The 144179-nt window shown below is 40.7% G+C and overlaps 7 protein-coding genes across 7 annotated transcripts; 4 read left to right on the forward strand and 3 right to left on the reverse strand.

The window, feature by feature from the left end:
* Window positions 1–8344: 8344 nt before the first annotated feature.
* On the forward strand, window positions 8345–31031 carry LOC139446796 (thioredoxin reductase 1, cytoplasmic-like). Its single transcript, XM_071228125.1, has 18 exons — window positions 8345–8453; window positions 9499–9658; window positions 10812–10872; window positions 11812–11898; window positions 12788–12918; window positions 13588–13660; window positions 14593–14661; window positions 15677–15727; window positions 16070–16110; window positions 17264–17368; window positions 17764–17879; window positions 18909–19224; window positions 20295–20371; window positions 20895–21051; window positions 24279–24386; window positions 25835–25930; window positions 26328–26462; window positions 28112–31031. Exons 2-18 carry the CDS (start codon window positions 9551–9553, stop codon window positions 28172–28174), a joined length of 1794 nt encoding a protein of 597 aa, XP_071084226.1. The 5' UTR covers window positions 8345–8453; window positions 9499–9550; the 3' UTR covers window positions 28175–31031.
* A 2083-nt stretch (window positions 31032–33114) lies between these two features.
* On the reverse strand, window positions 33115–40151 carry LOC139445250 (uncharacterized). The gene is made up of 4 exons (XM_071226390.1): window positions 39948–40151; window positions 37405–37646; window positions 36407–36697; window positions 33115–33814 (listed from the first exon to the last, which is right to left on the reverse strand). Exons 1-4 carry the CDS (start codon window positions 40105–40107, stop codon window positions 33173–33175), a joined length of 1335 nt encoding a protein of 444 aa, XP_071082491.1. The 5' UTR covers window positions 40108–40151; the 3' UTR covers window positions 33115–33172.
* Window positions 40152–40879: 728 nt separating this feature from the next.
* Window positions 40880–53615, forward strand: LOC139445251 (uncharacterized). Its single transcript, XM_071226391.1, has 12 exons — window positions 40880–41532; window positions 42844–43555; window positions 44633–44764; window positions 45206–45338; window positions 45798–45977; window positions 46629–46797; window positions 48318–48446; window positions 49149–49360; window positions 50382–50534; window positions 51355–51519; window positions 51772–51882; window positions 52899–53615. The coding sequence occupies exons 1-12, from the start codon at window positions 40941–40943 to the stop codon at window positions 53046–53048; spliced, it is 2838 nt and encodes a 945-aa protein (XP_071082492.1). The 5' UTR covers window positions 40880–40940; the 3' UTR covers window positions 53049–53615.
* Window positions 53616–61592: 7977 nt separating this feature from the next.
* On the forward strand, window positions 61593–68550 carry LOC139445600 (transmembrane protein 243-like). Its single transcript, XM_071226760.1, has 5 exons — window positions 61593–61996; window positions 64449–64564; window positions 64849–64899; window positions 65406–65507; window positions 67271–68550. The coding sequence occupies exons 2-5, from the start codon at window positions 64505–64507 to the stop codon at window positions 67397–67399; spliced, it is 342 nt and encodes a 113-aa protein (XP_071082861.1). The 5' UTR covers window positions 61593–61996; window positions 64449–64504; the 3' UTR covers window positions 67400–68550.
* Window positions 68551–76510: 7960 nt separating this feature from the next.
* Window positions 76511–97149, reverse strand: LOC139445949 (cyclin-D-binding Myb-like transcription factor 1). The gene is made up of 17 exons (XM_071227198.1): window positions 97070–97149; window positions 93270–93426; window positions 92236–92340; window positions 91169–91260; window positions 90278–90395; window positions 89423–89499; window positions 88846–89036; window positions 88028–88137; window positions 87836–87904; window positions 86528–86687; window positions 84872–84940; window positions 84612–84694; window positions 83113–83432; window positions 81366–81522; window positions 80376–80461; window positions 79802–79958; window positions 76511–78984 (listed from the first exon to the last, which is right to left on the reverse strand). The coding sequence occupies exons 2-17, from the start codon at window positions 93421–93423 to the stop codon at window positions 78887–78889; spliced, it is 2046 nt and encodes a 681-aa protein (XP_071083299.1). The 5' UTR covers window positions 93424–93426; window positions 97070–97149; the 3' UTR covers window positions 76511–78886.
* A 4434-nt stretch (window positions 97150–101583) lies between these two features.
* Window positions 101584–118303, forward strand: LOC139444771 (succinate--CoA ligase [GDP-forming] subunit beta, mitochondrial-like). Its single transcript, XM_071225721.1, has 9 exons — window positions 101584–101666; window positions 103018–103162; window positions 103828–103927; window positions 106373–106616; window positions 107659–107748; window positions 109369–109465; window positions 112085–112246; window positions 114229–114492; window positions 116864–118303. The coding sequence occupies exons 1-9, from the start codon at window positions 101619–101621 to the stop codon at window positions 116971–116973; spliced, it is 1260 nt and encodes a 419-aa protein (XP_071081822.1). The 5' UTR covers window positions 101584–101618; the 3' UTR covers window positions 116974–118303.
* Window positions 118304–123998: 5695 nt separating this feature from the next.
* LOC139446832 (B-box type zinc finger protein ncl-1-like) lies at window positions 123999–137638 on the reverse strand. Its single transcript, XM_071228174.1, has 2 exons — window positions 137603–137638; window positions 123999–125292 (listed from the first exon to the last, which is right to left on the reverse strand). The coding sequence occupies exon 2, from the start codon at window positions 125250–125252 to the stop codon at window positions 124068–124070; it is 1185 nt and encodes a 394-aa protein (XP_071084275.1). The 5' UTR covers window positions 125253–125292; window positions 137603–137638; the 3' UTR covers window positions 123999–124067.
* Window positions 137639–144179: the final 6541 nt, after the last annotated feature.

Consider the following 144179-nt stretch of genomic DNA (forward strand, 5'->3'; position numbering starts at 1 on the left):
GGAGATAGGTGAATCTAAAATATTCTTAGAGACATCATCAGTTAAGGTATTTCCACATGGTTTAACAACGTCATCAAAACACTCATTGTCAACTTCACCAGCATCTTCATGTGGGTCTGTCGAATAAACAGAACTATTAAACAAATCATTAAAATGCTCATACCACATGACTGTAGATATAGGTGATATATTATTACTAGATGATAAACAATCTCTCAATATTCTCCAAAAATCTTTAGCATTATTAATGTGTGACAATAGTTTAACTCTAATCTTCTCAGCATACAGTCTCTTTTTGTTCCTAAGAATAGTTGTGTACAGATTACGGGCTGTAATAAAGTTCTGAAGAGATATATTGTCCCTGAGTTGTCTGAATACTTTCAAAAGTCTATCTCTTTCCATCCTGGAGTAAACACATTCCTTATCATACCAAGGTTGTGACTTCGGTTTTATGGACAGATCCCTTTTCATACAGTCAGCTGCGGAGCATATAGCTGTGGTAAGTTTGTCTATAGCTGCATCAATATAAGTCATAGCTACATCAGAGCATGATATTAACATATTTAAAATACCTGGTGACATAAGGTTGTCCCTAAAATCAGACAGCTTGTCAGTGTCCCACATATATTTATAACTGGCACTTGCACCAGCACGTGCTTCTTGCCTCTCTGCATGTGCTGCCGACTGAACACGTGATTGAAATGAACATGAGACCGGTAAGTGGGGGGATTCCCCTCTCGAAACAATATTAAAGCTATCACACAAAGAAAACAGGTTGCTGGAAGCAATAATATAGTCAATCACACTTGTTCCTGTGGAACTGATATAGGTAAAATCACCTGTACCTGCATCACGACCCACTCTTCCATTCAATATATTCAGATTCAAAGTTGCACAGAGATCCAACAATTTTCGGCCATACTTGTTGATTTTTTTGTCACATGAATGCCTAGTAATATTGAGACTATCACACATAAAATCAAAGAAATTTATATTTAAGTGTTCGGCTATATCATCATTTACAAAATCCACATCTGTGCCTGTCCGAGCGTTAAAATCGCCACCAAGAATTATATCAACATCGCCCACTTTCTGCAGAACATCAAATAAATCTTCTTGAAATAAAGTGATACCACATCTACAGTTCTTACTGTCATACCATGACGACCCATCTGGGTTAATATAAACTGAACACAACAAGATATCTTTTCCATGAACAAATAAGGACTTATTAAATGCAATGAATACCGCATTTTCACCAATATGCACATACTTTATAAAAGATTTTAATGATTTTCTAATTAATAGTGAAATTCCGCCTGATAAACGTCCATACTGGGCAGTTTTGATAGCATTTACATTATAAGCAATGTAATCTGTGAATACATCCACAAATTCAATGTCTTTTGCCCAAGTCTCTGTGAGTCCAATAATATCAAATGTATCGACAAAAGAAATGAAGTTATTGTCCACTATCTTTGTCAACAATCCGCTGACATTCCAAAAAGGAAAGTTAAGTCTTTGTGCACACTTGTCACAAGCGTCACCATGGGCTCGGCCACACCCCTATTTCCTGGATTCTTCCTCATGAGGGTGCTGAGCGTGAGATCTAAGACGTCTACGACTTTCGTCACCACTGTTGGCGTTGGTGCGACTAGTATCACCACCTCTATGAACATTAGTAGACTCATTTGCAGATCCATCTTTCGAGGTAGAATGACTATCACCTTCTTTAACAACCAGCCTTCCATATTTATAGTAGCCCAATTTATTGTTCTCTCTGAGCTTCTTTAGCACATTACGCTGTTTCATGGTAAGGTCATTAGAGATACCGATGAGATTCTTTCTAAGATTTTCTCTGAGACCTAAGGCCCAAACCTTGTCCTCTACATAAATGAACTTAGCAATCATTGGCCGAGGAGACTTGCTTGCTGATCCGGAACTCACAGATCCTAATCTGTGCGCTGCTGCAATGGAATCATGATTGATTTGTGGATCACCTGATTTAGAATTATTGTTTAATACTTCGCACACCATTTCCTTGCACTGTGATGTAGATTCATGGGGCATCTCTGACATGCCATACAGTATCACGTTGTTCTTTCTGTTGTATCGTTCCTGTTTATCCAGTTCGTTCTCAACATAATCAAATCTCTCTTGCACATCTTTCAATTCACTAATAACACTTTCGTCACGTGCCCTGTCTTCAAGTCTGTCTAATCTTCCAGCCACATCGTCAATATCAAGTCTCATAATATCATATGATGATTTTAGACATTCTAAGTCCGATTTAATCTCACAAAGTGAATCATTCACTTTGTTGGTATCGGACCGTAGTCCTTTAATTTCTTTCGACATGCTAGATATATCAGTCTTCATCGCTCTAATTCTAAATTAGAATTAACATCGTTTGAGTCGGACTCTGATTTTGTTGATCGACTTGTTACCATGGATGAGTGTAAGACTATCAGCAGGAGACTAAACAATGTCAAAGTCTAACGTCTTCTCCGAAAAAGACGAGGTGATCGCTTCGGTTTTCTGGGATTCCAAAGGAATCCTACCGGTGGACTTCCTCTATAATGATCAGGACCGCCGTCATATAGCTGGAATATTGCTGAGTGCGGCGTTAAACAACAAACCAACCAAATGCCCTGGACGCGATGAACAATATCTGTTCTTCCTCCAAAGGAGATGGCACCTCACATCATGACACTGCCCTACCGAATCTGTCGACACTGTACGCAACATCCGGTATAACGTTCATTCCTCTGCCCTTCTCTCGTTTGAACAAGGAAACGGGATTCGTAACGAAACCAGGCGCTAAGCCAACGTTGGTAAGCCAGTGATGGTATAATCGATACCACTGCAGCTGCTGAAGTCGATTATGTAGAGGTTACATAGCGCCAACAGTGGGCTTTGTTGCTCGAGTCCCGGGAGGTCGGAAACAGTTACGGACATTGTGTGCATATATGCATGGGACGTCTGTCCTGCTTGGAAGGTGAAGGACCCGGATGTGGCGAACCTGGACGGATCTCCCCGATCTTGGACGATCTCTAGTGGTGGTGGCATGTCACTATGTTGCCTATATCGTGCCTACAGTCGGGTAATTGTGCGTTATAGGTAACGTTAAATTGCCTTGCCGCTTAAGATTGCTTGTGATTCATCAACTTCGAATTCTACCAATAGCATTATTTCTCGCATCTTTATTGAGCCTTTGCATGACATTTTTGTTTTGTTTGTTTTTTAAAAAGAAACAAGTCATGCAAATGTCAGAAGTCTTCCATATTATCTCTATCAAAGGCAATAAATCGTTGTGTTACACATTATTAGTAAAACAGAACACGTATATCCATCCATAACAGTAATTCTAAAATGCTGCGCTGAAAGATCAAAGGGCGGTCGGGTAGCCCAGTGGTTAAAGCGTTCGCTCGTCACGCAGAAGACCCGACATGGGTACAATGTGTGAAGCCCATTTCTGCTGTCCCCCGCCGTAATATTGCGGGAATATTGCTAAACGCGGCGTAAAATCATACTCACTCACTCACTCACGGAAAGATCAAAGGCGCCGGGATAAAGTACACGCTGTTAAAGGGGCACTGATCTAACGCAATTCCCCGGGACTGGTTGTTGCCTTTGTTATTGTTTTTTCCCAGTGAGTACCCGGATGTATAGCAGAAATCTAGACTAGTTCGCGACCTCTGCTGCGCCTTTCGTAAGCGCATTGGTCACTTTTATGGATACCGGTAGTAATAAGGGCGTATGGTCACATCGATCAACAAAATGAAATACAGTTTTCGAGATAATAAGGAAATGTAGGTATCTTTGGGGGTAGCATCGGTAATGGTGACGAAGTTTTCATAAGTCACTTGCTTGGTAATTTTGCGATTTTCGTTTACACTATTTTTACTTGCAACACGAAGTAAATATTTCACCTAAGCATTGCTTTTTTATAGTGTGCATATTTTTTTACTGTCAAAATGTGTAACAATTCTATTAAACGTCTAAATATTTTACAAAGTGACTGAAAAACATTTCGTTGAAAAGTACATTTCTATGCTGTTTGGCTTCTAATCCTACATAATAATCTGTTGTGATGTTTGTAGGCCCTTTTGATCGTCTTAATCAATCTGGACAGATTTCTTAGTCAAAATGGCTGAAATATTTACACATTTTATTAATTTCCTGCGAGAATCACATTTTACAAATTGACGGTAATATATACAGGCTTACAAAGGAAAAGACCGGTGAAAACAACGTCTATCGCGCATTGAACCAAGGCGTATAGAAACAAGAACGAATCAGTTCAAATGAAGGAAAACAAAATGCAAATACCATAATTACAACCCACCAAATTTATGTGTATAAATTTTAGGCAGCTTCCTTGTTCGAGGAATGTATCCGTGAATATCCACACAAAGGAACAATATTCCACTCGTCTGCAGCTGTACAAAGAAACTTATTCGATGCCACGTGTCTCTGTAACAATCAAATATTTTAAAAGATATATATCGTTTCGGGATATTATAACCCGTGTTCGTTTCTCAGCTAATCACTTGGATTGTTTCAGGTGTTTCACATAGGTGTCAAGTCTCAAGGGTCGGGTGAGAAAGCCCACGTGACAACTATTTTTTTATAACGACCACGGTTCCATTGAGTGATAGATAACAATAATCAATCAATCAACGTATTATCAGTTAACCCTTTGAACAAAGTATGTTGTTTTTACATCGGCACTTCACGCCATGATTTGAGTGTATTCCCTTTGTTTTAGTAAACCTAGACATGTAAACACTCACTTTTGACATATGCACTGTGCAAGATAACAGTGATTAATCAATCAACGTATTTTCTATTAATCCTTTGATGACCAGGAACGATCCCTTGATTTACTAAAAAGTAAATAAACTGATCATTCATCTCTTGCTTGGCGGCCACGTGCATATTACATAACACACATTTCACCTCACTTCAAACCTGGATTTAGATTGAATAATTACCCCAGACACAATAAATGCCAAATGGGAACCTTTGTCAGGTAATCTAAGTGGTGTTACCACTAATTGTACATGTAATAAATTTATTAACTGAGCATCAAGTGAATGACGACAAATACACAAGTGTATGGTTAGACGAGAAAACGTGGATGACAACAAGGGAGTAGTAATCGTATTATCGACGCAATCCAAAACCCGAAAATGCTTTCACTGCATGGATACTTTTTTAGTATTAAACTATAACCATCTGGGGTATTTCCAAATTACGACATCCGATGAGCTCCGCCGTTCTTTTTGTCTGTTTGTTTAGGCTGAAGAAATTAATTAACATGCGCCTTTTTTGCCGAAATCTTTATAGATCACAGTTAACCAATCAGTGTTTATGCAAAAATGCGTAAAACAAATATTGCCTCCAGCCTCCAAGTTCATTTAGCTGTCCTTGCAGACGGTAGCCCAGTCTCTGGTCACGCTCAGTTGCGTTGCTTATCATCCGGGTACTCACGGGGGGGAAAACAATAACAAAGGCAGCAACCAGTCCGGGGAATGGCGTTAGATCAGTGCCCCTTTAACATTACCTCCCTCTGTGACCTAATGTAACCTTAGTAACGCAAGCGTCCTCCCGTTTAACTATAATATTTCAGGGCAAAACTATACTGTATTACACTACACGTGGCGGTAGAGCAAACTTTATTTCCGAAATAAAAGTTCTAGGCGGCTTTGATGTGTTTCGAAACTAGAGTGACGTCCCTTGAAGGCAAGTGAGAGCTTCCGTGTACTCTGTTTGCAGGATATGGCCCGTGAATCACGTATAACCACGCTCATTTGTTGCCTTCATTTTGAATGTTATCTGTATTTAGTATGCGAGTCTTTGTCGTTTAGCCGGGGCACGTAATATATACGCAAGACACTATATGACCTGTACCGGCACCGTCTCGTTTATATTGCCTGCATGCTGTGTGAATGACGAGTGTTTCGTGTTATTCGTCTGGTGTACAATGATAGGTGAGGTGAGGTGAATTGGGCTTAACGTCGCGTTTAACGTGTGTGTGTGTGGCTGACACCAGAAATGGGCTTCACACATTGTACCTATGCACCATGTGGGGAATCGAACCTGGGTCGTCGGTGTGACGAGCGAACGCTTTAACCACTAGGCTACCCCACCGCTCTAAATATTCAGATAACACCTCGCCTGTTCTTCAAATATACCGCGTGACTGTTTAAAAGTACATCGCCAGCTGAGTTAGTCATAAGTCACTATAGCTTTACTATACCTTTACTTACTCCTTAGACTAACGCTTAGAACCCTGTACCTGAGGAATATCTTGACTTGCTTCATTTAGGGCTTTAATGTAACAGAAAGTTAGTGAGTGAGTGAGTGAGTTGTTTTTAACGCCGCTTTTAACAGTATTCCAGTTATATCACGGCGTGTCAGCTTAATGTGGGAGGAAAGCCCGAAGTGATGCAGGTCTCAGACGTTTACCACTTCGGTGAAACCCAGGAGCACGGGTATGGTGCTGACAAACCTAGAAATATAATTGGGGCGAACCGGGATTCGAACCCACAATCATAGGTTTCTGGCGTGCGCCGGGACGCAACTCTGCACAGCGAATCGCGGCGCCTTAGACGACTGGGCCATCCGTGCCCCCCTGTAACAGAAAGAGCTGGGCGGAAGGGAAAAGTGAGATAGACTACTATAACTCGTACATACCCAATCACATTCACAATTTTCGAATGTATACACGCTTCGTAATCTCATTGTTCACCCGACCGCCTCCGTGGTCTAGTGGTAGAATGTCCGCCCGGAGAGCGGAAGGTCCGGGGTTCGATCCCCGGCCGCGTCATACAAAAAGACGTTAAAAGATTGTACTTGTTGTTACCCTGTCTGGCGCTCGGCATAAGGTGCTAAAACAAGGTCTGGTCGGCTCGGAGTCAGTATACTGTGTCTGAGTGGGGTATTCATGTTAAACTGCGGCATGGTATCTCGGTGAGCTAGCACTATAAATCGGCATGAGTCTGGACTAGTACAAGCAGCCACACACACACACGTGCATGCACGTCGCTATATAAGTGCAATAATTTTGGACGCGACGTTAAACCCCATTTCACCTCACCTCACCACCTCATTGTTCACCCCTGAAATTCAAATCATATACTTAATGCAAATCTCGAAACCAGTGAGAAAAGGGTCTGATTTGAAGTCAAATCACTGAAAAAAATATCGATGAAATAAAACATATAAAAGGAAATGTTTACGTACGCCATTATTATCTCGTCAATGTTGAATCTGCGTACAAAACACGGTTGAGACCCGAATACCCTCTAAGTATAACAGCGAATACCGCGTACTTTATTTAAAGGGAGTTGGCAGACTCTTCGGGAAAGCCGTATTGGTTAATCCACCTGCACACTCCTGGATCCGGGTCATTAGGGCGCATGCGCTGTGCTGTGTACACATACTGATCCTGAATCCTTGTTGCCTGTTTGGTTGTAGTGTGCATCCTATTGTGCTGAATGCGCGTCGTCTGGTGCCGTTGTCAGCAATATTTACATTTTTGTCCATCAATGTTAGTTTTCATTGACATAACAGAACAGAAAATCATCACTCATACTGTCAGCGAAATCAGTGGTACATACATTCCATCAATATATGTATTGAACCATATGTTTCTATGTACATATACATATATATATATATATATATATATATATATATATATATATATATATATTGTGCTGACGCAGTAATGTTTCTGTTATAAAATTCAATACTTGAAGACCTGTAGATTAAATTAATTATCAAACGTTTTCATTTCAGTACCCGTAAGAGGCGACTAACGGGATCGGGGGGTCAGGCTCGCTGACTTGATTGATACTTGTCATCGTATCCCAGTTGCGTGGATCGATGCTCATGATATCAGTCACTGGACTGTCTGGTCCAGACTCGATTCTTTACAGACCGCCGTCATATATCTGGAATATTGCTGAGTGAGGCGTTAAACAAACGAAGAAACGAAACGTTTCAGTACCCACGAAAATATATTTACCTTGAATAAACTACCTAATGAATTCATACCAAATCAGATATAGGCATATTAAACCAACCCAACATAACATACGTACCGATATAGGGTCTCTGCTAAAAGGTACGTATATACATGGATTGTTCTGTGCTTGGGAAAAAAAATCATTCTATATCCGTTTCTTTATTCTCTTATTCGCTAAATGTCATACATTGTGCGCATTGCATAAAACATCCGCATTTAGATCCTGTCGGAAACGGACGCGCCAAACGCGTAGATCCTGTGTCGTCTAACGAAAATGATCGAATATTCGCGCACCTGTACTGTTCGTTTCCAACATGAAATAGCAACTTTACTGTGACGTCACAAAGTCACGTGACGGACGGCAAGAGCTCAGTCTTCACAAGGCTGTCGCTGAGTGAACAATATATGAAATAATGTGAGTATGACACATATTTATCAACGTTGCTTGATAGCCTTTAACCTATTTTATTTCCTTGTTTTGTATTTGTTTTTATGATTTATATTTGGGAAGATCTGAACCAATGTACACACGTGTGTTAGGCCTAGCCTAGTTTTTGTCTGGTAAGGTTCGCGACGATATGTGAGTGTGTGAGAAGGTATCCTGTTTGACATTGCTTGGGTATTGGTTATACGAAGTTCAGTCGGGTCACGATAGCTGTGCGTGCCCTATCTGGACTAGGCGTTATCGTGCCTCGTGTAATCTGTCAACTTTCATATGAACGATGACAAGCACTTTTTAGCATGGCATCCTCGTTCTTTTCCCGCCGATATGTCTGCGGTATCGATTTGAGAATCTGTTAACGTTAAAGAGAAAAGGTAATTTGATTTAATGTCATGTTGATATCAGTTTCAGTTTATTATTGTGGATAATCATTTGACTGAATTCCAAGACAGAATTCTTTAAACTAACCTCTCATCCCGCATATGTACCGGAGTTACCTCCCTTTGCTTCGGTTCTCACCAGCAATTTCTGTTCTTTTTGTATTTATTATGTTTCGTTACTGAAGATTATGATTATATAACTTTATTTTAAGGCAGTGCCTAATTTTATGTGAAATAAGAAGTCAGTGTACACGGATAAGAGTGGGCTAAACTTTAGGGTGTTTTAAATATAAACAACATATAGAGATCTCAAGGGCGGATCAAACAAAATAATATAAATGTTTTTATAAAATAAACCTGAGATGTTTTTTTCCCCTGTCATGTGTTTCAAAGGCATGAAAATCCCCGAAACAAAATATTTACATGGATCCAGTATTAATACAAAGTTAGGTTTGGGATTTTGAAAAAAGTTGGGTGTATAATACCCAAGTCACAATGTGAACAGAACACGATGCTTTGATAGAACTAGACGACAGGTTAACACATAATGTCTAAGCGTTGCTCAACCCTATGTCCCCAGCTAGTTCTACAAGTATAATATATATGTATGATATTATTTAAATTTTATTTTGTTTCAGTGATCATAGTAATCTGGAAGCACTTGGAGCTTGAATCTACCTTGTGGCCAGGATGCCACCTCTCACAGTCAACGGGGACATGAAGTCCACCCTGCAAGACTACATCAGCAAAAACAAGATCATGATCTTCAGCAAGACAACATGTCCATTCTGTCAGAAGGTAATTCATCCACTGAGTCCTGCAGAGTTTTTTTGTACTTGTTGCCTGGGTGGTCCAGTCGTCTAAGGCGCCGCGATTTGCTGTGCAGAGTTGCGTCACTTGGGCACGCGAGAAACCTATGGTTGTGGGTTCGAATCCCAGTTCACCCCGATTATGTTTCTAGGTTCATCAGCACCATACCCGTGCTCGTGGGTTTCACCGAAGTGATAAATGTCTGAAACCTGCATCACTTCAACATTCCTCCAAAATTAAGCTGACACGCCGTGATATGACTGGAATACTGTTAAAAGCGGTGTTAAACACAACTCACTCATGCTCGTTGAGTTTACCAAGGTGTAAACGTTTAAGACCGGCATTACTTCAGGCTTTCCTCCACATCAAGATCTCATGTTGCAGTGTTGCATACTTAAAATAAGCTTCCCCTAGACCACAGGACTGGTTACTTGAAAAACTTTCCAGTCCTTCTCAAAAGTTGTCAGTCCCAAATATATGCATATCATTTTCTTTGTCTATTACTTAGAATTTGAATTAGGGTTATTTATGGATATATGTATTACTAATTGAAAGAAAATATATGAGTGTCCACAGGATAAATAGACTTTGTATTTCATTTGTCTTTCCTGAAATTAACCCTCCACGGACGGTGTGACAGGCTATTATTTTCAACTCTGCATGTTGTGATATAACTGAAATTCTATTTAAGTGGCGTTAAACCAAACCTTGCCAGTCATCTCAAATTCTGATGGCATGGATAGTGATATTATGTATGTAACGGGAATTCTTGTGGGCACACTTAAATTCCTAAAAGCATACACATGTACATGATAAAGGATCCGTGAAGATCCGGGGTAGATTAGGTCTTCAGCAACCCATGCTTGCCGTAAAAGGCGACTATGCTTGTCGTAACAGGTGACTAATGGGATCAGGTGGTCAGGCTCGCTGACATGGTTAATGCATGTCATCGTATCCCAATTGCATGGATCTATCCTCATGGTGTCAATCACCGGATTGTCTAGTCCAGACTTGATTGTGTACAGTCAGCCGTTATATATCTGGAATATTGCTGATTGAGGTGTTAAACAAAAACAAACAAGACTTGGTTAAAAAAGTAAATTTCTGAGCCTGGCTTGAATATGTTTTTTAACTATTGTAGGTGAAGGACTTGTTCAAGACGCTGAATGTTGAATACACAGCCCTTGAAATAGACACGTTAGGTAAGTGGTCTAATTCAGCTATTGACTGATAGGTGAGGTGAAATGGGGTTTAATGTCGCATCCAAGATTATTGCACTTCTAGCGACGTGCATGCATGTGTGTGTGTGAGTGGCTGCTTGTACTACTCCGGACAAATGCCGATTTTATAGAGCTAGCCCACTGAGATACCAGTGAATGACTCTGAGCTGCCAGTCCTTGTTTTAGCCCCTTAATGCCGAGCGCCAGGCAGGGTAACAAAAAGTACCATCTTTTAACCTCTTTTGGCATGACATGGCCAAACACCCGACCTTAGGATCTCCAGGCGGAAGCTCAACCACAAGACCACGGAGGCAGTCTTACTAACTGAAAGGAATATTGTGATGGTGTGACTTGATTGATTTATCTGGCCTATTTTGGCATGCATGGTATAGCTGGAATAATACTCTAGGGGACCCTCAATGATCACCTGTAAGGGTCCCTACAGGCAATGTGAGGTTCCTGTAAAGTAACGTAATGGTGTAGTGTACTGTACGTTCAGATAATTACTTTAGAGCCTGGACAGAATCAATGATCAAGTGGTCAGGACTGATGGATGAAATAACAGACACCCATAACTGCACTTGCTGTTGTAGGTACAGTGTATATAATTGTGCATCCCGAGGGACGGAGTGTATATTTTTTCTACATTTGTGCATACTGGACGCACATTTGTGCATCACGTAAAACCCTGACTTTAGTTAAAATATGGGCATATATTATCTTTTTTCTAGTTTCATCATATTCATAGATATTCCTTTTTTTAATTATACTTGATGCTGTCTGAAAAAGAATGATTTGTTTTTCTAAACATCCTATATGGCATTAGTTTGTAATAATGGAAATGGCATACATATCGTCTTCTTTATTTAGCATCATCAGCTGAGGCTGAGGCTGTAGATAAGTTGGTATATATTGTTACAGACAACATGAGCGCTATCCAGGCCGGTCTGTTCGAGCTCACAGGACAGAAAACTGTGCCTAACGTCTTCATCAATGGAAACCATATTGGTGAGTCAATGCCAGGGGAGGTAACTCTGTGGATGCCAGGTGTGAGACCGCCACTGATTTGGACTATTTACTATTTTTTAAATATAAAAAACCTTTATGAGAAAAGATTATGTTAAATATTGTGAAGAAAGAAAGCAATATTTGCAGAGGTAAATAAGCAAATCCCATGATGTTATGCTTCATACCCCTGCCTACAAGTAGAAAAGTGCTTTTTGAATGTAGGCTGCTGTGAACAGCTGATGTGGCGTTAAGCAATACTGTATTCGACGTAATAAGCGCCCTGGGCACTCTCAAAATTAGAAATAGGGGGCTATTATTAGAATATTATTTTGGTGAAAAAAACGGAGTTGAAAGATAAATTTCGTGGTTTATGCTGACAGCCTGAAATGTTTATGTGAAACATATTTTTCCAGAATTTAATTCCCCATAATTAACGGTGCATATAACACAAGAGTGCGTATTATACATGAATAAATAAGTCTTGTGTACATTGATCAATCAGAAGGGGATTGTTCACAAGCCAATATATTAGCAAATATTGCCCTGGGCGCTACTAGAGCTGGGCGCTTATTACGTCAAATACGCTAACCGATTACTCATTGAGTGTAGGAGTTGCTTCTAAAGGTCTCATCTCGATCGCTGACTTGGTTGATGCATGTCATCGTATCACAGTTGCGTGGATCGATGCTCATGATGTCAGTCACTGGATTGTCTGGTCAAGACTCGATTATTTACAGACCGCTGTCATATGGCTGGAATATTGCTGAGTGCGGTGTAAACAACAAACAAACAAACATTATTGCAATATGAATGTCAGGAAAACACACATCACAAGCTGTTGGTATATAGTGTTGATGTAGTGTATGATGAAGGCTCTCTTGATTGCCAGGTGGGTGTGACTCGGTGCTGAAGCTCCACTCCGACAACAGGCTGATGGCGACAGTGTCCACACCAAGCACTGCCTATGAATATGATCTGGTTGTGATAGGAGGGGGGTCAGGGGGACTCGCTGCTGCCAAGGTAAGAGGACCGATCATTGTGGGACAGGGTTGTTGCACCAGTTTACGGTGTTCAAGGAAATCAGTCAAGGAGTCCAAGGATAAACTTAATGTTAAAAATTAAGATGAAAGGTTCCATGGATTTGAAAACTACAGCATTAGACCCAGAGGACTCCCCTTTTAATTTTGAATCAGTGAGTTTTACTCATTTTCTACTCCTGCTGAGAACACTTATCTTTAAAAACATCTTATCATCAGTATTATCTTTATTATGCAAGTAAAATAGAAATGTTCAATTTTACCAAGGCGAAGACAGCAATTTTAACTGATTTAAAGTCTGTTTGAAAATAAGGGGTTTTGGGGTCTAGGATGGTAATTGAAACGCCTTAATTTTTAACTTTTAACAACGGGGTTCTGACCCCTCGACTTTCATGGTTAATTTCGAACACTGACCTTATTCTGGTGACAGTGTGTATTGATTCACTCACTGTCACATAGTATAAGCAAGAAGATTAAATACATTCAAATGTAAATTTATTGGATAGAATATTTAGTTAAAATTTTATATCATTTTATACACTAGTGTTTATGTTGACAACACACACACATCGCTATGTGTCGGTAAGTGCAATAAAATGAACGCAACGTTGAACCCCATTTCTCCTCAGCCTTTCCTAAACTTGTATTCCAGGAAGCTGCACAGCTAGGAAAGAAAGTGGCCCTTCTAGACTTTGTAAAACCAAGCCCACAGGGAACAGCATGGGGTGAGTACATGTATGTTAATAGGGAAAAAATAATGATATTAACAATTCCATAATCATGATAAACCACTGAGAGACTCATTGAATTTCATTTTATTGTCATGGACAGTAGCGTCAGGACTCGGTGATGACACGGAGGTGACTATGCTCGTCGTAAGATTCGACCAACAGGATCTGGTTGTCAATCACTGGACTGTCTGGTCCAGTCTTATGTAACAAATGTTATATTTGGGATAACACTTTCTAAGTAAAGTGCAGATTCTCGTACTTTTTTGGGGTTGGGTCCCGTCCGGGATTCGAAACCACACTGCCACAGTGAGGCTCAGAGGGGTACTCAAAGTACGTGATCTAGACTACCAGTTGTAGGACTTTCATTTTTGTGGAAGCCTCGGTGGTTGAGTGAGTTAGATCGCTGACTTTGTGTGCTGGCGATTAGATGCCTCAATTTGGCAAGTGTGGGTTCGAATCCCAGACGGGACTCGACCCCCCAAAAGTACGATAATCTGTACTTTACTGAGAAAGTGTTATCCCAAATATAACATTTGTTACATTTGACCACTTTCTAAATGGCATTGTGTATTCATGGTCCAGTCTTGATTATTTACAGACCACCATCATATAACTCGAATATTGCTGAGTGCGGCGTTAAACAACAAACACTCACAGACAGTAGCGTCAGGATTCTGGCATTGTGATGATTTATTTTGCTTTCTCCCACATTTAGGAAATACTGTTGTGAATACAGGCTTTTTAGTGCTAGGATGTTACTGAGGTATTGTTAAACCTAACTACTGTCATGATCTATAACAGACAGTGTCTTAAATACCTGCCTGCCTGCCTGCTGTCAAGTGGCTGGTAACATGTTATGTTGGAATATGTGAAATTTAATCGTACATGCCCAACTGTTTTTAAAATGTCACCCACTCTGTGTCCAGGATTGGGAGGAACGTGTGTAAATGTCGGATGCATCCCGAAGAAGCTGATGCACCGGGCGTCGGTACTAGGTAAGGTTGTTAATAATATGCTTCAATTTTCTCCTTCGGATAAACAAGCCGTGATATATCTGGGATAATGTTAAAAACGGCATAAAAACCCAACTCACTCACTCACTCCTTGTGATAACTAGTCAGGGCTATGATTTTATCACATGATTTAACCTAGCCTCTTAATAACAAAGGACATAAGCTTACTGATGCAATATGCTTGTGTGTGCAGCATTTGATTTAAACAGTGATTCTGTGATGGAAAGCATAAATTTAGCTCTCCAAATAATCATGATAATGTGCTGTTTGATAATGAAAGTGAGTCCTTTATTGGTTGCCGTTTCTTTACTGATGTATTGGTGTATCAATGTTGTAACATAAGGCTCTACCTCAAACTCGTGTAACAATGTGACATGCATCGATACGCATGTTGATCATATTGATATCAATACAAGATCAGTAATTATTCTCTCTCATATGTGTTCTGATCAACAACTTCTTTGCCCAGTGATGATTCTGGGTTAGAATTGATCTTCAGCAAGCCATGCTTGTCATAAGAGGTGATTAACAGGATCGGCTGGTCTGGCTCGCTGACTTGGTTGATTGTGTAGATCGATGCTCATGATGTCAATCACTGCATTGTCTGGTCCAGCCTGTATTATTTACAGACCACCGTCATATAACTGGGACATTGCAGAGGGCGGCGTCAAACAACAAACAAACAAAAATCTTAGTGTTAGAACTGGCATTGAAATGACTTAATAATGTTGACAGCTAAACAGGGTGAAGGGGGTGCACAGTAATGCAATGTTCTGAACTCAACCTTAGTTGTCTCCCTTAGCTACACCAGGATCCAATGGTCAGAGGTTTTGGAAGATTTGCTCTGATTTGGTTGCACAATACCAAATGAAGGCCTGAGCCAAGCATCAGCTTTCCAACAAAATCTGACATGCCATGATATGACTGAAATACTGGGAAAAGCAACATTTAACTCACTAACATCCCACTTACATGTGTATTGCATTCCTTGTTGCAGGAGAGGAACATGAGGACTCCAAGAAGTTCGGCTGGGACTATGGGGAAACAAGTAAGTCGGCTGAAAATAACTGGACTTAAATGCTGTGAATAGATGTTTTAGTTATTACAAGGGGCAGCCGGGTAGCCTAGTGGTAAAGCGTTCACTCGTCACGCCGAAGACACGAGTTCGATTCCCGACATGGGTACAATGAGTGAAGCCCATTTCTGGTGTCCCCCGCCGTGATATTGCTGGAATATTGCTAAAAGCGGCGTAAAACCATACTCACTCATTTAGTTATTACAAAATTTAGTGGTTAAATGTATGTCAGAGGTTTGAGACCGTGTTTATCACAAACGATTCTGATCCATGGACAGCATGATGGTAAATCATTTTCAAATATTTTTATTGCAGAGGCAAATCACAAATGGGACGTCATGCGCGACGGCATTCAGGTAACTATTGTGTGGTTGCTCAAAGCTTTGCTTGGTAAGGCTAAAAAAAGTAATAGTTTTGGTTCTCGGGCACCGCCCTCATCATCATAAAGTTTGCCGCATGTTTCGTTTTAATTTCCATTTTTAAGAAAAACAAGAAAATCCTTAAAGATTCAGTCCAACATTTGTCAGATACTGTATTCCAGTTCTTTACTCAAGGAAAACATTTATATAGGGAGGCCCTTTCCCAGGTTGATTGTACACAACTGTTTCTTTGGTTAAGTACTAGTTTGAACAAAAAAACAACAAAAAAATAAAAACACCGCCCGCCTGCCCGCACTGTATTTTCAAAAGACATTGCCTGAGAACCAATTCGTTTCATTTTTTTAAGCCTATGGAAGGTTTAAGCATGTTAAAGAACATTTGTGAAGTGAACACTATGCAGTGGGTATTATGTCGCTGCTTTGGCAGTTTTTTGATCAACGGGGCAATCAATTAGCCTACTGGTTAAAGCGTTCGCTCGTCATGCCGAAGACCCGGATTCGATTCCTGACATGGATACAATGTATGAAGCCCATTTCTGTACTCCCTGGCCCTGATATTGCTAGAATATTGCTAAAAGCGGCGACCAGATTGCTTAATACATGTATCTAAATACATTTTGCAAGGGCTATGCTTAAGAAGTTCCCAATCGGACATTTTGAGACTTCTGAGACCTACAGTGGGTACCCAGGTAGGGTAGGGTAAAAGGGGGGCAGGTACCCGGGTAGTGAATTTGGACTCGTCCCAGCCCTGATGTTTAGTGTATTTCCCTATATAGTAACAGCCCAAGACCTACCTCTGTCTTCCCACTTAAACCTGACAAATTGGGAATTGACTGAAATACTGTTCAAAGTTGAGGTCAACCAATTTAAGCAGTTTGTCCTCATGGGATTAACATCAGTCTGAATTTGTTAACAAGTCTGTGATATGACATTTGCTTTGTTGATGTTTCGGGGCGGTTGGGTAGCCTAGTGGTTAAAGCGGTCGCTCGTCACGCTGAAGACCCGGGTTCGATTCCCGACATGGGTACAGTGTATGAAGCCCATCTCTGGTGTCCCCAGCCATGATATTGCTGGAATATTTCTAAAAGCGGCGTAAAACCATACTCACTCACTCATTGTTGATGTTTCAGGATTACATCGGTTCTCTCAACTGGGGTTACCGGGTGCAGCTCCGAGAAAAAGACGTCACCTACATCAACGGATATGGGGAAATCCTCACCCCTCACAAAATCAAGGTTTGTCTCCTGAACATCGATCAAATCTTGTTCTTGTGATGTTGTAGTACCATACCGTGACGTGTGAAAATGGAACTTTGGAGATCCGGGTTATCCTATATTTCCAAGAAACATCGTTCCAGCATATTACCTGCAAGTGTCAATTATATACCATGGAATAATCAGTCCTAAAGGCTGAAAAAAATATTAGTCTTCGTTCTCAGGCACCGCCCACATCAACAGAAGGTCTGCCGAATGTTTCGTTTTTATTTCCATTTATAGCACACAGTTACTTCCCTTTACATGCGCTCTGCTTTACTGCCCAGCCCAGCCCAGCCCAGCCCAGCCCAGCCCAGCCCAGCATTTATTGTTGTTGTGAAAGTTTTTTCTGATGGGGTGCCTATGTTTGTTTACAGTCCACAAACAAGCGAGGGAAAGAGCAGGAAATCACCACAGAGACTATCATCATTGCCACAGGTGAACGACCTCGCTACCCGGACATCCCTGGGGTCAAGGAGTACAGTATAACAAGGTACAGGGGAGACCCGAATCTCCGAGTTAACATCGGGACAACCTTACTGCTTGTGTCACAATAGCCAGATCCACTACACCTTCACTGAACTTAGTTGATCCTCTCCTGTTAATCTCACCGTCTTCGTCATTATCTTCGGCGCTATACAAAATTCAACCCAAGGTCCAACAAAAGCCAAACTTATACTCAAATGAAAGGGAAATTGAAATTGCCATCTCACGCCTCAGACTCGGTCACAAAAAGCACTATGACAAGGTTTGTTCATCTTGCAATCAGGCTGAAACCATTGCTCACTTACTTGAATGTCAAGACCATGTCCCGGCCCGGACTCGGTTAAAACAAGAATTGCAGTTAGATCCGCTATCTGTCATAGATCTCCTAAAGCCAAGAGATGCAATTGTGAAGGCCAAACTAACTCTATTTCTGAGAGATTGACAGCTACTCGAACGTATATAAACAGAGCAACCAAGGATAAAAATGAAATCATATCAATATAAGAAAATAGAAATCATATCAATACAAAAACAGAAATTATGTGAATACCAAACTCACAGTAGGTATGTCTACCCTACTCACACACAGGAGTCCCAAAGAGGGACAGGTCAGCCGAAATTGCTTAGGCAGAAGGCGACCTCTTTAACACTTAATGCAACAACAACACTTGATAGGCATTCACCTGATGAAGGAGCAATAAGTAGCTCTGAAACGTCGTACAGAGAATAAAAGAAGTTGCTATCCATAAAAAGTGTCATGTATTCAAGTTCTCCCAACTTCTAAATGCCTATCAAATATTTCAACAAAATACTTGGTGGTTATAGCAACTGCCTATTAAATTATCCTTTGTTTATATTGCAGGACAAATTTACAAAACTAAAATTTATTTACCAATCAAAATGCTTGTTTCTGAGTTAAATAGGTGGTTTCCTATGAGTTCATGCTTGGTGAACTGTTGATGCTACATAAATGTTCATGTAACCAATGACGATATTACCATGGATCATGTGATCACATTTGATTACTTCATTTCAGTGATGATCTCTTCTCGCTGCCATACTGTCCCGGCAAGACGCTGTGTGTTGGGGCCTCGTATGTGTCGCTAGAATGCGCTGGCTTCCTCCACGGTCTGGGACTGGACACAACGGTCATGGTGAGGTCAATCCTCCTCCGAGGGTTTGACCAACAGATGGCAGAGAAAATTGGGATCTTTATGGAGAAGGGCGGCATGAAGTTTGTCTGGAACGCTGTGCCACAGAAGATAGAGCGACTCGAGGAGGGCACACCGGGGAGGTACAGAGTTACTGCCCTTGGACGAGAGGGCCAGGAGATTGTGGAGGAGTATAACACTGTAGGTTGATTACTTTAGACCCCAGGAGTTACTTCCCTTGGACGAGAGGGCCAGGCGATTGTAGGTTGATTACTTTAGACCCCAGGAGTTACTGCCCTTGGACGAGAGGGCCAGGTGGTTGTAGGTTGATTACTTTAGACCCCAGGAGTTACTGCCCTTGGACGAGAGGGCCAGGCGATTGTAGGTTGATTACTTTAGACCCCAGGAGTTACTTCCCTTGGACGAGAGGGCCAGGCGATTGTAGGTTGATTACTTTAGACCCCAGGAGTTACTGCCCTTGGACGAGAGGGCCATGCGATTGTAGGTTCATTACTTCAGACCCCGGGAGTTACTGCCCTTGGACGAGAGGGCCATGCGATTGTAGGTTGATTACTTTAGACCCCAGGAGTTACGCCCTTGGACGAGAGGGCCAGGCGATTGTAGGTTGATTACTTTAGACCCCAGGAGTTACTGCCCTTGGACGAGAGGGCCAGGTGGTTGTAGGTTGATTACTTTAGACCCCAGGAGTTACTGCCCTTGGACGAGAGGGCCAGGCGATTGTAGGTTGATTACTTTAGACCCCAGGAGTTACTTCCCTTGGACGAGAGGGCCAGGTGATTGTAGGTTGATTACTTTAGACCCCAGGAGTTACTTCCCTTGGACGAGAGGGCCAGGCGATTGTAGGTTGACTACTTTAGACCCCAGGAGTTACTTCCCTTGGACAAGAGGGCCAGGCGATTGCAGGTTGATTACTTCTGACCCCAGGAGTTACTTCCCTTGGAACAGAGGGCCATGCGATTGTAGGTTGATTACTTTAGACCCCAGGAGTTACTTCCCTTGAAACAGAAGGCCAGGTGATTGTAGGTTGATTACTTTAGACCCCAGGAGTTACTGCCCTTGGATGAGAGGGCCAGGCGATTGTAGTGATATTGATCCAAGGTGTCAAAATGAGTAGTTTCAAATATTGTATGTAAAAAAATCCCTTATGTTTCCTGCTAAATCTGTGATCATTATTATTGTCATGGCAATGCGCTTATAAATACAATACTATTTGTATTCTGCTCTGTGTGAGTTATCGCTGTTTGATGCAGATCCTGTACGCTATTGGCAGAGACCCTTGTACCTCGGGCATCGGACTGGAGAACGTCGGTGTTAAAGTCAACCCCAAGTAAGTAGGGCACAGGTAGCTAATTGGTGGATCACTGAGATGTGCTTGTCCTCGGTTGAATATCGGGTTAACACTGATCGCTGGTCTGTGGCAACCATACCTTTGCTAGTTTCGGGACGGATATAGAGGTGCATACCAGTACCATTTTATCACAAATAATTACAGAAAAAATATACACATCAATTTATTAAAAAAATATACCCATAAAGATCCGGGGTAGAATAGGTCTTTAGCAACCCATGCTTGTGGTAAAAGGCGATTATGCTTGTCGTAAGAGGTGACTGACAGGATCGGGTGGTCAGGCTCGCTGTCTTGATTGATGCATGTCAAATATCCCAATTGCGTGGATCAATGCTCATGGTGTCAATCACTGGATTGTCTGGTCCAGCCTCGATTATTTACAGACTGCCATCATATAGGTGGAATATTGCAGAGTACTGCGTTAAACAACAAACAAACAAAAGTATCAGTATCAACTGACTAATTATTTTCAGTTAAAGACATGATTGTGTTGTTGTTACAGAAATGGGCGTGTGATCTGTGATGACCGGGAACAGACCAGTGTCCCCAACATTTATGCCATTGGTGATATTGTAGACGGGAAGCTGCAGCTGACTCCCGTGGCCATCCAGGCAGGGAAACTCCTGGCTCGGAGATTGTATGCCGGCTCGAAACTCCTGGTTAGTAGTCATAGTCTTGTTTTTGCAAACATTTCGGGTTTAACCATCATTGCGTTTCTCTTGCAGAGATTTATCTTGACCTGCTGAGAGACTGATATTTGGTAGTTAATGTAATGGCAAGACATTGGCGAAGGACCCACATCTCTGCTTCCTGGATGGCTTAACCTGTCTATTGTGGATTGAGGATTGTCTATCCTCCCAAGTTCCAAGTGCGCTACAGACTTCCTCAGTTATACCAGGAAACGACAACAGGCTCATCGCCTCAACTCCTGTCCGAGCCCAGGCATAAGATTTGTTTGTTTGTTTGTTGTTTAACGCCGCGGTCAGCAATATTTCAGGTATATGACGGCGGTCTGTAAACATTCAAGCCTGGACCAGACAATCCAGTGATTAATATGAGCATCGATCCATACAATTGGGATCGATGACATGTATCAACAAAGTCAGCAAGCCTGACCACCTGATCCCGTTAGTCGCCTCTTACAAGCATAGTCACCTTTTACGGCAAGTGTGGGTTCCTGAAGACCTATTCTACCCTGGATCTTCACGGGTCGCCCAGGCATAAGACATCATCCAAGCCTACCAAAGGCCTGTCACCTGGGCTCTACAATTGATGGGACAATTCCAAACGCTGTTACCTAAGGTGGCAGCAGTTACAAAACCAACAACTCACCGGACAAGCATACCCTCAACCCTCTTTAAAAATGCCACAGCATCAGTGGCAGAACAAGTCGAGAGAATTGAAGATCGACAGGCCACTCTCTCCAACCTCAAGGTTATGAAGGATAATTTCAGCAGCCGCCATGAAGGCAACCAGCCACACTGTAATCTTACCAAACGGGCTAAGGAGAGACACGACAAGGATTCTTTTTGAGGCAAGGATTGTGGCGCCTACCCCAGGAGCGGATCTAGCCATAGCTGCTGATCCGGGTTCTCCGGGAGGAGAGGCTCAAAGAAGTGACTTACCAGGGGACAGGCATGACTAGGAACTTCCTCCCCCAGTCGTCCCTACCTGCTACTCACTGGTAGACTCTGTTTGATCAAAATTGGATTCCTCTTGGAGACCACTTTTAATAAAGTGATTAAGACACATCTAATCTATCTACTCGCTCTCCCAGATGACCCGCCCACTGACAACCACGCTGGCATCACAGAGGTTCAGTTCAGATCAGGCCCAGATCCTTGTCACCAACATGAAGATCAACATCAACATCAACAACAGGCCAAAGAGGAACTTGACAAGTATTGTCCCCAGTGTTTTTCGTCCCCAAGAATAATTCAGAGAAACAATGCCTGATTGACAACATGAGGGTGTTCAGTAAGCGCCATTTAGAGCCTCCATCGTGGTTCAGGATGACCAATTCTCTGCTGCTACATCTGTCCATCACTCCTGACGACTATCTGATCTGACCCCAGACATCCAAGATGCCTACCTCCATGTCCCTATCCACCAGGCACGCAGGAAGTTCCTGAGATCCACTTTCAACAACCACCCCTACCACTGGGCCATTCGCCCATTTGTCATTTCAACGGCGGAGGCCAGAGCGAGACACATCCTCGGAGCAGAAATGTCCTGGCCAATGTACTATCAAGGCTGGACCGCCCTTCCCCCACTATCAAGTTCCCCCACTATCAAGGCTGGACCGCCCTTCCCCCGCTATCAAGGCTGGACCGCCCTTTCCCCACTATCAAGGTCGTACCGCCCTTCCCCCACTATCAAGTTCCCCCACTATCAAGGCTGGACCGCCCTTCCCCCACTATCAAGGTCGTACCGCCCTTCCCCCACTATCAAGGCTGGACCGCCCTTCCCCCACTATCAAGGCTGGACTGGCCTTCCCCCACTATCAAGGCTGGACCGCCCTTCCCCCACTATCAAGGCTGGACCGCCCTTCCCCCACTATCAAGGCTGGACCGCCCTTCCCCCACTATCAAGGCTGGACCGCCCTTCCCCCACTATCAAGGCTGGACCGCCTTTCCCCCACTATCAAGGCTGGACCGCCCTTCCCCCACTATCAAGGCTGGACCGCCCTTCCCCCTATATCAAGGTTGGACCGCCCTTCCCCCTCTATCAAGGCTGGACCGGCCTTCCCCCACTATCAAGGCTGGACCGCCCTTCCCCCACTATCAAGGCTGGACAGCCCTTCCCGTACTGTCAAGGCTGGACCGCCCTTCCCCCACTATCAAGGCTGGACCACCCTTCCCCCACTATCAAGGCTGGACCGCCCTTCCCCCACTATCAAGGCTGGACCGCCCTTCCCCCACTATCAAGGTTGTACCGCCCATCCCTCACAGAGGATGCTTCCGTCTTCTGTGGCAGCAGTTGGAGCAGCCAACATCGCCCTTTTTACCATAAGGTATACACGCAGTTAATTACGTTTGTGTCTCCAATGCCTAACCCTCAGACCGGGGTCCCGTTCCTCAAAGAGATCTTAGCGTTAAGGTGATCTGAAGTCCCATATTTTAACATAGGCTTAATCATCGTAGCGCTGAGATCGCTTTTAGGAATGGGTCCTTGGACTTTCGATGCCCTGCCCTTAGACTGAGACGGTCTCAGCGCCTACACGTTCCCCCCCACAAGCGCTCCTACCCGGGTGATCCAAAAGATCAACAACCAACCTGTCCATGATCCTTTTGGCACAGCATTGGTCGGCAAGAACCTGGTTCCCAGACCTTTCCACGTCGCCTTGAGGACCTACACAGCTACCGCCACCAGACATTCCTTCTTTGGCCTTGCCGTGTCATGTTCCATGAATGAAGCTGTGATGAATGCATTTAAAATATACACAGACAGACTGTGAAAGAAAGTTTTTGTGTTGGGAATTTAGGGTTGTACCAATGAATAGAAATGTTGCAAGTAATTTTTGGCATTGGATTGGTTAACCAAGCAATTATTTTTACATTATGTTTCCATGAACTGACAAAAATAATTAGGCCACGCCCACCTACGTTCTACTGTTTTCTGATTGGCCTATGTTATGGTAGGGGCATGTGTTCCATTATTGTGCTGACTGATGTCACCGATGTCGTACTGTTGTCTACAGTTTTGTGTGTGTTAATGGCTAAATAAGCAGTCTTTGAAGTTACTGATGTTGGTATTTATTTATAAGAATCGACCTCAGTATAGTTGCGTGTTTATGGAGGTATGATCGTAAATAACAGTGTGCACCTTTTGTGTTGATATAACAGTGTTTTATATTGTGAGACTTACCTTATATATATCGTTTCAGTGTGACTATGTGAACGTAGCTACAACAGTGTTCACTCCTCTGGAGTATGGAGCCATCGGCTACGCAGAGGAAGATGCCATTGACAAGTTTGGATTTGAAAATATTGAGGTGTGTACCTATGGTATTGTGATCTACATGGTCTTGATGTGTACCTATAGTATTGTGATCTACATGGTCTAGATGTGTACCTACAGTATTGTGATCTACATGGTCTTGATGTGTACCTATAGTATTGTGATCTACATGGTCTAGATGTGTACCTACAGTATTGTGATCTACATGGGTCTAGATGTGTACCTACAGTATTGTGATCTACATCATGTACAAGGTATAGATATCTCTCTAGGGAATCCTGGTGGAAAATAGCACCCATGTTTGTAAGTACCACCCGAGATGTTGTTGTCGCTATCACACGAAAGATGCACTTCATTTCTTTCTTACATGTCTCTTAAACAGTACAGTAAGGCAAAATATTATTATTTCGTAGAAGGCTACGATTTAAATTCAATTCTAAATGGTAATTCACATTTGACGACTGTAACAAATCTTGAAATTTTGAAATCAGTGCATAGTTTTATTCTAGTGCCGATTTAGAGATTTTGTCTGAGATGTTGGCTTTGCAAAATGATGCGCTGTTGTTGTTGTGCTGAATGTAAATAATAAAGTAGCTGTAGTTACGAAAGATAATCCGGTAATTAAACACAGAACAATACTTATCTTTAATGTCAAATACATTGTAATTTGTATGTGTATCATGTTTGGGAAAGGCATTCAGATAAGCAAAATTTGCTTGTTTGCCAATCCCACCACCTTATGGAAATAAATATGTTTATATCATATGATAATCAGGCGGTTTTGATGAGTTACTTAATTAACAAAATCAATTTAGGGAAATTGTAATGTTTCTGATGTATTGGTTCGGTTTCAAATGACGGGACAGTGCAGTTATTTGTCTTATCATTCAACAAATATTTAAGGTGGGGTGAGGTGAAATGGGGTTTAACGTCACGTCCAAGATTATTGCACTTATATAGCGAGGTGCATGCACGTGTGTGTGTGTGTGTGTGTGTGTGTGTGTGTGTGTGTGTGTGTGTGGCTGTTTGTACACAAATACCATCTTTCAACGTCTCTTGGTATGACGCGGCTGGGGATCGAACCCCGGACCTTCCGCTTGCGGGGCGGAAGCTCTATCATTAGACCACGGAGGCGGTCTACAAATATTTAAGAGATTCTGGTGTAATCATGTTATTAACACTATGAAAGTAAGGTCAGTCTCAGGAACTAGCAGACGTCATTTGAATGTTTAAAGGTCACGTTTTTAACTGCTGGAATAGTACTGTTTGTGGTGTTAAACAACAAACAACAAATCAGCTGATTTAAGAGGTCAAATGACAAAGACTTGTTTCAACAAACATTGACTGTGATGTGACATTTGTCTAATCCATAAAAAAATGTCCATCACTCTAATGTAAAAATAGGGCGGCATTATTGGAGAACACCCTTCCAAAATAATTCTGGTTGTAATGCCATTATGACAATGCAAATTTCTAATGCAGGTGTACCATTCCAACTTCAACCCACTGGAATGGACAGTGCCGGGGCGACCAGAAAATGCCTGCTATGCCAAGATCATCTGCCTTTTGTCAGAAAATGTAAGTAGGAAATGTACAAAGATTTGGCCTAAAATTGGTCATCAGCAACCCATGCTTATCATCAGGCTCGATGATTTTGTTGATGCATAATGTGTCCGGATTGCGCAGATCGATGCTCATGATGTCAATCACTGGATTGTCTGGTCCAGACTCGGTGGTTTATGGACGGCCATCATGTAGCTGGAATATTGCTGAGTGCGCATTAAACAACAAACCAACCAACAAACCCTATCAGTAATATCTGGATAAAATAGAAGTACAATACTGAGGAAAAACATATTATAAAGATGATATATATATTCCATAATGGTGTACTTCATACTTGTTGGTAAGATCAAGTCAACACTGAAGACCAATGTCCTGGCAAACCTTACGACATCAACCTCTATGTTTACAGGAGAGAGTGATAGGATTCCATGTTGTTGGACCTAATGCAGGGGAGATAACTCAGGGATATGCCATTGCTATGAAGAAGGGGGCCACGAAGGAAGACTTTGACAATGCTATAGGCATTCATCCAACATGCTCGGAGGTGAGGTGTATTTGTATGCTTGGGTACTTGGTTGCTTGTACCAGTGTTGTGATAAGATCGAACTGCTATGCTAGAAAACTATCAACAGTGTTTTATGCTTGTCAGTCCCAGACGAATTCTGTAGTGTTGCAGAATTTGCCTCTCTCTTTTTTTTAATCACTCTGCGCTAATTTTCATTATTGTCAAACTGTTCTATCAAATTTTGCACTTGTATTATGCCCAAATATTTAATATATGATTCAAATATGAAAGATATGAATCATAATAAATTTGAATTTGAAATGAATAATTGTCTTTCAAATGTTCTTTTGTTATGACTACATAAACAATGTTTACATCTAACCTTAATCTAACAGGGGGCACGGGTGGCGCAGTCGTCTAAGGCTACGCGATTTGCTGTACAGAGTTGTGTCCCTTGGGCACGTCAGAAAACTATGATTGTGGGTTCGAATCCCGGTTCGCCCCGATTATGGTTCTAGGTTTGTCAGCACCATACCCGTGCTCATGGGTTTCACCGAAGTGGTAAACGTCTGAGACCTGCATCACTTCGAGCTTTCCTCCCACATTAAGCTGACATGCCGTGATATAACTGGAATACTGTAAAAAGCGGCATTAAACCCAACTCACTCACTCACTTAGTCTAACATTAGTGAGACTATGCATATTTGGTTGCATAATTTTATGTCTTATCCAATGATAACTGTTTATGATGACAGAATTTTGATAATTGTACCGCAGAATTCGTCTGGGACTTCCCTATAAGGTTTGAAGTGTGGCACATGCATTGTAATTCCTGCCAGTCTGTTGTTTTATGACTAATTTAGTGTTGAGTCCTCATCCTGCTTGTGCTGCATCAAAGATGTTGAAAAATAGGTTGTTTTCCTGTAACCATGATTACAGACCAATCTCGTTAACATCAGATCTGTTACTCCGATACAATACCGCTCTGCGTGAGGATGCGATGACTCCTCCATAGGACGTTGATCAGGTGTACTTCTAATCAGTCAAGACCCGTGAAGGTCGGGGGTAGAATAGGTCTTCAGCAACCCATTCTTGCTGTAAAAGACGACTATGCTTGTCGTAAGAGGCGAACGGGATCGGGTGGTGAGGCTCGCTGACTTGGTTGATGCATGTCATCGTATCTAAATTGCGTAGATCAATGCTCATGATGTCAATCACTGTATTGTCTGGCCCAGACTCGATTATTTACAGATCGCCGTCATATAGCTGGAATATTGCTGAGTGCGGCGTTAAACAACAAACAAACAAATCTAATCAGTCAATCAGGTTCGAGGCTTCTAAATTGGCTTAACTTAAGTGTCATAAGACAGTCATGAAACAACTTGAAACATCTCTTGAGCATGTTGATATTATGATAGCATTGATAAAGGAGTACTTGTAATCAGTCAATCAGGGTCGAGGGTTTAAAATAGGTTTTATCAGGTGTCATAAAACAGTTATTTTGTAACAACTTGAAACATTTCTGGAGCATTATTAAGATTGTGATGGCATTGAAAGCAGCATTAAACCAATCTCACTCCCTCACTTGATCTTTGGAAATTCAGTCACTTTCTTTTAATGTTTAGATGAGTGTTTTACAGACAGGCATAGGAAACAATAATTACTTATACTGTTGTTTTTGTTTGCAGATTTTCACGACATTGAGCGTGACAAAACGTAGCGGGGCGGACACCGCGGTGTCGGGCTGCTGAGGTTAATTCCCTGCTGCTAACGTCTCTCACTCCTAACACTGTACCTGCAGACAGCACCAGTACCATGGCCGGCGGAACTTCTTAACAAGACTGGAAGATAATGGATGACCGAAAACCCAGAAACTCTTTTCTGTTCTTTTAGAAAGAACAGACGTGCTATGGGTGGTGGTTTTGGGGTTCATATATCATGCATATTTTGTTATCAATAAGTGTACACATGAATAAGAAAAAATCAACACTATTCAGGAAAAACAAACGGTTTTATGGGTTAGGGTGAAATTTGACCAGAAACCAAACCCTTTCGTAGTTTTTCAAAAAGAACATGTTTGGTGGCGGTTTTATGCCATGATGTAACCTGATTATTTGTTAATCAATGAGTAGAAAAATATTAGCACTATTCAGGAAAAACATACAAAAAAGGTTTATATATTAAGGCAGTATTTGTTATTTTGTTATTTGCTTACTGGGTTGATGTTTGGACTCAAGCATGGTCTTTCGGTATAGCGGCATGGTACTAGGTGCAGGACTTGAAGGTATTTGGAGTTTGAGAGACGAGCAGCAGGGGAGATAACTCGCTTGTGTGAAGACAGAGGGCGCTAGTGTGGCGCCATTATGACGGCTAACATCGTAAACCCAACAGGGAGATGTGGCTTGACCACTCTGTCGACATACAGGCACAAAGGAACAGAATATAGCGACGTCAGCAAATATGTTTGAAGACATCTGCTACCTGTTTGAAGCCAGAGATCGGACAGACGTCATGTCTGTTGGTGTCTGGTTATTGTGTATTTGTACAGATATAGTGATACTGTTTATTTCTCTGTGGATAAAACTCTGAAGTTTGTACAGAACAGTGTGAGATCGTCACATTCTCATCGTGTCTATGTTGATCATGTCTAATTCTGTGTGGTTGTCTGTGATAGGACTAGTCTGCCTGAGAGCAAAAAAGCAATAATTATCGAATATATAGATCTGCCAGCAGGTTGTTCTGTTTTCAAATGACAATAATTATTATATACCGTATTCGACGTAATGAGCGCCCAGGGCACTCTCAAAATTACAAATAGGGGGTACTTTTTAGAATAAAATTTTAGAAGAAAGATCGTAAATTTCGTGGTTTATGCTGACATCCTGAAATGATACAAAAGAAAAGTCTGTGCGTATTATACGTATTATACTTTTCCAGAATTTAATTGCCCATTATTAAGGGTGCATATAACACACGAGTGTGTATTATACACGAATAAATAAGTCTTGTGTACATTGATCTATTGGAAGGGGTGCTAATTGGGATTGTTCACTAGCCAGTATATTGGCAAATATCACTGTGGGCGCTTATTAGAGCGGGGTGCTTATTACGTCGAATACGGTAATGCAAATTTTCACCATATTCATTGGCCGAGTCATTCAAAGAAATACATATTGACTCCAAACTCAGGTCTGATAATTAACTATATTGACTGGAGTTAGTTAGTGGTATTCCCCAAACCTAAGTCAGTCAGATGCCTCTGTTTGAACTTTTGTCTCTGTTAAGAATAATACAATTGTCAGTACAGACTACTGTGTGTGTATGTAAGAGCAATACCTGTTTGTATGGACATTAAAAGGGACAGGTGGCCCAGTTGCTGCGATTCACTGTGCAGAGTTGCGTCCCTTGGGCACGCCAGAAACCTATGATTGTGAGTTCGAATCCCGGTTCGCCCTGATTATGTTTCTAGGTTTGTCAGCACCATACCCGAAGTGGTAAACATCAAAGACCTGCATCACTTCAGGCTTTCCTCCCACATTAAGCTGACATGCCATGATATAACTGGAATACTGTGAAAAGCAGCATTAAATACAACTCACTCACTCATATCACGAGCGGGGTAATAACCAGACCTGTATTATACCCCCTGCTGGGCTCATAGGGCTTGTCAATGCAGTTTTAATGAGCTATCGATATCAGCCCGGGTGGTAAGGATTTAGAGTAACGTCCCTTGGTGCATTGGTGGTCTCCCCTGTGACAATGTCTTCAAACAAGGTGAACATGTTTTTTCTGACTGTTTACGGACTTGCACAGAATTTAGACATATTGTATGAATGGATACGTTTCACAATTATGATATGTGATAAAAAGGTTATTTTATGACAGTTTTCATATCATACTCCATATCAACCCTTGACCCCCTTATCAACCCACTTGCCATCAGCCCTCGGGGTGATAAGGGGCGCTTGGGTTGATATGAGGTTTGATATGAAAACTGCCATATATTACCTCTAAATATCAACCTCACACGAGATCAATGTTGCTATTTTCAGGTCCATAAAAACAGGTACTCATCTCATATTAAGTCTATAAATATTGCCTCAATAGGCAAATTCTGGGAGGGGATATTTGTCTATGCAAATTTGTATTTGTAAATCTTTGAGTTATTAACAATTACCATGAATATTAGGCATGTCAAGTTTCAGATCTGATGTAAAGAGCGTTCTTTCTTGATGTAAATTAATGCTTGCAACATCATTGCAAAATGTGGTTGCAATGAATAAGACATTTGCAAAAAATATTATGCATATTGCCACATTTTAGTAGCTGTTATGACACAAACTGAGCTTGAAAATGTTATTCTGCATAACATTATTATCAAGTGTAGCAGACTCTGAGTCTATATATAGTATCAAAAATCGGTGGGATGTAATAGTCAATCTACCCATTGGCAGCAAATAACTGTAAATTTGTGGCTGTAATTGTTTTGTCACAGGTTGTCATAGTTACATGAAGGGTGTTTACAGCCAGGAATACATGACATATTGTTGCCTCATCTTTGAACTGTACATGGCATCTCACCAATTTGTGAATAAAGATTCATGACTACGTATTGTGTGTTTTAAGAAATGGGTAGAAATTGTGACCCCTTCTTGATTTTTGCGGGGGCACGGGTGGCCCAGTCGTCTAAGGCACGGCGATTCGCTGTGCAGAGCTAAGCCCCTTGGGCACGCCACAAACTTATGATTGTGGGTTCGAATCCTGGTTCTCCCCGATTATGTTTCTAGGTTTGTCAGCACCATACCCATGCTCGTGGGTTTCACCGAAGTGGTAAACGTCTGAGACCTGCATTGCTTCGGGCTTTCCTCCCACATTAAGCTGACACGCCGTGATATAACTGGAATACTGTTAAAAGCGGCGTAAATCCCATCTCACTCACTCACTCACTTGATTTTTGCAGCGAATAGCTGTGAAATTGCTGAAGTGATGCCAAGTAATATTCATTCACTCAATCACGATTACTGATGTCTGTCTGTCTGTCTCCAGTACTGTCTCCGTAACCCTCACATATTGACTTTAGGCTGATGAAGGCAGAGTTGTGTCCCCTGGTCGGGCCAGCATCACAGTCCACACTATGCCCATCCTTGTAAGTTTCCTTATATTGCCGACCACCGCCTCCGTGGTCTAGTGGTAGAGCGTCCGCCCGGAGAGTGGAAGGTCCGGGGTTCGATCCCTGGCCGCGTCATACCAAAAGACGTTAAAAGATGGTACTTGTTGTTACTCTGTCTGGCGCTCAGCATTAAGGGGCTAAAACAAGGACTGGTCGGCTCGGAGTCAGTATACTGTATTCATGTTAAACTGCGGCATGGTATCTTAGTGAGCTAGCACTATAAATCGGCATCAGTCCGGACTAGTACAAGCAGCCACACACACGTGCCTGCACGTCGCTATATAAGTGCAATAATCTTGGACGTGACGTTAAACACCATTTCACCTCACCTCCTTATATTGCCTACTTCGACAATCTCTTTTGGGCTTTCCTCCCACATTAAGCTGACATGTTGTGATATAACTGAAATACTGTTCAAAGCAACACTTAGCACATGCTTACTCAAATGCATGACCACTTACATCCTTACCGGTAAGTTTCAGTCTACAAATTAAGGTAACATCTCCAGCAATGCATGTATTTCATGCAGTTTAGTGATTCTTTTTTACATTAATTTACAAGTCCAGAACTCAGTTTGTACTAACTTTGGATCAAAATGTGAAACCTCAACTATAACAGAGCTCCAGATAACTTTTTGAGCAATTGAGTTTTTACTCTGGGGTTTCTATTTAAATTGGGTTATTACATTTTTCTTTTGGTAACCAATATTTTTTCACTCATCTATTCGTCACTCTATTTGTTTTTTCTCAAAATTAGTGAACATTTTAAGATTTAAAAAAATGAAATAATGTTCTAAATATAAAGGCTTGACTCAGAGAGTAAATTAGCTCGCAATTCTGTTTCAGATATTAGGTCCTTTGAACGCATGATGAAAAAGCTTCATTGTGTATTTCCGCGTGCTGTTTTTATAATTTGAATTTTTCATTTGATGCATGCGTTTCTGTAATTGAAAGTAAACGGGTTTTGAATATTTTGAGGGGGTATTTTACGCAGATACGCAGCTTATCTGTAGCTCTTATATAAACTGCTAATCTCTACCCTTGTTTGGTTAATACTATGAGACCGCCTCCGTGGTCTAGTGGTAGAGCGTCAACCCGGAGAGCGGAAGGTCCGGTGTTCGATCCCCGGCCGCGTCATACCAAAAGATGTTAATAGATGGTACTTGTTGTTACTCTGTCTGGCGCTCGGCATTAAGGGGCTAAAACAAGGACTGGTCGGCTTGGAGTCAGTATACTGTGTCTGAGTGTTAAACTGCGGCATGGTATCTCAGTGGGCTAGCACTATAAATTGGCATCAGTCCGGACTAGTACAAGCAGCCCCACACACACACACACACACACATACACCGAACGTGACGCGACATTAAACCCCATTTCACCTCACCTTAATACTATGACGCGAACACTGTCACACAGAGTACACACAGGACCAATGCTGGAAAAAGCTGATGGTGGGAAAAGAGTTTTTTTGCTGACCATTTATTTCTGGTATAAACAAGAAAACATATTTCATTCTCTCCCTTAATGTTTAACAACTGTATACAAAGCATACATAACAAAGTATTATAATTCAACTGACATCAAGATTTGTCCTTGGCGGGAACAGTAACATTTGGCACAATGGGCTTCAAGAAATGCAGTTTCTTTGTTTTCTTCGATTTCACCTCCGCTTCTGGGAAAACTTTTTTGAACTTTTCAATCTGGACCTTGGAGAGAAGGTCTGCAGCGACATTATCAACACGGTAGACGTGGGATCCCTTGAGACGGATGTTGTACGTCTGACACATGCTCACCATCACCTGGAACAACTTGCCGTACTGACCGTGTAGAATCAGAGGTAAACCGGTCAGTCGGCAGTTGACCAGTGTGGCGGCCTGGAGATTGTCTGTCCAGCACAGTACTCGTTGATCGACAAACTTGTGTTTCCAGGTGTAACACGCTGTCAGGAGGGCATAGAACTCGTAGAAAGAAGAATCAAAATGTTTTCGGTCTCCCCATGGAAGAGCTGTGTTGAAGTGATCTGTCCACGATTCAGACATCCATCGTACTCTGTTGTCGGTCTTCGTGAGGAGATACGCTCCAAAGCCGATCAGCGAGGCGTCCACGTAGATCTGGTAGTGGGGATCAAAGTCTTCGACTCTTACACGTGTAGGCGGAAGAGGGGAGTACTTCGGGTGGATGTTTTCGAGTAGGTTATTTTTTGTGGTCATGAGATGGAGAAGCTGAAATAAAATCATGAAATGCTAGACCTCTCCAATCCTTTGTTGAATGTACTAAGGCTGGGACGGGTAACTCTTGCATTCGAGACGAGTACATAGGCGGATCCAGAAGGGAGGGGGAGGGGGATTGGTCTAGGAGGTCCCCCTTTTGAAAACCGCCCCGTGAAGATTCCAGGGTAGAATAGGTCTTCAGCAACCTGTACTTGCCATAAAAGGCGACTATGCTTGTCGTAAAAGGCGACTAACGGGATCAGGTGGTCAGGCTCACTGACTTGGTTGATGCATGTCATCGATCCCGATTGCGTGGATCGATGCTCATGATATTAATCACTGGATTGTCTGGTACGGGCACGATTATTTACAGACAGCCGTCATATAGCTGAAATATTGCTTAGTGTGGCGTTAAACAACAAAATGTAAATGTATGTTTTTGGCAGTAAAACTGACTGAGCGAGGACTTTGATATTTTGGACCTTCTCCCTTTTCAAAATGCTGGATCCGCCCTTGTCGTGAGTACTGAGTAGGACCTGTGGTAGTCACGTTATATAGTGTTTAATGACAAAAATTCACTAAAACTCCATGGATACACTACCAGCCATTAATGTTTGCATTTCTTTCTCACTATGCAGCAATTCCTTTTGACTTTCATGTGTTTGAGTAAAGATAAAGCATCAGTCAACTTCAGTGTATGTATCACCAGATGGTTTTATGCATGTGTCTAAATACTTTTTCAATTCAATTCCCATTTTGTACTGAACTCGGGTAATAGGGGGTTCGGTACCCGAGAAGTGAATCTGGACTCGCCTTAGCCCTTGTATATACTACTCTATACCGGAGTGATTCATAAGGAAATCATTTTTCTTGCTAAATATAGAAATACCTTGTGGCAAGTTTGACCTCATGCTATTGATCAATACAGTTGTCAATCGTACTTCACAGAACTCATGACAGACTATCGAGTGTGAAATCAGCAGCTCTGGAAGCACTCATCAAAACTCCAACATCATCAACATCATCATCATCATCATCAACAGACTATCTGTGTTAATCAGTTACTGGTAGAGTGAGTGAATATGGTTTTACGCCACTTTTAGCAATAATCCAGCAATATCACGGCGGGGGACTCCAGAAATGGGCTTCACACATTGTACCCACGTCGGGAATCGAACCCGGGTCTTCGGCGTGAAGAGCGAACGCTTTAACCACTGGGCTACCCGACCGCCCCCAGTTACTGGTAGAACTGATACATATTGGGTTGGAATTACCATCTATGTGACAGTGAGATGCTGGGTGCTGTGCTGTCACAAGCTTCTTTTCAAAAAACACTATGAATAGAAAATCTGACTTCTCTTGTCCAATAACATGTACATATCATTGACATTTTTACCTGGAGAAAGAAATTAACGTAGAAAACCTACCAGTCTGAAAAGTGATAACATGGAGTAACATCCAAAAATGTTCAAAATTCTACCAGCCCTAAGGATACCTGTAACATTAGAGAAAATGGCTGGGAAGAGTGGGCTAGTGCTAATTTCTATCCCTGTCACTTGTGACAGCACCACTCTCTCAGGTCTCTCAGCAGCAGTAGAAACATACATTATTAGTCCACCAATCCTTATAATGGTAGTAAGTCCCCATGATGCTCACCTATGTGGCCTAGCTTTGGTTGCTGGTGGCTTAAAGACCATGTTTCAAACAGTTGTATTTGGTATTGTTATGCTAAAATATGTTTGACAAATTCCAATCTCAATAAAATCAGATCTTAGTTCTCGCTACCGCTAAACTAAGATCTGAGGACATCCCATTACGGGTCACGTCAGACCGACCTAGCGCGAATTTTGACCGACCAATAGAATGACCAATCAGAAGGCAGCTTTCTCGTTCTTTACGGCACTAATTTCAAATTGGCGACTACGCTTCGAAACATATTTTGACAAAGTCTCGATTACCAATTTGAAACCTGAACAAAAACAACATTCTGGAATGGCTAATAGATGGTCTAGGTTGTAAGGAATCAGTCGTTAAACCCGTAACTATCGTTCGGAATACCCCATTTCGAGGTTGCATGATTAGAAATCACATTCCGACTGTCACTTTCATAATCAGGTAAGCGACGCTCTGATTGGTCGGATGAAAAGTCGTTCTGACGTGACCCCTAATGGGATGTCTTCAGATCTTTGTTTTGCGGTAGCGAAAACTAAGGTCCGATTTTAATGAGATTGGACAAATTCGCTTTAAAGTATAACTTTGATGTATTTATATGACACGCTTGTAGCTATTAAAACTTGTTCTCGTCGCTGTATGGCTGAAATAATGCTGATGCGACATTAACTCATTCACACAGGTCACATGTCATTTGACAAGATGCACCAAATATCCTACTTTCATCATGTTGCTGAGGTGGTCTGGTAGCCTAGTGGTTAAAACGTTCGCTCATCATGACAAAGACCCGGGTTCGATTCCCCACATGGGTACAATGTGTGAAGCCCATTTCTGGTGTCCCCCGCCGTGATCTTGCTGGAATATTGCTAAAAGCGGCGTAAAACCATACTCACTCACTCACCATGTTGCTATTAAGGGCTAAGCAGCAGTCACCTTGAGTTTCGTGCAAGCCATCAGACACGCAATGTAGACAGAGGATTGCTTTGTCAGTCCAGTTGCAGTCACTGTAAACTTTTGTGGCCAAGGAACGGTCATCCTGGACGTCCACACAGCATCTCCCTGCTTGCTGCCCACCCTGCTGGTCTCCAGGTGGTAAACATCCCTCGTCACGTCGGCTGCCCCGAAGACGTTCTTCTTGGCCAGCTGTTCCAGCAGCTGTAGAACGTGGGCCTGGGAGGCGGCGTGGACGATGCTGTCATCATCAACATACAGCAGACCAACACTCTGTGAAGTACAGAATGTCAACCCTACAAGATAGTGTCTTAATTCAGACCTGGACTTTACATGTTCATCTTCTAAATATCAGGACTTCTGTTTCGGTGAAGCCCTGTTAATCAGGACTATTCTTCCTGTGACATCCTGTAAATCGTGATATTGTCGGGGACTGACCATTTGATATTCTGGTGGAAGCCTGGGATTTTATCGAAAAAAATAAATTGTCCCAGAAAATTCTTGAAAAAAATAATTATGCTTCAGACTGTCAAAAAAGAATAGAACTTGACTGCAACAAAAATTCCACTGATGCAAGGTGTTTTCAGGTTCATAATTTTAATTAAAAATATATCTGGTACCTGTAACTGAAAAATTAACTAATATGTTTGAGGAAAGAAGAAATTTCAGTGATCTGAGCGTTTGATTATGTATCTAAACAGTTTTTGCCAGGGCTGCGGTAAAACAATTCCCAATCAGACCTACAGTGGGTACCCGGGTAGGGTCAGGTAATAGGGGGTCGGGTACCCAGGTAGTAAATTTGGACTCGTCCCAGCCCTACTTCGTGTATATGCAGGCCCAGTTGTAACTGGACAGAGACTAACAGAACTTAACTGACTTATCCATAAATCATACAATTACCACTATCACTTTCCTGTTAAGCAGGTCCCTCACTCTAACAACAAGCATGGGGTACAGGCCACCTATTCTCCTTGACTAACCTTGTACAGCTCGCATGCAATGAGATATGCATTCTCTTCTGCTTGGGTCACACAGCTGTGGACTCCAGTGAAGGTCAAAGCGTAAGGCCAGTTCACCTTGACCTTCGCCTTCCAGTATTGCCCATTGAGTTTCGGAATAAACTTGGTTCTCTGTTCCAGGATATCATTCGAGTTCTCCAACGGCCTCAGTAAGTCTGTGACAAGTTCTTTAGGATTTGGATACTTTGACTTTAGGTCGATCACTGTAAGAGAAACGTTGCATGAGTTACAGAATTTCAGATAAGCTGCGTATTTGCGTAAAATGCCCCCACAAAATATCCGAAACCCAATTACTTTAATTAACTTGCGTACAGAAACGCATGCATTAAAGGTAAAACTCAAATTTATAAAAACAGCACACGTAAATACCCAATGAAGTTTTTTCAGCATGCGTAAAACGGAGCTTATTTAAGAAACTCAATTACAAGCTAATTTACTTTCCGAGTCAAGCCTATATTTAGAACCGTTATATACAAAAAAAACAATAGAGATGAATAGGTAAGTTACCAAATGAAAAATGTAATAACCCAATTAAAACAGAAATCTTCGAGTCAATTGCTCAAAAAGTTATCTGGAGCTTGGAGTTACCATACTTGATATATTACCGTTAAATACCCAAGCACTCCCAAGAATAAGGTTCTTGGAGATGACAAGTTCCACTTAGTTTTAGCTTCTGAATACTTGATCATGACAGAAATTAATGAAAACTATGGATGTGTGTGTGTGTGTGTGTGTGTGTGCGCGTGCGCGTGTGTTAGCACAATGATTACCGAGATAACATGCATTAATGAACATGATGAATGTGACCTTTGACCTTGGTTGTTTTTAATTACACAAAATCTTGCTTTTTTTGTCTCCCTTTATGTTTCTGTTGCATATTGCAATATCAATATACAAGTATCATGGTTCTATAACTAATAACAACATTGTGATATGTATACAAAGCACACACATATAAACAGTTATCAAACAAACAATGAATGACAATTTGTCCAAAATTTGTTTAAAAAGTCTGTGTTAGCATATACAGTGTATTTGGTTTTGATAAATGTAGTTAGTTTTGTGAAACAGTCAGGGTGGCCTTTTTTAAAACATTTTCCCTTTCTAAGTCAAGATTACAGTTAATTATTTTTCAAAAGTACATTAATACAAACATAATGAATGTATGTTACTATTTGTGTCTTTCTTCACGTAAGTTAATACTTTTTTATAACAAAAAGGGGAAAAAGTGCAAAAACAAGCCAAACTAAATTTCTACACAGAGTTATGGGAATTAAATTTCCGCGCAGACAAGAGGCCACCCTGACTGTTAAAACAATATATTTATAAATCATATACTTTTATACAGTGATTAGTGCATTTATGGGGCTGTACTTCTGTGCTGACCTACTAAGACAACATGTTTAGTAATTATATTTTTGACCTGTGTTTTATTTAATGTCAAGTTTTCTAAATCAATCGAGAAATAGCTTAATTTTCTATATGACCAAAACATGTTCAAACATAATCTTGGAAATTATTTCTCTACTTTGTGTCTACTTTGTAAACCAGACAGAGATAGGAAATTCAATATTCTACATCTCTGCATAGATTACATAGTTAGTGGTAGACCCAGTGTTAAAATAGATGTACGTCAGAAAATTAACTCCATAGTCAGGGGGTAATCTATGTGATGTAATGATGATTAATTATACTAAATAGCTGCGATATGATATAATATATTTACATATTTTGTATCCACAATAAATATTTATGTATTATTACTTATATTACATAAACATTATGTATACAAGATACATATTTACATATGTATACATATTTTAGTTATTTACACCTTATGTATACATAATTACATACTATGTACACACAATAAATATTTACATAATACATATTTAGTTACTTACACATTATGTATACAAAATACATATTTACATATACATAAAACATAAACATATTTACGGTCCTTTGGGTTAGTTGTGTTAGGGATATGGTAGGTTACCCCTAATCTGTCCTTAGTCCTTGGATTCCTTGAAGGAAAATTGTGGCGAACATATTCTATTGCGGCTGCTAAAACTTACAAAATGATTTGTAATCAGATTCGAATCATCTCCTGCAGACTTTCTAACAGGTCCCAATATATATATATAGACTATGTAAATTGGGAGTATTGGAGTTACAATCGCCTTGGTGCTACTAAAATACCTAAACAGTTGATAGTACACATGGTAAACCAGAGCTGGGTCTGTGTTAATTGCATGAGTGACTGAGTGCGATGTTTTCGACAGTCAGCACATTTTAATCTAGATGGCCAGATAGAATAACACACTGTGATCGACGAAGATTGATAACAGTGAATCGCTAAAAAAAAACACAGTGTATGCATCGGCATGACGGTAGCATGTGAAAAAAACACATCACTGGTGACTTTTTCAGGTTACTGATTGCAGTTGTTGGGGAAAATATGCCCCGAATTGTCGTGTGATACCTTGTAAACACTACCTCACCTTCACTTTCACCTGGGACGTCAAATATTCGATGGGCTGCAACGGTTTTGCTGATGTGTCTTATTATTCTGATTCTTTGACAATGTGATAAACATATTTGTTTACATAGACCAACACTGATACTTGAGTAAGGGACAGTCAGAAATCTGGTCCCCAACATTCTAGGTCCATGACAGGACAACGTTTACATACAGAGGAAGCTAAATATAGTTATAACCGCCATTGTTGTTTACGTCACGTGATTTGAGGTGTTTCACATCGGCTCGTGCTGCAACTGTCTTGTTCGCGAGAGATTGTCAAGTTCTGTGTCAGCGCGTGCTACATTATTGCGCGCATTCGTGACCAACTCGTGTTATTCCGGGACAAGGGTTACGGAAAGGGGCGAGTGGTGGCAAAAGCCGTGCGCGATGCTCCTGATGTCAACATATAGTAGCTGCAATAAAACATCTTGATCTTGATGTCAATATATTGCAAGAAATAATGACCCAACACACATCTGAGTACATATGCATAGGGTTATTATTCTAAAAAACAAACTTGCCTTTTGTACATAGAAACGTATTGTGCCATTTACATGAATTTGACTGTTGAGGTGTCCACGAAATTTGCCATCTATATGTATATTGCGCAAGTAAGAGCAAGTATATAGTCTTGTAATTCTCGATAGTTCTAGGTGACGATTCACAAACAATCATTGACAGTGCTCGACCCCAGCATGAAAACATCCTATTTTTTATCCCTCTTCTCTGTCGATCCTGTCAACGTGCGAGACGGTTAACCGCTGAAAAAGGGGATTCCCCAGTTATAAATAGACATTAGCTATACGCTGGTATGATGGTTGGTCGTGAAATAGGCATTGCACCACCGTTACAGGAGATTATCGTTAGCTGCTATAAACTGCCCGGTGTGTGATATTCTCACCATATAGAATCAGAACACGACTAGGTATAGATGTGGTGAACGTGCCACTGCCGTAAGCTGTTAATATTCGAGATGAAAACGGAATACACCCAAGTTCCCTATCCCGGAGGCGCGAGACGCTTGCCCGACCTCTTCACTGTCAACACCAACGGCATCGACGATGCCGGTGTCGATACAATTCTAGACATGACAGGTCTTTCTTCGTGGAAAACCGCCACCCAGAATGTCAATCTGTCACTGAGCAAAAAGGGTCGCTGGAAAATAATCGAGTCTCTAAAAAAGGAAATGGAGAGTGATGTTTACAACGAGGAAGAGTTTACCTTGTATGTTGTAGAGAGGCTCTGGATAAACGGGGCTGCCAACTGCGAGTCTATAACAGGGAGCAAAAGCAGTGAAAAAACTTACTATGGCGGTTCGTATTTTTTTAATGCCGATGAATTTTTACGAAGGCCGAAAGACATAGTGAACGGTAAACGTAAAAAGAAGGCAGGGGGAGATAAGTCTGTCTCACCCCAAGCCTCGGAGAGTGACATCCCTTCCGCCACGCCCGAGATACGGATAGAGGTAGTTCAACCTCACTGGAAGATTAGGACGTCGTCGGCCCCTGTGACAACGAGGCGTAGACGCAGACGCGCAGAATACAACGACGTAAAACCGATTGAAGGTAAGACCCCCGTTAATACATATATATGGTAACCGTGGGTTCGAATCCCAGGCTCTTCCTGATCATGTTTAAAGGTTTGTTAGGTCCATACCGTGGGTTTTACCAAATACGGATAATAATCATTTTGACGTATTATTTTCCACAAACATACCAAATCATTTATTTACGGGATTTGTTTTCATTTTTTTGTTAAAAATACTTTATTTGTATCTCCATTTTGGAAATGTTGTGCGTCCCACTTCACGAAAGACTTTAACCCCTCTCGACTAAAGTGATAAATGTCCGAGACCTGCATCACTTCGGGCTTTCCTCCCACATCAATCAGACACGCCCTGACATAACTGAAATACTGTTTAACACGGCACTAAATTCAACTCACTCACTAATACATAGACAATCGTTCAGTAGGCTCCATTTTGGTAACGGTTAATTGTTACGTCACACTTTTTTATGAAAAAAGGCGTGATCGAACGGATGGATTATTTGTTTTTGTAATGGATTTGATTAATTTAATACTTTTCATAGAATAATGCTTCATCGCGATAGATTAATTTAATGTGTTTATGCGAAGCGTATATACATCTGTGCATGTATATAGTGGCTGCCATTATAAAATCGAGGACGTCTTACTGACAAACCAGTGGTTTTTAAATGAGCAACGATCCACAACATCGGAGAATTTGTATGTAAACAAGCCATGCCACAATATCGTCAGAGGTCACGCTGGATTTTGCAAACGGATAAACTTATCTGAGCCCGAAGAGGGATAAGAGTTAACAAGCGGATTAACTGTATACAGTTCCTTTTATATTCAACTAATCACTCACACATATCGAGCAATGTAGTCTCGGGTACAGCAGAAGAGTGATAATTAATATTATTAGACGTCAGTCGCATTATTAGTCAGTTCACCGAAGAATGCATGTGCTCAACTAATTTTAAGTTTGTTTCCAACTCGGATTTGTTTCGGATCAAGAATATTGAAAAACGTCAAGAAAACAAATGTTTATTTTCAAATTCATATACACTGTATATGTGACAAAATATTACTGTTTAGTGTTTAATTACCTCCACTTTAGTTTTATTTTCAACATTTATTTCATGATGCATTCAAATAAATATATAATTTAATATAATAATATACATATACATACATATAATATGTATACACTGAATTCGACCTTGCTCAATGGCCGCGTTTGACCCCTCGATCTGTTTGGTCGCCTCTTACTAGCGGTATAGGTTGCTGGGGACCAATTCTAACTAACCAACTAAATATATATAACACCTGAGTGTGTTTACACTTTTCAGTGAATACAGGTTGGCAGGACTGGTCCACTGAAAGCAAACCAAAGACCACGTCTAAGCCAAAGAGTGAAAACAAGAAACGACTACCAGTTCTGTCGTGGGATTCAGATCATGATGTTGAACCCCCGTATGCCGAGTCACAGGATGAAGATGAGAATAATGAACATCCAAAGTTCATTAAGGATGTTGAGTTTGAAGAACTTTTCGTGAAGAGTCTACCTTGCACCCGGAGGAAAAGAACTCTTAATCCCAGAAACGTGCAATCTCGGACACATAAGGGTAAGATCATATACACTGACAAGGATGAATTTGCAATGAAAGGTGGAGATGTCACAGAAGCAAACACTGATGAAGATTCAGATTCTGGTCTTGGAACTACTGAAGTAATTGGAGAAACGAACAATGTTGTGCCAGAAGAGGATGATGTTACTGTGGTGTTCAAACCGGATGATGTTGCACCTGAAGCGTTGACTGCAATCTTTGGTGAACGGTACGTCGAGTGCGCATGTCACCCACGTCGCTTCCTGTTGGTTGCTATCCGCGAAGTTCCCCACTTGCTTTTGACCCCACATATAAATTCGAAAAAGAATCGCTCCAGGAATGAATGGGATAGACAACGACGCAGGAAGTTCGTCACTTCATTTTCTCAGACTGCCCGCAACGTAACGACAACTGGCTTCTTGTTGTTTGAAGAAAAGGATGACGGTAAATTTAGGTAAGCGGCACCGTGAGTTTGTTTGTGTTTTATACATTCTTTTTATACATCAGTACAAAAAGTCATGGCAACTAGATAGACGTGTTAAACTCCTTTTTGCCAAGTGTTTCTCATGTGCAAGGAGGAAACATAGAGTTAAGTCCCTGTATAGCCCACTGAAAATGTCAAATTTTAAAGGCGCGGAAAAGTTTTCAAATATTAGTGGGAAAAGCCGATGTTTCCCAACGCCAAGAGGACATCGAGGAATGCAATCATGAGCCTTGACCCAAAGTAGATTTACTTGTTTGTGTTTTTGTATTTACCTATCTCCTAAGAAATGTAAGGGTTCAAATAATAGAAAACGCATCCCAAAAACCTAAATAATCAGCCTAATTTACCCATTTGAATGTAGCCTTGCTTCATCAATATACTGCACGGGTTTGAATGTGTACTCCACTCTCCCATCAGTAAACGTAGTGTAGACAAGATGGTGAAGTATTGACGATGGCCTTACCTAAGAAAATCAAGATGGTTACTTGCAGTTGTTGACAGGAACAAAGTCTAATTCTCATTCATATGATTGATTGTTTGTTGTTTAACGCCGCACTCAGCAATATTCCAACTATAGGACATCGGTCTGTAAATAATCGAGTCTGGACCGGACAATCCAGTGATTGACATCATGAGCATCGATCCACACAATTGGGATACGATGACATGCATCAATCAAGTCAGCGAGCCTGACCACCCGATCCTATTAGTCGGCTCTGCCGACAAGCATAGTCGTCTTTTACGGCAAGCGTTGCTGAAGACCTATTCTATTCCGGATCTTCCCGCGTCTTATTCATATGAATGAATGAATTTGATATCTTTCATAAATATTTGTTTACTGATTTTTTAAGTTATGCATTCCCAGCGGGCAAACAGGGACGGCAGGCTCAACACAGAAGCTATATAATTATGTGGTCGTATATCGAATCTCTGCTGGGCTCAAACTACAGATAACACGGCGATCTGCTATCGTTATTTTAAATGACAAAAAGATAAAAGTTCAGACATGACTACACAATTCAAATATTCTTGTCTTGTATGCTGCAGCTTCCGGCTGGAGACTGATGCAGATCTGAACAAGCCCCTGTGGATGGGGGCAGCCCAGGAGACGGAAAACTGGTCCCCCTCGGCTCTGGTCGACTGCATGTGCGATCTGCTCCAAAAGCACACCAGCACAAGGTAGTCTTGGAACAAGCTTGTTGCGCATTCAATACAAACATACAGTGACATTAATAACAAACATATACTTTTGCTTACATAATTATTACCGAATATAAAATATATGCTTCAGTGTTCGGATGCACATAGACATACATAAAATTATATGGGCGTCTATACTTGTAATTAATTAAGTCCGCTTGGCTTCAACTGAGAACGATGAATTGCATTATAACTCAAAATCGGGAATAGCCTATTACATGTCAATACGGTACACGACAATGGATATTCCCATGAATGGAAAAGTTGTTATGTTATGTGTACGAGTTGACATTTTGAACGGAGGGGGACACAACGGTAGAGGGAACTGCAGGTTATTCAACATTCTTCAGAATAATAACTTTTTTGTTTTCCTTTTCTCTCTAACAATTTCTTATAAAGTACCATTATATTTGTTCACAGCACGAGACTCAAACCCTTCAGTGTCGAACGACCAAGCCCCACGTTCCCTACTTTGAGTTATCTCCTGAGCTGGCCCAAGACTGAGAGTTATCTCCCTTCCACATTCCCTGCCATCCCGTCGAGTGAGGAACCGGTACGTTGAACATCAGATAGCATGCAATCTCATTAAAATCAGATCTCAGTTCTCGCTACCGCTAAGCTTTGTTTAGCGGTAGCGAGAACTGAGGTCTGATTTTAATGAGATTGGATACTATGTGTTTTGCAAACTCGCCAAAGCTGTTTCAGAGTGTGAACAGAATAAAGGATTCTGATTATTAGCTCTCTTTACCTTGCCACGAAGAGTGTAAATGCAGAGACTACTTGACATATTTGTTTTATTTTCACGTGTGACCCGAAACTGTCAATTTTAATTATAGGTCACGAATTATTTCATAACAGTGAAATAACAATTTTACATGCGCAATAAACATAGTATTTCGTCAAAAAAAATATAAGAAAAGAATGCATTTCTACTGTATACGGACATGTTGACATTACTTAAATGTTATTAAACTGATAATTCATACGTTGTTTGTTTCTATATCATTATCAGGTTTCCAAGGTTGCCGATGTCCCTGACTGCTGCAATGTTTGCTATGACGTCATAGACATGTCCTCACGAAACGCTAGAGGAATGGCACTCGCCAAGTGCGGACATTGGTTCTGTCATACCTGTTGGAAGGGTCACGTGACAGCCAGCCTTGAGAGCGGCTCTATCCACATGACATGCCCAGTATGTCTCATTTCATGATCTACCGGTAGTCGAGTAGAGGCGTCCAAACAATGCAAAAAAAATTGAGTTCGATTCCCTACATTTGAACAAATAATTCTATTATTTTTTTTATCTAAAACAAAAACTGATGGTGTTTTTGAGGTGGCAGCAATCTTGATTTCCTAAACCCATATACCGTATTCGACGTAAACCACGAAATTTACGATCTTTCCACTAAAAATTTATTCTAATAAGAACCCCCTATTTCTAATTTTATTACGCCGAATACGGTACCAATTTTGTTTTCGATCTGGAATCCCAAGTTATTCGAAGTTCACTTTGTTCTTACATATTTGCAACAGTTTAAGATATTATGTAGCATCCAGGAGCCTGAAGATGTAAGGATGTAAGCGTTCAAGGAAATATAAGAGCGAATTTAATTCTAAATTATATTTTTGGGGAAAAATGAAAGATTATTTCCAGTCTACCTGTGTATCAAAGTCTTATTACATAATTATGTGTGCTCTCAAATAAAATTCTAACTGCTACAGAAATATGTCTACCAGGAAAGACGATTTAAAATCGTGTTATTCCAACTTATTCGTATTCCATTTAAAAAGTGTATATACTTTCAGAAATGTATGTTTCAATGGTATTTCTTTTGTACTTTAGGAATTCGCCTGTAACGTCCGCCTGGATGTCGGCACGATGACATCCGTTATGAGCATGCGCCAACTGAAGGTGTACATGTCCCGCCTGGACGATGTGGAGGTTGAGTCATCCGGGTCCAAGTCATGGTGCCCGAGACCCGGATGCACTCGCATTGTATCCGTTCCAAAAGGTAGGTAACCATAACGATAACCGTACAATTAATATCCGTGTTAATTACAATACGCTTACTGTCAAAACTATGTTCGTCAAGTCAGAGACCATATATCGGTATATGGTCTCTGGTCAAGTACACAGTATATAATGAGAACATCTTATGCCATTACACAATATTTAGCATTGAAACAATGCACGTCGAGGTGATCTGCGGAATCTCAAGTTCTGATTAAAGAATGAAATTGCATGCCTCGTTAGTGTTAATGAGTGAGTTTGTTTAAACGTATATCACGGTGTCAGCTTAATGGGGGAGGAAAGCCCAAAGTGATGCATATCTTAGACGTTTACCAGTTGGTGAAACCCACGAGCACAGGTATGGTGCTGACAAACCTAGAAACATAATCGGTCGAACCGGGATTCGAACCCTCGATCATAGGTTTCTGGCGTCCCATCCGTAGCCTCATGACTATTTAACACCCATCACTACATATGTTTCTGTTTTTAAAGAAGGTATTTGGTTGTGGAAAGTCATACCTTTTCATTATTTTAATCAGAACTTGAGGTTCCCGTCACTGCACTTTATTAACCCAATAAGACAATTACAGTTAAAGTTTAAAGTTATAGTTTAAATACTTGTTAAAACCAATGAGACAATGTAGGTTAATTACACCCACTTTGTATTTAATGTAAGTAATGACTATATTACTTTTGAAATATTGCACACAAAACTGCACAGTATTTATACCACTGATGTGAAGTCAGGTGTAGACACTATAACTGTAATCCAACTAATCCACATTTCGTTGGGTTGGGGACAAGTGGTTCATTACATTGGGATAGTAGTCAGTTCAGCTGTTAACTGGTGTCGGGAGTAGTCCGTCATTTACAAAAGTCCAGTTTCCACCCTTGCCGAACTAGGCTGGTATTATGGAGTTACATTTTGGCCGAACTAACTAGTCTATGCATAGTCCAATCAAAATGCGCATCGAAATCCGGTTCGTAAACTGTCGTGCAGATTTCTGTCGATTGCATAATTTGCAAATCATGTGCACCACCAACTCGTTGTCAACAGATATTTTCAAAACCTTTTCATGTTTTATTCAAAGTGCTCGCGTGATCTGATGCACTTCGCGATGTTAGACCCGTTTTATCACAATATAGATCTTGATTATCGATCAGATCTTTTTGACTGGGCGCCGCCATTTTGTTTGAAACAAATGCAAGTGATGGGATGGGATTGGTCCATAGGAGAGGCTCAAAGGGACATAACTCATAATTACCACTGGTGGCGCTACGATCGAGCCCAGGAATTCCAGCCTAGTTCGACAAGGGTGGAAACTGGACTTTTTAAGTCAGTTAACTCCCTTGCCTCGGGAAGATGCATATATTCCAGAAGACTATTTACCATTGATAAATTACAATTTCACATCCCAATACTGTACTTCTGAACTGATACAGACACATGGTCTATGCTCTGATCACACTAATATGCCACTGCCCTGATTTAGATCTATATGACGTATCTGTCTCTTACAGGTGGCGCTGAAACCGGATGTGTCCAGTGCAGCTGTGGCGCCACCTTCTGTGTCCACTGCCACAGTCATCCACACTGGCCGGCCGCCTGCTCCAACCTGGCAAGATACACTTCAGACATGAAACATTTTAGTACGTATTGGTCACTCGCCAAACTTCTACTTTGGTCGCTGTAAATAGACAGATTATTATGAATGAAATGAAGTCCCTGTAAGGATCGGGTGGTCCAGCGTTAGAAATTGACACTAGTCCTGTAGTCCTTGCCAAACTGCCTTAAAGTTAAGGTATCATAAGGACTAGTAGAAATTTGCCAATTTTAAAGGTTTTGCTATATGTAATCATTATAAGGACTAGTTGACTAGAACTGTTGGTTTCTACCACTGTGGTCAAAATGTGCCGTCTGTGTGTTGTACGCTGAGGATAAGGGAGGTCAATGCTTATGTTACCAACCAAAGGTTTGCCCGATCCAGATCCAGTTATCTTACTGTTCATCGTAATAAAGCTGAAATATTTGTGAATGCTGCTTATAGTGAGTGAGTGAGTATGGTTTTACGCCGCCTTTAGCAATATTCCAGCAATATCACGGTGGGGGCACCAGAAATGGGCTTCACGCATTGTGCCCATGTCAGGAATCGAACCTGGGTCTTCGGCGTGACGAGCTAACGCTTTAACCACTAGGTAGACCGCCCCGAATGTTGCTTATAACGCAATCGCCACCTGCTCATACTCACGTAAGTTAGCTGTTATGATTATTCATAAGTTCAGACTTCCAATTCATGGGTACACCACTGTTTTCTATTGTTTTATTTACCTGTACTTCACATATTTTTACAGATGATTACAAATTGGTGTCATGGTTACCAAGTGCGGGTCCTCAAGTGAAAGGTAAACGGTGTCCAAAGTGCAAACATTTCATCCAGAAGAACGGAGGCTGTCCCAACATGGTCTGTAGATGTGACTACAGTTTCTGCTGGCAGTGCTTAGAACCGTGGGACAACCACATCAACAGAGATTGTTACTCCAAGAAAGATGATGAGGACTCCAAGGTAGGGCCCTTAATCATGGTAGAGGGAGTGAGGGAGGGAGTTAACACCACTTCATATTTCGCCTGCTGGCAAGTTGAGAAAAAATATTTCATATTTTCAAGAGGTATAATAACATTGCATTCATATATTTAGATGAATTGGGAATATAATTTTATTCCAATTTTGGATTTTTTTATTGACATTTATGCAGACTTGGGGCCGAAAATCCTCCTCTTCCCCATTCCAGATGTGTGGTCGGTCAACCAGTTGTATCTTTTAGGACCCATTTTGTTACGAATCCCTGTAATAGAGGTAGAATACTGTCACCATGCACATGAAGGGTGACATCAAGGGAGTTAACTCCAATATGCACTAAACACTGGCTCATCTAGTTATCTCCCCTTTCAGATTATTTTACAAGCTCCTCACAGCGATAGTCCGTTCGCGGAGCTCTCTATACTATCGCTGCCACCAGTCAAAACTCCCCACTGTGATAGGTGGCCCCAACCATGCTTGGAGTTGAACCGAATGACCGTTATGTTTACAAACAAGTGACGACTGTCGTGACACCGAAAACACTTACCGCTGATAAATTACTTTCTTTGTTTTTCAATTTGAATTTCTATTTCATTAAAACTATCATCTTTAATTGATATAGTAAGAATGTAAGGGAGAAATTGGTTGATTTTCCGTTAGTCTCGAACCAATCTGATTTTTAAAACAACAAAGTAAATTCATCTGGAAAACATGGTCAGTGGTAAACCTTTTCAAAATGAAATATGATGGCATTCCCAAAGACATAAACAAAAGTATAAACGTTACTTCATATGGGGTTAGAAGGCAAATTTCAAGATTCTTGTAATGGCCGCGCCCACACTGGTGGCAGCGATGTTACCGAGAGTGTAACGAAGGTGTCACGCGCTGGGAAGGAGCTTGATTATTTTAACAACTTATACTATCTTACAGATGTTGTTTTTTAAGTCTGTGACAACGCTATCATAGACTGCTCTCTTAGAAAATGTGCTTTTGTTTTCATTTGCAGCTAATGCAGGAGGCGTATTTTGAGACCATTTCTGAGCGTCCCGAGTCCAGGAGCCCAGCCTACTTGTTGGCCCTGAGAAGCAGGCGGAACCAACAGGTGGCGCAGGGATATGGCATGGCACGTCACGTGACTAAGATGAAGCGGAAACTGAAGGTAAGATGTTGTTTGTTTTGTTGTTTAACGCCGCACTCAGCAATATTTCAGCTACACGGTGGTCTGTAAATAATCAAGTCTGGACAAGACAATACAGAGATTGATATCATGAGCATCGATTCGCTCCGATGATTTTTTATTCGGTCGTAGGTTTAACCAAAGCGGTTTGCTTTGTTCTCACATTAGGGGCGGTCAGGTAGCCTTGTGGTTAAAGCGTTCGCTCATCGCGCAGAAGACCCAGGTTCGATTCCCGACATAGGTACAATGTGTGAAGCCCATTTCTGGTGTCCCTCGCCGTGATATTAATGAAATACTGCTTAAAGCGGTGTTGCCCTACTCACTCAACGGTTAATACCAACATTTGATGTACATGTAACCATCTGTATCCAAATGTAGTTGTATCCCATCCTGCCTCAACAAAACAATATGATAAGCAATATTCCATCACCCATCTAGTTGCCAAAAACATGAAGGAAAGAGACCTGTGAAGATCCAGGGTAGAATAGGTCTTCAGCAAACCATACTTGCCTCAAAGGCGACTATGCTTATCGTAAGAGGCGACTAACGGGATCGGCTGGTCAGGCTCGCTGATTTGGTTGATGCAAGTCATTGTATCCCAATTGCGTTGATCGATGCTCATGATGTCTCTGGATTGTCTGGTCCAGACCGATTTACAGACCGCCGTCATATAACTCGAACATTGCTGAGTGCTCTGATGGTATACCACCTTTGATCTTCTCAGTATATTTGGTTAGGCACTGATCTTTCAAAGCATTGAGGTTTCTAAAACAAGGTAGACTAATCATATGTGTTTTTTCAGGTACTGGCCTTCAGACATCGGAGAGCTCAGTCCTCACGCTCGAAATATCAGCCTCTGTCAGAGCGGAAGTCACATGACTTGGAGGAATTGTCCCGGATGTTGGAGGACACGGACATGAGAGGAGGAAGTCATTTGCTTGACTGGGCACTCAACCTTATTTTCGAGGTAGACAGGATCATTTTACTGAAGTACAATGTACAATATGTTTAAGAATCATCTTTTCCGAAACTGAATTGCTTGAGAGCTGAAAACTTGTGTTTGTGACATTGGCGAAATTAGAAGTGCAAAAGAAGCTTTATTCTAAACAATCAATCAATAATAACAAATGTGGAAAAAAATCTATCGCAAAAAGGGTTGGTTCAGGTGGGAAAACTATTACCTCAGTTTTAACAAATTAAACTTATTCCTGCGTTTTAGGTCCACCATGTGATCGAATATACTGCTGTGCTGGTGGACCAGACGTCTTGCAGTCCGAGGCTGTATCAGATGGTGAAGTCGCTGGGGTTCTTGGTGTCCAGAATGGAACAGGTAAGTGTTTGTTTGTTTGTTTGTTTGTTTGTTGTTTAACGCCACACTCAGCAATATTTCAGCTATATGACGGCGGTCTATAAATAATTGAGTCTGGACCAGGCAATCCACTGATTGACATCATGAGCATCGATCCACGAAATTGGGATACGATGACATGCATCAAACCAAGTCAGCGAGACTGATCCCGTTAGTCGCCTCTTACGACAAGCATAGTCACCTTTTACGGCAAGCGTGGGTTACTGACGACCAATTCTGACCCAGATCTTCAAGTTGTAAATATGGGTGCGTGGTGTTAACATGACATTGTGTTTGTGTGTGAGTGTTAAGTAATGATGAATTGATGACTGCAGCGTTAGTTATCTTGGTTGTTTATTGTTTAACACGGGCGTTTAGCAGTATTGGGTTTGGTGGGAAACCAACATAACGGGATCCCACGATTTTGAATTGTCACTAAAGGACAGTCGTGGATGGAAAAATGACTGAAATGAGTTTTTGGTTTATTTTTCTGAATCCCGAGACAGGTGAATAGGTGGTTTTCTTTAAAAAGATATTGGTCAATGGATTACGAAATGTGACATTTACCGTCAATCTCATCAAAATCAGACTTTAGTTCTCGCTACCGCTAAACAAAGATCTGAGGACATCCCATTACGGGTCACGTCAGACCGACCTTGCGCGAACTTTGACCGACCAATGGAATGACCAATCAGAAGGCAGCTTTCTCGTGCTTTACGGCATTATTTTCAAGTTGGCGACAACGCTTTGAAACATATTTTGACAAATTCTCGATTAAAAATTTGAAACCTGAACAAAAGAACATTCTGGAATCGCTAACAGATGGTCTAGATTGTAAGAATTCAGTCGTTAATCCCGTAACTATCGTTCAGAGTTCCCCGTGTTAAAGTAAGGCAGTTTAAGCTTAGCACGAGGTAATAGTTACGTTATATTATCATGCTTTATAAATACACATGTTGCTAAACCTTGAGATGATGTTGTATTTTGTGCAACTCTAGGTGTTCCAGGATGGTGTGGATCAGAAGGTTATACAGGTTCCCGCCAAACTGACCCGTCTCGGTAGCAAGGTGATGGAACATCTCATGGAGCTCCGTGCTCAGAAGTTATACCAGCCTCTGAAGGTCATCGAGGAGGAAGTGACGTCATGAAATACGGGGATATTTGAACGTTGAATTGAGACTCAAATGTGTTGCAGCAGACGTATTGGTGCGGGCACACATGCCCATTTCAAGACGAGATTTGATTGATGACGTTGCATCCGTCGACTTGGTTATCAAGTATTGTGTTCAGAGGAACAATCCTAATAACGTATTGGTGCTGACAGTGTTATATCAAAATAAACTACCACCACTGTATTAACGGTGCTTAAAGTAAGTGTGGATATTGTTTCAAGAAGAGTGGTTTGAGAGAATGTGAACCTTTCTGCCTCCCTAGTCCCTGACGAAACGTCTCGGATGCAGAGCCGTCCTACACTTTCAAGGAATCAACCGATCTAAGTTTGTTTTGGGGTATCAGAATTCATACCTACCAGCCATGAGTATTTTCTACCAGCAATGCAATACCAGGTCGTTTGTTGTCACTCGTGATGGTTACGGAAAGGGGCGACAAATGACATACCAAAAGAACAAATACTTGTATACACACGTCGTGAACATAGGCCTAAAGTGTAAGGCAACGGTGCTAAAGCGTAGACTGTGTGTGTGTGTGTGTGTGTGTGTGTGTGTGTGTGTGTGTGTGTGTGTGTGTGTGTGTGTGTGTGTGTGTGTGTGTCTTCCATGTGAGTCTTCCATGTAAGGATGTATGGCAAGGACAATTTTTGTTATTGTTGATTATATTACTAACTCTTTATGTTGGCTGTGCAAAACTTACCAAATACTCAATGGCACATGTTATTGTTTGTGCTTCCCTTGTGTATTTTATGTCAATGTTGAAATACACTGATGTTTATATGTATATCGAGTTGGGTTTTTTGTAAACAAAACACCAAGGACGCTACAAGGGAGGGTTTGGGTGTGCATAACTTGAATCTTCTACTTCAAAGGACAAACTCACTGGTTCAGTAAATAAGAGCTGACGCTAAACTAAACACTATATAGATGGTTATTGTCAAACGCTCATTCTGCAGATCCCGATGAGGATTCCAATGTAGTTCTGTGTCTGTCTTAGAAATGGGGTGGGGAGTCGGGCATGTAATGTCTGCTGTTGGAATAGACCCCAGTACCCCCATTCGTGTTGACAGATCCGGGAAACATTATGGATCGGACACCTCGAATGGGTTTTACACACTGTATGTATGTTAGGAATCGAACCCGAAAAGGACCGCCTCCGTGGTCTAGTGGTAGAGCGTCCGCCCGGAGAGCGGAAGGTCCGGGTTTCGATCCCCGGCCGCGTCATACCAAGAGACGTTAAAAGATGGTACTTGTTGTTACCCTGTCTGGCGCTCGGCATTAAGGGGCTAAAACAAGGACTGGTCGGCTCGGAGTCAGTATACTGTGTCTGAGTGGGGTATGCATGTTAAACTGCGGCATGGTATCTCAGTGGGCTAGCACTATAAATCGGCTTCAGTCCGGACTCGTACAAGCAGCCACACAAACACACACACGTGCATGCACGTCGCTATATAAGTGCAATAATCTTGGACGCGACGTTAAACCCCATTTCACCTCACCTTCTTCCAGATGAGCGAGGACTTTAACCAATGCCCCAGAAACCTACGAGAGATTGTTTTGAAAATAATTGCATGTGTCAGTGTAGGCTGCCGCGAGGTCAGTTTGGCAAAAGCGGGGGAGATGAGACACACAAGATCATGGCAAGAGGTTGTCAAATCAGTTCGTGGATTATCTACCCTTGGTTCGCAAATCTGGAAAAATCGTTATTTTGTTCAAAATTGGATTCTCCAGAGGTATTTCATGCCGAAAGCACAATGCCATGGGTCATAAATGATTTAAGGACTTTGAGTGACATGTCAAAAAACACAGATGTAAGTGGAATCCTATTTTCACCAAAAATATATGTTATTGGCATATTATTTTCCAATATTTTCATATATAGAGAAATATGTGTGCAAAGCTGATATTTTACGGTTTTTATAGAAATATTACATATTGATATTGAGACAATCTTTGAGAATTTAATTCTTTCTTTCTTTTTTTCTGAACCTCCCCAATCCTCAAGCTGTCCAACGGGGCGGTCGGGTAGCCTAGTGGTTAAAGCGTTCGCTCGTCACGCCGAAGACCCGGGTTCGATTCCCGACATGGGTACAATGTGTGAAGCCCATTTCTGGTGTCCCCCGCCGTGATATTACTGGAATATTGCTAAAAGCGGCGTAAAACCATACTCACTCACTCACTAACTCAGTCAAGCTGTCCAACGCATTTGTATCTTATACCATGTACGAGGGCACTATGTGCCTTGTTGATTAAACTCATACTATAAATTGGTGTGAGTATAAAAAAAACGGTGTGTCCTGAATCTAAATCAATACTAGTATATTTATTCAGTGACCAGTATTTGTATGACCTTGCCCAATATCGTGTATCTTTTTTACAACCCTCTACCTGCGCCCGACATGTTAACGTTCACTCTCGTAGACAAAAAGCGTAAATAATTGATATCTTTTGAGACGTGTAACTGGTGTACGAAATACCTGCCTGCCCGCGATCCAGGTAACTATCTGAAAAGGGACAGGTGAAATGTATTCCTACCTGCCCGATTGTTTAGTAGGAAATTCCCTAGCTACACCCACACTGACAATTTTAATTTTATTGTGATTCACTTTCCTGAGAGTAAGAGCTACCTTTTGAGAAATGAGAAATATTTATATGATTATATATTTTTAGCTGTTACTATAGCGGGCCTGCAATTGTCAACACGGGCTGGTTTTATCTATGAGTCACCAGTTTGCCTGACTTGTTGGGTTTTGTTTGTTTGTTGTTGAACGCCGCACTCAGCAATATTCCAGCTATATGAGTGCGGTCTGTAAATAATCGAGTCTGGACCAGACAATCCAGTGATTGACATCATGAGCATCAATCGACGCAATTGAGATCGATGACATGGTAAACCAAGTCAGCGAGCCTGACCAACCGATCCCGTTGGTCGCCTCTTACGACAAGCATAGTCACCTTTTACGGCAAGCATGGGTTGCGGAAGACTTATTCTACCCCGGATAAAAGTTATTTCAGACACCGCCGGGGCGGGAGGGCTCGGCGGGAGGCCCGGGCGGGCCGCTTCCACTACCACTCCGACATAGCCTCATGACGATGACATGAATACATACATGAAACGGTACAGGTTCAACTAGCCCGTGTTTTAAACAGTTGTTAATACTAGTGTTATGCTGAACTATTTTTTTATTTAAAATATAACTTTATATTCATGACATGCTTGTAGATATAAAACAACTTGTTCTCGTCGCTGTATGGCTGAAATAATGCTCAGCAAGGTTCAACATATTCATAACGAGATAAAAAATTTACGGTCATCGCATCCGTGATAAGAACATTGTAATCCACGTAAAGAGAGCACTTCCTCGTATTCTAACGGAGAACATTACACACACAAAATATAAAAAAAGTAAAAAAATAAAAACATTTCGCACACTCAGATTGATAAATTAAAAAATAATTGAACAATATTTTACATATTGTTATTTGAGTAGGAACGTCTTTCATGTTCGGGGATGCACTCTCATCCTTTTAATGCATTCGTGACCAACTCGTGTTATTCCGGGACAAGCCGAATAGGTTGCAGGTTACGGAAAGGGGCGAGTGGTGACGAATGCCTTTTAATGTGGACTGCTGTTTCGGTGTCACGCCGCACCAGAAAGGTTGTCAAGCGGTGTTCGTGGTTTGAGCAAGGCAGGTGGTTTTAGGATTTGAGCCGTGAACGGGTATTGGGTATGTGTGTCATTTAATACACAATTTGAATAAAGCCTCCAAAACATCTAACTATTGCCATAGACTCAACAGAGCGACAGACGCGATTTGTTAAAATTTTACATTACAATTTAAAATATATGGCGGATGTTATTGTCGAATTTATGATGATTCCTAAAACATAATTTAATGCATAAAATAAATTGGTTCTCAGACAATGGCTTTTAAAAATATAGTGCGGGCGGGCGGTGGTTTATTTTTGTTTTGTGTTTTGTTCAAACTACTATGTAACCAAATAAACAGTTCAATAAACCTGGGAAAGGGCCTCCCTACATAAATGTATTCCTTGATGAGTAAAATACTAGAATAGAGTATTTGAGTACCGTTGGACTACCACTCCGTGCATAATACACACTTACAATGCTTTGATTTTATTTCACAAAGCGAGAATGTTATCTTGAGTACACAACACCGGAAGAATCCTGACAACACTATCAGGCTATAAAAGGCTTCATTGTGTATCTGTACCTACGTGTGTAGCCATTATATTTCTTTTATCCAAGATTTCATTCAATTTTGTTTGTCCTGACGTACCCAATTTTCGAACAGCTATGATGGCATACGTCTTAAGACCCACACCTCTGTGAGAAATGACAAGTCCCTTAGGGAAATGAATGAGAGATTACCATATTTTACATTCTCTGCAGTCGTGAAGGGTCATAATATAAGGGAGATAATGCACGCTCCTTCCCAGAGCGCGACACCTTCGTTACACTCTCGGTAAGAAAGCGCCGCGAACGGGGAGATAACTCTTCCTCCATAACACCATATTCGGAATCAGCAGGAATAAAGCAAAATTCGTGCCACGTTCGGGGGGGGGGGGGGGGAGGAGGAGATATTTCAAATTGACCAAGCTTTGTAAGAATGCCGTTCGAATACTTAGAATGCGCTTCGAACCCGCATCAAATGATTCTTGCACATTCCGGGTGTATTGGCTCTCGAATGCAGCTGAAAGTAGGTGGATCACAGTAGGAATATTAGAATGATGTTAGAATGCAGTCAGAATATTTAGAATGTGCTTCGAATGCCATACGAGTGCGGTTCGATTGCTGAACGAATACCGACCGTAGTCTGGTTGGCTTTGAAGATGTGCAGCGTGTTGTAGGAGTGAGTGAGTTGGGTTTTACGCCGCTTTTAACAGTATTCCAGTTATATCACGGCGTGTCAGCTTAATGTGGGAGGAAAGCCCTAAGTGATGCAGGTCTCTGACGTTTACCACTTCGGTGAAACCCACGAGCACGGGTATGGGGCTGACAAACCTAGAAACATAATCGGGGCGAACCGAGATTCGAACCCACAATCATAGGTTTCTGGCGTGCCCAAGGGACGCAACTCTGCACAGCGAATCGCTGCGCCTTAGACGACTGACGACGACAACCCGTGCCACGCATGTTGTAGGAGGAAACAGGGACACCTTGGCTGGAAAAAGGCAGCGGGACATCCTAAAGTATTACTTCAACAACCCAGTAGGAGCCGTGTCTTCGCAGAACAAGATGATTGATGGATAAGAGACTGATATGATGATGACATATGACATATGTATACTGAATTTGTTGTTGTGCCAATAAATTGTTATTATTAATAAAAGTGATAATTGCTTTTTGTTTCTTATCTAATTATGATACAGCAATATTAGTGTGTTATTAGTTTAACATATTCTGCAGCTTTAAAAGGGAGAGAAATAAAATTAATGTTACATTTGTTCTCAAAGTATATGTATCTGTTTTCCAGGGTCATTAAAATTTTATAAGTTATTCTAACTGTATTTCTACAAACATGTTACAGTTTCAATTCAATTTTATTCAATGCAGACTGACGTTCCAGCGGTAGCTGGCCGCGTTTGTATGCGATTCGGCGCTGTTCTGAATTACGTCCGGACTCATTCGAGGTCCAATCAGGTCGTTCCGACTGCATTCGAGCCGCATTCGAGCATTTCGATATATACACCCTATATGTAAGTCCTCTACTTACATATAGGGGATATATATTTAAATTTACTGACCAATAACGAGTTCCTGTGGTGAAACTCTCAACAACTAGAAACAAAACCTTCCGTTTTCAAGTTTCAAGTGGAAAACTAATAAAAACCGAAATCAAAGAACCGAAAAGACATTAATTCAACACCTTGGTGGCAAATGCTTGCTACGTTCGCAAACGTGACTCACAAATCAAGACAGACAGTCAGAAAGTAAAAGATGGTATTAACTCAAGTGATGTGAGACAGTGAAAGCAACAACAAAATGGCGTCGTTAGACTGAAACGTCACCAAGGAGACATGATCTCGCGAGAGTAAAGGAAATCACGTAATTTGGGTGGTTCTTTGACGTCTTGGCGCTCGTTACACATGCGCAATGTTGCCTAGTATGCTGGTTCCCGGCTCCCTATGCGATATGTGATATTAGAGACGGGGCCCAGCTTATGTTGCCTGGTCGTGTTCTAATCTCCTAGCACCATCCTCCACAGTTTTACGTCAATTATTGGGACGCAGAGGAACAAAACAAATGTTCCAGTCTACCAATGTCACTTAGTGCTCACTTAGCTCGGGTGCTCTCTATCCACCGGATCTTATAAACTCAATGTACGCCCAAAATAACCAAATTTGTTGACAGTCAACGTGAGAATGACGTCTTTTGTCCAGGCAAGTCACGGATGTGCTTAATGTACTGTAATAGCTAGACAATCATAGACAATTGTCTATTTCGGACATCATTTGTGAAAACAGTTTGTGTCAAAAACATTTTAAATTCGTGCAAATTCACATCTAAAGTAACTGGATTCAATATCCATGCCTATCGATGATCATACGAGCCGGTCGGATAGTCAGGCCGGGAGAATGAATGTTTTCTTATATCACAGTAATATTCAGGTTATATCACGGAGGCCTGTAAAACAATCGGCTCTCGACCTTACAATCCAGTGATTGATATAATGAGTAAAATATGCAACCACGGATTTTGGGGTACGGAGTCTGGTCACATCTTGTGCAGCAAGCATATGGATTGGCATCTTCCCGAGGCAAAAGAGTTAACTGACTATAAAAGTCCAGTTTCCACAGTTAACACTCTTGCCTCGTGAAGATGCTAGATTGGTCACGTGGGACCAGTTGCGTATTTCCGTGTCACAGTGGTGTGTAGCGTTGTTCGTGAGTGAGTATGGTTTTACGCCGCTTTTAGCAATATTCCAGCAATATCACGGCGGGGGACACCAGAAATGGGCTTCACACATTGTACCCATGTCGGGAATCGAACCCGGGTCTTCGGCGTGACGATCGAACGCTTTAACCACTAGGCTACCCAACCGCCCCGCTTTGCTCGTAGTGTCCGTCTGGTCCAGATTCGATTATGTACATACCGCAGTCATACAGATCTAGTTTGATTATTTCGAGAGAAAATTAGTGATGGTGGTCAATTATATATTTTTCAAAATCTCAAATCAATCGAAGAATTGGGCTTTTTTAGTTTTGTTAGTGACCAAAACATTAATTGAGAACAACACATCAAGATACTTTTTATAAACAGATGACATAACATGACACTGGATATACGATCGCGACAAGGAGGCGTTAATTTATAATAAATATTAAAAAGGTTTGAAAGTGACGCGCCAATACCCGAGAAACATTTACAACAGCTTTTTAATCAACATGTGGTGAGGTGAAATGGGCTTTAACGTCGCGTCCAAGATTATTGCACTTTATGTATGAGTGTGACTGATGCCGATTTATAGTTCTAGCTCACTGAGATACCATGCCACAGTTTAACATGAATACCCCACTCAGACACAGTATACTGACCAGTCCTTGTTTTAGTCCCTTAATGCCGAGCGCCAGACAGGGTAACAACAAGTACCATCTTTTAACGTCTTTTGGTATGACACGGCCGGGAATCGAACCCCGGACCTTCCGCTCTCCGGGCGGACGCTCTACCACTAGACCACGGAGGCGGTCCTAGATTCATATAACCATGGACGCTATATAATTAAGTATTTTGAGTATCCATGATTTAACTTACAGAATTCAACTTCAACAGTGGCCTTAATTCACTTTATTAAAAAGGTCTCATAAGGATCGATTATAACCATGATAACTGAATGAAGTTATCGAATTATGAGGATAATATTCGTTCATGACAACAATTGCCTTATATTTTCACAACACAAAAATATCAAAATAGGCATTATCTGTTTATATATACTAGCGGAAAAAAGTAATTGTGCTTCATTTTAAGTGGTGTTTCACGACCTTAAAGTCGGGGAGATGTCTTCATGCATGTTTTGAAAGATGCATTTTTTATTTACAGACCGAAATCATTTTATTGAACCATATATGAAGCACAGTTACTTTTTCCCTCAATATATATTTTTCTCACTGACCCAGTCCCTCACGTAAGTTAATGTATCGCCTAATATAAATTGTCATGGTGATTTGTTTTTAAGTTGACTTGTTGAACTTTAACACGACAAACAAACCAAATACTAAGACAAAAGCGATGACGATACAGAGATATTTGACTTAGCATAGATTTGGGATAATCTCGGGGGTCGTGCAGGCGATTGACTGGTCCCCTGTCTACTAAAACAAGTAAATACGTAGATGATAAGCTGGGCCCCGTCTCCAATATCACAAGTTGACGACGCGCATAGGAGCCGGGAACCAGCTTACCTAGATGACTGCGTATTACATCTGTGAAACCAGTTTACGGTCTAAGGGAATCCTCAGCCTCGTTCTGACATAATATTTGACATCACAGGGGTTTCCCAAATCATGTGCCTGTGAGCAGAAAATACAAGAAAACAGTTTGCGCAAGCGTTTCCTCTTCACAGAATCTACTCTGAACACAAGTCTTATCTACACTTTGAACTGCGCTTGGCAGTTTGCCTTCTAGCTGATGTTTTTGCGCTACAAAGACATTTCTAGCTTAAATAGAAAGCTAATCGTCTGTCGAGTCTCGATCACCACAGAGCAACGTTGACGTTCAGAGCTACCAACTCGTACCGCACAGCTGCTGTCTTTCAATGTCCTGCTGGTGTTAGACCGGCGATATAACATACCGTGTGTCACACGCAAGACAGGTCGTATTGGGCTTTGACAGGTGTGGCAAGACGACAAGACAGAGTTGTCTTCAATGAAAACTGTGACTGATGAGATGAACACATGATCGGTTAGTTTGGCAGTTTTCAAAACAACATTTGCAATTATTGCAAAAACCAGTTGATCATATGTCCATGGGTAGACAACCCTTGGAATATCCGGATAATACCGTATTCGACGTAATGAACGCCCCGCTCTAATAAGTGCCCACGGCGTTATTTGCTTATATATTGGCTAGTGAACAATCCCAATTAGCACCCTTCCGATTGATCAATGTTCACAAGACCTATTTATTCGCATACAATACGCATCCGTGTGTTATATGCACCCTTAATTATGGACAATTAATTTCTAGAAAAATATATCTGTCGTACATAAACATTTCAGGCTGTCAGCATAAACTATGAAATTTATCTTTCAACTTTCAACCAAAATCATATTCTAATAAGAGCCCCCTATTTCTAATTTCAAGAGCGCCCTGGTCGCTTATTACGTCGAATATGGTATAGGTCCCCAGCAACCTGTGCTTGTCATAAGAGGCGACTAAATAGATGGGGTGGTCAGGCTCGGTGACTTGGTTCACTGCTTGTCCTTGTATCCCAATTCCATGGACTGATGCTCCTGGTGTCATCACTGGATTGTCTGGTCCAGAATCAACCGCTGTCATATAGCTGGTGAGGTGAAATTGGGTTTAACATTGCGTCCAAGATTATTGCACTTATATAGCGACATGCATGCACGTGTGTGTGGCTGCTTGTACTAGTCCGGACTAATGACGATTTATAGTGCTAGCACACTGAGATACCATGCCGCAGTTTAACATGAATACCTCACTCAGACACAGTATACTGACTCTGAGCCGACCAGTCCTTGTTTTAGCCCCTTAATGCTGAGCGGCAGACAGGGTAACAACAAGTACCATCTTTTAACGTTTTTTGGTATGACACGGCCGGGGATCGAACCCCGGACCTTCCACTCTCTGGACGCTCTACTTCTAGACCACGGAGGCGGTTTCATATAGCTGGAATACAATAACATATGGGTAAACATGACAGGGTTAGATGCAATGATCATATCGGATTAGTCTACTACACATTTCGATTCCATGGTTTATGTACAATAACTTGATTTGTGATATAAGTACTTAGTCAAAATGTTACAGGTCTCGGACATGTAACGTGGTTAACAAACTTGTGGTCAGGTCGAACCCTGCACCTAACACTGGGTGTGAAATAAGTATTAGTCCACCTGTCAAAGATGAGTAGCGTTCAGGAGGGACTACATATAATGACATGTCCTTGTTTATCAGTATGTATATGGTAATAATGGTTTCTCTCTTCCAAATTTGACTGCCAGGGGCATTTAGTGTAGAATCTAGGCCTGGGACGGGTAACTCGGGTACTCAAGTCGGGTAGGTCCTGAGTAAGACCCGGGTATCCACAGGACTACCCGGACCCGTGGTTAGTCACATGATATATTGTTTAATGACAAAAACTCACTGTAGCTCAGTGGTTACACTACAAGTCGCTAATGTTCGAATTTCTTCCTGACGATGCACACATTCCTTTTGACTTGTATATGTGTGAGTAAAGATAAAGCTTCGGTCAACTTCAGTGAACGTATGATCTGATTGTTTGATACATGTATCTAAATAGTTTTAGCCAGGGCTGCGGTAAAACAATTACCATTCAGACATTTTGTTCCCTACACTTGAAACTTGCAGTGGGTACCCGGGTAGTAAATTTGGGCTCATCCCAGCCCTAATAGAATCCTTGATAAACGGCCTTTTTCTGTTTCAATTCTTAGAAAGGTTTGCATTTCATAGTCCAAGTTTCCCACATCAATATTAATATTCTGTGTTTTGGACAGCCATTCACATATGTTGATAATATGCTTTAGATAATTACTATTTTAGTCAGTATGACTGCTCAAATAGGTGAAATGTTAGCTCACAAAGTTGAAAGGTCCCGGTGAGCCTATGGCATGGGGTGTGAGTCTGTGTCCCTGTTGTATTCTGTGATTCTTGTATTCTTCATTTTTTCACTCAACTATTCATCACTCTATTGGGCTTTTTTCCAAAATTAGTGACCATTTTAAGATTATAATAAACATAAAATAATGTTTTAGATGTATATAACTGTTCTAAATATATAGGTTAGACTCGAAAACTAAATTTTCTCGTAATTATGTTTCGGAAATAAGGTCCTTTGTACGCATGCTGAAAAAGCTTCATTGTGTATTTACTGCCGTTTTTATACATTTGAGTTTTTTATTTAATGCATGTGTTTCTATACGCAAGTTTATTGAAAGTAATTGGGTTTTGAATATTTGGTGGGGGTATTTTACGCAAATACGCTGCTTATCTGTAGCTCTGCTAACTACATGTCTGGGTAATCCTGTGGGTACTTATATTGTCCACCAGACAGGAGTACCCGAGTTACCTGTCCCAGCCCTACGAGTGATTTATTTTTACGTTGTCTTGTTGAAAGGGTTTTCAGAATAACCTTGAACTTTCTGTCTAGGTATTGTGTGAGCCGCGCCAGGGTGAGAGACGGTGAGCTGAGATCAGGAGACAAGGATGATACGAGGATATGAAGATCCCGCTGAGAAGCCATTGTTCGGGGAACCCAGGCCGGTGGTATGTGCAGAAAATTATGTTTGTTTGAACAAGTGTGCTACTCGGAGCAAGTTTGTTTGAACAGGTGTGCTACTCGGAGCAAGTTTGTTTGAACAAGTGTGCTACTCGGAGCAAGTTTGTTTGAACAAGTGTACTACTCGGAGCACACTTGTTAGTTTTGCATCCAAACCATTTACTCTGAGGAAATCTGAATAACTTTTTGACAATTAAACCAAACTCACTCCCTCACTCTTGTCGTTGTATGATGATCCTAACTGTGTAATAATAATAATAATCTGTTTCAGGACCGGGTGTTGAATCTTGTGGTCGGGTCATTTACTGGGTTAGTGGTTTTGGTGAGTTTATTGTAGATAACTTGTCAACATTAGGTGTTCTAACTAGGGATGGATATTGGATGTTTAAAGTGTATACAATACTTCACAGTGCACAAGTCCTTATTGTGATACGTATCCTAATATATTGTATAATTCAAAATTTTTAATTCAGAAGTAATTTGAAAAATTAATGTAGGAATTGAAGTTTATGAATTGAACAAAACAAGATGCTGGAACAGCAGAATGTTTACTCATCAGCGATAGAAACTAAGTTTTTGTCCACTAGTCCTTATAATGATAACATATAGCAAAACCCCTAAAAATGGCAAATTTCTACTAGTCCTTATGATACCTTTACTATTGTGCAGTTTGACAAGGACTACAGGACTAGTGCCAATTTCTAACGCTGCTCTTTCAATAAATATGCAAAGGTGCACACTGTGGTGTATAAAATATTGCAATGCTTGCTCATCTGTGTTTGTAGGTGTCATGTTTGTCAAATTGACACTTGAGGTATCTATTTGCAGGTGACTTTAGTTGGTGCCATTGCAGACAAATGGCCCCCTAATGGAGTGAATGTCTTCTTTGCCTGTGCGATTGTCCTTATTTGTGGATCCCACTTGGTGTTGGTGAGTTGTCAGGAACTGTCATGGAGCAGTTAACACTCAGAGCTACAGATAAGATGCGTATTTGCGGAAAACCCTCCTCCTTTCCCCCCCAAATATTCAAAACCCAGTTACTTTCAATTAACTTGCGTACTTGCATGCATTATAAGGTGAGGTGAGGTGAAATTGGGTTTAACGTCGCGTCCAAGATTATTGCACTTATATAGCGACGTGCATGCACGTGTATGTGTGTGTGTGGCTGCTTGTACTAGTCCGGACTGATGCTGATTTATAGTGCTAGCTCACTGAGATACCATGCCGCAGTTTAACATGAATACCCCACTCAGACACAGTATACTGACTCCGAGCCGACCAGTCCTTGTTTTAGCCCCTTAATGCCGAGCGCCAGACAGGGTAACAACAAGTACAATCTTTTAACGTCTTTTTGTATGACGCGGCCCGGGATCGAACCCTGGACCTTCCGCTCTCCGGGCGGACGCTCTACCACAAGACCACGGAGGCGGTCGCATGCATTATAAGAAAAACTCAAATGTATGAAAACAGCACGCCTAAATACCCGATCCGGATTCCATTCACCGGGGAAGAACATTGCTGCAGCTTTAGGGCTGGGACGGGTAACTCGGGTACTCGGGTCGGTTGGGTAATGAGTAGGACCCGGGTACCCACAGGATGTGATATGTTGTTTAAAGACACAAATTATTTAGGACTGTATGTTTTAACTACAAGTCACATTTCTTTCTTTCTGACTACTTTGTCATTCGTTCTGACTTTTATATGTTTGACTAAAAATAAAACTTCAGTCAACTTCAGTGTATACACCAGCATGTATTTAAACACATTTTACCAGAGCTACGGTCAAACTTTTCTCAATCGGACAGTTTGTACCTACCTCTTGAGACATACAGCGGGTACCCGGGTAGGGTCGGGTAATAAGGGGGTGTGTACCTGGATAGTATATTTGGACTCATCCCAGTCCTAGTTTGATTACTTGACAGTAAATGTAGCAAAGCATGAATTCAAAATAAGGAATTTATTTTCGATTAAATTATTTTCATGTGTCTGATCTGTGACTGGTTGGTAAATACTATTGCTATTAAAATATTGGTTACCCAGTGAAAAATGTGGTAACCCAGTTAAAATATAAACCTTTGAGTAAAAAGTTATCTGGAGCTCTGAAACACTGTGAAGTCCTGTCAGGAATAGTACTCAGTACACCATGCTTGATGTGAACATCCCTGCACTCCCGTCACATGGTGAACAAGACCATTCAGCTTGTAAAATCCTCACTCCCTAAACATGTAAAAATATTCAAATAGGAACTTTTGGTTGTTGTTCTTGGGAAACTTTGTAGATAATGTTTATTTAAACCATGGAGGTACAGTAAACTTTGTTTATAGCGAACTGACGGATATAACAAACTGTTTTGTTTTGACCCTGCCATTTGCTGTATTTATGTTTATAACATTACTATGGTTATAACGAGTCTGTATATTTTTGCACAGACTGTATAAAAGGTGTGGATTGATATGAAAGTCAGACACTGGTGCTAAAATGAAATTTGAGTTGAAAACTCATTTCTGAACGTTGCTTACATATTAAATAACTGTTTTGTGTGTGAGCAGACAGGTCATGGGAAGTTATGTAAACAACCTCTTGAGAAAATACCACAAATCTAGTTTTATTATTTGTAGAACAAAATGAAGGTTATCATTTTATGGAGTCCTTAGGAAATCACACATCATAATGTCTTTATGTTTTTTTTTCAGATTTACTGGTACCGTCAAGGGGACCTAGAGCCAAGGTTCCGATCGATGATTTACTACAACGCCTTCAGCATAATTCTGTTGTGTGTGTGTGGCAATCTGTATATATATGGGATAGGATGCAAGAAGTGACGACGAGCGGGATACATGGCGGTGTTGCCATGTCAACCACTGGATCAACAAGAGACTTCTGGTGTGTGGACTCCATCATTGGCCAGTGTGGTGCAGTTGAAGGAGCATGTCAGTTTGTGAGACTCTCACTGGCTGATACAGAGGGGTGGGGGTTGTAGGGGTGGGGGGTGGAAAGCAACCCCTGTTTTCAGTCAACTTGACAACCTGACAGTGTGTTATTCTTTCTTCTTCAAAGGGCCGGTCAGATAGCCTAGTGGTTAAAGCCTTTGCTCGTCACGCCGAAGACCCAACATGGGTACAATGTGTGAAGCCCATTTCTGGTGTCCCCTGCCGTGATACATCTTCCCGAGGCAAGAGAGTTAACTGACTTTTAAAAGTCCAGTTTCCACTCTTGCTGAACTAGGCTGGAATTCTTTGGCTCGATCGTAGCGCCACCAGTGGCTATTACCAGCTATGTCCCTACTAAGCCTCTCCTATGGACCAATCAGATTCCACCTCTCGTATCACTTGCGTTTGGTTCACACAAAATGGTGGCGCCCAGTCAGGACGATCTGATGAATAATCAAGATCTATATTGTGATAAAAAGGGTCTTACATCGCGAAATGCATCAAATCACGTGAGCACCTTGATTAAAAACATGAAAAGATTTGGAAAATATCTGCTGACAACAAGTTGACGCAGCACATGCTTTGCAAATCCTGCAATCGATCGAAATCTCCACGACAGTTTACAAACCGGATTTTGATTTCAGTGCGCGATTTTGATTGGACTATGCATAGACTCGTTAGTCCAGCCAAAAAGTGACTCCATAATACCAGCCTAGTTCGGCAAGGGTGGAAACTGGACTTTTATAGTCAGTTAACTCTCTTGCCTCGGGAAGATGGCCATGATATTGCTAAAAGCGGCATCAAACCATACTAACTCGTTCACTCACTCACTACTTAAAAAAAACAACCTCTGCATTTAGATATATAAGTATTTTTACTTGGACACCTGGTAATGGATACAACATGGGTTGGATCACTCAAATGTGAATCTTAAATTAAACAAACAAAAGTCTTAATTTTTTTAAGCCTTGAGCTTAGAAACAGAAGGGCTTAAATTTGTGCATTGTTACCATGGAGTTTTGTTGTCCTTCACGAATAGTTTTGGTAAGCTAATGAAATGGGATGTCAAACAAACCCTACTCGTGGATGAACATTGCCGTTTGTGGGATGTAAACTGAGCTCTCATTGGTCAGAACATTTCCTGGCTTCCCTCTCACTGGACGAGATATGAGGGATGGCGACCCGTGTCTGTTATTAGTCAAGTAATGAATTGAGGCCCGAATTATAGGCAAATGATCCTAAATAGGGCTGTAACGATTCAAGATACCTACGATATCATCAATACTTAGGTACACACGTCAGTTTTTTAGATCGCGATACGCTATCACTAGAACAGGATTGAATAGAGTTACCTCCCATTATGGCAGAAGTAGCACAGCGCCACCTGTAGGCATGGCAGAACACAAGGAGTGGTAGCTGAGGACGAGGACTAACTGTTTCATTTAATAACCATTCCTTCATTTAACATGTTTAAAACTGTTTTGTTCTTGTGGTTTTCTTTGTTCAAGTTTTTTAGATGTCCATACATAAATGTATGAACAAAGAGGTTTTAGAGCTGTATTTCAGTGATTTCATCATTTCTTACTATTTGATGTGGTTTGTTGTGATACCAGTAGTATCGTCAGTCCATGTCGTGATGCAAATCGTATCGCAACATACCAGGTAATACTCAGCTCGGATCGTAACTGTGTTCATGAATTTTGTAAGAACTGAACCTTTGCCAGATATTGAACAAGAAATATTTAGAATAGATAGCCACAAGACTGTGAATACATGTACTACTGTTTGTCCAACGTAATATTAGTGCTAATTGGTCTGAACACACGTAAGCTTCCCTCCAATGTAGCGAGCTCACTGCATCACTGCAATATGTATGCACAGATGATGGAAATTTGAACTTATTGATGCGGCTAACAAAAAGCCTTACTGCATTTGGAAAGTTTTATAAGAACCTGTTAACGAGATTCCTAGACATCAAAGCGACTGTTGCACATATTATTTTGGATGAGCAGGAAGCGTCATGATGATGCGAGCTCCATGACAGTCAGTGTTTTTTAAACTTAGATGCAGGTGTTGTTTACAAGCAAGGCTAGAGGAGCCGGTTTATTTAACAATAGTTTTTTTTGGCTGGCGTATGTCTGGACTACTCAGAGTTATGTCAGCAGCTTGACGAGATACATCTTCCCGAGGCAAGAGAGTAAACTGACTTTAAAAGTCCAGTTTCCACTCTTGCTGAACTAGGCTGGAATTACTGGGCTCGATCATAGAGCCACCAGTGGCTATTACCAGCTATGTCCTTTCTAAGCCTCTCCTATGGACCAATCAGATTCCACCTCTCATATCACTTGCGTTTGCTTCACACAAAATGGTGGCGCCCAGTCAGGACGATCTGATGGATAATCAAGATCTATATTGTGATAAAACGGGTCTTACATCGCGAAATGCATCAAATCACGCGAGCACCTTGATTAAAAACATGAAAAGATTTGGAAAATATCTGCTTACAACGAGTTGGCGGTGCACATGCTTTGCATATCCTGCAATCAACCGAAATCTGCACGACAGTTTACGAACCGGATTTCAATTTCGGTGCGATTTTGATTGGACTATGCATAGACACGTTAGTCCAGCCAAAATGTAACTCCATAATACAAGCCTAGTTCGGCAAGGGTGAAACTGGACTTTTATAGTCAGTTAACTCTCTTGCCTCGGGAAGATGGACGAGATGTGGCAGATTAGGGATGCTGTAGTTCAGAGCTCCAGGTAAACTTTGTATTTGCTGGAAATACGAAAACTTAGCCACCTAACTCAATTAAATTTTTGAATTGCTTGCATACAAACATACCCGTGAAGTTAGAATTTGCCTTCAGCAACCCATGTTTGTACTGAATTCTACAGGACTTATACTCGTGATGTCTGTCAGGAAACGGTGCCTTCTGTATTGGTAGATTCCCTGTGTAGTGGAACTTATAAGCATGATCAGACAGGAGGGAATGTTGGGAGCCTAGTCAAGGATTCGGAGTGGGATATTTGGTGTATTACCCATGGTATATATTGGGAACAAAACGTTGGAAATGTGAGTTCAGTGGTCACAATAGGCTTGTTCGTTTAATCGTATATGATGATTAGCTGTGTTAAGATCAAACAGTTCAAACTGCACTTGTCCAGGCCTCATGAACACTCAACTTATACTGCTTAAAAAATGTTAAGTACGATGCCATGACAGATTAACTATAGTAATATGAATGAATGGGGTGGTCCTTAACTTTTCTTTGAGCAGTATACTCCAAACATTGGTCATGTCTTGCAGTTCTTTATCAAAGAGACCTACATGTTTATTTTGTGTTGCACCTTTTGAAGATTTTTTTATTTTTCTAGTCATGTCAAAGAAAGTGCTATTCCACTGTAGGTGAGGTGAAGTGGGGTTTAACGTCGCGTCCAAGATTATTGCACTTATATAGCGATGTGTATGTACTTGTGTGTGTTTGTGTGGCTGCTTGTACTAGTCCGGACTAATGCCGATATATATAGTGCTAGCTCACTGAGATACCATGCCGCAGTTTAACATGTATATCCCACTCAGACACAGTATACTGACTCCGAGCCGACCAGTCCTTGTTTTAGCCCCTTAATGCCGAGCGCCAGACAGGGTAACAACAAGTACCATCTTTTAATGTCTTTTTGTATGACGCGGCCGGGGATCGAACCCGGACCTTCCGCTCTCAGGGCGGACGCTCAACCACTAGACCACGGAGGCGGTCTATTCCACTGTAATAGTGTTCCAGTTATCAGTGAGGAAGGAGATCAGTATGTCAGGTGTTGTCAGCTAGGATGGAGTTGACTGTAAGATCTGTCCTGTCCATGTTCCAGTCAACGATGGATGTGTGTAAGACAAGATCCAATGTAACAACTCTGCTGTCTGTGTCAGAAGACATTTGGGGTTCTTCTTCCATGGACTTCTTTGAAGTGACCCTGGGGATTTAAAAAAGGTCAGAGGTCAAGGTCAAAAGAAAGGAAAAATACTCATTGAAGCCGGTGTATACATTCTTTGGGATGTGACCCTGCTTTGTATATGTTTGGATTGAGATTAGTGATAGGTCGTGGTCATCAGTCTGTTATTTTGAAAACATAGTTGTATTGGGGTCAACTTTTGAGGCATTGGTACCTCTACAGGCATGGGAGTTTATACTTACATGTTTCTGAAATAAATCCGACCACATCAAATGTCAGTGGCATTTACGTTAAAGGTCAAGATCACCCTCAAAAGAAGTATAATACTTTCTTTTGAATACTGTAAAAAGATTAATATTAGAGGATTTCATACAATGGACATTTACCTGGGAGTGTTAGTGAGTGAGTTGGGTTTAACGCGCTTCTAACAGTATTCCAGTTATATCGCGGCATGTCAGTTTAATTTGGGTGGGGGGAACCTGAAATGATGCGGGTCTCTGACGTTTACCACTTCGGTGAAACCCACAAGCACCATTTACCTGGGAAGTTCATTTGGTAATGTTAAAAGGTCAAAGGCAAAGGTCATGATAGAAAAATCTCTCAAAAGTATTACAATTATCGTTAAACTTGGTATGTACCTTCTCTAGGGTATGTTCACAAGTATTATGTCTATCAAAGGTCAAGGTCATCATTGAGGTTATTGGTTATCATTTGTTATCAGTTACTGTTGCACTTTCACTTAAACAATCTTGAGATTTTCTATTTGTTGGATTTTAAGTTGTGAAGTTGGCTTGATAAAGGTCAAGGTCAAGGTCAAAGTGGTGTTTTTGGACTGGAAGTACCTGGTGGTATGTTAATATGTTAGAAGCTTTGAGGAAATGGACAGTGCATGTCAACACCTCCAATTAACACCTGTCCACATTTTGGCTTTCAATACGTGTGTTGTATTGCACAGTGAACCTCTACCACTCGGAGGGGCGGTCGGGTAGCCTAGTGGTTGAAGCGTTCGCTCATCACGCCTAAGACCAGGGTTCGATTCCCGACATGGGTACAATGTGTGAAGCCCATTTCTGGTGTCCCCCGCCGGCGTAAAGCCATACTCACTCACTCTACCACTCGGAACCCCAACTCTTGTCGGAGTTTTACATGAACACAATGTATCATTCTGTGGTATGACAAGTCACTGAAAGTAAGATATTTCTACAACATGAAACATAACATCCATGGGAGTAGTATCTTTTTGTTTGTTTCTTTATGAATTTGTGACACTGGAGATTATTTGGATATCATGGTATTGATGACTGTTGTTGCCAAGGCTTTGCTTGTTGTTACCGAGGTTTAGCTCATTGTTACTGTATTTAGCTTGTTACATGTTGTTCACTGAAATGAAACCTGTATGGAACTATACGCTTACCGTATTCGACTTAAATAAGCGCCCCGCTCTAATAATTTTGAGAGCGCCCTGGGCGCTTATTACGTCGAATACGGTATTTACAAACGTTCAAACCTCTCCAATGCGAGTGCTAGAAAGGGGACATTAATTGACAAACATTTTGACTTCAGCAAAATATGTTTTTTTCCTTTACAGTTTGGTTGCAGGTTTCTGTGATTGTGACTCGCTGTGCATGCTTGTAGTTAGACTACATCCTCCGATCTCATTTTAAGTAGGACTTCATGTCATGAATGCCAGCGTTAATTGACCAGGGTATCAATGTTTCCTTTTAATAACAACGATTTCGCTCCAGTAGGAGCTTAAAGTTCTCACGGAAATGAAAAAACCCTGTTTTTCTCAATTTAAAAATTGACACAAAGTGTTACGTAGCTGTAAATACGAAACAACAAAACAACTCGAAAAGTACTACTCTGGATTTGCTAGTTTGATCTCAGTGAACAATACAAAATGTACTTTACAGGAGGTAATTTGTCGGCACTTTCAACATTAAAAAATATAACTAAGTCCAAATTGACATAGCAGAAACAGACTATAGGCATTATGCTCCTGTTCTCACCTGTTGTCAAGGTGTCATAGGTCACCTTGACCTACTTACACCTGGTTATGCCCTGTTTCACAATAGTGTTTTATTCACATTTTTACACACTTTTACGTGTAAAAAGGCATAAAAACATTTGATATGCTGTATTTGTGCCATGGCCCAATTAGTACTAATTTAGTTGTTTGAATATTTACATATTTTGTATATTAGCTGCATTTATTTAAAGATCTGAGGTCGAAAAAACAGTTTTTTTTCATTTCCGAGAGTACTTTAGTATCCAAACAAGATGCAGGTTTCATGTCATGACTTTCTCAGAATATCCCCCATCCATGAACTGTCCATGCTGACTTCATGCCAGCCAAGGAGTATGTATTTCATTTTCACGGGGGGTCATGGGTGAACCAGTCGTCTAGGGCACCGTGATTCGCTGAACAGTTGCGTCCCTTGAGCACGCCAGAAACCTATGATTGTGGGTTCGAATCCCGGTTCACCCCGATTATGTTTCTAGGATGTCAGCACCATACCCGTGCTCGTGGGTTTCACCGAAGTGGTAAACGTCTGAGACCTGCATCACTTTGGGCTTTCCTCCCACATTAAGCTGACACGCATAACATAACTGGCAAATTTTAAAAGCAGCGACCAGGGTGAGAGTGTGTTCCCAGCATCCCACTGCTGGTCACAAGGGATGTCTAAATTGGATCTGATGGTCAGGCACTCTGACTTTGCTGTGTCGACGATTGTTTCTCATGTTTTCAGACACTGCTTTGTCTGGTCCAGACTTGATATTTACAGGCTGTGTGATAAAGCTGGGATATTGTGGCTACAGCCTACGACATTCACTCACTAGTCACACTAACAGCCAGGACATTGCTCTTCCTCCTCCCTTGGTCATGTAACCATGGTAACGGCTTCCCAATGTCATCTTCCCGATTCCTTTCATAAAGTTGGGATTTAGCCTGAAACATTTTCTGTCAAGTGCTGAATCAGATGTGAGTAAATGAGTTGACAACTCAAAAAGACACCATGCCAGACAGGATGACCTGTTAAGAAAATGCTTCACAATGCCAAGTGTTCTTTTTGTCAAAGCAGCATTTTATATGTTTGTTAAGTATCCCATTTTTCAGCCACTGAAAAGGTTGACGGTCTTCTGCAGGTTTGAAAATTGTTATATTATTGATAAACAGAAGACCCCTCAGTGCCCCAAAGCACAAAGCGATCCTGGCATTACAATTATCGTAGATCTGTGTAACGGTATTGGATTTACGACAGTCGTAGCACTAAAACGCTTTGTTCAACAATACCTTGAACTATTTCACACCATGACAGTGCTTTAAATAGATGTTGTGGTTAAGTTCCGTCTCGTTTTCAGTGTGTGCAGCAAAAGAGCAATATTCTACCATGTCTTTTGTCTTTGAGTGCAAACATATGGCTTGCAGGGACCCACGAAGTGCTTGATACGCAAAGCATAATACGCTCCATTTAACATAACTTGTGTGAAGAGTGTCACCTTAAGTCTTTAACTACGAATAGCATCATTATTGTACAGTATTTATCTTTCCATTCTGATGTTCTGTAATGTACATAAACCTTGTATCAATATTGATGGTTGTGTTTTTGTTATTTTACCTGGGTAAATATAAATATTTCTGGGACGATGAAATAACCAATCAGCCACCTCAGTTCGTCATGATGGGAATGAATAAAGTCGGCATGAACCCCAAAACATTTACCAACATAGAGTTAATCCGACTTTATCTGACACTAATGATGGGAACCTATTATATCAGTGCTATTTAGACCCGTCAATCCGACAGTCTCGCACTCCGACTCCGACACACCTAATTTGCAACGAAATTACCGAAACCCCTCATTAATCAGTCTCGTTAATCCGACACAATGATCAGCGTACTCCGTGGTCATCTGCCCGCGAGTACACAGCCCGTGTTTTGTTGTGAGACGAATCGGCTGGTCATACAGTCCGTAACAGTTGTTTTGTGTTAAACTTTAGAGGCGGCATGATTAGAAAAAATATTCCGCTAACAATGTAACATAACTATATGAATATTTGTATTTATTTTATATTTTTTTTATTACGTGTTTGAATCGTTATCTATCATGTAGTTGTCCGATTTCCGATCACGAACGTTGATACTACTTAATTTTGTTTATCCGACAAACTTGTTAATCCGACATAATCCTATGCAACCATCGATGTCGGATTAACGGGACTTGACTGTTCCTGTATCCTGGTATAAGAAAACATATTTCATTATTTTCAGTTACTTTTTTTTTTATCCACAAACTGGCTACCAAGGCCATCAGAAAAACATGTTTCGGGCACCGGAACCAGTTACACAGTTTGGTAGGAAGGGAGGTGTTTTTTTATATTCACCCATACCAATATATGATCACAGAATGTGGCCAAACGTACTTCTGTATTAAAGTGTAAAAACTAAAACTAGTCAATGCTTGAAGTTTCAATGTAACTGTTGAGAACATTCTGGCTTGTGGGGGGTCCCTCATAGAACAGGTCCCCTCCAACCTGTGCTTGTTGTAAGAGACATAATGGATCGGTTGGTCAGACTCGGTTAATTGTATTTATTTGTTTGTTGTTTAACGCCGCACTCAGCAATATTCTCGCTTTATGACGGCGGTCAGTAAATAATCGAGTCTGGACCAGACAATCCAGTGATTGACATCATAAGCATAGATCCACGTAATTAGGATTGATGACATGCAGCAACCAAGTCAGCGAGCCTGACCACCCGATCCTGCTAGTCGCCTCTTACGGCAAGCATGGGTTGCTGAAGACCTATTCTACCCCAGATCTTCACGGGTCCGGTTATTTGTACCATACCCCGGTGCATGTGACAATGTCTGTGATATTGATCACTGTTTTGTCTGGCCCTGACTTTTTTCAGGCTGCCGTCATGTAGCTGGAATATTCGGCATTAAGTCACATCACACATGACTATAAAGTCAAAATTTCCCAAAACAGCCATGCAGAAAGTTACTATTTGAACTATCTTGATGCAGATTGTTACCTCAACAAATCACATTGTTTAACATGTTTATTTTCAAAATCAAATGTATTAGTACACAAACTCAATATTTTGAACCTTTGCATATGTATGAAAAATGATATTCATGAGGGCATAATAAATATGAAGAAGCAGGTGGGTACAGGGGTGATTGTTAACAAGATGAAATGACCAAATCCTTTCTGATTGCACTCTAGCATGACTGATAAACACGGATCTACAACTCCACCACACTGAGTATACATAGAGGGGAAGGTCCGAGTAACTCCATTCCTTTAAAACAAAGGGAGCCCAGATGTTTTAAGGAATGGAGAGTTACGAGGATATTCCCCTATTCATAACACATTCCTACTCTTACACTTTGATATAACATTCTAAAGAGCCATGTACCATGCATTATAAAGATCAGCTTGCAACGGAGCTTGGCGCACGTGCAACCAACTGTCTATCCTGAAAAGTAATGATGCACTAAAATAATAGAATGACTTCCCAGATGAGTCTTAATCTCACTTATTGCAAAACATGTAGTTCAACATTGCTGAACTTGTGTATGGACTGATATTTGAATGTTGCTGCTAGTACAACCAAGGAGAGCCAAAAGGATGTTTAAATAACATGATTCAAGTACACAAAATGTCAAACTTCTAGTTGCAAGACAAGATAATGCAATACTTTATTTTGACAGGCAAACAATTCCGATGTATATGAAAAATATACAAAACATCATATACATGGTAACACCTCACTTGTAAACAAAATCTTTATTTCATCGTCAGAGATGGTTGAATACCAAACCCATGATTAACATGTACCTGATTTACTTTACAAATCTCGCCAAAATGTTACAATCACAAAATTCATTGATATAATTCTATGATCATATGACAAAAACATCTTCATCAGGTAGTTCGAACAATTTACACAATTAGTAATTTCCAGCACTTTCAGATGGTAAATAGTTAAAAGAAAACATGAAATGGGTATCGCTAATAATTAATATCATGGCACATGTACCTAATGCGGGAATAAATACTTAGAGTGTACACAATTATACAGAAGCTTGGACCGGATCACAGCTGACTGCAATACCCCACACTGCAGTGTAGACATGTACGCATTGGACACCTCCATACATATATAGCGATTGTGACACCAAGGCCATAACAAATACTACCCTTGTTCTGTACAAACTTGCATGTAAGAACTCGATGTTCGTTCCTAAATATTTAAGTAGGGCAAACTTTTATAATCTTATAACAGCCAACAAATACAAAATAAGAATTGTGTTTTGATTAGTTAAATACTAACACCACAAACACTGTAGTTTGACACTGGACGGTGCAAAATCATCCCCTTACATCCGCCTATTCAACATATACATTTATCATAATCGCTTATTCACTACATCACAAGCAACCACTGGCTGTAACTGTTGTGAAAGCAACATGGATCTAGGCAACTCATTACTTTGTCTCAAGACTGGTAAATTGTTGAAACACTTTTGCTCAGGTTAATGTATAATCATTTTGATACCATCAAAGGGTATGCAAGGAAATGAAAATTGTCGTTTCCCGCACATAGCTTAACGACACACGAATCATTGCAGCCCAACAACAGAAGTCTGTAAATACAACTAAGACCTCTGCATATCACAGAAAGATATATTTCCACACCGAAAGTAAAGACATCTGTCACACTGAAAGTTTGCTGCATAATAATGAATGAGAATTGTTCACAGGTCTGCAGGTCACTGGCGATACACACCATTACAATGTATCGTATTCGACGTAATAAGTGCCCCGCTCTAATAAGCGCCCACGGTGACATTTGCTAAGATACTGGCCAGTAAACAATCCCAATTGGCACCCCTTCTGATTGATCAATGTACACAAGACTTATTTATTCGTGTATAATACGCACCCGTGTGTTATATGCACCCTTAATTATGGGCATTTAATTCTGAAAAAATACATCTGTTGTACATAAACATTTCAGGCTGTCAGCATAAACCACAAAATTTATCTTTCAATTCTGTTTTTTTTACCAAAATAACTTTCTAATAAGAGCCCCCTATTTCTAATTTTGAGAGCGCCCTGTGCGCTTATTATGTCGAATACAGTACTCATAAAGTATTCCAGATCCCAGCTAACTTTCAGTGTTTTTATAAAACAAAAAACATTCTCATTGATACAGCCACACCCATACAAACATCTGCACAGAGACTACCATCCCTGCATCCAGCTTGGCACATGTAGAAAACAAAATCACAATTGTCGTACCGTGACCCGCTTCATCACTAATCAGTTCGCATAATGCCTCCTTGTGACCATCATGTATGTGGCCATGACAAAGTGCCTGGTTCAAGTGCTGTGACCTTGACCCAGGGGGAAGTGTCACTGTATGTCTTCACTAAGCCCCGTCTGACTCTTGTCGTTCTCACAGTCGGACGCTGACCCCATTAGTTCGGTGGCATCGGACGTGAGGATTGGATCTGTCAATATAATACGATATGAAAGCATGAGGTACGATAACGGCCCTATTTGGCACACAGTAAATCTCAAGGTAGACACAATTTTATGAATCACAGCCTCTTTAATACTGTAAAAAAGCGACGTTTCGGTATAGATCCTTATACTGTTGTCGAGCAAGTGAGTGAGTGAGTATGGTATTACGCAGCTTTTATCAATATTCCAGCAATATCACGGCGGGGGACACAAGATTTTGGCTTCACACATTGTACCCATGTCGGGAATCGAACCCGGGTCTTTGGCGTGACGAGCAAACGCTTTAACCACAAGGCTACCCGACCGCCCCGTTGTCAAGCAGGACTGAATGAGGGACATAGTACAGAATATATGACAACGGTATAAGGATCTATACCAAAACATAGCTTTTTACAGTATTAAAGAAGTTGTTATCCATAAAATTGTTGTCATCCATCAACTTCTATGTAATGCCTATCAAACACTAATACCCCCGACCCGCCTATTGTGTCAGTAGTTTCAAATTAAATAGCTAGGATAGGGTTAGGGTTTGAAAAATTCATAAAAAAAAATAGAAAATGAATAAAAACAATTTTTTTCTTTTGACTGCACCCCTCCACATGACACAGATTATATGTACTAAGTTTGAGATGAATCCACTGAATTGTTTAAGAGAAATTGCGCGGACAAAGTTTTCAGACGGACGGACGGAACCTTGGTATAACTATATACCCCCGACCTAAAAGTCGGGGGTATAATTAGGGTCAAGTTGTTCTGAAATGATTCAATTGAAAGTGATGATAAAATTCTTGATACTTGTCCTACCTGAGAAGCCACTCATGAGTTCATTGCCGTCGTTACTATTTGACTGTGAGAAGTGCGGCGGGGACGTTGGCTCTAGGACCACGATGTCGGCCCCCGATGCTCCAGAGCTCAACACCGACTGGGCCACATCAGCATGGAGATCTGCTGCTGACACAGCCTGTCAAGGGAGGTAACTCAACATCAACATCACCTTCCTTACATACACTATAAACAGTATGATAAAACTTACATGTACTTGAAAGGTTCAGCCCAGATCCACTTTTAAAGGTGTCATGAGAAGACATAAAAAACTAGAAAAGTGTTTGCAATAAATACAAAAGCATTTCCAAACTCGCTTTGCGTGACAATTGGTTGTACTTGATGCACAGCTGGGTACTGTTGTACAAAACAACCTTAGCGCTACGACTGTCGCAAATCTATGTTAAGGTATAGGAGTTACGATCACCATTGAGCTAAGGTTGCTTTGTACAATGGCACCCTGGACTTCAATATGTATATTAACCAAAATTAAGTAAAATACTGAATGTATAAGCACTTATTTCCGTAGTATCTAGTATAATGTACACTTTCTTACTGTCGTTGAAAACTGTCCTGTTATTATCTCCCCTTGACTGTCAATCATCTGACAGGCCTCGCTGGACAGCTGGTACTGGTGGCATTCTGCAACAGATTTACCCAATTCATAACACAGACAGAGCAACAACCTGTATCAGATCATGTTGTCCCTTAAATCTATTTCAACTCTAAATGAATCCAACATGAGTCATAGATCTGCAACATGAGTGAGTGAGTTTGGTTTAATGCCGCTTTTAACAGTATTCCAGTTATATCGCGGCGTGTCAGCTTAATGTGTGAGGAAAGCCCGAAGTGATTCAGGTCTCTGACGTTTACCACTTCAGTGAAACCCATGAGCATGGGTATGGTGCTGACAAACCTAGAAACATAATCGGGGCGAACCAGGATTCGAACCCACAATCATAGATTTTTGGCGTGCCCAAGGGACGCAACTCTGCACAGCGAATTGAGCGCCTTAGACGACTGGGCCATCCGTGCCCCCTCTGCAACATGATTGAATTTACAGAAAAACAGAAAACTATTTTGTTTGTTTGTTGTTTAATGCCACAATACAGCTGAGGGGCCCTATATTCCAACCTGAAGTTTCCCTAGGCTTCAATGAAAGAAAGGCGGACAAGTTAAAAAGAACAAAAAGGTCAGGCATGACTCAGTGATTTTGATCGAGACAAATGGCATTAGACATGCTCATGATCTAATCAACTTTTGATAGCACATTATTACGTTCGAAAAACTCGATGTGACATTTGGGGTTACAGTCTGTCAGTGTCCTAGAAAATATACAGGGGCCCGTTTCACAAAGAGATCGTAGGGCTAAGACGGTCATAAGTCTATATTAAAGTATAGGAGTTACAGTAGTCGTAGTGCTACGATCGCTTTGTGAAACGGGCCCCTGATATCTAAAACCCTGATGAGTTTCAAAAGATAAACAGAAAGCAATGATGTGATGTTTCTTTTATTCATATATATTTGTTTCTGTATGAAAGCTAACCTTGTTCTGATGAGTCCATGCCGTCGGGGAGCTGAATGGAAGTGGTGATGACGGACCCGTCTAGTGAGCCGTCATCACTGGCGGCACTGATGATGACATGAGGCTGGTGGTTCATCTGCACTGTCACATTCTCCCCGCTCTTAACATGGCCGTCCGACTGATGGAGAAAGTGACGGCATTCTCATAATATTAACAAAGCATTCTTGTAACATAATCCCGTTTTAACAATTATGGCACTTCTTGGGGGTCACTGGTCTGCTGAACACCATCTTCCCGAGGCAAGAGAGTTAACTGACTTTAAAAGTCCAGTTTCCACCCTTGCCGAACTAGGCTAGAGTTACTCGGCTCGATCGTAGCGCCACCAGTGGCTATTACCAGTTATGTCCCTTCTAAACCTCTCCTATGGACCAATCAGATTCCACCTCTCGTATCACTTGTGTTTGCTTCAAACAAAATCGTGGCCCCCAGTCAGGACGATCTGATCGATAATCAAGTTCTATATCTTGATGAAACAGGTTTTACATCGCGAAATGCATCAAATCACGTGAGCACCTTGATTAAAAACATAAAAAGATTTGGAAAATATCTGCTGACAACGAGTTGGGTGGTGCACATGTTTTGCAAATCCTGCAATCGACCGAAATCTGCACGACAGTTTACGAACCAGATTTTGATTTCGGTGCATGATTTTGATTGGACTATGCATTGACTCGTTAGTCCAGCCAAAATGTAACTCCATAATGCCAGCCTAGTTCGGCAAGGGTGGAAACTGGAATTGTATAGTCAGTTTGCCTCGGGAAGATGGTTGAACACAGTAAACCAAATACTCATTCAAAATGACAACAGAGATATCATACACAGAAGTAGAGTTCATAATGAGTCTTTGATTTGGTGACAATTCAATATAGATACCCTGTATACAGGCAGTTTACCCCATATAGAGATAGAGAAGTAAGGATAACATATATGGATGAACAACTTCTTTATTACAATTAGGAGCAACGTTTTGGTGTAGGTTCTAAAACTGTTATGGAGCAAGTGAGGTACAGAGTGTGGTTGACAAGCATATAAACATGTAGGAGGCAGTTGATGATTATACAGTATCATACAGTTGAGTAGGTTGGGATGTAGTTACACTGGCTTGGAGAAGCCTGTTATATTGGTTTGTTGGTTGGTAGTTTTACGCCGCACTCAGCAATATTCCAGCTATATGACGGCAGTCTGTAAATAATCGAGTCTGGACCAGACAATACACTGATTGATATCATGAGCATCGATCCACGCAATTGGGATTGATGACATGCTTCAACCAAGTCAGCCAGCCTGCCCACCCAATCCCATTAGTCACCTCTTATGACAAGCAAAGTTGCCTTTTACGGCAAGCATGGTTTGCTGAAGACCTATTCTACCCCGCATCTTCACGGGTCGCCTGTTATGTACACAAAGGGGGTGATATAAGATACATCTTACCAGGTGAAGCCAGTAGTATAAACAATAGGATTGTGACTGATTGGGTTCTTTAATGAGTTGATGTTACAGGGGTTTGTAATAGCCATGATTACGGTTGATGGGTGATGCTCCTTGAAACGTCGCTCCTAGTCTATATATCTTATCCTTACTTAGTTCTACAATTTCTGAATGCCTCTCAAAGAAGTTAGAGATACATAGAATTCTTTCAGGAACCAATGGAGTTGATAGTACCAATGTCTATACAAAACTATGGTAACCCAGATCCCAATTGTCCTACCTGTGACACTGGCAGCGTGTGTACGATGATGTGGTCCGTGGACATGGTGCTGGCACTGCTGAAGGAGACAGCAGGGTTGTTGTGCGGTTGTGTGATCAGCAGTGCATTGGAGTTGCCAGGTGTCCACTGTTGCAGGACTTCATAGGCCTGGAATGTAGACTCGGAGTCCTCCCCGTCCAGAGACACGCCCGGCTGGAGACTCAAGGGGACCTGGAGGCCGATCTCACCATTGGCCTGTCGACCCTGCACTCTCAACCTCACCCCTGGGCTCTTGATGCGAACATTCTGGTAATGCATCGTCTTCAGGATTTCAATGATATCTTTGAATGGTCAAAAAGAAAAATATATCACATACAATATGCTAAACATTCTTTTATCGTCTTAACACTTATATACCTCAGTGAGGAATCCGGAATGCCAACAGACAAAAACAGTATCCATGGGCATGGGCGGATCCAGCATTTTTAAAAGAGGGGTAAAAAATTTAAAAATCCTCCCTCAGTCAATTTTAATACAACATACTACATTTGGCTTTCAAAGCTGGAGAGGGGGGTAGGGGTAGGGGGGTAGGGGGCGAGGGTGTCCAGACCTCCTGGACACCCCCTCCCTCTGGATCCACCTATGATGGGGGTCATATTCAGATAAATATGTAAACATAAAAGATAGGGTAGGTACTATTTTCAGTGTTTACAAACACAACATCTCTCTTGTGCATAGCTGACTATTGACCAGAGTTCCTTGTGGTCAACCGAGCACCTCTGCCACTGACCAATGAGATTCATCATATCTTACATAGCCCATTCAATACATTACATTTTTCATCTATTTCATTTTTGAAAAGTCCAATAAATTTAGATAAACATATGTAAGAAAAAACTTGAGAAAATATCCTTAAAGAGGTTGCATACAAAAAACAAAAAATTCAAGAAATGGGTATATTTGGTATCATTTTGTAGGAAAATATGTCCTGAATCAAATTACGCAATAAAAAAACCAAGTCACCATGGTATTTTTTTAATAAGTGGCGCCATCTAGAGGCACCGGATGATAAAATCATTTTGCCAATAAAATGGTCATTTTAAAGTTTGATTATTAAATGAGTGTTTTTAAATAGACATATTACAGTATTGATATGACACAAAACAGAAAAAAGAAAATTCAAGTCAAAACATTTTTAATTTCACACATCATTTGACTTTAAAAAAAGCACATTTTCCCCAAAAATTGATTCATCAGTCAAAAAAGCATTTTACAAAATCAAGATATTTTTCAAACTGGCTTATTTCTAATGTTTATTCATTGTAAAATAAAATTATAAAATAAAAACAACATGTTACCAGAGGATATTCAATTTCACTCAATACACTATTTCCATCTGCATATTGATCCTTTGTTTACATTGGTTGTACATGCTATCAAGGCTTTTCAAGACATTTTGACGATTTCCAAGGCTTTTCAGGAGGAACCTGAACATTCAATGCCTTTTTAAGCCTGCTTACCTGCAAAGACAAGGTCCTGATAGTCGGGCACATGTCTCTTGAGGGACCACCACTTGCCTCGTAGCCACTGGGGTGAACGCACACTGAAAACAGGATCATAGACATAACAATCTTGTGTTAGAGAAGCAACAATATTCTGACAACCAAAATATGATCAATGTAAATATCTGCTCAAATATGATCACAAAAATATGCAGAGAATTCAGACAGTTCATCTATCTAGCAGTGAATTTAATACCGTCTATTAGTTGTTGTGTTACCTAGACCAGTCACTAGAAAGTTCATTCCAGTCGATCTCAGTATCATCCGAGGCTCCCAGGCTAGCAATTCTGAAACAAACATTACATTCATTGTTAACAATTGTCATGTGGAAGTGATATTAGTGGTGGTTGAAACTGTCGTAAATATATCTATTAATTATCACTGGCAGCAATTAAATCACATTTACTTACGAAAGAATATAATTCAAGCTCTTATGTTGGGTCAAGCTCCCCTCCAAACCCCGTCATTTTAGCTAAGTGACAAAAGGACATCAGAAAAACTTGCAGAAGGCGTCCGGTATACATGGTATAATGCCTTCTTGTTGAAACACGCAGTCAGTGCTCCACACCCTCATTAAAGTCATCATGTGACAATACATTATTAAATGTATTACTTAAAGACAATGTGGTGTTTTGAGTTCCAAAGAAATATCAGTGTATATGCAATTAACTCCCTGTAGAATGCACCACATGACAGGTGCATTAACAATTTCGTGCAAAAAATTGGGAAAATAGTAATTTTGGGAGGACAAGCGTAATAGTGTTATTTTAGGCACAAAAGCGTTATGGTTAGCATCTCTGCAAGATGTTTCTGGCTGGGAAAGTTCCAAGACTGGCTGTACTTTTACAAGAACGATAAGAGGGTGAATTGAGGCTTTTTTCGACTGGACTTGTTTCAAAAATCTGATTGCCAAGTGCAGTTTGGATCTTATAAGACATTTAACAGTGACAATATTCTGGACAAGAACATCAATTCTGGGGCCTGTGACTTATTGTTGCTGCCACTTATCTAACCTTGACCCATGGTTCTGACTTTTTGATAGATAACCTGAATCTGTCTTTGATTCTAATTTATTGATTATTTATTGACTATAAACTATAACTATTACACTGTATAGTGCGACAAGCTAAAATCAGTCTCAAAGCAACTTGACAACCATGTAGTGACTGTATAATGTGCTTTCTGAAGTTTGTTAGTTGGTTGGTTATTTTACGCCGCACTCAGCAATATTCCAGCTATATGACGGCGGTCTGTAAATAATCGAGTCTGGACCAGACAATCAAGTGATTGACATCATGAGCATCGATCCACGCAATTGGGATCGATGACATGCATCAACCAAGTCAGCGGGGCTGACCACCCGATCCCGTTAGTCCCCTCTTACGAAAAGCATAGTCGCCTTTTACAGCAAGCATGGGTTACTGAAGACCTATTCTACCCCGGATCTTTACGGGTTGGTTTCTGAAGAGAGTTTAAGATATGTTGTGCATGATGGAATGACTCTGTGCTGATGTTGCCCTCCAAACCAAACATTTTCTTTAGCAAGGTACAAGATTTTGTTGATCGCAGAAACAAAACCGTTGATTTTGTCACATTGGTTATACTGTTTCTTGTTTGTTCGGTGCCAATATATTCTAGCAATATTCCACCTGTCTGTGCCATGACAATAGTGATTGACATTATGAGCATCGATCCCCACAGTTGGGATATGATGACATCAATCAACAAAGTCACGGAGTCTGACCACCAATCCATTAAGTTGCCTCTTACGACAAGCATAGGTTACTGGGAACCTTTATTCTCACCCTAAATCCCCATGGAATAGTTGTATTGTGAGATATTCTGTTGAAACTGTTAACAATACCATATCTCACTTGAGTATTAGATTAATGTCATCTTGGCGAGTCCACTCAGACCCGCCTTTCTGCTTCCAGTTGAGGTAGTTGAGCCACTTGGTCCTACACTGCTTCTCCGACCGTGTCCCCACTCTCTCCGCCACAGCAGCCCAGGACAAGCCATGCGTGACACTCTCGCCTACAAAACATTATACAAACTGTACCATGTGTTGTCATTAAGGGTTTTGATGAAACTCATTTACACTTTCTTAAACAAGGTTAAAAACCTTTCAACCAGTGAAGGTACATACTACAAATCTGTGCCAAAACGTCTACAGAATTTCGGGATTATTTTTAGTAGTTTTAAGTCTCAGCATATGGACCAGTACAAGCTTATCATACAAGAAAGAATTTTTTTTCTATAATCGGGCTTCGGCTAATTGCTAAAGTCATGCCCTTCTTACTCACTTAAACAGCGTTAGAAATTGGCACTAGTCCTTGCAAAACTACCCAATAGTTAAGGTATCCTGAGGACTAGTTGAAATTTGCCATATAAGGGATTTACTTTATGTTATTATCAGATTATAAGAACAAGTGGACAAAAAATGTTAGTTTCTAACGCTGTTAAATCTTAACAATAATAGTTACGATAAACAATGATTGTTTAAAGGTGGCAGCCTATAGATATTACTAGTGCGAGTTGCTAGCATCAACAAGATCGATATTAATAGCAGAGAAATCAAATATTTGTCTTCCAACATGCTGAAGAGCTAGTGATGTTCAGGTGATTGCACTACCTATGATTGATACGTTACTCTCCCTGATGCAACCATCTATTCCAAGTGTCTAATCAATAAAATAACATAGGCAATAATTCCTCAGATCAGTAAATAGTCACACATAAAACATGTGTATCGTAATTTTCAATGAATCAAGTGGAATTTATGGAATATAATTCTAATAATAAAATCTCAGACTTTTAAGCTGGGCTATAGTGAGTGAGTGAGTGAGTGAGTGAGTGAGTGAGTGAGTGAGTGAGTGAGTGAGTGAGTGAGTGAGTGAGTGAGTGAGTGAGGTTTTACGCCGCTTTTAGCAATATTCCAGCAATATCATGGCGGGGGACACCAGAAATGGGCTTCACACATTGTACCCATGTCAGGAATCGAACCCAGGTCTTTGACTTGACAAGCAAACGCTTTAACCACTAGGCTACCTGACCGACCCCTGGAATATACATACAAAAGGACAAGTGATCATAATTGACTTTTAATATCAGTCATAAAAAGACTATGAACAATAAAGGATGAAAATTTCACACCAATTTACACTATCAAGAACACTACCTACCCATCTTGACTCCTGCTAGCTCGTATACAGCTGATGCTAGCCTCCTCTCTTCCTCGGGGAGCCATTTTCCTTCAAACAGATATGGATACAGATAAAGACAAAACGTCAGTTGAAAACATTTGTCTGAATAAGTTGTTAGATTAAATTAGTCCAAAGGAAATTCCTGAGACAGCTCCTGATTGTATTCCTCACCAGCATTGCAGGTGTCCTTCATCAAGCGGCATTTGTCCTTCACGGAGGATGCACTTCGACCTAGTACTGCTCCAATAGCTGCCCAGTCATTACCATGCTTCATACGCAATCTGAAGTAGACAACATTAGTATGTGAGTGAGTGAGTTGGGTTTAACTCCGCTTTTAACAGTATTCCAGTTATATCACGGCGTGTCAGCTTAATGTGGGAGGAAAGCCTGAAGTGATGCAGGTCTCAGACGTTTACCACTTCGGTGAAACCCGCGAGCACGGTTATGGTGCTGACAAACCTAGAAACATAATCGGGGGGAACCGGGTTTCGAACCCACAATCATAGGTTTCTGGCGTGCCCAAGGGACGCAACTCTGCACATCGAATCGCGGCACCTTAGGAACTGGGTCACCCGTGCCCCTACATTAATATGTATACAGCAAAAACATCAAAGCAAACTAACATTTAACAGATTTGCATCATCACATCAAGGTTTTGTAAATCTTCGGAAATAAACTTAACAATTTAAAAGGCAACTAAGCATGTCGTAAGAGGTACTAACTGTATCAGGTGGTCAGACTCGCTGACTTGGTTGATGTATATCATCATATCCCAGTTGAGTAAATTGATACTCATGACATCAATCACTGTATTGTCTGGTCCAGACACGATTATTTACAGACCGCAATCATATAGCTGGAATATTGCTGAGTATGGCGTTAAACAACAAACAAACTGTAAATTACTTGTGATATGTTAACACGAGGAAACGTAACTTATCCTAATACAACAACAAGATGTGAGAGAACGAAACATGTATTATACGCACTCTCTAAGTTTCGCCATCTCCTCGGGGGTATATTTGCCCATGTGGTTCTTCTGGTCGTACATGCGAGTCACGCGTCGGTACACGGAGAACAGAGGCCGCTGTAAGCCTCGGGCTATGGTGCGGTAGAAATCCTTTCTTTCATCTTTTGTCATCTCAAAGATGATCTCTGTTGGGTCCTTGATGCCACGTTCCTGTTGGGAGTTAAACTTCAAGTCACATATTCAACTGGCATTCACACTCCTCTTCACATATCTGCAAGTTTAACCACTAACCTAAAGTCCTAGTCTACCATGTCTACAGCAAAATTATCATTGTGCAAGGAAATTTATTAATTTTAATCCAAATAAAAAATTACAAAATGAAGTCTTTTGTACATGCATGGAAAGTCATTGAGTATAAAAGTCAGGTGACATTTCCCCAGAATCATGATTCCATGCTACTGATGCTGTAAACAGCCAAATTTAAGTCTAACAAATGAATTAAATTTCAAGCCAATGGAAAAGTGCTGGAAAAGTTAACTGTGAGATATGTTTACATTTGAGATAAGAACAGTAGGAGTTACACCACTGCTACTCACTTTGCAGTATGAATCAATATTCTCCATCAACAGATCTGTCTCATCCTTCGTCCATTGCCCTTGTTTCCAGGTATGGCCTGTAAAATAAGGTGATTTCAATTATTAAGCCTTGAAGCTTCAATAGATCAGGTCTGAAGCTGAGAAGTACTTATCCCTTTATTAAAAGGGCTAAAAGAGCTGCCACCAAAACACATTGATAAGGGAAGTAACTCTGTCCGACATAACCTCAATATCAACATAAATTTTATACAAATTGATCAGGGCCCACTTGCACAAAGCGATCTTAGTGCTAAGACTATCGTAAGCCTATGTTAAAGTATGGGAGTTACTGTCATCTTAGCGCTAAGATCGCTTTGTGCAAGTGGGACCAGGTCTTTTTTTTTCACAACTACCCACATCCTTTACCAAATTCCAGCGAAGTTGAAAAAACATCTGGTCTGAATAAAGCTTACTGTATTCAAGGTCACACGATGTTTATTTTTAATGAGTGAGTTTGATATGACATCACTTTAAACAATATTTTATCTACGTCCAACATGTCAGCTTGATGTGAGAGGAAAGCAAGAAGTAACGCAGGTCTTAGTCCATGTAGATGTTCACCAATTGAAACCCACAAGCACAAATCTAGAAACATAATCAAGGCAAATATGGGATTCAAACTATCTCAGACATCCGGCAAGCCTATGGGATGCAGCTCTGTGGCACCAAAGATGACTAGGCCATCTGTGACCCCGATTTTTACTGCATATTCAAATGAGGCCTTACAACTTTACACAAATGAGTTATTCTATTCATTTCTGTGAATGCTGACATTGTTTTGTCCTGCTTTCCACATTACAATGAGCGTACCCTTACCTTTACTCTGCAAGACCCGCTTATCATCCCTGGTCGTGAACCAAGCTTGAGTGACATCTTCAGCCGAGTTGGACGACTTCTTGCTGGGGCCAGCTATCCCAGACTTCTCTGTCTTCACCTGTCACATTAACAGGAACATATTACTCAGCACGACTAGTAATGAGTGAGTTGTGTTTAATGCCACTTCAAACAATATCATGGCGTGTCAACTTAATGTGGGGAAAAGCCTGAAGTGATGCAGGTCTTGACGTTTAGCACTTTGGTGAAACCCACGATCATAGTGATATAGTTGACAAACCAAGAAACATAATCGAGGATAACCGGGATTCGAACCCTCAATCACAGGTTTCTGGCGTGCCCAAGGGACGCAACTCTGCACAGCGAATTGCGGCGCCTTAGACGACTGGGCCAACCATGCCTCTTGCAGGATTAGTAATCACATATATTCCTTACATGAAGGTTTATACCAGGAATAGAAATCTCTATTCAATTATGGCTAAGATTCCAGTGCATGAAACACACACTTAGAAATCACATTCTTTTAAAACAATACCTATTGTGTTCAAATTTGCGCCAAGCCCTTTGATTGTATCAAGAGTTCAGCAATGACAGAACGCTCTCCATTTACTATCCACAGAAGTTGGAACTGACATACACTGGTAAGTGTTGGGACTGACATACACTGGTAAGTGTTGGGACTGACATACACTGGTAGGTGTTGGGACTGACATACACTGGTAAGTGTTGGGACTGACATACACTGGTAAGTGTTGGAACTGACATACACTGGTAAGTGTTGGGACTGACATACACTGGTAAGTGTTGGGACTGACATACACTGGTAAGTGTTGGAACTGACATACACTGGTAAGTGTTGGGATGTTCCCCTACCTGAGTGATAGTGGCCGACACATCTGAGATGTCAGCATTGACAGTTTCCGTCTTCTGGAGCTCTGTAATACCAGCTGCATCTCCTGACACACCTGGAATAACACTGTAACCTGATCAATACAATAACACTGTAACCTGATCAATACAATAACACTGTAACCTGATCAATACAATAACACTGTAACCTGATCAATACAATAACACTGTAACCTGATCAATACAATAACACTGTAACCTGATCAATACAATAACACTGTAACCTGATCAATACAATAAAAGTTTCATCTAATCAATGCGATAACACTGTAACCTGATCAATATAACTCTGTAACCTGATCTATACAATAACACTGTAACCTGATCAATATGATAACAGTTTCATCTAATCAATGCGATAACACTGTAACCTGATCAATATAACTCTGTAATCTGATCAAAACAATAACACTGTAACCTGATCAATATAACTCTGTAACCTGATCAATACAATAACACTGTCACGTGATCAATACGATAACAGTTTCATCTAATCAATGCGATAACACTGTAACCTGATCAATAAAACTCTGTAACCTGATCTATACAATAACACTGTAACCTGATCAATATGATAACAGTTTCATCTAATCAATGCGATAACACTGTAACCTGATCAATATAACTCTGTAACCTGATCAATACAATAACACTGTAACCTGATCAATATGATAACAGTTTCATCTAATCAATGCGATAACACTGTAACCTGATCAATATAACTCTGTAACCTGATCAATACAATAACACTGTAACCTGATCAATACGATAACAGTTTCATCTAATCAATGCGATAACACTGTAACCTGATCAATATAACACTGTAACCTGATCAACATAACACTGTATTTCAACACTTCCATGTTTGGGACTTTAAATGACAACACTAAAAGCTGGTGTAAGGTTAAAAAACCATGTGAAAGTGTGTTCTCTCTAGGAGTGGAATGGTGGACAGATGGTGAACGACTGGACACACCAGGTGACCAATCAATGATGGACATAAAAAGTTAAAGTATTTTCATACTGCATACCTGCAACTGCCAACACATATGTTTGGCCATCTTCTCCCTCAAGGCGGATCAGTTTTGAAGCTGGTTCACCAACAGCATCATTTTGCACACCAACTGTTAGGGGACCTGAAGTCATTTAGAGATAATGAAGACACAATGAAAATGACAAACACATCAAATTGAAATGGAATTAACAAGTTTTACACCACTTTTAGCAAAAACATTGTTTGCCATGAACTTGATGAAGAGCAAATGGTTCAATACAATACCTACCCAAAATACTATTTTTCATAAATCAAATTATTTCGCACTCAGCAAGAAGAAGGGCACTTGGTTTATTTTTAACATGTTTAAGCTGATATTACTAAATATACTAATCAAAATGAAGTAAAAGAACACCTGAATTTGTATCACACTAGTTAATCTGTCATGCCCTGAAAGATTAACTAAAGACACATGAAAAAATCAGGTGTTCTTAATAAATATGTTTTAGTGGTATATAATCATCAATATTACTTCATAACTACTCAAATGCTTTAACAGCATAAATGCAGGGATGAGAATGGATATTTTCCTTTTCAGCTGAACGTCTTTTCAATGGAGCGTGGTCCATAATTTGGGGGTGTTTGTAGGGGGTTCATCAGAATTTAACAAATTTGTGCTCACTAAAATTCACGGATCAGCTGAAGGTTCTCATCCCTGTACATGACAGCTATCACAAAATCTCATCGTGGAGCAATAGCTAGATGAGCTATAATACAATCGTTTCCTTCTTGTTTGGCCTGACTATAACATACAGCAATGGTTGGTTACCCACGTTCATCATGTACACATGGTATGTTGACAACACAAAAGTCAAGACAAATAAATCGTAAATGGCATCCTGTGTACACTAGACTTGCTTGAGGAATTGCATCATTGCTTAAAATTTCCTCAATCAAAACATGAAATACAAAAGACAATCAAATGTAAAGGTCAAGCATCAACACTAAACACAAATCAGATATTTGATATTTATATATTAGACTGGAATCACTGATTAGGTGATTACTCACCATTTCCAGGCTGTGATAGCAATATAAACTGTTGAGCTGGAGTATCGTTGGATGCAGGTACTGTGACGACTGTACCGGTTTGAGTTGAGCTGGCTTCTGTATGTATTCCACTTGTCGTTTCACTCTCCTTTTCTGTGTTCAAATCGTCATCCATTGACTGGAAATAATGTGTGTAAACATATCAAAACATATCAAAACATGTATATATCACGTACATAATAGACCTCAGACAATATTCAAAACCTCAGAATTCTGCAAAGTTGCAAAGTTAACCATGTTAACAACAACGTTTAAAAAAACTAATGTTATGAAGTGTCACCACGGTAATATCAACATCTTGTTCTTTGACACCCATGTCAATATCCACAGGTCTGCTAAACATGCTAAGGTGACATTTTCTATATTTCTTGGTTTACGGATGCGCCGCTCTTTTAATATGTTTAAAGTCCAATTGTTGAAAAAAAATACAAATACAAATTACTCCTTTTTTTATTACCAACGATCCATACTTAAAAAAAAATGCATAAAAAGTTCAACAAAAAATAGATTTTGTTTCCTCGTTGAGTGTTAAGCAAAGGGAAGTCACTCTGATATTTCTCACTGGGATCCTTCCCTAATACCATCAAACCTTGCCGACGCAAAGTGCAGTAGTGACAAGTTTAATTGTCGTCCATGCTGCCAAAATGGCAGCGTCTTTCATGCATTTCACCATGACATGAATATTGTTATATAGCCATTTGTGCACAAGCTGTGTGACAGGGATATAATAAAATGTTCTTGAAAAATTTAGTTGTTTTACATTTATTACTCCAGAATATATTTTTTTACACCTGCCTAACATTTAACGACAAAAGTCAAGTGTTTTGTTTTTTTAATTAGCCTACCTCACTTTGGAAATGAGTTTGAAATTCGTAAACCAAGAAATAATAAAATTGTCGCCAAAAGAAACTATTTCAAATTCCTTTCAGTTTATTGCTAAAACTGACCATAGTTTATCTATATTTAGTGCTGTCTTTTTCAACACGATGACTTCTGCTGAATCTGACCACAGATATTTTCAAGCAAGTGACATTTGGTGCAGAACTGGGTATGGTGTGTTTAGCTTCCTTTGGAAAAGGAACTGGCTAAGCCAGTCATTTTTGGTGGTTTTTTTTTATTGCTGCCTTAAGCACGTTAACACATGTTGAATGCTTAGTTATCTAAAAAAAATTAATATTACGTTACTATAGAAAACATTTGGTTGTGTGTAACCTATTTCAGAAAATAATATTTTATAATCTTTCCCGTTTATATTTCCACATGGACACATATTGGCATGAATGTAAAGGCAAATTTAAAAGTACTGGCAGTGAAGTTGGGGACAATTTGGGTTGAATGGAGCAGTTGCTTCGTATTGTGGTCGAACTCTGCACGAGTCCCCCTGGGTAGCGCTGTCCATAAAGTCATGGACCCCCTGCCTGCTGAATTTGTTTGAACTTCAGAATTTGACAATAAATTAGGATAAAGTTACCACTGCCGCAACAATTTGTGTTTATGTGATAATCTCCTGCTGGTCAAGTTACGCGATGCCGGTATCTTGAGTATGAAGCGTGTACACTGCTGACAGCAGAATATGGCACAAGCCCTCCTATTCAATGTAAACAATGTAGCATACCATCAGTCCTCTCTGTGAGGTGCATTTTGTGTGCATGGATGATGCTAGTTTTCTATTAGATTTCATAAAAAAGACTTGTTCACTAATATCACTTTTATAATTATTTCATAATATATAATTATGATCGACAACTGTTATTTTGCCTTGCTACGCTCATTCACCTTGTAGAAGATGTGGTACTTTCACATGTAGGTACATTAAGTACATTTAAGACCCTCAGTCCAGTTAAGGCCCCTTTGTTTCTCACTATCAAGTTCCATTATAAGATCACCCTCATGTAGTGGAAATTTCTGACAGTGCTCCCTAAATCGCAAATTTCCCAAGTGCAGAAGGATACATTGGCTTATTTCTCAAGAGTGAGTGAGTATAGTTTTACGCCACTTTCAGCAATATTCAAGCAATCTTACAGCTGGGGACACCAGAAAAGGGCTTCACACATTGTACCCATGTAGGGAATCAAACCCGGGTCTTCGGCATGACGAGCGAACGCTTTAACCATTAGGCTACCTGACCGCCCCTATTTCTTAGAGAGTTGTTATACTAATGTCGTTTTAAATTTGTCAAGCATATTTGCAATGGTCATGATGGTAATTTATTTGGTGATAAGCAAATACAGCTTATCTGGGGCCCTGGAACATGTACAATTTCATGCAAATTAAGTATTGCAATATCCATAGCATTGTGTATCGATATGCGAGGTAGGAACATTATCATGATTATGACACGCTACTGAATACTGACAAGAGTCATGAATAAAAGGTAAATGTCATTTAGTTTGTTTATCAGTCCCCGCTGTGCCATTCCGTGGTCATGAATATTTTGCAGAAATAGTGCAGTGCAGAAATGGACCCGTCTTGCACAAAATCACATGTAGTGAAGAACATGTGCAGAAATGCATTATCTGCCTCAGAATTCGTCAAATATATTGCAGAATTTTAACATGCGAGTTGAAAGCTGGTTTTAAACACATAAACCGATATTTATTTCATTTCGAGGTGAAGTTGCCTTTTGTATTATTGCTTACCGAAAGTGCATGTCTTTTTACTCTAGTTATCTCCTGATTCACTTCATGAAGCTATTCTAGCTGTGGATAAGTTTATCATAATTTCTTTTTATATTTTTTTGCAGTGGAATACAGCAGGGACTGGTCTATGTTACCAGTGTTTGAAATACCCGCCTGCCCTACAGTCCGAGACAGCCTATTTTGCTGACGGTCAGTTTTGAAAAGTTTCATGCCCTATGGTCGGTCTATTATTGTATTCCCTAAAGCATTCCAGTTTTCATTCAATGTAAGAGGTAATTAACTGTCAACATTAAACACATTATTCAGACACTTCTGGCAGTTCTGCGTCAAATTTCTGTCCTAAAAACTATTCTTATGTTTACCCTTTTGTTACTTTTGGTCAGTAGTCCGGAAAATTCTGAACTGGCAAAAGTTGACTGGTCTGGTAACTTTCAAAGTTGCAAGTCCAGCTGTCTGACTAAAAGTTTGGAGAATATTGTACACTGATGTTACAAAACATTAACATGATTAACATACAAAAACAACATCACCATGTGCACATACTTGGACCATGTTGATTTCCATTTTTTTCACACATATATTTTTATAATGATCATGACGATAAGGCTCATTCCTAATAAGTAGAAGAGTATAATAAAGATTTGACAGGCAGATTATTTATGCTGTATTGTTTTGACTACTAAATGATTAAATATATGTTGTCATCTCAGCAGCTAGGCCCTCAATCTTAACATAGCTTTCCAAGAACTGTCAGCTTATGACTGCTATCAATGCTGTGGTTTGATTAATATACACTGCCATTCTCAAACCACCATGCCATCTTTAGAGACATAGTTTGCCTATCCAACCTGGTGACATGAAATATCACAATAATTGTTTAAAGAAAGATTTCAGTATACACAGGTGTAGAATCAAAGAACATAGACCCCTCCCTGCGCTGGATATACACACCGGTGTCTTGCAGCGACAAATCTGTTCTAACAACCGCCATTTTGCAATTCTTGACTTTTGGCAAAGTCACAATCATTATAAATTCACGAAACATAATTGCCATTCACTTTCTATCCTGAACTAAGGAACGCCACACTGACTGACAGCGTCCACGTGTTTTAGAGGACCGACCTTGTGCTGATGTTTTCGTCCGGGTAGTTTAGGAAGAACCAGGATGACAGAGAACCAGGATGGAGGCCACTGGGCGTAGTAATAACATATCACGGAACTACTTGCGTCGGACACACAACTGTGGAGATCTTGTTTTGGATCAGGCGAACTGAAACGCCCACAACTACTTTACATAATAGTGATGTTAATATTGTTTAGAAACACAATTGAGGAAGAAAAATGTCAAAAACATTATATGAACGGATATTGAAATATAAAAGTGCATTTCTGTATTATTACTGAATATAAGACTTATTTTCCAACCTACTGGTTTCTCTAATTCGCTATATGATATATTAATTTAAGGGGTAACTGTTTTAGGTGCATATCTGACAATTCTATGAGACCCTCATTCTTAAAACGAAGATGTAATGATTTTTATTAGTTAATAGTTCTTTTCCGGACCCTCAAAAGAATGTTAATTAATGGTAATATTACAACCTTGGAGAATCTACAATGAGATACAAGTACTAATTGATGTTTTATAATTTGAAAGAGGAAGTTATTTTTTCACTATATAGATTGAATTCTACGTGAAAACTGGTGATTTAAAATAACGATATTAATTCATGAAATAAACTAGATCTATACTTAAATACTCGAAACTAACTTTTCTGTATGGGCTCTGATTCTAGGTACGTGGTATTATCCTGACCACAAATTATAATGGACGTTTCTCATTGACTTTTATTTTCAAAGATGTTATAAAAAATATATGTTATTTGTGGTCTAGGTTGTGTATATAAACGAAGCCTAAAAAACACAGAAGGAGAACAAGGTATGTAGCTGCTCGGTTTTCGAGTCGGGTCAGACCGTGACATATATATATAGCTATCAATCCTCTCTGTTCACTTCAGTATCGACGACCATGTACATTTATAGTGGTTATTATAGCAGCTTACACACGTGACATGAGATAGTATTTACACACGAAATGTGTTAACAATATTAAGCTTATTTCAGTTAAAAAGAAAGATGCAGAATTTCGTAGCGCGAAACGGAGATGGTTATATGTAAAAGGCGAATCGTCAAACGAAATATGACTAGAATCGTAAGCAATACGTTAAACGCCTATGAAACAATTATTATATGTCGAATGTAGTTGTGTCAAAACATATGACATTACTGTTTTATAATACGTGGTATAAAGTGCAGACAACGTAGTTGAAGTGAAGTGTTTTTCTCAATTCACTCAACCACATGCTTGTGTTACAGTTACTGTGTATACAGATGTTTATGGTCCGAACATCCTCCATCGGTATTGTAGGTACATAATAAGTTGAAAAATTGAAAAGTGATTCAATACTGTGTCTCGGCATTAGCACGGTTGGACGTGGCCAGTCTCACTTGATCCGGGAAGTTTGCTTGTCTGTTTTTTTAACTCCCCACTCGGCAATATTCCAGCTATTATGACTGCGGTCTGTAGTGAGTGAGTGAGTATGGTTTTATGCTGCTTTTAGCAATATTCCAGCAATATCACGGCGGGAGACACCAGAAATGGGCTTCATACATTTGACACATGTCGGGAATCGAACCCGGGTCTTTGGCGTGACGAGCGAACGCTTTAACCACCAGGCTACCCGACCGCCCACTGCGGTCTGTAAATATTCGAGTCTGAACCAGACAATCCAGTGATTGACATTATGACCATCGACCTACGTAATTGGGATACGATGACATGCATCAACCAAGTCAGCGAGCCATACCACCCGCAACGCCGCTTAGGTTTCATTTATAAATGTACAGTAAACTACGTTTATAACGAACACGCTTATAACGAACTGACGGATATAACGAACTTATTTTTAGTCCCGACCATTTGTTGTATATATGCTGTATGTATGCTTATAACGAACTACGGTTATTCCGAACTAAAATTAGTGGTCCCCTCGAGTTCGTTATAACCGTAGTCTACTGTATCACACTAAAATCTCCAAACCCCAGATTGGCCTTGATAATATTTCAAGGTATATCAGCGCCATACCGTGCTTGTGGGTTTAATCAAAAGATAAATGTTCAAGATCTGCATCCCTTCGGATTTTCCTCCCGCATCAAGCTGACACGCCGTGGTGTAACTGAAATACTGTTCAAAGCGGCGTCAAACCCAACTGACTCACTCACTCTATGAGAAGTGTGTTCCGACTTACCCTGGCAGTCTGACCCGACGGGAACTCCACCCACCACGAACAACCAGGGTGTGTGTAGAACTACGTGCATGTGCTATAGGTATCTTAATCAACTATGACACAGCAGATTAATTAGCAGTGCCGCCCAACACTATTAATCATGATAGTATACTGCACAACCTCTTGAGGAGGGAGCCGTGTCACACCCATACGTAATCCACAAAAGAACTATCAATTTCAACAAATCGTATGATCAAACGTTTCATTAACCACGTATTGTGCTACAGAGTAACACCAGTACTAATTCCTATTATCACAAATTATTTACAAATTTTAATTAAATTCGTAATCGCTTATTCACTTAATTGCACTCGAGTAATTGAAATTAAGCAGGTATTGTTACCGATCAACACGAAGTTGATGATTGTTCTTAATTGCGTATTGTGGTTGCTAATCGATTTAATCCGGCGACTGTCATACCAATAGGTCTAGAATGACAATGAAATATACGACCACAGTTGGCTGGTGATTGAGTTATATATATATTGCTGCAGCATCTGTGGCGTTAATTCAATGCGTACCGTATTTCCTCTATTAGACGCCCGGGCTTCTATTTATTTCGGACAGGCCTTTGACCCGGCGTCAATTTAGAGGCCCGGCTTCTATTAATACTTGTAAGGGAGTCCTCATTATGTAATTAATATCCCAAAAAGGGATCATTAATTGTATCAATTGATCAACCCGGCGTCTATTAGAGGCCCAACTTCTATTTTTTGCACTAAACAATTGACCCGGCTTCTATTAGAAGCCAGCGTCTAATAGAGGAAATACGGTATTTTGAGTTGCTGTATCAACAAACGACAAACAGGTTGAGCATATACACCATGCTTTTAACTATCAGCAACAATTCGTATCCTGTTCAGTTTCAACGAATATGATTAGTTTTCCTTTTCTTTTCCAGATTCAATAAATCTATATATCATTTTCACACAAAAGCATGTTTCATTCTATTTTCCGTGGTCCAGTTTTACAATAAACACGCGGTTCGGCACCTGAATACAACTGACAAGAATATGTTCTTAAAACATATTGTCAGTACCTCGTTCCCGAGGTCGATATAATGTTTATAGTGTACACTTGAATTATATAAGCTAACTTTCTTATCTGTTATACATAATATGACTCATTTCAGTTTCAACGCAAAATTGTGTCACTATTTGTACAGTTCGAATCCCGGTTCGCCCCGATTCTGTTTCTAGGTTTGTCAGCACCATACCCGTGCTCGTGGGTTTCACCGAAGAGGTAAACGTCTGAGACATGCACCACTTCGGGCTTTCCTCCCACATGAAGCTGACACGTCGTGATGTAACTGGAATACTGTAGAAAGCGGCGTTAAACCCAACTCACTCACTCACTCACTCACTCACTATTTGTACAGGTAATATAGTTGGTGTGACGTTTGTAATTGTCCAAATACCGATTTCGATTCCTTATCCAAATGGTTGGTAAAACATGGTTGTTAAATAGAAAATTCTGTTCCCTTTCTCAAGAAATACATAATTAATGCATATATGTTAGTTGATGAGATGTTAGGTTTAAAAAGAGAAAATATCTCAACATTTCAGTTTTGGGAAGACATTAATTGCGATTAGGATATATTTCTATGTGATCTACATACATGTCCCAATTACATTTGAAATAATTATCCCCAAAACACGAGATTATATGTTGCATATTGACCACAGCGTTAAAAAATGCGGCAAGTCATCTTTGGATACATGGATGTATAGATCTAGTAATTCTTTGTCAGTCCTTAAAGGCATCCAATTGCGTGGATCGATGCTCACGATAACAGTCACTGGATTGTCTGGTCCAGACTCTATGATTTACAGACCGCCGTCATATAGCTGGAATATTGCTGAGTGCGGCGTTAAACAACAAAACCAAACAACAACAACCTTACTCATGTCATTATATTTTACCGATTTACCTTCAGGTCATTTACCTGAAAAGGAAACGGGAGCGTGAATTTGCGCATGCGGGCTCTTTGTAACAGTATATCATGTAGGTTCTATTAATATGCATTACTGTCGCATGGGTGATATTTGTTTATAACAGCACTTGCATATTTTACCTCGCAATAAATTATTATCTAGAACCAAATTTTTGACAACTGAAAAACGTTTATGGTGTGTTCGTTGTTATTTCAGTCAGTGTACGTATTTAGAAACAAGGAAATAGTATCCAAATGGTGCGAGTCAGTTTAAACAAACTGCTCAGCATGTCAACTGAACGGGACTCGCGTTGAGATTAAATGTCCCTTGGACTATATTTCCTCCACGGTTGTGATGCGGTCTCTCTCCCGTTAGCCGGACTGTGCAGTGATGTTGCGACGTGTGTTGAGGGCAGAACGTCTGCGAACGCTGAAACAGGTTTACTTTTGCATTTACAACCTATGTCTACGGAAAGCACTCACAAAAATCACTTACTTATGTCATGCTAAGAAATATTCAAAGTTGTTACATATTTATTTTATCCCATGTAAAGACACGAGTCGAAGAGCACCTGTTAAGGGGAAAGAACTCCAAATTTATGACATGTGCTCGCCACTAGAAAAAAAACAACAAAAACAGTTTTTGACCTCTCAAACATTTTTTGTCGTCCACTCTAAGCTCTAATTTACAACTAAGTTTAAAAAGATAGTTCGTGTTACCAGAAATGCGATTTGAAAATGGATGGTAATAAAGATTTGTGTATTCAGAAAACAGTTTACAATGCTAGCATTGGAAGATAAATTGTAAAAACACACTATTTAAAGATAACAATAATATTACTTACATGATTTAAATTTTCATTTGTTTTTGTTGAATAATGTGTTTACATATCAGATGTTGCAACAGAATTAATCCAAAAACTTTCAGCTATGCCACAGGAGTTTTACATAAAATATTAATTTTCAAGATATGTATTCAATCAGGCCAAATGTATATACTATTATGGAACATGGAGTAGGGCTTGAGGAATATGTTCTGTTTTACACATATTTTAAATTTTGTACTCATTTTGACCTTTGTGCTTTGGACGTACTCTTTAAGTTCTTACAAATGCATTTCGTTGCATTGTGATCATCATCTGAGACAACAATGAGCCAATGAAGCTGAAACCTCACACGCTGCTCTCCACCAATGGGAAGCCTTGTATGTGGTCAAGAGTTTCAAATATGATTTTAAACATGGCTGCCACAGCAGCCATATTGGGTAAATTATTCATTGCCATTACTTGTAAAAAAAAGTAGCAAAAGTTTGTGCTTGTTTACTTTTTTGTGGGACTCAAACGCATATATATGTTCCAGTTTATTTTTGCAATTTATGACGTTGTCAACATGCTCTAAGTTCTTTCAAAATGCATGTTTGGTTCTGCAATTGCCAGACTAAGGGCTTCTTTTAACATTACATTTTGTTCAAATCATTAAAATTCAGTATTTATGCAGAAAATATTTGAATGTCAATGCTGACAGCAGTTTTTGTAGATTGCCCTTTTTGACATTGTGAACTGTTGACTATATGCCCAGGTGAGCTACAGTGCCATGGCACTATTTAGAATTTTCCTCACCACAATTTAGTATCCTAAAGGTTAGGGGAATAATGAGTTTTGAGGCTGTGAATGAGGACTAAGTAACCAGGAAATGTCGGGGGTGGGGGGGGGGAGATAAAAGAAGAGCAGAACGTTCACCAGACTGTGGCAGCTATAGAAGCAGATGACATGTTTGCCTTGTCCCTTCAGCTGCCAGTTGTGAGTGTGCCGGCAAGATGGCTCAATCTCCAGGAGTTCCAGAGCAAGCGTCTCATGGCCGATCATGACATTGCTGTGCAGAAGTTTGAAGTGGCCAAGTCCGCGTCTGATGCAGGCTCCATCACAGACAGACTACGTAATTACACTCTGATACATGATACAAGCCCCTTGTTTGTTTGTTTGTTTGTTTGTTGTTTAACGCCACACTCAGCAATATTCCAGCTATATAACGGCGGTCTGTAAATGATCAAGTCTTGACCAGACAATCCAGTGACAAGCCCTGTGAAGATCCGGGGTAGAATAGGTCTTCAGCAACCTATTCTTGCTTTAACAGGTGACTATGCTTGTCGTTAGAAGCGACTGATTGGGTTTGGTGGTCAAGCTTGTTGACTTGTCATCATATCCCAATTGTGTGGATCGGTGATCATGATGTCAATCACTGGATTGTCTGGTTCAGACTCGATTATTTACAGACCGCCATCATATAGCTGGAATATTGCTGAGTGCGGCATTAAACAACAAACAAACCAACCAACCAAGAAATACCCGGGGGCACATTAAGTTGACACGCCGTGATATAACTGGAATACTGTTAAAAGCGGCGTTAAACCCAACTCACTCACTCACTCTGTTTCAAGAATGCATTGATAAACAGTGATATGGGCTATATCAAAATTAAATCAATTTCTAATGTTCCAATAGGTACTTTGAAATCCATTAAATTGAAACTTGATTCATCCTTTACTACAGTTTGAGAATTAAGTTAAGAAAACTTTGCATCTATTGATAACTGGTTTGCAGGTGTGCCTGAATATGTCATCAAAGCTCAGATCCTGGCTGGAGGTCGGGGCAAAGGTGTTTTCAAAAGTGGCTTCAAAGGAGGAGTGCACCTAACAAAAGAGTAAGCTTTTGTTTGTTACTTTATTTGTTTGTTTTTTGTTTAATGACGTACTCAGCAATATTCCAGCGATATAACGCAGTCAAGATTGGACCAGATCCAGATAATATGACATTCAGTCAGCTAAGTCAGCGAGCATGACCACCCAATCCATTTATTCATATCAAGCATCAGCTGTGAGGGACCAATATTCTTACCTGGAATCACAGATGTCGACTTCTTGTAAAGTTCCACTCTGGCAGAGTACATTGAGATTCTTAGTAACAATTCCACAATATGGAGGGGGGGAGGGGGCACGGGTGGCCCAGTTGTCTGAGGCGCCGCGATTCGCTGTGCAGAGTTGCAGAGTTGCGTCCCTTGGGCACGCCAGAAACCTATGATTGTGGGTTTGAATTCCCGTTCGTCCCGATTATATTTCTAGGTTTGTCAGCACCATACCCGTGCTCGTGGGTTTCACCGAAGTGGTAAACATCTGAAACCTGCACCACTTCGGGCTTTCCTCCCATATTAAGCTGACATGCCGTGATATAACTGGAATACTGTTAAAAGCAGCGTTAAACCCAACTCACAATATGGCTACCTGGAATAAATGCAGTATCAGTAGTATTATTAATTTTGAGTCGGCCTAGGGAACCTGTGCTTATCTAGTCAATACAGGGAGGTATGTGTGTCCAGTAGAATGTGTCCTTACCTATTAAATTAGTTTTTGTTTGTTTTGTTTGTTGTTTAACGCCGCACTCCGCAATATTCCAGCTATACGACGGCAGTCTGTAAATAATCGAGTCTGGACCAGACAATCCAGTGATTGACATCATGAGCATCGATCCCCACAATTGGGATCGATGACTTGCATCAACCAAGTCAGCAAGCCTGACCACCCGATCCCGTTAGTCCCCTTTTACGAAAAGCATAGTCGCCTTTTATGGCAAGCATAGGTTGCTGAAGACCTATTCTACCCCGGAATATTCACGGGTCCTATTAAATTAGTATTAATCTAGTCAATGTAGAGTTATGTTAGCAACCAGTCTGTTTGACACCGCCATACTGCTAAATGACTACCCAGTTCAATGGAATTTGATTCTTCCGATGCATGTGGAATACCTACTGTCAAAAAATACTTTTTTTTCTATGTTTGTTTACCAGCAAGAGCTTTTTACACCCTGTGAAGGGAAAGTCATGTTGTGGATGGAAATGTGTACACACAAATCAGTGACATCGTGATTAGTGGCACTTATCAATGAATGAGGGTGTCAGCGTTGCACATGTGGTTGTAAAATATACATATTCAATGTATATACCGTATTCGACGTAATAAGCGCCCTGCTCTAATAAGCGCCCACGGCGATATTTGTTAATATATTGGCTAGTGAACAATCCCAATTAGCACTCCTTCCGATTGATCAATGTACACAAGACTTAATTATTCGCGTATAATACGCACTTGTGTGTTATATGCATTCTTTATTATGGGCAATTAAATTCTGGAAATATGTATCTGTCACATATAAACATTTCAGGCTGTCAGCATAAACCACAAAATTTATCTTTCAACTCTCTTTTTTCCACAAAATAATATTCTAATAAGAGCCCCCTATTTCTAATTTTGAGAGCGCCCAGGGCGCTCATTACGTCAAATACGGTAATGTTGTGGAATATTATTATGTGAAGCTGATGTTACATTTGTAAGTGAGTAGAGGATGCTGGTGGGGTACTCTCCTGGCTCGTTCCCCCACGTGTCTCTGTGATGTGTCCCCTACTGCAATATTGCTGGAATATTTTGCCAAAAGTGGAAAAGAGGCCATATTCACTCACTCCTGAAATTAGGCGCAGTGGGGTAGCCTGGTGGTTAAAGCATTCGCTCGTCACTCCGAAGACCTGGGTTCGATACCCACATGGGTACAATGTGTGAAGCCCATTTCTGGAGTCCCCTATCGTGATAATGCTCGAAGATTGCTAAAAGCGGCGTAAAACCATACTCACTCACTCAATCCTGAAATAAGAATGGTTTTATATTTTGCTTTTGACAATATTCATGTCATGTCAACCTCTTTTATCATCTCATCATCAACTTTTCATCAAATTGAAACCACTGACATAAATGACTTTCAGTTTATTTATTAACAATATATATTTGGACCCGTGAAGATTCCGTGGTAGAATAGGTCTTCAGCAACCCATGCTTGCCGTAAAAGGCGACTATGCTTGTCGTAAAAGGTGACTAACGGGATCGGGTGGTCAGGCTCGCTGACTTGGTTGATGCATGTCATTGATCCCAATTGCGTGGATCGATGCTCATGATATCAGTCACTGGAATACGTGGTCCAGACTCGATTATTTACAGACCGCCGTCATATAGCTGGAATATTGCTGAGTGCGGCGTTAAACAACAAACCAACCAACCAACCATATATATTTACATGTGTCAATGACCTGGTCCCCTGGTTTCAGTGCTGGGCAAGTGTCGGGTCTCGTCAAGAGTATGATTGGTCAAAGTCTCGTCACAAAGCAGACGCCAACAGGTGGGGTGAAGGTCAACACCGTGATGGTAGCCGAGGCACTGGACATCGAGCGGGAGACCTACTTCGCCATCTTGATGGACCGGAAGTACGACGGCCCGGTGATGGTGGGGAGTCCGCAGGGAGGGATGGACATAGAGGAGGTTGCTGAGAAAGACCCGGGAGCCATCTTCACAGTGAGTATTTTCCAGTACTGCAACATCCTTCATTGGGGCGGTCGGGTAGCCTAGTGGTTAAAGCGTTCACTCGTCACGCCGAAGACCCGGGTTCGATTCCCGACATGGGTACAATGTGTGAAGCTCATTTCTGGTGTCCCCTGCAGTGATATTGCTGGAATATTGCTAAAAGCGGCTTAAAACCATACTCACTCGCTCTTATATCGTGAAATGCATCAAATCCCGTGAGTACCTTGATTAAAAACACGAAAAGATTTGGAAAATATCTGCTGACAACGAGTTGGCAGTGCACATGGTTTGCAAATCCTGCAATCTACCGAAATTTGCATGACAGTTTACGAACCGGATTTTGATTTTGGTGCACGATTTTGATTGGACTATGCATAGACTCGTTAGTCCAGCCAAAAAGTATCTCGATAATACCAGCCTAGTTCGGCAAGGGTGGAAACTGGACTTTTTTAGTCAGTTAACTCACTTGCCTCGGGAAGATGGTTTGTAGTAGGAAGGGAAGTAACTCTTGCATTCAAGGAAACACCTCACCCAGCATGCTGCTATCTATACCATTCTGTAAGTGACTGTAGTTTATCAGTGAACTATTTCAAACCAAATGTCTCACAATAGAAGAGCCTTGCTGGACTTATGGTGTTTCATTTGAGGATTAATTAATTTATGTTACAGTAAACTACGGTTATAACGAACACGCTTATAACGAACTGACGGATATAACGAACTTACGAACGAACTATTTGCTGTGGGTATGCTGTATATATGCTTATAACGAACTATGGTTAAAACGAACTAACATTAGTAGTCCCTTTGAGTTCGTTATAACCGTAGTTTACTGTAATTGATTTAGTCAATTTACTTGTTTTTCGCATGTCTTTGTATCCCAATTGTATGGATCGATGCTCATGATGTTAATCACTGGATTGTCTGATTGTTTACAGACCGCCGTCATTTAGCTGGAATATTGCTTAGTTTGGCGTTAAACAAAAAAACACCAAAAAACAAAAACAAACCACTTGTTTTTTATCGTTTACAGGACCCAATTGACATCACAACTGGATTGGCAGATGGTCAGTCGATGAAGATGGCGCTTAATCTTGGCTTCACCGGCACGAAGCAGACGGAGGTAGGTGGCCACACTAGTTTGTTGATGTGTAAATACATGTTGCAGTACAGAGGGTCAACATTCTGGGGATTCGGGGTAAGATTATACGTCCCCACCAGTCTGTGTTTGTTGTAAGAGGCGTCTAAATTGATTGGTGGTCAGGCTCGACGCCATGGTTGATGCATGTTATTGTTTCCTAATTGTGTGAATCGATACGTTGATGGGTCTCCTTGATGTCAGGGACTCCTTGATGTCAGGACAAGTGAAGATCCGGGGTAGAATAGGTCTTCAGCTACTATGCTTGTCGTAAAAGACGACTAACGGGATCGGGTGGTCAGGCACGCTGATTTTGTTGATGCATGTCATCGATCCCAATTGCGTGGATCGATGCTCATGATGTTAATCACTGGATTGTCTGGTCCAGACTCAATCATTTACAGACCGCCGTCATATAGCTGGAATACTGGTGAGTGTGGCGTAAAACAAAAAACCAACCAACCAAAAAACCAACCTTGATTGTCTGGTCCAGACTCTCTATACTGACTGTCCAGACTGTCATGGGGGCGGTCGGGTAGCCTGGTGGTTAAAGCGTTCGTTCGTCACGCCGAAGACCCGGGTTCGATTCCCGACATGGGTAGTACAATGTATGAAGCCCATCTCTGGTGTCCCCTGCCATGATATTGCTTGAATATTGCTAAAAGCGGCGTAATACCATACTCACTCAATCACTCACCGAGACTGTCATGTAGCTAAAATATTGCTGAGTGTGGCGTTAAACAAGAAAAACACACACATGAGGTCATTGTGAGAAACTGGCTTTACAAAGTAGCTATTACTTTCAACCTATCATGTGTTCCCTATTTTGACTTCGATGGTTAACAAATTCTAACATTTTAAACAACTTTAATTAATTATGAAAAAACAGTTATTATATTGCTTTCCATTGATTTGTTAATTAACACTGTGTATTTACAAGTTCTATTGGGGGCCACAGGTGGCCCAGTCGTCTAAGGTGCCGCGATTCGCTGTTCAGAGTTGCGTCCCTTGGGCATGCCAGAAACCTATGATTGTGGGTTCGAATCCCGGTTCGCCCCGATTATGTTTCTAGGTTTGTCAGCACCATACCCGTGCTCGTAGGTGTCACCGAAGTGGTAAATGTGTGAGACCTGCATCACTTCGGGCTTTCCTCCCACATTAAGCTGACACGGCGCGATATAACTGGAATACTGTTAAAAACAGCTTTAAACCCAACTCACTCACTCACTATAAGTTATTTTGTCATGAAGTAATCACATACAGCGTAGGCGGTCGGGTAGCCTAGTGGTTAAAGCGTTCGCTCGTCACGCCGAAGACCCGGGTTCGGTTCCAGACATGGGTACAATGTGTGAAGCCCATTTCTGGTGTCCTCCGCCGTGATATTGATGGAATATTGCTAAAAGCGGCGTAAAACCATACTCACTCACTCACTCACATACAGTGTGAATATTGCTAAGTGTTGTATTATACATGGCAAGACATGAATCCAACAATGTCCACTAAGATTTATTTGGTGAATCAAAAGATCTTAGCCTTGTTTATTTTGTTATATGTAACACTAGAATATTGGAAATGTTTGATTTTAGCAATGGTTCTTCATTACAGGCTGCCAAGCAGATAGAGCGACTCTATGACCTGTTTGTGAAGGTGGATGCCACGCAAGTGGAAATCAATCCGTTCGGGGAAACACCTGATGGCCGAGGTACGATGGTGTAGCTGGTGTGACAGATGGTGTAGCGGTTAAATCAGATTGGTTGGTTTGTTGTTTAACGCCGCACTCAGCAATATTCCAGCTATATGACGGCGGTCTGTAAATAATCGAGTCTGGAAGAGACATTCCAGTGATTGACATCATGAGCATCGATCCACGCAATTGGGATCGATGACTTGCATCAACCAAATCAGCGAGCCTAACCACCCAATCCCGTTAGTCGCCTTTTACGACAAGCATAGTCACCTTTTACGGCAAGCATGGGTTGCTGAAGACCTATTCTACCCCGGAATCTTCACGGGTCAGTTGAATCAGAAAAAGGTGCAGTTTATCTCGTATGGTTTGGTCAGTTGTTTGACCCTGGCATACTGAAAGGCGTCATGAGAGGGTCTATAAAACAAGGACTGTCGGCTCAGAGTCAGTACATTGTGTTCGAGTACTTCCTTGTTTGGTGTTTAACGCTGCACACAGCAGTGTACCAACTATATGATGGTCTGAAAATATTCGAGTCTGGACCAGACAATCCAGTGATTGACATCATGAGCATCGATCCATGCAACTGGGATACGATGACATGCGTCAACCAAGGCAGCACGGTCATATAGCTGGAATAATGCTGAGTGCGGCATTAAACAACAAACAAAACAAACATGAGACAAATTTTCACATGAGTGTTTACACAAAAGGAACAACTTTCACGGGCTAAGGAAAGGATAAGATATATGGATGAACAACTTGTTTGTTACAATTAGGAGCGATGTTTCAGTATAAGTTCTAACACGATTATCAAGAAAGTGTTAGAACTTACACCGAAACGTTGCTCCTAACAAGTCTATGCATAGTCCAATCAAAATCGCGCACCGAAATCAAAATTCGGTTCGTAAAGTGTCAAGCAGATTTCGGTCGACTGCAGGATTTGCAAAGCATGTGCACCACTAACTCGTTGTCAACAGATATTTTCTTTTTTTCATGTTTTTATCAAGGTGCTCACATGATTTGATGCACTTCACGATGTTAGACTCGTTTGATCACAATATAGATCTTGATTATCGATCAGATCGTCTTGACTGGGCGCCACCGTTTTGTTTGAAGCAAATGCAAGTGATACAAGAGGTTGAATCTGATTGGTCAATAGGAGAGGCATAGAAAGGACATATCTCGTAATAGCCACTGGTGGCGCTACGATCGAGCCCAGGAATTCCAGCCTAGTTTGGCCAGGGTGGAAACTGGACTTTTAAAGTCAGTTAACGCTCTTGCCTCGGGAAGATGAACCTTCACTCTGATATGTGAGCAAGCAGTGCGTCAGCACCCCTCATCTGTCAACCATATAGCGATCAGCATGTCCTTCCATGTGTCCGCCAATCTAATTAAAATCAGATCTTAGTTCTCGCTGCCGCTAAACAAAGATCTGAGGACATCCCATTACGGGTCACGTCAGACCGATCTTTCGTGAACTCTGACCGACAAATGGAATTACTGACAAGAAGTCGTCATTAGCCAATCAGAAGGCAGCTTTCTCATGCTTTAAGGCACTAATTTCAAATTGGCGACTACGCTTCAAAACATATTTTGACAGATTCTCGCTTAAAAATGTGAAACCTGAACAAAAGAACATTCTCAAATAGCTAATATATGGCCTAGAATGTATAGATTCAGTCGTTAAGCCCATAACTATCGTTCAGAATACCCTGTTTTAAAGTTTTCGAGGCTGCATGATGAGAACTCACATTCCGACTGTCACTTTCATGATCTGGTAAATGATGCTCTGATTGGTCGGATGAAAGGTCGTTCTGACGTGACCCCTAATGGGATGTCCTGAGATCTTTGTTTAGCAGTAGCGAGAACTCAGATCCACTTGCACAAAGTAATCTTAGCGCTAAGACTATCTTAAGCCTATGTTAAAGAATGGGAGTTATGATCATCTTAGCGCTAAGATCGCTTTGTGCAAGTGGTCCCTGATTTTAATGAGATTGTGTGTCCGCCTTTTTTCCGTTTCCAGAGCAGAACTCCTAAACCTTTCAATACTTCATGTTGAAACTTGCTATACAGATCAATGGGGAACTGGTACCTGAGATGACTTGGGATTTTAGCGTTTAATATTTATTTATTTTTCATGATGACAAGTTGGCTGAAAATGAGTGCTTGTTTCCAGAGCAGAACTTCCAAACTGTTGAACATTTCTTGATGAGACTTGTTATTCAGATCAGTCTAGTGGTGAACTGGTCCCTTTTCATGATTTGGGATTAGAAACAAATTGAGTGAGTGAGTGAGTATAGTTTTACGCCGCTTTTAGCAATATTCCAGAAATATCACAGCGGGGGACACCAGAAATGGGTTCACACATTGTACCCATGTTGGGAATCGAACCCGGGTCTTCGGTGTGACGAGCGAACGCTTTAACCACTAGGCTACCCGATCGCCCTGAAACAAATTAAACAACTTTTTTCTGAACTGAATGTATCCAATGGCAATGAATCCAAAGCCGGGTATTAGTAGCCGAACTCCATTTCCAATTAGCACCAGACCAGGGGGTATGTCCTCTCCTGATGACTCTTGTTCTCTTCATGACTGATTCCAGCATTAAAACAATATTCATGTTTTCAATTACAGTTGTGTGTTTTGATGCCAAGATCAACTTCGATGACAATGCAGCATTCCGGCAGAAGGATGTGTTTGCGCTGGACGACATGTCAGAGAACGACCCCCGAGAGGTTGAGGCTGCCAAGGCCAACCTCAACTACATCGGCATGGATGGCAACATCGCCTGTCTGGGTACGCACAATAATCCATGTTACACATGCTAATTTGGGGTAGGTAATTGTCTAGTAGTTATCCGTGAGATAACTGTCTAGTAGTTATCCGTGAGATAACTGTCTAGTAGTTATCAGTGAGATAACTGTCTAGTAGTTATCAGTGAGATAACTGTCTAGTAGTTATCAGTGAGATAACTGTCTAGTAGTTATCAGTGAGATAACTGTCTAGTAGTTATCCGTGAGATAACTGAACAATTGTGGAAATAATCATCTCCATGGGACCTGTTTGTTTGTTGTTTAAGGCTGCACTCAGCAATATTCTAGATATATGACAGGAGTCTGTAAATAATCGAGTCTGGACCAGACAGTCCAGTGATTGACATCATGAGCATTAATCCACGCGATTGGGGTCGATGTTATGTATCAATCAAGTCAGGGAGCCGGACCACCCGACGTTTGTCGCCTCCTACAACAAGCATAGTCAGCTTTTACGGCAAGCATGGGTTGCTGAAGACCTACCTATTCTACCCTGGATCTTCACGGGTGCCATGGGACCTGTAAAATATCTAGTACGGATAATACATCTGAAAGTTGCTAATCACATGAGAATTCTAGTCGTAGATAATATTAAACTGCCCCATGTAAAGTAGGATGCTTAATGGTTTTTGTCTAAATTTGACTGCTGCAACCACCAACACACTTTGTTTTTTTATATATAGATGTGTGCGTGCGTGCGTGCGTGCGTGCGTGCGTGCGTGCGTGCGTTTAATGAAGATATATGTAGGCATAGGACTTTCTCTTTCAAAGTTGTAATACATTGTGTGTGTGTTTTTTTACCCCAAACAAGTGCTTAACAAGTCAGTAATGTAGCAAGAGGCACAATTTGTTGGGTTTTTTTAGGAAAAGATGAGGATGGGGCTACCTCTGTTTTTGCATGTAATGAACACAACTAAAATTAGAATTTGTTAAATGATTTCAGTCATGCAAAACATTTCAAATAGGTCACCATTGTTGTGGAAGTCATTCTTTAATCCCTGTCAGGCGTAGGGATGGATATTGGAGGTTTCAAGTGGGTGAGTGAGTATGGTTTTACGCCGCTTTTAGCAATATTCCAGCAATATCACACATTGTACCCATGTCAGGAATCGAAACCGGGTCCTCGGCGTGACGAGCGAACGCTTTAACCACGGGGCTACCCGACCGCCCGTTTCAAGTGTATCACATTATTTTGCAGTGCACAAGGCCGTAGGGCACTCGTATCACGATATATTGTATTATTATTCCCCGCCCAACAAAGTTGGCGGGGGATATAGAAACGGGCTCCGTCCATCCGTCTGTCTGTCCGTCACGTTTCGTTTCCGGAGCATAACTCAGAAACCATTCAATATTTTTTCATCAAACTTTGCAGGTTTGTCAGGTACATGCTGAACTGGTGCCTTTTGCTATTTAGAAATTTTAGAAATTTTTATTTTTTTACGTTTCCATGGCAGCAAGATGGACTTAGGTTCCAAACTCTTCTTTTTTTTACAATTTCCATGACAAGTTCCACCTCGGTTAAAAAAGGTTAGTGTTTGTTAAGATTTAATTATGTCATAAATTCTGCAACAGGGGCGGGGGATATAGCCTAGTTAGTGGCAAACTCTTGTTCTAAATTTGTAATTCTGATACATTTAGGAATGAACTGAAGTTCAAAAAATGGAACAAAACAAGATGCTGGTACAACATACTGTTCACTCATTCGATAAATAACCAGCCATCTTGGGGCTCCGGATGCTATCTCCTGGGCAGCGAAACCATTTGTATAACATGAAACACATGATAAAAAAACCCAGCTTGAAATCACCTGATATATCGTGCATGAAAAAATGATATTGTGATACGTATCGTGGAAAGAATTAACCTCAATTTTCCAAAATACCGGTAATACCTCACACCCTTAGTCAGACATGGCATTCCATTTTTGTGATCAAAATGGTCCCTGATATGTAATTATTATTTCAGTTAATGGCGCCGGTCTGGCAATGGCAACGATGGACATCATCAAGCTCCACGGCGGCAACCCAGCCAACTTCCTGGACGTGGGCGGCGGGGTCACGGAGGAACAGGTGAAGTCGGCCTTCCAGCTCCTCACAGCAGACACGCAGGTCAAGGCCATTCTCGTCAACATCTTCGGGGGCATCGTCAACTGTGCCACCATCGCTAACGGCATCGCCAACGCCTGCCGCACCATCAACCTCTCTCTACCTCTCATTGTCAGACTGGAAGGTAAGTTGATGATTGTGAGATGATGATGGCGATGATGATGATCATTGATGATGATGATGATGATGATGATGATGATGATGATGATGATGATATTTCCATATTTCGCACATGGTCACTGATTGTGTGTAGTTTGAGTAGCTATGCATACACAGCTATTCCCTCTGCTGATGTTGTTTGTTGTTTGAATCAATGTTGCGAGATTAGAGTTATCTTCTTTTATCTTGTTTGAGTGACTGTTGTCACTGTAACACTGTGTATAACAAGTTTGATTTGATTGGATGTAATTTGTAGTTTAACCAATCACAAGCTGTGGTACTTAACAAACTTTCACTACCAATGTCAAACATTGTGTGTAATAAACACTCCAAACTGGATGGTTTGTGGCGAATGTGGAAGATATCCAATGTACATTAGTGCATATATTCGTTGTTAAAAATACTGGTTTAAAATTCTAGAAATGCACGAAGACTGCCTGCCTAGAAAAGCATACAAAATGCTTCTTAATCTGGACAATCATGGGTACACAACACGGGCATCAAATATTCGTTACATGCTATCTTATCACGGTTTCGGTTATGTGTGGTTGTATCAAGGTGTCGGTAATAAACATGATTTTTTAAGATTATTTCATAGAAAGTCACTAGATATGTTTCAGCAGGATTGGAGATCGACACTAGAAAACAGTTCAAGATATGTCATGTATAGATCTTTTAAATCGTTGATTGAACCTAAATTGTATTTAAATGTTATAACATGCAAATCTCTGCACATAACATATTCAAGATTCCGTCTCGGACTGTCTGAAATAATGGTTAACATTGGACGACATCGTTCTATACAGCCAATGAGATTGTGTCTTCTCTGTCAAACTTGTATAGAGGTTGAACTTCATATACTGCTTGTTTGTACTGTTTATACTGATTTAAGGGAAGCATATATTCCACAGAAATACCTGCGTTTATCAAATTTGTATTCATGTAAATCTCTGTTGAATTCTGGGGCGGTCGGGTAGCCTAGTGGTTAAAGTGTTCGCTCGTCACGCCAAAGACCCGGGTTCAATTCCCAACATGGGTACAATGTGTGAAGCCCATTTCTGGTGTCCCCTGCCGTGATATTGCTGGAATATTGCTAAAAGCAGCGTAAAACCATACTCACTCACTCACTCACTCTGTTGAATTCTAATGATAGAAAAACAATTCTTAGGTTAGCACTTTTTGTTCATCATGCACTTTCTCAGCGCAAGAATATTATAATATCATGAAGTCACTTCGTAAAATAATTGTGTACACCCACTTTGTAACACTGTCTCCACGTATGTATTGTATTCGGCACATCCCTACAGCTGTGTTGTACTCACGGATATTATCTCTTTGTACTCTTGTACAACAAAGGTACAACAAAGTACAACAAAACCTCTTGAATCTTGAAACATTGTGGGGACAAAAAATAAACTGTTGCATTCTTAAACTAGTGAAATTTGAAACTGACTTTTATAGGTAACAAGCCCACCTGGCTGGCAATATTTTGAGACTACAAAAAACTACAGTTATAACAAACTCAAAGGACCACTAATTATAGTTCGTTATAACCATAGTATGTTATAAGCATATATACAACATCTATGCAGCAAATGTCCGGGACCAAAAATTAAGTTCGTAATATCCGTCATTTCATTATAAGCGTGGGGGCACGGGTGGCCCAGTCGTTTATCGCGCCCCGATTCTCTGTGCAGAGTTGCGTCCCTTTGGCACGCCAGAAACCTATAATCGTGGGTTCGAATCCCGGTTCGCCCAGATTATGTTTCTAGGTTTGTCAGCACCATACCCGTGCTCGTGGGTTTCACCGAAGTGGTAAACGTCTGAAACCTGCATCACTTCGGGCTTTCCTCCCCAATACTGCTATATAACTGGAATACTGTTAAAAGCGGTGTTATACCCAACTCACTCACTCACTCACTCACTCATTATAAGCATGTTCAATATAAACATATTTTACTGTATTTCGCACTCTGTTCATAAGGGTCTTGGTCAAAGAGTGAAGTCCATTTTCATTTTTCATACATAGATTATGTCACCAGATGCAGCGAAAGTAAGACAACAAGGAATTTGCACACATGACTTAAAACGCTCTATGATGTCTTTTATCTTTCTCCCTTCAAACCGGGTGGTCGGATAGCCTAGTGGTTAAAGCATTCTCTCGTCACACCGAAGACCCGGGTTTGATTCCCTACATGGGTACAATGTGTGAAGCCCATTTCTTGTGTCCCCCGCCGTGATATTGCTGGAATGTTGCTAAAAGCGGCGTAAAATCAAACTCCCTCACTCACTCACCCTTCAAATAGTTGTTCTCACTGAATCTTCTTTTTCTCCAGGCACCAATGTTGATGAGGCCAAGAAGATTCTCCGCGAGAGTAATCTCCCCATAACAGCTGCCAACGACCTTGATGATGCAGCCCAGAAAGCTGTAGCCAGCATCAGATGATCACATGACAACTAGTCTAAAATTTGTGATCATGTGAATTATCTGGAAAATCTATACAAATGATGTGATCTGAAGGACTCGGTTCCACAATCAGACCAATACAGAACTGACTAAATTTGACCTTGGAAACAGCTTGCCAGCCAGATTGTGTGTCAAGGTCAAGGACAGACCCAGAATGAAAGAGTTAATTAATGCCCAGGGGTTGTAGGCCGGAGGGAGGATGTACGAAATATGTGCTGTCATTCACAATACTGCTAAACAATTATGATGGCAGTTTCAGAGCTGAAACAATACACCAGTCCTGTCAAATACTTTTTTTACATTTTGTTCACAATACTGATATTTTAATGTTACTCTGTTCCAGAAAAGAAATTTATGAATATATTCTAATTTTGATAAATCTAACCTGATCTAACCTTTAGTAAAATCATTTTTTGATGTCTTATATGTTTAAGACAACGCCGTAATGATGTATATAATCCTCAAAATGAACCAAAATATCAATTACTGTCTGTTTGTGGACCATCTGTAGATTATTAATGTGTGTACTGTATTGTCAGTATTTCAAACGTTGTGCATATCTATTACAGATAGCAGACATAAAAGTCTAGTTATTTATATTCTGGGTCTGTCATTGGTCAGCTTTTTTTGATTGACACGTCAGTATTTCAAACGTTGTGCATATCTATTACAGATAGCAAACTGAAAAGTCTAGGTATTTATATTCTGGGTCTGTCATTGGTCAGCTTCTTTTGATTGACGTGTGATTCTGTCATTAATAGATTGATTGACTGGTGATGGATTGTGATGATTGATGTGTGATTGGAAGATGTGTCTGCATGTGTATGGGGTGTACATGTTAGTACATTAAGGATGTAGTAGAGTGATGACAATAGTACTTCATCATCGTCACCATGGATACTGTTGGTATGGCATTATATTGCCAGTATTTATTTCATTATATTCGGAGGAATAGTTAAAAAGGATAGTGCAGCACAGGACATTTTTCTTTTTCAAATGATGTAGAGATCTGGCATGCTTACACTAATTTGATGTTGTTTATAACTTTGTTTAGTGTTTAGGCAATTTTCGTTCTTCTTTTTTTACTACATGTATTTAGAAAAGGATAAATTCTTGTTTTTTGGTGTTAGAGGATGAATATATTTTGTTCTGTAATGTTTGGTTATGCATATATAGAAGATGCATGAATGATTTTTATATCTGAAGAATTCCAAAGTGACCCATCTATTTCAGTGCCTATCAACATGAAGAAAGATGAAACAGCAGAAATCACTTGTAGAGGAAATAAACACATCCATTAATCATTTAACTGGCATATTATATTTTTTATTTTGTTAAAATACTGTCCATTGCTCAGAAGTGATTGAAATATGATCATTAGAGTCATGAAGTATAAAGTTTGAGTAAAACCATTATTCAAATACTAAAAGCATGTTCTATGAGTTTGATTACAATGGAATGTGTGAGTCAGAGTTTACTCATCTCTGAACAAGCAGCACTTGTGTTCACAGTATTTCAAACTGTAATAGTGTAGTAACTGCTCAATAAAAGTATACAAAGCTATCACTGTTTCTGTTTCATTAGGGCGGTCGGGTAGCCTAGTGGTTAAAGCGTTCGCTCATCACGCCGAAAACCCCGGTTTGATTCCCGACATGGGTACAATGTGTGAAGCCCATTTCTGGTGTCCCCCGCCGTGATATTGCTGGAATATTGCTAAAAGTGGCGTAAAACCATACTCACTCACTCACTCATCTGTTTCATTAATCCTGGCTCCTCTGGGAAACATCCTGTGCCAGGATCCGCCGTAAGATGGTTTGAATCTCATAATGGTCCCCAGTAAAATCTTTGGTCAACCCACTCCATGTAGAGAATAGGTCTTCAGGAACACATGATTGCCATAAAATGTGACTACGCTTGTCGTAAGAGGCGACTAACGGGATCAGGTGGTCAGGCTCGCTGACTTGGTTGATGCATGCGATCGTATCCCGATTTCGTGTATCAGTGCTCATGATATCAATCACTGGATTATCTGGTTCAGACTTGATTACAGACTGCTGTCATATAGCTGGAATTGCTGGGTATGGCTTCAAACAAACAAACAAACAAACAAACAAAGTTTGGTCATACCTATGGCATACTGATCCAGTGAGTGAGTGAGTGAGTATGGTTTTATGCTGCTGTTAACAATATCCCAGCAATATCATGCCGAGGAACACCAGAAATGGGCTTCTCACATTGTAATGAATCGGGGCTTCGGTGTGCTTTAATCACTAGGCTACCGGACCGCCCCTCGAGCAGATCCAATATTTTTCGAGTTTCCAAAGCAGCGATTTTGACTGAAAATGGCGCTAGTGCTTGTTTTCGGAGCAGATCGTGCCTTGCACACAACCGGACATGTCATATTGGCGGGGTTATTTCATGCTTGTTATTATTTTTTATCTGTCAGCATCATATCCATGCTGTGTGATAACAGAAAAGTAAAGTAATGTTCAAATCTGTGTTAAACCCAACTCTCTCGCTGGTCTGCCTGCCTTGTGAGGGATGACGTAGTTCTGGGGTGCTGCAGTGTGGAACTGTGTTCATTAGCTATGCCAGCTAGGGTCAGCTTGTTTCGAATTCTAGATTTCCCATGATTTCGACCGGTGATTTCCAGAGCTTGTGGATTATGAAACTGGCTGGCCCTGCTTAGATATAGGGACACAGAAGAGATCAGTATGTTGTTTGTTGTTGGTGGCCATCACTGGGTTGAGGTGGCCAGAATAGCTGAAAGTTATGGCTGATTATGGAGAGATAAGGTGAGGTGAAATGGGGTTTAACGTCGCGTCCAAGATTATTGCACTGATACAGCGACGTGCATGTACGTGTGTGTGTGTTTGTGTGGCTGCTTGTACTAGTCCGGACTGATGCCGATTTTTAGTGAAAGCTCACTGAGATACCATGCCGCAGTTTAACATGAATACCCCACTCAGACACAGTATACTGACTCCGAGCCGACCAGTCCTTGTTTTAGCACCTTAATGCCGAGCGCCAGACAGGGTAACAACAAGTACCATCTTTTAGCGTCTTTTGGTATGACGCGGCCGGGGATCGACGATTCTGCTTGTTACCCTGCCTGGCGCTTGGGAAAAAACAAATGTCCGGCTCAGCGTCCGTATCAGTGTGTTGAGTGTCACGCCTAACTGCGGCATGGTATCACAGTGGCCAAACACTATAAAGAGTGATCATGTATATAAACGGGTATAATTGTCACTTAAGGGACCGACCATTTGAAGTTCTGTTGTTTTTAAAAAATAATAATTTGTTGACGAAAATACTGGAAAAGCATAATATTGCCCTAGTTTTAACACACACAAAATAGTTCGTTTGACAAACCTATGTTCTGAAAAAGGTGTGAAATATATTGAGAATCTCACCCGAGTGTCTTTTGATATCAAATATATCAACACGAGTTGATAAAAGTGGAAAAATACCGAGGCTTGCCGAGGATTTTTGCCACTTTTATCAACGACAACATCATTCATCATTCTTCCAACTTTTTCAATTTGTAGACAGTAATTAGCAGTGTCTTCAGTGTAAAAAGTACTGCTAACAGCTTCAGTAGCAGAGCCATTAGTGATGTCATTTGATTGTGACGTCATGGTAACAGTGACGTCACAGTGGTCTGTAAAGCATTGTGATGTAATTTCATTGCAGCGATATCTACAGTGTAGATATCGCTTGAACTAATCCAAGCGATATCTCCTGTGGGAGCCAGTTTGGGATGATAAATACTGTTCGGCTTATCTTTTCAGAGAATTATTATTTTAAACTTTTAGTGCCGGAAATGAAGAAAATCCCACCGCTAACAACAAACGTGCTAAAATTCCCTGTAATCTCTACGTGAATACCAAGCAGGGATTACTGTAGTTGAGATAACATTAGACTGACATAGGGCCCCGAAGCATAGTCACCTTTTACGGCAAGCATGAGTTGCTGAAGACCTATTCTTTCCCGGATATTCCGGGTAACCAGTTTGGTAACACTACATGTAATCATTGCCATAGTGGTACCTGATGTTGGTAAATTTCTTGAATAAACTTTTAAAGGAATATCTGCATTAACAGTTCGTTTCTTACAAATTGTATGACCATTGTAAATAACATTTCCTTAGAGTTTGCAGTTTCACAAATATCATAAAACTGAAATTTGTTAACCTTTATATTCTTCTTCCTTATTTATAATCATAAAGCATTTTATAGAAAAAATGCTATTTTTCAAAAGCTGTCATTTCCAGCGATGCAAGGTCTGGAATGAGGGAAATAGCACCTCAGTCCATACAGTTTTGAAAATTCCCGAACTCAAATCTGATTTACCCAGTCCTACACACCTGCAATGCCTACAGTTGATCCAAGTTTTATAACCGGGCTAATGCCCCCTCACCATTGGCTCTCTCATCCACCGTGAGTTGGAGTGACTGTAGTGCACGTGCTGCACGGAATTCACGTGGTTGAAATATGACACGACACCTGAGAGAAGTCGATCAGCGAAAGAATTGCAATTGACAATCGTGTCGTCTATTACTACCCGAGAAGGGGAATCTGGTTTTTTTACTCTTGAATGTCCCGTATCCCCATATAATGTTGTTTGATTGCTGTTTAACGCCGCACTTAGCAATATTCCAGCTGTATAACCGCGTCCCCCGACCCCAGCAGACATATACACGTTCATGCACGAATTTGGATGCGTGCGTGTTTGTTGGGAGCATGGTATACATTATTTTTTTTAATGTGAACAGCATAAAATGAATATTTAGCTGTCAGGTGCTCATTTAAATAACTTTTATTTCACCTTAAAAAACGCTTACGTTATGCCACGGCTTGCTGAAAATAAACGTCTACGCGTCGTGGTTATGTTGCAACAGGAATGGCGCAAAATGAATGTTCATCGAAAAACAATATTATCTCTTTGGAAACATTATCTGCAGCAGGACAACACTAATGACACGCCACGAGCCGGTCGTCCACGTGTGACGTCACGTCAACAAGACAACCATATTCGGTTGCTACATCTACGGAATCAATAGGGTGGCGCACTCTCTCTCTCTCTCTCTCTCTCTCTCTCTCTCTCTCTCTCTCTCTCTCTCTCTCTCTCTGTGTATATATACACATATATATACAGACGTCCAGGAGAACGTTTTAGAGGAGTTGGTTCGAGAATGGAAGTGCGATGGTATGGGGTGGCATAACCATTCATAGGAGAACAACTCATCATTGTTAATAGCAATTTCAATGGCGTACGCTACCGGGACGACATCGTTCGCGATCATGTAACTTTTTGAGACAGCATAACATTGCTGTACTGCCATAGTCTGCTGTTCCTCCCGACCACTCCCCCACAGAAGATGTCTAGGATGAGATGGGTAGACGCCTACGACAGGAACAGAACCAGCCAGTAACACTAGCTTAGTTGGGCCAATCTTGGGTTGACATTTGAAACATCTGCCAGGCTATTTTCACTGGTCTTCACTGCGTCACCACGGCCTTGTCTGCATCAACATCATTGGTAGTCACGCCGATATGGACATTGTTAATCGAGTTGTTACACCATCCTTCTTTCACCAGGTATAGGTGTTGTCAATGAATTTGTTAATAAAACATTGATCAGACGAATTACCAAATATCATGAGGTTATTTTCAGTAACAACATTTACAACACTATTTATGAAGCACAGTTACTTTTTACAATTAGTATATGAGAAAGCCGATGGTGACAAATGTTCTTGTATGTAGTGTTGAACGGGATATTGAACAAGGTTTGAATGAAGGTTCAACCGGTATAGCAATTTCCAAAAATGGAATAAACCCAAGTGAGTGAGTGAGTGGGGTTTAACGCCGCTTTTAACATTATTCCAGTTATATCGCAGCGTGTCAGCTTAATGTGGGAGGAAAGCCCGAAGTGATGCAGATCTCAGACGTTTAACACTTCGGTGAAACCCATGAGTACGGGTATGGTGCTGACAAACCTAGAAACATAATCGGGGCGAACCGGGATTCGAACCCACAATCATAGGTTTCTGGCGTGCCCAAGGGACGCAACTCTGCACAGGGAATCGCGCCGCCTTAGACGACTGGGCCACCCGTGCCCCCGGAATAAACTCAAACGTTATAGGGAATAGAAGAATCCCTACCTAAACAGGTGTCACAGGTTACTAGGTGGCCGTGCAGAGTGATGTCCAAGAATCGTAATTTACTATGATCGCGGGTTCGAATCCCAAATTCGGTCTTATTGTGGTTCTTGGTTTGTCTGCGCCGCACTGCGCTTTCCTTCCACATGAAACTGTTCAAAGCGTCTCATTCTTCCTCCAAAGATAACCAGAGGAAAACAACAGCTGTACATTGAGATATTTATTCACATTCAAGATCAAGTCTAAGCCATTTCTAAAACAAATATTTTCAAGATAAAAACGATAAAATTCAAATGTGTAGGAAAGTCGTTATAAACAGCACACCCACGTCAAGAAAATGTTATTGCTGGTTTAAACAAGAAGGTACAATATTGGTCATATTAAAACACAATAGCTCCATGACATTTGGATAAAAAGTTACCACTACCATAGCAGTGTATCAAACATAATCCATGTGATAATACAAACAAGGCAATGCATAAATAGCACAATTGTCAACAAAAAATAAACAGAAATAAACAAATGAAGAAATAACTGCAGTGAGACATTTTAAACAACCACTGTCATCACAAAGGTTGTAAAGACCTGTGGATTGATCCATTTGTAACGAACATTAATATAGTGAACAAAAATGTTAGGGGTCGTGATACTCTTGGGAATATTTGAATGAAATTCTATGCCAAGTCTTCACTACAAAAAATATTCCGACAAAATATTCATGAAACCTAACCTGTTTTGTTCCGTATATATCTACATTTACCTATCTAGAGGTCATAACCGAGGTCTAATTTTATGACCTGCAATTAAAACCTTTGCAACTTATTACAAGGCAAGTGACTTGTGCTCGTGTGTAAAAAACAAGGCCTTGACACTATATACAGTCAAACAGGTATACAATTACTTAAAACAATTAGTATATATGATTAGGTGTAACACGTCCGGCAGAGTGCGTTTTCTGTGAGGGCAGCTGCAGAATCTCACAGCCTTGTCGAACGTAGCCAAAGGTGGCCTGGACTTCAGTTTTGATTGTCTGGCAATCAGAAACGAAGTTTATCTCAGAGTGTCCACGGTTCTGAAGACTTGGCAGGAAGTTGAAGAGGTTCTGGAAACGTTCTTCTATGCATTTCTTCATCAGCAGGGCTTCCGTGACGGAGCTGTGAGAGAGGACCCTGTCTATGAACTGCACGCCTTGGTTCAGAGTATGGGTGCTACTCTGAATCTGCTGGGCCAAGGTACTGATGGCGACCTGCTTCGTGTTGAACGCCTGATGAAGTTCTATCATGGCTTCAGTCCTGCGTCTATCTAACATGGAGCTATAGAAGGCGAAGGTATCGTTGATGCCAGATTTGGAATTCCTGTGCTGTTGAGCCAACGTTGATGAAATATAGGCAGCTCGTTTGGCTAAGGCCCGCAAGTGATTAATTTTGCTGCTTGCATTTGCCACTAGGTGGCGCAACGAGTTCACGTGGTCGTCTGCTACATCAGTGAGAGGCTTACATACGTGGCCTTCATTGTGTTCTAATATGCACTCGCTGCACAAAGGCTTTGCACAGGAAGTGCAGAAATGATCAGCCACGTTGTTGGCGTGTCTTGGACATATGTCCGGCTTCTCTGCCATGAAACCCTCGTCGGTGTTCTTTTGTAGATTTCCAAGGCTTAAAACACGATGTCCTTTAAAGCGGTTCATAAACTGATGCGCCATTATACAGTTTGCGCACAGGAAGTTCCCACAGTCAAAACAAATGGCAGAAGCGGCTGCCCCCTTGATTTTACATCCGGTGCAATGAACGACGTCGCCGTCTCGAGACCAGGCGTCAAAGACGTCTCTTCTCGTTGGTTGATTGAGCCCCGTGACGTCATGGCCGCCGATGTAAACGTCCAATGGACAGAGTGGGCAGTGGGCAGCGCCTGTCTCGTGCAGTGCCCGCTCCATGCATGGCTGGCACAGGGTGTGGTGGCAGCTGAGCATTCTGGGTAAGAAGATGGAGTTGCTGCAGAGGTCACAACGAGTGCCGTGGTAGGCAGAGTCCATCTCGTAGTCGGAGGAGCTGGAGGTGGTGAAGGTGCCGCAGTCGGAGGGGGTAGGTGAAGCCATCACGATATATAGAGATGATCTGTAGGTGGGTTGAAACAATCTGCAGCAATAAAAACAAATAAATAGTAATATGGTTTTGCAGATGTTGCTGAAGAAAATAGTTAGTCTTCATACAAAATAACAAAATCCCCCAACACACCCTCCCGGAAGGTTCGGGGTTCGATCCTTGGTTACCTCATACCAAATGACGTTTAAAGATGTACTTTTTGTTACCATGCCTGGTGCTCGCCATTAAAGGGGAAAAAACAAGGAGTGGTTGATTCGGAGTCATCATAATGTGTCCGAGTGGGGTGTCCATGTTAAACTGGACCCGTGAAGATAGGGGTAGAAAGAGATCTTCAGCAACCCATGCTTGCTGTAAAAGGAGACTATAGTTATCGGGTGGTCAGGCTCGCCGACTTGGTTGATGCATGTCATCGATCCCAATTGCGTGGATCGATGTTGATGTCAACTACTGGATTGTCTGGTCCAGACTCGGTTATTTACACACCGCTGTCGCGTGGTTAGCTATTCCGGTTTGTTTTAAAGTCTGTTGAACTCAGTATATGATAAATTAGTAGCATGTTTACAACTGTGAATAGATTGCAACTCGCGCAGCAGTAACGATGTTGTGGTGCAACTTCGTCCCCATGCATATTTCCTCACAAATTACTAAGTTGATTCAGAATAAATTACGCTATTACAATACACCATCTTTAACAATTACGTTAATAAACGGTACTTGTTGTTACCCTGCCAAGCACTCTGTTTTAAGAGGAAAAACAAGGCTTAGAGTTAGTACACTGTGTCTGAGTGGGGTATCCATGTTAAACTGCGGCATGGTATCTCAGTAATCTGATAGCCACACACACGTGCATGCACGTCGCTATAATAGTGCAATAATCTTGAACGCGACGCTAAACTCAATTTCACCTCATTAACCAGGATTGCAAAAGTGTTGCGTACATAGAACAATTAAAGCAATAGACTAACATTAAAACTTAACGTATGAACACTTTAAATAGAATCGATATTTCATGTACTCTGTTGTCAAGAAATATAATGTTTCAATGAAACTCAAACTCACCTTGTTTTATAAACGTGGGAACTTGAAACACAGCCAATAATAGCACTGGGTTATTCCTTTTCACAATGAAAGCTGTAACACTGTGTTTCTTGCGAGTCCCTAGTAATATAGTACATTCACACTATTCACGCTCCGCGCCTGACCTGTTTGAACTGACTGAGGTTGAACGTGGACGAAAATTCCACAGCAAAAGCAATGACTCACTGAGCGCTTACTGTAAAGCAATCAGTGTTTCGCTTTCCCAAAGCATAAGCAGCGCTTTCGTACTTTTATGTATGTTGCAATGAGCGTCTCACACCAGCGTGGAATTCCGAGTTTGCCTGGTGCCTAATCACCTCGGACTCTAACTAATCATTTCAACGTTTAGACAGAAGGGTGCCAATTCTCGAGCCAATTTAAACCATGGTTAATATTCAAAGAACCTTAGCACCTAAAATGTTTCAACAACATTATTTTTATAATCACATTTAAAACGATATTCAAGAACTCTATGTTTAACCGTGAGACACTGTGTGAGTCGGCCCTGCGTGATGCACGTGAAATGTGTTCCGCGTGGCTTTGGCACGTGCATCTCGCTCTTTGCCGACTCGGGTTATGAAATGCTCGTCCGGGGCAAGTTTTCAAACCATATTAGACCAACTCGAGCACATTTATCAGTCACATGAAGATTATTTGCCCACATGGAGGGGCATATTATGAAGAAATATATCCCTGATATAAAATAGTAATACATATCTCAGTTTATGTAAATTTCAGTGTTCGCGTCCGTAAATATGTCAATTCCACTATATTTCTTTCTATGCCGCCGTTGCAGAAGACTACATTCGTTTGCCTTCGGACAGATTTCGCGGGTCGAATCGTGAAATTGTTCTATCATCTAGGTAAATTGAAGGGAAACAAATCAGTTGGAAACTAAGATTACGTTTAGTTAATGCACCTTCAAAAACAAAGGAGCCATGGTTTAATAATATATTGAACCTCCTCCGTGGTCTAGAGGTAGAGCGTCCGCCCGGAGAGCGGAAGGTGCGGGGTTCGATCCCCGGCCGCGTCATACCAAAAAACGTTAAAAGACTTGTTGTTACCCTGTCTGGCGCTCGGCATAAAGGGGCTAAAACAAGGACTGGTCGGCTCGGAGTCAGTATACTGTGTCTGTGTATGGTATCTCAGTATGCTAGCACTATAAATCGGCATTAGTCCGGACTAGTACAAGCAGCCACACACACAGAAGTGCAATAATCTTGGACGCGACGTTAAACCCAATTTCACCTCACCTAATAATATATTGATTGACATTCTGGAAGTTGTCGTAACTAAGAAAACATACAACTGTATGGATAACAACTTCTGGTTTGTTGTCTTAACGACGTCTTTGTGTAGATTCTTACACCTTTCTCATGCTGGAATAAGTACAACCCAGTGATACGAAGCAAACGTCAAGGCAAACAAGCATGAAATACTCACATCCCCCGCCAATATGACATGTCCGGTGCAATGCATTAGCTCCCGTGAGCTATGTTCACTGTGCCTATTTGTAAATGGCCTAACTGCAGCACTAAAAAAAATTGTTACTGGTGTTGTTTTGCCATCTGCAGTTTATGATAGAATATGTAACTGTATTTGTAATGAGTAAGGATGAGACATATGGACGAACAACTGCTTTATTACAATTAGGAGCGATGGTTTCGGTGTAGGTTCTAACACCGCTATCAAGCAAGTGAAGTACAGAGTATGGTTGACAAGAATATATACAGGATAGGAGGTAGTGTTTATACAGATGAGTAGGTTTAAGATCAGTTACACTGCTGTATTCGTAATGAGTTGTGTTTCTGAAGTTAGTCAGTGAATGCAACAACTGTGTCCATGACAGTTTTGGAGGAACATACACTCAAGCAATGCAGAACTTACCAACAAGACAGCAAATGTATTCAATACTGTGAGATGACATTATGTGCCAAGTTTGGTGAATAAATATGGTATGGTTTTCAAGATCTGCTCCGGAAACGAGGCCTACCACCATTTTCAGTCTAAGTCAAAGCCGTTGCCATGGAAACTCAAAAAATCCTTTTTCTAAAAAGTCCCAAACTATCAAAAGGCACCAGTTCACCACTATACCTATCTATGTGCCAAGTTTGGTGAAGAAATATGGTACGGTTTTGAAGATCTGCTCCGAGAACGAAATGTGACGGACGGACGGAAGGATGGAACTTGGAAGGACGGACGGACGGCAGCCATTCCTATATCCCCCTTCCACTTCGTGGCGGGAAAACATTTCATGAACATAATAAGAAGCGTCCATAAAATCTTGTAATAAACGCATTAACGCGAAAATATGTGGTATTATTGGTCTTGAAACAACATAATGCAGCCTTTGAGCCATATAAGGAATCGAGATAAGATACGTTTTCAGCTGCTGCTGCAAAACAAGATATTCTGTTATTGAAAACTAAGAGCCTATTTGTTTGTTTTTAAAAAAAGAAAAAAAAACCACCGTGCAACAATATGTTTTTTGTGTAGGCAGTATCATATTTTTCAAAGGTCTGACGCAAAATATCTTTTTTTAAACTTTTTTTCATGAACAATTTTTCATCGACATCCAAGAATATCTAATGATAGGTCCCTAACGACGGGCTGGAGGTGGCAATATTGAGCTAGAGGTACTTGGGCACCAAAGAGAGATTCCAACTCAGGTTTTCGATTTAAAAAAATGACATGAACAGCACACGCCCAATACAGCAAAATATTATCGAATATCCTTTCGGAGGCTATAAGTGATAATTGGTAATATTATTTCTTTAATCAATTAGTGTGTCAAAAAGCGGCCCGCAAATGTTAACACGTATGTTTTGTAGATGTTCGTGCTGTTGTATTTCAACCTGATGTTATCAGCTCTTCCTGTCTGCTACCCGAGAAGATCCGGGTTAGAATTAATCTTCAGCAACCCACGCTTGTGGTAAGAGGCGATTAACGGGATCGGGGGGTCAGGCTCGCTGACTTGGTTGATGCATGTCATCGATCCCAATTGCGTGGATCAATGCGCATGATATCAATCACTGGATTATCTGGTCCAGACTGGATTATTCACAGACCGCCGTCATATAGCTGGAATATTGCTGAGTGCGGCGTTAAACAACAAACAAACAAACTAACTAAACTCTCTGCTGACATCCAGTTCGAGCTACTTTATAGCGCTATATCCGTTACTGCACAGACCTGCTACTGTTTATTAATGGTTTCTCGTCACCGTTGACAGTCATTGTCACGCACAGTCGTCACACACCCGTACATACCTCTACCACCGACGTCCTCAATTCGTTAGATATGTTGTTAGCAAACACTTTTCTATTCTCTGTGAATGTTATGACTCGCTAATCGGCAAGGTCATCCTAATACTAGCGGTAAATAAGGCTTGTTGTGTACTCCTAGCTCGGGGCGAGCTGTACAGAAAATCTTGGATGTTTTGTTGTTGTTGTTTGTTGTTTAACGCCACACTCAGCAATATTCCAGCTATGTGATGGCTGGCTGTAAATAATCGATTCTGGACCAGACAATCCAGTGATTGACATCTTGAAAGAGGAGACGTAATAGCCAGGCTCCTTGACTTGGTTGATGGTGTGTATTGTTAATCACTGTTGCCGGTCCAGACTCGAATATTGACGGGTCGCGGTGACACACCTCAAATACTGATGACTGTGGCGGTACAGCAAGAGAGTGAGTGTAGTTTTACGCCGCTTTTAGCAATAGTCCAGCAATATCACGGAAGGGAACACCAGAAATTGGCTTCACACATTTTACCCATGTCGGGAATCGAACCCGGGTCTTCGGCGTGACGAGCGAACGCTTACACCACTAGGCTACCCGACCGCCCCCGGTACAACAAACAAATACAATCGCAGTTACTTTTTTGCCTTGTTTGATCGTTTGTTATTTAATGCCACACACAGCAATACCCCAGCTATATGACGGCGGTCTGTAAATAATCGAGTCTGGACAAGACAATCCAGTGATTGACATGAGAATCGATCTAACGGGATCGGGTGGTCAGGCTCGCTGACTTGGTTGATGCATGCCATCGATCCCAATTGCGTGGATCAATGCTCATGATGCCAATCACTGGATTGTCTGGTCCAGACTCGATTATTTACAGACCGTCGTCATAAAGCTGGAATATTGCTGAGTGCGGCGTTAAACAACAACAAAATAAATAGGGGGCACGGGTGGCCCAGTCATCTAAGCCGCCACAATCCGCTGTGCAGAGTTGCTTCCCTTGGGCACGCCAGAAACCTATGATTGTGCTTTCGAATCCCGGTTCGACCCGATTGTGTTTCTAGGTTTTGTCTGCACCATACCCGTGCTCGTGGGTTTAACCGAAGTGGTAAACGTCTGAGACCTGCATCACTTGGGGCTTTCCTACCACATTAAGCTGACACGCCGTGATATAACTGGAATACTGTTAAAAGCGGCGTTAAACCCAACTCACTCACTCACCAAATAAATAAATCACTCACTCACTTGTAGCACTCACTCACTCACATGTAGCAGACTCACTCTCTTTCTTGAAGGGGCGGTCGGGTAGCCTAGTGGTTTAAGCGTTCGCTCGTCACGCCGAAGACCCGGGTTCGATTCCCGACATGGGTACAATGTGTGAAGCCCATTTCTGGTGTCCCCCGCCGTGATATTGCTGGAATATTGCTAAAAGCGGCGTAAAACCATACTCACTCACTCACTCTTTTTTGTACCGCTTGTTCGTACTATTTTGTGTTTTGCCCACGTTCAGCCTACAGTACAACACCATTCAAAACGGGAGCGTCACAGTTCAGCACCAACTCGCCCTGACGGACTGTCGGCCACGACTTGCGTGCTGGTGTAAGACTTGGCAGGGAATCAAGTGCACACAATGGAGCGAGTAAGCTGACTATAGTCATGTAGCAGTATCTAAATGGACGCCTGGGGCTGCTTTTTCTATAGACACAGGCGCTTGTCCCGCTAGACTCGGCGGGGAGGAAGACAGGTGCTCCAACTTCAATATAACAGATAACAGCTCGTGCTTTTGTGTACCCCTACATCGCTGTTGTCGACGTAAACCGCCGGGCCGTCGTGACTCGCCGTTAATCACTTTATCGCGACAGCCGAATAAACATTGGAGTTTAAAGAAGCAGAATTTCATTTGAATTTGATGTTGTTGTTTCCGTTCCTTTCAGACACGTGTGTATTTTTGGACGCCCTTTGCTGCTGACACCCACCCAGCGTCACCCCTTGTATCAACCAGTGTCAGTTCTACCCCTAATACACCCGAACTGTAACCCCGACCCCCACCCCTTGTATCAGCCAGTGGGTCAGTTGTACCCTGTTTTGTCCCCCAACCCACATTCAGACCTTTAGCCTCAACATTCGATAATCTGGCAATCGAGTTTTCTTCTCTGGGTCACGTTATTTCAGGAATACTAAAATGAAAACCCATTCTCGATTTTTGTATGAATGCAATCTATAAAAATTACATGTTCGTGCACCCCCACTAATACCCCACCCCGACCATGCTTTGCCCCACCCCGCTCTCGACCTCAACAACTGTCACATTAGCAATCCCGTCTCTTCCAACCAACACTTCTTCACTATAAGTCATTATGTAAATCTGTTACCATGGCGACTCCACAATGCATCTTGACAATCAATAAGAACCAATGTAACATATACCCTTCCTTCTGTCCCTACCCTGAAGCCAAACCCCTACCCCACGGGTAGGCCACATCCGTTTCGAAGCAGGGTAGGCTGTCAAGACGCGTGTGAAGGGCTTGGACGGGCTGGAGATCGGTGTAAGGAGCTTTTCGGCTCTTTAGTATTGTGTTGAATTGAGTTGTAGGTATCGACCAGCAACTGCAGTGTGTGGAGCTGCGGGTGTATCGACCTATGAAGGTTCTATACAGAAGGACTTGAGACGAGATCTAGCAAACGGGGTTATCAGCTCTCGTGGACCTTACTGACGTCATCCATGAGCACCGACAGCAACCCCGAACTCAGGTAGGAAAGTATTACCTCGTTTTACATTCATAACTTGCTTCATCAGGAGCCTTTAACGAACCCAACACGCCCGTCACCCGCCAAGGTGGGCAGAAATGCCATACCAGTAGCAGTATTATATATCACTGGAACATTATAACCCAAGGATTAACGTAGCTGTATTTAGTTCATCTAAGAAAGCTGTATTATAAACCAACACTGCCAGGAATGGCATCGATAGAGGAATATAGGGATAGTATTGACGGGAAGATGACATTCGTTCTAAGGTCACAGAATATTTGATAGATGTTCAAGCTCTATGTTGAGTGATCGTGGGTTATGTTAAACCAATATTTTGGTTTAGTCAGAGATAACGTGTGAACGATAGACCCAGATGTGTGTACGTATAGATCTCATTCAGGGCCAGATATATTCCTGACACTCCAATATCGAACATTTCGAGATATATATTTAGGTCGTGTTATATCTAGGACTGACGGTGAAACCATCTTTTTTTTACAATTTTATTTTTATAACAATTTCAATTATCTAACATGTACATGTTTGTGTTTACATTCTGAAATATTAGTTACAATCAAACATATATCATGTATATATGTATGTCGGTAGGAGCGATAATAGGCAAAAAACTGCGTTATTATTAAGTCTTTGAATGGCATTTAGAAGAGATACAAATAAGGAAGAGAATTCTAGGATGTCAGCTTCTTTATTATGAGAAACACATAATTAAGTAGTTAACATCCATAAATTCTCTTCCTGATGCGTTTTTATTGATATTAACATGGGTACATAATAGTTGAATGAGCTAAAATGTATTTTATCATATCTGAATGATCAGACCTTATCACATATAGTTCCTGTGGGGGTCAAAAGCATTCATCATCTGTTCAGCTGTGAGTACATGCAGTAGTTATATAAGAGGTGTGAATAATTATTTAGTTCAATACAAGTGAAGCATTGTAAAATGTATGAATTAATTTCTATACAATCTTAAGCAAATATATTTGAGATATTGTGCATCAGATATTGATATGACTGCACACATCTACACATATTATTTTAATATGTAGTTTGATATTTAGTAATATGTGTTTGAGGTAGACTTTAATACTACAGTACTCATAATATAATACTACAATAACACAATACTAGTGATCTATTTCCATGTTGATGAAGCAGTATTTATTTCCACACAGGGGGTCCTCCCTCTGCGTGGGTGGGGAGTAATTCTTTGATCTTTAGTGATCCATTCATTTAAGCTTCATCTTGTTTTTTACTCCCAGTGAAAACTGATTCGGTAAATATCAACACTGATTGTACTCTTGCTTTGACGTTAAATATGCTTTTGAAAGGGTTCAAATAAAGTATAACTGAAATTCAGTCTTCTCAGATAATCCAATACAAGGGGTTCGATATTCCAAAAACATTAACAATATTAACGTTTTTGCCCCATCACAAATTATGTGATTGACCAAATATTTAATCCTGTAGAGACTAATTTCTGATCGATTTGAACATAGCCCTTGTGTGTAGTCATATTTCTGTCATTCACGTGACAGACACTTGAAACTAGCTTTACTTGTATGTGTCAGTGTCATTGGTTTGTTCAGCGCAACAAATCATAATAATATTTATGTGACGTCATAACCAATTTGGTCGTGTATAAACTTAACATCAGGGTTCGCTGTAACATTGGTATGCTGACCATTATTGATATATTTGTAGAATATTAATAAATAAAAAAATAATTGTAAATCATGTCGCTACAGGATATGTTGTTGGTTTATTACATATCGAGACTATAGAATTTCATTTGAAGTAAATACCACCAAATAATTTTACCAAGTTCATTTTGAAATCTTGTAGCTTACCGCCTCGAGTACAAGACAAACCGACATAAGCCATCTGTTCAGAGGTCATACAGAAATTACCAAAATGGTCCTAAATGATCAAAACCATATCATATAGTGGTCAATATCGTTACATATTAAATATCGATAATATAATATAATATATTACTAAATATTTTTATTTATTGATAAAGTAAGTCATAGGTACAGTTTCCTTTCTTTAATTCATCTCCTGTTAAAATCCACTTTACTTGTGTAATATCATTCTTCACATTGACTTTTAAGGACATGACATGACATGACAATTGTTAGAACTTCATATTACTCCATTTTACGTAGATTGTTTCATCATAGATTTAATAAAACCGCAGTCACGTCAAATCCGAATCCTTCCACGTACATTCGCACATCCTGCCAAACTATTTCATTAATTGAAGACTTCAGGAATCATAAACTGTCCAATATTGTCCAATATTTATTGGCATTTAGACATAAATTTGGCTGGTGCTGTATATTCATTAATATTGACGTTGGAATATCTCGGAATATGAGGATCAATATGCGTTAGTTGTGATTGGTGACTGTCATTTGAACATACAGAATTAATTTTGTAACATAACACAACACTCTCTGCGGACACCATATGAAACATATCTCACATTGGTTCAGACATTTCTATAGACATCGTACCATTGTGTTTAAGCATCTATTATTTACGCTGTGTAAACAGTAAACTATCAAATATGTAAATATCTGTGACAACGCTACATGGAGTTGATAAATACACAAAGCTAGTGTTTTTTTATGGACTATGTTAAAAATTGTACGATGGAACAATGTTATTCTTTTGTCAATATTCTAACTCTATCCCCAGGGTGAACCATTTTAAAGCATATATTTAATATTATTTCTATTTCATCCTCATCAATATTCAGTTTTTGAATTATATTGCTATTATTTGTTATGAAATATTTAATATTAAAAAATCACCGCCAAAGAAATTGGAACTTTATATGTTATAATTGTAAACATTATGATTAAAGTGTATGTTGTAGTGTTGAATAGACTTGTGTATACGACTTTTGAAACATGTTTGCAATTAACGATTTACATACAAACAAATCTCATACGAAGACAACCCCAAGAACACCTGCGCCATTGAATTATGTCCTCTGCCAATAGCCCGCCATGTTAGAACCGGATGTCTGGAGTAATGAATACCGGCTCTATACAATTGAGCTTGGCGAAAATGAAAGCATTTTAAGGCGTTTCCCAGTCTTCGACACCTTCAACTATCTTATAACGTATTCAATTATCTGCGCGACGTTTGCAATTCGTTCGTTTGCGCATGGATCAATTTTCACAATGCCACAGCATCTCTCATAGTGCCTACCTATATTATCGATCCACTTAGGCGTGTAATGGGGTAACTTGCAGCACCTCAGTGTATGTATTACCATATCCTTTATGATATATTAAATCATATTTGGTGATACGTGTTACCTCATTATAACCTCCTACGCGACATTATATTCAGTTTTTGAAAAGTTGCCTTTTTGATGTGCCGTTTATACAAAGGTTGTTTCACACCGTGTGAGGGTTAATACCACCCCATTGAGATTTGCGTCGTAAACTCGTAAACATTTTCATAAAGTTACCCTTTCAGTTTCCTGTATGTTCTCTTCTGATAATTTCTGATTTGCATTAATCGGCAATTCCAAATCTCCCCTTTCATCAGATCCCAAAATTTATTACACTTTAAAATTATATTTTCCTTGTTTAACTTAATATCATCAACATTATAGAACGATTTAATTTTAACACGATTCGGGTGCTATCATTCGGACAGGAGACACACACCTTTTCGCGAACACTTGGTATAATCACTATCTGATAGAGATTTATAAACACGTGCTTATGACTTAGTCTGAATTGTACAATGGATTTTACATTAAGCAGAGATTTCTTGTGATTATGGAAAGGTGTTTGTCGCTTTTATTCATATTAATTTAATTTTTCATTTTGTAAGGATCCGTTTAGAGCCGGGATATGAAATGTGATGGTTCTATTTGATTAGGTGTTCGGAGTGTTGCAAACCGTCTTCCTCCAGAGGACAAAGTAAGTGAATATTGCGTAACGCCGCACCAGCAAATTTGCATCTGGTCGCGGCAAGCAGAGTATGGAGCAATGCATTCCATCCGATGCTTTATGTCTATAAATATTCATGTTTTAATGTCTAGGAATATGAGGAACAACATGTGTTGTGATTGGTGGCTGTCATATGAACATGAATTAATTTTGCGTGGATCGATGCTCATGATATCAGTCACTGGATTGTCTGGTCCAGACTCGATTATTTACAGACCGCCGTCATATAGCTGGAATATTGCTGAGTGCGGCGTTAAAAGAACAAACCAACAACAACAAACAATAATTTTGTAACACAACGCTGTCATGCGTATTGCATCTCCTCGCGGCAGGCAGAGCATGGATTGATGCATCCCATTCTGCCCCGGTGATAATGTATACCTTGTATTAGACCTATCTATCTAGCCCAATACGCGTGTATGTGAATATCCCATTTCTATTAGATATGTCAGTAGTAGATTTCTAAAATGCCCCGATATGATAAATTATGGATTTAATTGTTTTTGTTTGACACAACACTATAGAATAACACCTAGTCACTGAAAGGAACATATCGTACAGAAAAAAACAGTTGTTCGGTTATCTTAATAAAAATACAATAAAAGGGAGCCCAGTGACTCTAGACTTGCCAAACAGTATAGACTTGCATGGGCTGTATTTGATATATATTTGTATCAGGGTCTGTAAGACAGACTAACAACACTATTGAATATGCTATTCACATTAACGCCTACGTAAGCTGAATGGTATTATAATATGAAATCTTACGCCTTTTGGCGTCAGGAATATGAAGCGAACCATTAACTATACATTGAAACACACCCGAGCCTACCTTCACCAAGCGATTATAGTCCCACGACCAGCGCAACCAACATTATTTATCATATACGTTGAATATCCGTATACTTTTAAGATCGTCTCTTGAAACCTGTTACTAACATTTCAAAATTGAAACCTATTCATTAAATAAATATGATAATACTATCATTTTATGTAACCCTTATGTTCAAACAGCCTTCCAAGCTAACGGCTGAGTTACAAAATTCACATAAAGCATGAATAAGTATTATGTTACGAAATGGGGCTATCAATACCGTGGAGTCATTTCATTTCTGGTTAAAACATAATGTTAGCAATTTACAAAAAAGTAGATGGACACACATTTACCGACGAACAGTTTATAGTTATGATTTTGTACTTAACTGTCGGGCAAGTGAAAGTATACATTTGAAAATTGGATTTTATAAAAAAAATAACGTATCACAACGTACGTAACTCCACTGAAAAGAGTCGCCGAAACACTGCAAACGTTTGTCCAACTCAGCACTCTGATAACCGTCTCAAATACATCACCATCGAACAAACATGTCTTGTTTCATTTTTAGCACCCATCAAACATGGGTGTATACTTTCATTTGCCTCGCAGTTTAATAGGAAAACATGATTGACGAGTCTCTCCAACATGATATAAAGCCAGGTACAGAAATAGATGGTTTATTTTTGTCGGGATCTCAACACTATGAGCTCTGTGGACGTGCTAGGCACAGCCTTCTGTGATATTCCTTACAAAGAAAACGCCGCGTACATAACATGATATTTCTTCGCTCCGGTAATAGCGAATTTGGTGAATAATTGTTTGTATGAATATCGCTTGGTAATTTCAAAAGGACATTTCAGTATAGTAGTTCTACGGGTTTTATACCCCGCGTAGTGTTATTCATTACTGAGATGTATTCAAGTAGAAATGCAGATTGTAGATTTTTTTACTATTTATCATCCTTGTATTAGCTGTAGATAGCTATCAGTTGATAATGCAACTTTGAATGTTGAAACTTTTTTCATTTTATAGCATTTTTATGTGTTCTGTGTATCAATGACATCGTGTCCATTACGAGGCAGCTGTCACAAATGTTATACATATTATTGTAAAACTGTGTTTTCTTAAAAAATGTTCTTTTATATATTTTCCTATAAAACTCTGTGCAAGTAATAAACAGTGAACCACAATTTAAAGGAAGACTGGACTCGCGACAACTGTCTGTCCTAGCAAGTCAGGCTATTCTAAATATAAAACGAGCGAACGCTTTAACCACTAGGCTACCCGACCGCCCCCATTGTGTGAGAGTGCCATCTCAAATTGTATGATAAACATCAGTCAGCTACAATTACTCTTGTTACACTGAGACACTATTACACTAGACACAAGGCACTGATGACACAATCTCCTCCGGTGCATAGTCCTCCTTTAACTCGAAGTCCTACATCATCGAACATATTCAGTTCGAGACAAGCAAAGTCGGTGTTGGTGATCGGTCATGGCGATAAGGATTTTTGGAATCATAGAATCTCCTCGACTTAAAACGATATATCGAGATAAAGAAGTTCGAGTTAAAGAAGAGTTGATGTATTTGGATTTTATTTATGTATTTGTTATTTCATTTGTCAGTCAACACGTCTCAATTTCTAGAACGATAGAGGACAACAGGTGATATTCAGATGAGGCTTTGTTTAAAGTTCTTTTTTTTAAATCGTTAACCTCCACATTGCGCAGAAACTATGCGTGTTGAATCAGCGAACCAAAATCCTGCCTCTAACAAAAAATCCGAAAGATTATTAAATGACGAGATCATAACGACATTAAACATATATGTCGATGCATCGGTGCATTTTATTATCATAAAAAAATCAAATCAAAATATACGTGAAACACTAGACATTGAAGTTGAGGGGTATATTACCATGTCTAGCAGTCGCTGAGTTGCAACACGAACGCCTTCTTTCGCTGTGCAACTTTAATACGGCTTTGAAAATCGGGCCTTTTGTGGTGGTTCACTTTACGTTTATCTGAGAAAAGAGCTGGATATTTAGACTCGTGGTATATCTAAGGGCTTTTGTGTGAAGATATGTGTGATTCTTTCAAAAGGTGTCCAGCACTGTTATGCGTTGACGCCAACCTCCCCAAACGAGTGTAGAACGAGATGACTTAAAACTTATACAACAAAAAACATTCTGAATTGAATGAAACACTGCTTAAATATTAAAGCTGATTAGCTGATTAATCGATGCAGAGGTACCATCGGCCCTTAGACATGGCGTTTGACGAATGTGGGGAAATATTGCTTTCGGTTGTTTGTAGGGAGAGGTTGAATGATGCACGATGCCACCCGCAGCGATGTCCCAGGTACATGTATACGACGGTAGCTTGAAAGTAACCTGGGCCAGTCAAACCAGTGGTTGGTAGCACGAACAACGATTCAAGCCGTCGATGCGTCATAACGCTCCTCATTAGACTGGTGTGCTGGGAGTCAGTATAGTGTCAGAGTTGGGTGTCTATGTTAAACTGCGGCATGGTATAACAGTGGCCTAGGACTATAAAAATGGCATTAGTCCGTACAAGTACAAGCAGCCACACACACACACACACACACACATGCACGCACACACACTCGCTCAAGCACATGCACGCACGCACGCACGCACGCACGCACGCACACATACACAGTCATGATCGTCGCTATATTAGTGCAATAATCTGGAATGGGACATCAAACCCCATTTCACCTCACCTCACCTGCTCCGGATATGTAGATTTCCAGTGGACCCGCAAACCTCTCGTTATAACCGAACTTCACTTGCACGTTTCGAATTATATTCGATTTTGTAGTCTGTCCGATGTCGACACATCCAAAGTTGGAGTGACAGTATTCGCGATCGATAACAACTTGTTCGAGTCTAGTCGGGAGCCTGGGCACTCGAGATCGAGTTCGATCCCCACATGGGCACTGTCTGTGTATCGTATTTCTGGTTACCGCGTTGTGGTATTGCTGGAATGTTGTTAATGCGGCATAAAACCCAACTCACTCACTCATTCAATGTAGTCTAGTAACAAAAGTAACGTTAAACCTTATGCAATGACTTGCCATGCCACGGTGTGTGGGTTTAGAGGCGTAATGTGATCTGTTGTAAGCCGACTGGGATACACAGTAGCGTCGGTTATTGGTGACTCGCCCCTCTCAGGGCACGTTTATTGGTTCATAAACCATATTGTAGGAGAAATTCTGAAACACACGAGTCACTGGGTTTGAGATAAATAGCCAATATATCTTAAATGCTCGTGATACAGTCGGAATCCTACAATTGACTCTGATTTTAATAGAAATTTAATATGATTATTGACATTTGTGGATTGTATTACTAGTACACGCACGCACACGCACCGACACACACACACACACACACACACACACACACACACACACACACACACACACACTCTCTCTCTCACTCACTCATGCACACAAACTCACGACACACGCGCGCACATACGCACATACTCACCACACACACAAATACACACACACCTACTCCCCCCACACAAACACACACACTCTCTCTGTCTGTCTCTCTCTCTCACACACACACTCTCTCTGTCTGTCTCTCTCTCTCACACACACACACGCTATCTCTGTCTGTCTCTCTCTCTCACACACACACGCTATCTCTGTCTGTCTCTCTCTCACACACTCACATACACTCTTTCTGTCTGTCTGTCTCTGCCTGTCTCTCCCTTACATACACGCACTCCCTCTCTCTCTCTGTGTCTCTCTCTCTCTCTCTCCCCCCCCCCCCCCCCCCACACACACACACACACATCTTATACTTATTGATAAAGCAAACTGATTTATTAGTCTTCTGGAGTTTATCAGACGATGACTCTTTATCGATGCAAAAAAGGAGATAACGTTGAACAGACATAGGGATAACTCACGTATATATTTTGAATGCTGCTGATTAACTTGGGGAAACGTTGCATTACTAATACGGTAGGACCAGTAAGAGTAGTGTTTTGAGATTGCGTCTCATAATATTTATTCTACTAAGACCTGGGCCCACTTGCACAAAACGATCTTAGCGCTAAGATGATCGTAACTCCCATACTTTAACATAGCCTTACGATAGTTGTAACGCTAAGATCGCTTTGTGCAAGTGGGCCCTGGAGGCACAAGTAGCCCAGACGTCTAAGGCAGGGCGGTTCTGTGTGCCGAGTTACGCCCCTTAGACGTGGCAGGAATCTATGATAGTGTGTTCGAATACCAGATTCTCCCTGATTATATTTCAAGGTCTGCCAACACCATACGCATGTCAATGTCAAAGACCTGCATCACTTGTCTCGCACACATGACACAAGACACAAGACACAAATGTTCAAATTCCTGGTGCACGTCACGTGTACGACTTCTGTGATACTGTAAAACAGGAATTTAATGCGACATGAAAATAATGCGAGCTCTTGATTTTAGACATAAATGCGCATTTTAAAAATGAGAGTGCCCATACCCTTTCCTAAAAAAATATGCGCTGGATTTATGTTCTGTGTTATTTAAATTAATGTAACCTAGGTAAATAAAAGCCTAACCTGAAAACGCTTCGTTTGTTTCAAATGACGTTTTGAGCAGGAACTGTGAGTAGACAGAGATAAATAAAATAGCTGTGCACATTTAGTATTCCGAGCTACTCGGGGTACAATCGCCACCCCTACACATGTCGATATTTCTGCATGGTTTATTTAATACTCGAAACACAAATTGCACTTTGGTGTGTCGTTAAAGCAGTAGGTTCGTTTTGTGGGGAATTAACATTTAACGACATTTCGTTATACTTCTTTCTGAGACTACACGTCTACCGAATATTCAATGGAAAACACACATTTTAAAATGTGAATTCATGAATTTGTAACAATTTATATGCTTGATAATTGATATGCTGCCTCTTTTAACCCGTGCTATTGGACATGCGTTCATACTGTGACGTACCTTGTTGTGCGCTTGTGAAATATTCATCTAACAATTGATAAAATTGTATCACAAGCAAACACAGGCGGGTGGCATGAGTTGGAAATCAATGTCACCAGCCCCATTGTTGCTGCCCACAGTGCAGTTCGCCTACAATGTACTTAGTGTCTAGTCCAGGTCATCTACAGTGTAGTTTCTAGTGCAGTTCGCCTACAATGTACTTAGTGTCTAGTCCAGGTCATCTACAGTGTAGTTTCTAGTGCAGTTCGCCTACAATGTACTTAGTGTCTAGTCCAGGTCATATACAGTGTAGTTTCTAATGCAGTTCGCCTACAATGTACTTAGTGTCTAGTACAGTTTATCTACAGTGTAGTTTCTAGTGCAGTTCGCCTACAATGTACTTAGTGTCTAGTACAGTTTATCTACTGTGTAGTTTCTAATGCAGTTCGCCTACAATGTACTTAGTGTCTAGTCCAGGTCATCTACAGTGTAGTTTCTAGTGCAGTTCGCCTACAATGTACTTAGTGTCTAGTACAGTTTATCTACTGTGTAGTTTCTAGTGCAGTTCGCCTACAATGTACTTAGTGTCTAGTCCAGGTCATCTACAGTGTAGTTTCTAGTGCAGTTCGCCTACAATGTACTTAGTGTCTAGTCCAGGTCATCTACAGTGTAGTTTCTAGTGCAGTTCGCCTACAATGTACTTAGTGTCTAGTCCAGGTCATCTACAGTGTAGTTTCTAATGCAGTTCGCCTACAATGTACTTAGTGTCTAGTACAGTTTATCTACTGTGTAGTTTCTAGTGCAGTTCGCCTACAATGTACTTAGTGTCTAGTCCAGGTCATCTACAGTGTAGTTTCTAGTGCAGTTCGCCTACAATGTACTTAGTGTCTAGTACAGTTTATCTACTGTGTAGTTTCTAGTGCAGTTCGCCTACAATGTACTTAGTGTCTAGTCCAGGTCATCTACAGTGTAGTTTCTAGTGCAGTTCGCCTACAATGTACTTAGTGTCTAGCCCAGGTCATCTACAGTGTAGTTTCTAATGCAGTTCGCCTACAATGTACTTAGTGTCTAGTCCAGGTCATCTACAGTGTAGTTTCTAGTGCAGTTCGCCTACAATGTACTTAGTGTCTAGTCCAGGTCATCTACAGTGTAGTTTCTAGTGCAGTTCGCCTACAATGTACTTAGTGTCTAGTCCAGGTCATCTACAGTGTAGTTTCTAGTGCAGTTCGCCTACAATGTACTTAGTGTCAAGTCCAGGTCATCTATAGTGTAGTTTCTAGTGCAGTTTGTCTACATTATTAATGTAGTGTAGTTTCTAGTGCAGTTCACCAACAATGTTGTTTCTAGCGCAGTTCGCCTACAATGTAGATTGAATCTAGTGTGAAAGATTCGCAGCTACAGACAATAAATTTAAATTGTGTAAACCCTACGAAAAGTTAATTTTATGACATTATTAAAACTGAATACAATTAGACAACTATTTCATTTCCCCATGAAAAAGGTTTCGGTGACATCAGTTGAAATGCAACACCTCAAATATTGCACTATCAGTTGAAACGAAAAGATGGACACAATATCATTTCTCTGTGGGAAATACACAACGTGCAACCGGAATTATACTGCTGATTAAAATTATTGTCTGTTTGTTTGCGAGCCACAAATCTATAATCTCCACTTTATTATTTAAATCCAAAACTGTATAAATTGCCCTCCTTGATTCATAACAATAACTTGTAAATTATGGAAACTATACAACACACCGTTTCGAGAATAATTATAAACAGGTATATTCTATTTCCTATTCTGAAAATGTAATGTCTATTTTAAAAAACCCACGATGGGATGATTTATAATTACTTGGCCCTGAAGTTGTTCGATAGATAGATCAAATTGATAGCTTAGAAAGCAATATCAGACACCGTGTCATCATGACTCTATAATGTCAACTATAAAAATCGATAACTTGACTACATAATCGGAGTATCCATTAGCGATTTCAATCATGATACAGCTAGGAGTTCTCCTTGGTTCTTGTTTTCCCCGCCTCCTTTTCATT

This window comes from Haliotis cracherodii, unplaced genomic scaffold, assembly GCF_022045235.1.
Source record: "Haliotis cracherodii isolate W230 unplaced genomic scaffold, xgHalCrac1.p SCAF_6, whole genome shotgun sequence".
Taxonomy (NCBI): Eukaryota; Metazoa; Mollusca; class Gastropoda; order Lepetellida; family Haliotidae; genus Haliotis; species Haliotis cracherodii.

Excerpts from the sequence above, each read along its gene's own strand:
- LOC139444771 (XM_071225721.1), top strand. The coding sequence starts at position 101,619 with ATGTTGCGACGTGTGTTGAGGGCAGAACGTCTGCGAACGCTGAAACAG. Across the intron at positions 107,749-109,368 it reads CCGGCACGAAGCAGACGGAG|GCTGCCAAGCAGATAGAGCG; the intron begins GTAGGTGGCCAC and ends TCTTCATTACAG. Across the intron at positions 114,493-116,863 it reads TCTCATTGTCAGACTGGAAG|GCACCAATGTTGATGAGGCC; the intron begins GTAAGTTGATGA and ends CTTTTTCTCCAG.
- LOC139445600 (XM_071226760.1), top strand. The coding sequence starts at position 64,505 with ATGATACGAGGATATGAAGATCCCGCTGAGAAGCCATTGTTCGGGGAA. Across the intron at positions 64,900-65,405 it reads TTACTGGGTTAGTGGTTTTG|GTGACTTTAGTTGGTGCCAT; the intron begins GTGAGTTTATTG and ends ATCTATTTGCAG. Across the intron at positions 65,508-67,270 it reads GTGGATCCCACTTGGTGTTG|ATTTACTGGTACCGTCAAGG; the intron begins GTGAGTTGTCAG and ends TTTTTTTTTCAG.
- LOC139445250 (XM_071226390.1), bottom strand. The coding sequence starts at position 40,107 with ATGTTGGGGACCAGATTTCTGACTGTCCCTTACTCAAGTATCAGTGTT. Across the intron at positions 37,647-39,947 it reads CGTCCCAGGTGAAAGTGAAG|TGATCGACCTAAAGTCAAAG; the intron begins GTGAGGTAGTGT and ends TTTCTCTTACAG. Across the intron at positions 33,815-36,406 it reads TGGCTTGCACGAAACTCAAG|CTTCTCCATCTCATGACCAC; the intron begins GTGACTGCTGCT and ends ATTTTATTTCAG.
- LOC139446832 (XM_071228174.1), bottom strand. The coding sequence starts at position 125,252 with ATGGCTTCACCTACCCCCTCCGACTGCGGCACCTTCACCACCTCCAGC.
- LOC139446796 (XM_071228125.1), top strand. The coding sequence starts at position 9,551 with ATGCCACCTCTCACAGTCAACGGGGACATGAAGTCCACCCTGCAAGAC. Across the intron at positions 14,662-15,676 it reads GCACCGGGCGTCGGTACTAG|GAGAGGAACATGAGGACTCC; the intron begins GTAAGGTTGTTA and ends TCCTTGTTGCAG. Across the intron at positions 19,225-20,294 it reads TTGTGGAGGAGTATAACACT|ATCCTGTACGCTATTGGCAG; the intron begins GTAGGTTGATTA and ends TGTTTGATGCAG.
- LOC139445251 (XM_071226391.1), top strand. The coding sequence starts at position 40,941 with ATGAAAACGGAATACACCCAAGTTCCCTATCCCGGAGGCGCGAGACGC. Across the intron at positions 43,556-44,632 it reads AAGGATGACGGTAAATTTAG|CTTCCGGCTGGAGACTGATG; the intron begins GTAAGCGGCACC and ends TGTATGCTGCAG. Across the intron at positions 44,765-45,205 it reads CAAAAGCACACCAGCACAAG|CACGAGACTCAAACCCTTCA; the intron begins GTAGTCTTGGAA and ends ATTTGTTCACAG.
- LOC139445949 (XM_071227198.1), bottom strand. The coding sequence starts at position 93,423 with ATGGATGACGATTTGAACACAGAAAAGGAGAGTGAAACGACAAGTGGA. Across the intron at positions 84,695-84,871 it reads CTTTCTAGTGACTGGTCTAG|TGTGCGTTCACCCCAGTGGC; the intron begins GTAACACAACAA and ends TCCTGTTTTCAG. Across the intron at positions 78,985-79,801 it reads ACTCATGAGTGGCTTCTCAG|ATCCAATCCTCACGTCCGAT; the intron begins GTAGGACAAGTA and ends TTATATTGACAG.